The following is a 144,179-nucleotide window of genomic DNA, read 5'->3' on the forward strand; positions in this document are numbered from 1 at the left end:
ACATGGTATTTAGAGCCACCTGAGGTATATTATACAAAGTGGTTAGATGGTTACATAACCAGTATGATAATGCATGAATCCTATTTAGTGTTAAGTTGAAAAAGTCCAGTGTAGGGGATGAATTGTCCATAGGAATTAGGAGTTGTCATCGGGCAAATAGTGGGTCGCTAAGCTGCGCAGGCAGGAATCCGAGCATGGAGACAGCAATAGGCGATGGTAGGGCAATCATAGGGATGGGATTTCCCTAGTTCCCGAGTTTTTCCACTCCCTGGTTGGGTTTTAGAGTTTTAAACATGTTCCACCGAAGGGCTTTAGTTGTTTGAAAACCATGTTTTGAGGAGCTGACACACAAATTTCTCACATCCAGCTAACACGTCTGGAGATGGATGAGGACCTACTACAAGCCTACAAAGTGTGTTAATGACATCATCATGACTTGATTGACTTTCCCACGGGATAAACGGTAAATGGCGGGACAAACGGTTGACTTTCAATTTCCTGATAGGATAGGATACAATAGGATACCCGATAGGTCCACCGACTCTATACACGATGTGATTACCCTGAGCGAAGTTTGGTTTTTCCACCTCACAAGCCAACGGAGAGTTGCTATACTACCTTGACTGCAAATTACATTTACTGCCGCTAGGGTGCGTCAAGATTTCTAGGCTGTATCTTTTGTCAACGTTCTCCAGTACCCATGATAATGAGACTGTCTTTGTTGATGTCTGGTACCTTGGGAAAAGGCAAGCACCAAGACATCTGTGTGACATGTAGATATATGGGGTTTTGCCAAAATGACTTACTGCTACTGCCACCTTTGTGTGTGTGAACTGTGACTGGCAGTTTACATAGTTCAACAGCTTTATGACCAAGGTAGAGGATGAGGTTGGCTTTGGTTTCCTTCGATCCCAGGAAAGCTTTAAAGTCTTTGATTGGTGTAGAGTCTTGTATTTTGTATCCCTTATCATGTGCTTTTCCCATTGTATGGACCTGTCTCGTCCTGTCTTTCATGGAGTTTGTGATGGTATAGTTGTTAAATAATATGTCATTGTAGCCTCGTGCCTTACTTTCAACATTTTCAAAGAAGCATTCTGCCAGAACTTGGCAACAGTTTATGTCACTTTTCCTGACAACCATCTCCTGCACAACAGCCATGCCATCTATTAAGATGCTATACAATGTGTGTGTTAATTGCACTGAGCTACTCTCTGTAGATTGTTCAGAGGATGCTGTTTCTGAAACCAGTCACAATTCATGGATGAAGGCAGACTTGCATATAATCAACAAATTCATATGTTCCCACAATTTCCTGCAAGTCCTGTTAACAGAATTATTGAAGACCAAAGAGCTCATTGTGGACTTCAGGAAGTCTAAAGCTAGCACACACACCCATTCTCATCAATGGGACTGAAGTGGAGTGTATCACCAGCTTCAGATTTCTGGGTGTCCACATCTGTTGGACCTCTCTTGGACCCTCAACACCTCTACCCTGATCAAGAAGGCTTACCAGCATCTCTTCAATCTGACGAGGCTAAAGAAGGTCCACCGGCCTCCTCAGATCCTGGTGAACTTCTACCCCTGCACCATCAGGGCAAGCGATGCTTGCATAAGGCGCACAGCAGGTTCAGAGGACAACCAACCACAGCAGGTTCAGTGACAACCAACTAAGCCCCCCCCCCCCCCCACCTACCCACCCCTGTCCAATGCCTCCTTGCCTGTGCCTGTTGAGGTGTCCACGACCATGGCAACCTTGACAGGGACAACAAGGAGGCAGACCCCCCCCCCAATGTATGTTGTTCATACATTGTTTACATTACATAGCCATATTTATTCTGCTCTTATAAGGTAACTGCTAATACACTGCACATATTTATATTACTCTAAACCTCTCTACTTTATATAAATCAACTGTATACTACTGTCTACACTGCACTTCTGGTTGGACTTTTTGCACTTCTGGTTAGACGCAAACCACATTTCGTTGTCTTCATACTTGTACTCTGCAATGACAATGAAGTTGAATCTAATCTATTGGGGTGAGTGCAGAACATTACTTTAATTCAAATGATTAATAGGTTATGTGAAGGAAACTTTTAAATCAGTCAATGTGTTGATATATCCGCCATCTTGGATTTTGGACCTGTGCAGTCCGGGAAAAAATTGGAAACAGGTAGTTTTGCAAACTATAGGGTCTGAAGAAGTGAAAAAACATAATTTGCAAAAATCTATATGAAATGTTCCAAACACCTTTTTTTGCTACATATCGCCCTGCACTATGTAGCCTACGGAGCTATTTTTCGAAGGTAAGGAAGGTAGCCTACATTGCTGAAGTTGCAGTGAATCACTATCATCTACACTGAAGTTACAAAAACACCACTTTGTGAGCTATTGTCTCTTTGATCCGGATCAATAAGTAAAGCACCCACTTCCTTCATTTAGCGAATTCCCGATTGATGTACGTTACTGATGCTGTTTACTAGTTAGCCCACAAACTCGGGTGCTGCGCGTCGGGAGTTCTCTGCCTCCGCCTCGTTCGTTAATTGTGAATAACTGGACACCTCGGCGGACATAGTACAGATAAGTCCTAAATTATGCGATATCGAACTGTCAGAAAAGACTACATGCACCCAGGGCCAACCGTAATTTAATCCGACCTGAACAAAATCGCGTCCTGAGCTGGCTATTAACGTGCCTTTTAGGCTCTCAAAAGTGTAGCTTATGGACACAAATTGCATGCTTAAATAGCCTAAGAACTATTTAAAAACTGTTTTGTTAAACTATTCAACTGTAACATTTGCCATCACGCATGCACCTCTTCCTCTCCCTCTCGTGCACTCTCACACACGATGGCAAAGCATCCTCTTTGTGACAGGTCCCTTAACAAGCACATAGCCCATTGTGCAGGCCTACTCTATGAAAATAATTGCTATCACTCAGCTCTTGGATTAACATTTAACACAGGATTTACACTTGCAAAGTGATGCAAGTTGATAGACAATTGTGTATCAAAAGAAGAAAGAAAAGTTTGCATAATTAAATGATTTTGAATTAATTTTTTTGCAGCATATAGCCTTTACTATCTACCCCCCTTTTTGACAACTGACATATCGGTTTTACATATCGGTTATCGGCCTCCTGTTTTGGTAATAATTGATATCGGTATCGGCCCTGAAAAAACCATATCGGTCGATCCCTAACCGGAGGGTTGCCGGTTCAAACACCGATCAGTAGGAACAACTGAAGTGCCCTTGAGCACCTAACCCCTCACTGCTCCCCGAGCGCCGCTGTAGCAGGCAGCTCACTGCGTCGGGATAAATGTGTGCTTCACCTCACTGTGTGTTCACTTTGTGCTGAGTTTGTTTTACTAATTCACGGATTGGGTTAAGTGCAGAGTCAAATTTCCCTCACGGGATCAATAGAGTATATATACTTATGTATACAGCCTCAGTGTTGTACCTCCAATCCAGTTTATTGTCTATAAGAACACGCACATATTTGTAGTTCTCAACAACTTCCTTACCCAGTATTGAAATGGTATTTAGCTCAGGCCTGGCCCTACGAAAGTCCACCACCATTTCCCTTGTCTTAGCCACATTCGAGACAAGGTGGTTGTTTCTGCACCATGTCACAAAGTGGTCCACCAGTTGCCTGTACTCCGTCTCCTCACCATCACTGACACACCCCACAACTGCAGTCTGTGAACTGTCTGAGAACTTCTGCAGGTGACATGACTCAGAGTTGTACTGGAAGTCTGAGGTGTACAGTGTGAAAAGAAAAGGAGACAACACAGTGCCTTGTGGTGCTCCTATGCGACTGACTACCTGTTCAGACACACACCCTTTCATTCTCACAACCTGTGGTCTGTCAGTCAGGTAATCAGTAATCCATGAAGTTGTGGAGGTGTCTACTTGCATCCTTCAAAGCTTGTCACGTGGCAGCATAGGCTGTATGGTGTTAAAAGCACTTGAGAAATCAAAGAACATGATCCTCACAATACTACCAGCCCCTGTCCAGGTGTGTGTTCTATGAAGCAGGTAGATTAAGGCATCCTCCACACCCACCTCTGGACGGTATGCAAATTGTAATGGGTCCATGTAGTGGTCACCTGTGGTCTCAGAAGATGACCAACAACAGTGTTTAGCCAACTACTTCCTTTCCTACCAACTTCCTTCCTAACCAGGTGTACTTTTTTCCATAAGTGTTTTGTTCTTATGACTACAATTGTGAGAGAGACTATAAGAATGAGAATTCATGAGAGAGCAAACAGTTATTGTGTGCACATCCCACCTTCTGGCAGGTGCAGGACAAATTAAAACTTACTCAATTGAAAAAATATAATGTCGGCAACACTGCTTTTGACTCCCATATATTTAATGCACAACAGGCAACGTTTCGACCCTGCTGGGTCTTCTTCAGGCAAAAATTCATGAGAGAGACCATAAGAATTCACTGTTGTTGTTTTTATGTTATTGCTGTTTTTTTGATATGCTAAGCAAACCTTTGAAGAGTTTTGGACAAATTGACTATATTATTCTTTTAACAATTTGACATATTATAAATATTGCCTTGCAATAATAATTGTGTCTTATTCTTTCTTATATGATTACATTTCAAAATGTATTCACCTGTGGTACATTGAAAGCATTTCACTTTTATAAAGAAATTAATCCACATTGAGAATAACCTTCAAAGTTGTGGTAAAAAAAGATTTTCAACCAAAGTCTTGAAAAGAATACAGGTTCCAGACTTACACAAGCATACATATAAATATGCCAATGGACTTCCTGTGGTCAATAAACTAAAAATAGACACAACATCTTCATTTGTAGCGCATTTGGTTAAAAATTTGAAGCCAAAACCCTTTTTCGGACAGCAGCCATATTGAATGTAGGGAATTTGGGGGGTCCTGATAAACCCAATCATAAATGTAAGTATTCCTATGGGTTTCCCATCATCAAAAAAGGTAAAATAGACATCAAGTTTGTATTTGTATCGCATCTGGCTCCAAAGCTATAGCCGAATCCCTTTCAGGCGACAACCATTTTGGATTTGGCTGCCATGTTGGTCTCAGGGACCACTGCGGCCTGGCTAAATCATTTCATTATTCCCTCAGCTGCATCCGTGCCAAATTTGTTGCCTTTTTGGACAGCGGCCATATTAGAATTGGAGGAATAAGTGGTCCAGATGCACCGGGTCATAAATATTAACATTCCTATGTATTCCCCATGATCAATTAAGCTGAAAAAGATATCAAGTTTGTATTTGTAACTCATGTAGTTCAAAAGTTATAGCCGGAACCCTTTTCGCGCAGCGGCCATATTGGCCCCAAGGGTCACTGTCACCGGCGCCCTAGCTAAATCATTTCAGTATGACCTAAGCTACATCTATGCAAAATTTGGCGCTTTTAGATGAATTTGCGCGAAAATGTGCTTAAGGCCCCCCACTATTGGTAACATCGGCTAACTAGCGCCAGATTTTGGAGTGCAGGGGACAAGCCGAGATGGGCTATGAGACATACGTTCACACTCGGTATCATGTTTCAACACACTTTAGGTCAATATCACACCGGAATTCTCCTTTAACGTTCGTTTTCAAAACTGTGCAACTCACTGAGAAAGTCGAGATAGGACCCATCATCAAAATTTTGGTGTCCACCACTCTAGTTTAGGGGTTTTCAACCGGTGGTCCGCGGCGTCATTGCAGGTGGTCCGTGACATGCATTCCAGCCTACGTAATTTTACAATTCATTTTTTTTTCCATCATTAATTTTTCAAAACCGTTTCCAGAATATTTGCGCATTGGTGTGAATACTGAACTTAATATTGAAAATATCCAAAATACTATAGAGGAGACGAGATTCAAACTGACACAGGATAGGCTAGCTTTGTACATATCAGGGGCCTATTGCACAAAACTAGGATAAGGGATTAAGCCGGGATATCTTGGTTATCGTGGCTCAATTTATCCGTGATCCATTTGCACAAAAGCGGGATAGGGGGCAGCAGGATATGTTATGGTATAAGTTACCATGGCGATTTATTCTTTGGAGCTAGCCTGCTCCAGACCAGGCTAAGTTCCAGGATCTATTTAATCTCATCCCTTATCTCAGTCAGCAGTCACCACAAACGGAAACCAATAATTATTCCACTGCCCACTACACATTGTTATCACATATACCTAGACCCATTGTCATTATTTAAACGTTTGTGATCATTAATTAACTTTTACATACTCGCCATTCCCGACCTGTCATGCGACAATGTGACATCACGGGAGTGCCTAACCATTTCGCACGTGGTGGTGGCGGAACTAGTTGCAATATTCTCCTAAACAGAGGTGTTGCTGTTTGTTGCTGTTGTGAAAAGGCTATCGCTACCTACTTCACACCGTAGAAGAAGCAATGAAGCCGCTAGTTGCCATGGTGAATCAGTGAATCTGTGATCGGTGGCGGGGTCTATTTGATGGAGCCGTGAGCGCGCACTTATCCAGGATAGGTTTCACCTGGCTTGATGAATCCGTGTCTGCTCATCCTGGCTTGGTCTTTGTGCAACCAATTAAGCCTGTACGCTCTTGTTTTGGATTCATTGAGCGCAGCTCAGTAACTTATCCCGGATGTCTTAATTCTGCTTTTGTGCAACGGACCCCAGGTCTATCCTGTGCTTTGCTAACGCTGTGTTTTGCGTCCCCAAAGTCACATGTACACTCATAAGGTAGGCTACAGTCTGCGCGAAACAGACCAGCATCTCGGACAGAGTTCACGTTATTAAGGTTTCGTTGAAAAGAAGCTTAATAGTTTGGTAAAATTTGGAGTGGAGTGGAGCTGTTAACTATGTTTCTAACTAAGGTGAAGTTAGCTAGTCAGCACCAGCATGGATCGCTATTTAGTAAGGAAAGTGACAGATGTCAGGACAGATGGACAGGCTTCTGCTGCATGCTCTTCAGACAAAGCTACAACTTCGGAGGAAATGTAGTGGAAAACGAGAAAGAAAATACAGTGAAGATTATGTTAAATATGGATTTACAGTAACGATTGGCAAAACTGGAGAGGAGGTAGGCCTACCACTGTTTCGTATGTTCAACGTTGTTTTCAACAAGGCCATGAAACCGCCGAAACTCGCGTCATATGGAGACACACATTACAGTTTCTTGAGTAGCCTATATGCAACAGATTTTGCGTAATTTCAAAGGACAGCCGCTCATGAGAAAGAGTGCTGTGAGGTGTTTTTTACCCTTTCCAACTATAACGCCCACCCCCACACACACACACACAATAGTGGGCCATGGATTACTTGTTAGTCAGAATGGTAGTCCCTGGCACTGAACCAGTTAAAAACCCCTGCTCTAGTTCATCTAAAACAAACCAGAAAAGGGACTCAAAGTGCTAAATACCGGAATTATCCTTTAATGATAACGAATAGGCTCTTTATCTCTTCCTCATTCCACATAAGACAATCACAAACACAGTGTTCCCAAAGAGAACACTCTACCTGAGCTTGTCTTTAGCAAAGATAGATGGCAAAGCCTTCTTCTGGCAATGATTCACAGTGACAAAGCATTGTGCTCGCAATCTGTCTGATGTGCATGCTGTTGTTCCCCCAGCCCTCAGTCACACCGAATGGACAGGCAGTTGCAGCTAAACTACCATTGTTCTGTTGGGACCTGCCATCTAGACAAGTAATTCATTGCCTCATTTCGAGAGAAAAGTTTCCCCCTGACTTTGAGTAACAGTTTGATGCATGTACAGGATTAATCATGCCAGAATCATCTCAGTCATCCTTGCTGCTCAATATAAATGTATGGTTTATGGCGGTATATGGTCCATATAAATGTGTAGTCCACATTATATTGATTTCCCCAATGGCTTTTGGAGCGGGCCAACCACACTTCTGAAATGATGCATTATTTGGCTGATCAAAGCTGAGCCGACTCTTCACACTTTATTTGATCTCTCAGCAGCTCTATTAGATCTGTTGGTGGATGGGAGGTGACGACCGAACAAACCAATGTAATAAAGGTCTCTTTGAGGCCGGAATTAGAGCGGCATTGAGATGAAGAGCTCTTTCTGGGGCCTTCATCAGGGCTGTCACGGAGCGAGTCCGTGCCGGTGGACACCTTTGATATCACGAACGTTACGCATGCACATCAATAAACTGACAAACGTAACCCGCAACATTCACAACTTTCATTCATCATTGTTCCACACATATGCCGGCATAATTACAACATGATATGGAATAAGCTGTCTGAGTTGATATGTTGTTTGTTCTGTTTGTTATGTGCGTAGTTGTGCTGTTTGACGTTTGTTCGTTCGTTCGTTAAGATGTTTGTTAATGTTTGTCGGGAAAGGCCTACCGGCAACGTAACAGTGTAATTAACATCACGACACGCATAACATGCTACATCTAAAAGTATGTGTTTATTGTATTGGTGGAATGTATGTGGTGGACAGTAATTTCAATAGAAAGGTAGCCAACCTGTAGAAGGGGTTCACGCTGTCCCACTGGCAAACAGGAAGTGGTGCAATCGCTCCCCTATTTCAGGTAGTGGGGTACGGTTGACTACCATTGCATAAGAGAGCCACAGGGGGGAAATAATGTGCTACGGGAATGTTATTAAGTAGTACCTTTCCTTGATTTATTTAAAGCTTATGATAGTATGAATTTGTCACGGGGAATGTGTTGCAATGTATTTTGTATATTTTGGTCACTTCTCATGTGTTATATTGTTAATTGATTGAATTATGTGTTGGTATAGCCTAGGGGTGGGGTTTTGGCCTATTTATAGGGGCAGAATGGAACTTGTGTTGAGTATGTTCTGGGCTATGAGAGAGAGAACATTCTCTGTGCTGTGTGTTGGGCCAGTGAATTTTGGTATTGCCAATTTACCTGCACATATTAGTGCATCGCTGCACTTAGGTTTATTTTCTTGTTTTTGAAAAGTTTTTCTTTATTTTTGTTATTATTTAGTCACTGTAAATATTGTTTGCACCTCTGGAATTTTGGGAATAATAAATCTCCCATTTTGGGCCCTCCTACTCTTGGTCTGCTACCATCCTTGCTGCCTCCACTGCCGTCCATCCTAACAAGGGCCATAATGCCACTAGTGAATCCCACAGCCTTCGCACACACACACACACACACACACACACACACACACATACATAAGTGTGCGCTAATTCATACACACACACACACAGACACATACGCATACATACATAAGCACACTCATATACACACGCACATGCAAACACACACACACACACATATTTTTCTGACCCCACACAAACATCCTGACCCCTCAGGAGTGTTGTCCCACTAACCAGAGGTGGCAGAAGTAATGACCCCCACCCATCTCCATAATTTGGGCAGAGGCGAGAGTGGCACTGACAGACCATTACTTTCCTCTAATGGCTGTCCACATGTGTGTGAATACACACAACCTGAGGTGGAGGTTATAAACCAGCCCGTTTTGCGTTCCAGAGGCTCGCTTCCACTTTACAGGCATTTTACTGCTTAACCAATCTGCCCTCAAGGACTTGTGAAGAGGGGCACCATTAGGATAATTCTACTTGGAAATACCTCCTACACCAGAACAAAGTGAGGAGGAATCAATATGGGGCAATGCCATTGAAATCCTCAACTCTCAGCATTATACTATGAATTATGACTTAATGGAAATAGAACTAGATGGTTAATGTGATTATTTAAACCAGAAATATCACTGCACATTTTTTTGATGAGTTAACAGTTATATTCAAAATTAAGAGACCACTGCAAATTTGAATATGACTGTCAACTCATTCGAACGTCACTCAGCAACCGTAGGATGACATCAGAAAAATGTGCAGTGTCTCTTCAGCTGTAACTCCAAACTGTTGAATGCAAACTATTCTGAGACACTCACACAAAACCCATACACAGACATTTATGGTTTACAAAGGCAGACATCAACATCCATGTTTTTTTTTTATTTTCTATTTTATTTACTATTTCCTTTCATGCAATACTTTGCACACTCTAGCATTAATCCTATTTAATATTCAGATGAGTTATCTCCCTCCAAGGAACAAACAGCAAAACCAAGGAGGTATGCTATACAGAGTAATCTCAGAAAAACACCTGCTCTAAGCCTTCTCTATTTCCACCCAAAAAGCTTTTTTCAGTGGAAAAACACAACACATCTTTATGACCTTTTAATCTATGCCACTTACTGGGCGGAATGTTTTTGAGATTGAATTCCAATACATGGACATGACTGAGCCCCTGTTTACAGTTTGGGGATTAGTAGACACAATGACACAACACCATCTAGTGAACAAGGGGGTCAGAACTCTGTGCTGTGCTGATAGGCAGCACTGCCTTGTTTGGTCTTCAGACAAACACACATACTGTAGACCTGCATAGGTAGGCATTCACACACACACACACACACACACGCACACACACACACACACACACACACACACACACACACACACATGTGCATTAGTTTCTAGTTCAGATTGATTGATCCACTGTTATGATTAGCAGAATGCAAACTGTGTTCACTGTAAAAATACATAAAATGGAAGATTGCCCTTTGGCCTTTGGCTGCTCAATGATTGTTGAAACTCATATTTTTGCTCATATAAATTTCTTAAAATGTTCAAGTTGTTTTAGCAATTATTTTCCAAATATACACATGATAGATGTTAAATTCCTAGTATTCCTAACAGCTAATTTCAGTGACTGTTCTTGAAAACCAAAAGAAATGTTGTGGCTGACTTTGCTACAGCAAATGACAGTCCCTGTCATTTGTCAATTTTAAAAACTGATTATGTCTCCAGATGTAGCAACCTTGGGTCAGGCTATACAACAAGAAAGAATATGCTTTAAAGAGCCATGAGCCATACATAGCTTACAGCATCTTCACCCACCCATTGCATGAGGTTCTGTGGAGTTGGAAGATCATAAGCAAATCATCATCAACAGTATATGTTCTAAAGCCACTCTCATCCTCATGTTCTCTACAAGGTCAAAAATGTGTGTTCACTACCTCACTAAGACAAGTGAGGTGCAACAAAGTACTCTTTGGTGACAGCTAAATGTATGTCTGTATTTGCACTGCACAAGTACCCAAGTACACACCCTATCTGGACACAGAGATGTGTTAAAAACAACGCAAGTTGTGTTGTTTTCGACACATTCGGACCAATGATAGGCTGGACCAGTGATTTCAAAGTTAATGCGAATGCAAATCATGAGTCACTTTGTGAATGAGTTTGTATTTTTTCAGGCTAACACATCACCAGCTTCACATATAATTTTTACGCTATAATAAGCTATTGCCGCCTGGTGTGATTCTCCCTGGAATTTCCTAATTGACTTTTGCCTAGTCTTTTCTGATTTTCTGCACCCCTGTGAAATAAAACTCATAAACAGTTAGTGGCCATTTTACATGTGGCCACCACAACCCAAACAAAAGGCACCAACGTTTCTACATACCAGACAACAAAAGTGGGTTTATGAAATCTAATATGACAAGCAGCAGCTGGCAATTAACCCAGGTCTTAACATCAAAGTGACAGTTGTGCTGCTGCAAAGAGGAAGATGATGGAGGAGACCTTGGCCATCCCTCCTGTTAACTTTTCCTCTTTCCTCCTCTTTCAGTCGAGAACATAATTTCTAAATTAATCCCCTTTTATTTCAGCTGCAAATATCTCATTAAACACAACTCAACTTTATTGGAAGAAGAAAAAGGTCATTTTTTTTTCTGAACATCTGAATGCTCTTCCAAGCCACTGCCCTCTGAGAAAATTCTTCTGAGGTGTAAATTGCCAAGTAGGGACATTGTCGGCAGACAGCCTGTCATTTTCCCCCACCAGCTGAGCAGCACTAATCTCTGGGAGTGAGAGGAATTCCTCTCATTGCTTGTGACATTGCCAGGCCCTGGCTTTGCTATGGTGGAGTAGTCTCATTAAAATTATGTGAAAGTCTGCAAGCAGAGGGAAAAAGTATGATTTCAGATCTCAATAAATACTGGCTTACACAATTATTTTAATGTAGCTGAATTTGGGGAATATGAATACTAATAGAGATGGTTAAAAAAGGAAATATTGGCATTGTTCTGTATATATTTTTAAATAAATATTAGGCTTTTATGCCTTTAAAGGACCCATATGTAACATTTTCAGTTTTTATCACCCGGAGAGAAGAAATACTCTTTTCTGATAGGCTGGCGGGTGGCCTTTAATTCTGAATAACAGGACACCGTTCCATATCAATGCTTATGAATGGTAACTATAACAACCATAGTAGGACGACGGTTGCAGCGCTCTAGAATCTTTTGGTTGAAGGCTTCCCAACAATGGAATCAACTGTAAACAAGCTAACTGTCCATGCTAAAGTTGTACAACAAGCTGAACTAGTGAGCTTCTTTTTAAACAGAACCGCATGTTTCCAGTGTTTAGAGTGGCAACCGGGTGATAAGCTGGATAACGGCCTTCGAGGTGTGTCCAGTTATACGGAATTAATGGACTTGGGCGCTGCGCGTCGGGGAGTTTTTGCCATTGGGTACTGAAATATTCACAAGAATCCATAGAAACTGAATCTTCATGTTGTATTATCCAATATTCTATATCTTATACACACTGATTGAACCAACAAAGTAAATGCAAAAATAGAGACTTTTTTGTAATTATTCCATATTTTGTGTAGACAGTCTATATCAGAACACCTGACATACAATCTAAATTGTCCACAAGAAACCTCAAAGTGTTACCTTTCATTTGAGACCAGAATTATGCTTCTATACAAAGGGGTTCATGTGCAGTAAGCATTTGAGTGTCAGTATGCATTTTGGATAACAAAAAGTCCAATGGGGAGTTTCCATAGGCATTTTACAAAACGCATGAGCATACCTTGGCAAATAATGGTTTAAAGCACTCATATTTTCATTCTATATTGATCTACTTTGGCACATAGCCTCACAAGACCTGGTGCTAGGGCTCAGTTGTGTTTCTAAGGGATATCAAGTGACCCAGAGGGCTGAAATGTGGTCAGTTCAGAGATGCTTGTAATCCAGCAGAAAGAAAAAACTATATTCTAGCCTCTATTATTTTGACTGTTTCCTACGAAAACTACAGTTTCTCAGCTTTCTATAGAGGTCCAACATTTGATGGTAGGCCCCAAAAGAGGTGGGAACAATGCCCTTGTAAATAGGCACAGTGCAATTTCAGGCAAAAACTTGAAATTTGTATTGAGATCTATGTGGTTTTAAATGACCTGTTGTGTGAGAATGGCGGCTTTCCCTGCTCACCAGCCTTGCAATATCTGCACTAGCGTCCTGGCAGTGTCTGAATCAGAAAGTCCCATGAGAAGGGAGAACGAGTGAGAAACACAAAATGCTTATAATTCTCTGGACATACACGCCCCCATCAAGCACTGATTAGCCAAAGACCAAAGAGGCGGTTGTGAAATATGCACCCCAAAGGGGCAGCCTACTGGTTAGCGCTTCGGACTTGGAACCGGAGGGTTGCCGGTTTGAACCCCGACCAGTAGGCGCGGCTGAAGTGCCCTTGAGCAAGGCACCTAACCCCTTACTGCTCCCCGAGCGCCGCTGTTGTTGCAGGCAGCTCACTGCGCCGGGATTAGTGTGTCCTTCTCCTCACTGTGTGTTCACTGTGTGCTGAGTGTGTTTCACAAATTCACGGATTGGGATAAATGCAGAGACTAAATTTCCCTCACGGGATCAAAAGAGTTCTAAAAAAGATCTAAAGCTGTAGGAGGAACTCCGTAGAGAAAAATTCAACAACAATAGTGAGAAATCGGCAAATAAGTGACTGGAGTTACAAAACGGCCCTTTAATCTGACAGTGGAGAAAGTGACAGGAAGCAAGTGGAAGAGAGAGATGGGGTGGGATCGTGAAGTATGCTATGGGCACTGTAGCCAGTTGCGCCACTGCGCCCCCAAGAACAATATTTTTACAATGTTTGATTTTACCAACCACAATCATTGCAATAGACAAAGTTTATTTCTTGATGAATGGTCAAGTGGCATTTTCCAATTCTAGAAAATCTGTTCTTTTTAAAGGTTTGAGTCATTTCAAGGTAAACAGAGTGAAAGCTACTTTCGTCCACTTGATTAATTGTGTGTGCCAGGATCGTTGGTCATCCAACGGACCCATCCCACTGGTAGTCTTCATGATGAATGATTCAAGAGTTTCTGTCATTGACCTGAGGCACAGTGTGTAGGTCAGACAGACCAAGGCAGCCTTGTCCATGCCTGATTGTCTTGCTTCAATAACTACCTTTAAACTCATTTTAATCAACACAAATAATAGGATTTTTCTTCACAGGCCTGGCGGGATTTGATGGATCAAAATCTATGTGGCACTGCAACTATTAGGCTATCCTTCATTACAACTGTTAACAAATTCAAACAATGTGTAAGGAACACTCTCAGCAGAGTTGTTTGTGGCATATAGTCGACTGTTCTTTACACCTTCCCATCCATTACTCATGGTAGTATATTTCATTTTGTAAAGATTTTCTGTTTCAGATATAACCCTGACTATTTTCTTTCATCAGCATTGTGTGATGACTATTTGTTTGTGTCTCATGATGTCACTGTAGCTTTGCGCCGCCATCTCAGTGGTCACAACAGCTGACCATCTGACAGCTAACAGCTGATAACCCACCACAAACTGTTCCCATAAAGTCACAATAACCTTGTTTCCCTTCCCTTCACGTTCTTTCAATGAGTATAAACCATGGACTATATTTATATAAAAAATATGCTCTATGTTTTACCCAAAGGACGTCTGTCTATCATCACTACACTCGGAGAAAACTGGAATGTTTCAATCGTCCCAGCTTTCCTACTCTTGAATGCCTTCAAGCTATTCCCACTGTACGGGGAGGGGTTATGAACAAGGTTGATGTATATATCGTGGAAAGCCAATTGGTGCAAGCCTGGGGCAGATAATAAGGGACAAAAGAAATCTGGGGGTAACAAATAAGGATTGAAGCCTAAAATTGAAATTTTCTCCACACATCTCTCTCTCTCACACACATTCAAATGTGCAGTGTGGGTATAGGCTACTGTTCTATTTGATAGTGATGTAGGTGGCACTTATAGGTTGACAGGTGATTGTGAGCATATGCATAATGCACCAGAATAACTCTTTTAAATAAAATATATATAATAATAATAAATATATAAATAATACCAATTCAACAGAATAAAAATAAGCCAATAAAAATATGAAAAAGGTCAATGAAACCAAAACCATGGAAGGATATACATAAAGGTTCTCAATTAATAAACTGGACTAGTTCCTGTTGAGGAAGGACCCATAATATTTATGTAAACATACTGTATGAGGAAGGTAGCGGTATGTAGTCATTATAGTCAGAAAGATACATAGTGGAGCTACAGTGTGCAGAAGACACACATCTCCACCTCTAGCTTCTCCTCTCCTCTCCAGTCGTCTCAAACAAACGCTTCTTCTTCATTAGAGCTGCTCCACTTGAGCATTTATCTGGAAAACTCCAGCTCCTCTCTCCTTTGGCAACTCGTACTCTCACCCAGCCAGCCAGCCAGCCAGCGTGTGAGAGGGCCATTTGCATTTATTATTCAGAAGAATGTTAATTCCAGGGAGATATGTAAATGTGTCTCTGGGAGAGAGGGGGAACAACAGCGTGGCCTGTTTGACCTCTCCTCCCGTTACATAAATCAGAGTTTACTTACACTTAGGTGCTGGGAGGGTGATCTATCATACCTTGTGTGTGTGTGTGTGTGTGTGTGTGTGTTTGTGTGTTGAAAGGTCAACGTGTGTCTTTGTGATTTCTGTCCCAGTTACTATGGTTCCTTTCAAATGACTTATCTCTTCCCAAAAGGTCTCATTATTCATGGGTTCTCTAAAGTGGTGGTGCTCTACTTGCAAAGACTTTGCCTGAATTTATTTCTAATCTTATAACACTATGTAGCATTTGTACGTACACTTCTAAAGAGCTTATCCATCACAGTTCATTTTCAAAGCAATGGTAGGATGGAGAATCTAAGTTATAACAGAAATAAAGACATCAAATTGATTGAATTAAAATGTTTAATACACAGTATAAAGCCAGTATGAATGAATTCAAGCAGCATTTGCCGTATGGAGACAAAATGTCTGATATAGTCTGATATAGTGCAAAGTCCATGAAAAAGGGTGATTTATTTTCACAAGTAGAGTTTGATACTGAAATGCTTACTGGAAGCAAGGAAACATTACGAGAACAGCCAGAGAACAGCCCCTGTTCAGATGGTCACGGTTCCCCTAACAGCACCACTGACAGTAAGGAACCCCATATTCTCTCCCAGTAGAACTGTCTTTTTTTGTTGCGGCCCTTTGCTCTCCTGTCCAGACTGTGAATGCTGACCAAGTGTAGATGTATGACTCCTTCTTCTTGTGCTTCCCTAGGGGCGTAGTTATGGAGCAGGGAGGGAGTGGATATGTGAGTCTGCTCCGACAGTCGAGCTGGGAACTAGAGCACAGGTGAACAGCAGGAGGCCAGGTTTCGAGACAGTGGGGGTGGGAGGTGGGGATGGCGATCAAAGTTTCTTACTTCAAGAGTTACCATGGGAACTTTTCAAGAAATAATGGGCTGCATATATAAGGTCCTTGGTGGAGTTACAGACAGAATAATAAAAAAAACAAATGCAGCATAGTGTGCATCAATTTAACTGATCTTTCATGACCCCCATAATTCTGAAATAAATCTGTAAATGGGAGTTATACTATTCCTACATGCTTCTTTGTAGAAGAACAATAATGGAAAAATATTATGGTTTAAATGCTTAAGATATGCCCCCCCCCACACACACACACACACACACACATACACACACACATACAGTATTCTCTCTCTCTCTCTCTCTCTCTTTCTAAGACATGTATTATCACTAAAGTAGTTATCCTTGAGCCAGAGTTGCCACTGTTTCTGTGTGGGCCTTAGATTTGTTGATAACACAGCGCGCACACATGAGTGTTGATAAATTATGCTATTTATACTGTACACACAGTAGTGGTATCAGTTTACAATGAGACAATTTCCCAAACATCCCCTAAATAAAACTGCTATCTCTCAAATGGTCCTTATTTTATCAGCCCAAACTCAAAATCCAAAATATGGACAATCACTGTAAATCCTCACACTATGGCAAGGAAATAGTTTTAATTCCCTCATTTCAGATGATAATATCTTTTGTGCACTGTAAGCTGCTTTACTTGCTTGTTGGTTGCTTCACTTTCTGTTAAATAATTGCATGGCTATGGAGGGCAATTCCAGTATATTATGAAGAGTTTGGTTCGTATAACATATACAGACATATAACCCTCATAAGTGCTTCAGATTTTCTTTCAAACAGATTTTTTATCTAAAGAAGAAGTATAGAAGTTGTTTTCATTTCATTTCATTGCGACTGACTGTGATGTGATTTATATTATCCAACAGACTACTGGGAGATTATTTAAACATCCAAGTCCCAACAAAGCATCAAACAAACAGCTTTGTAAATGGGGCCCTGACTCTGCAATGAGTCAATAATTTACCACCAACAGCATTCCTGTCCTAAATGTATATTTTATGCAGCAATAGAAAGTAGACAGTGATATCAAAGGCCATTAGTGGATCACACAAAAATGGGGTGCACAAATATAATGATGTTTTGTTTTAGTTTATCTGGTTTTATTCTCCCACCTGCCTGTTGGTACACAATGCCAAAAACATCTGTCTATTAATACTATAGTCTTTTCAGGACATTTCAGGTTTGTGGAAATATTCCCAAATGTGACAGTCATTTGCCAGTAATATCATCCTACACAACAGTATGAGAGACAATGGAGTGAATTGGATGGTGAGGTGGTCTGGTTGCATGCTTTCTGCACCCCTACCCTGTCATACATGCACAACAGGACGCATATGGCTATGAAAGAGGACAGTATGAGCCTTATTTAAAGGAGCTGTGCGTGATTCTGTAGAATTCAAGTTGTCTTGAGCAGCCACCACTCCTCTATCGACTTGCAATGTATTTAATTCAGCACCACACATGATACCAAGGGCTATTGCAAACAAGCTGTCCTGGCGCTAGCTAGTTAGTGCATTAACTTCAGTGATCTTTAGTGACATTACATCAAAAACAGATGTTACTTCACATTCTTTTGCTATTTCTTGGTCATTTTGGGATGCGTTAAAGCTGAAGTTTGGTGTTTTGAAGCACTGAAGTTGGGAAAGTTTAGGTGAAATCACAGGTACAGTTGAACGGAACGCCTTATGGATGCGCAGGTGCGACACCCTCATAGGTGTGAAGGTGCGATGAAAACAGTGCTTGTCATCTGCCTTCACCACTGACCTCTAAACTAGCTGAATAGCAGGCATGAGACTAAATTTGGCTTTATAGAAACCCCACACCAGAAGACTGACTTGCTGAGTGGCATCATGGCAGGACAAAGTGAAGGTACAGTGAGCATGAGTTATTACAGAAAGCAGCATGCATGGAAGCATTGTGGCTTCACAGAGAATGGACAAACATGGGATGATTTTGTTTGTGTGTTTACGTCTGTTTGGATTTGTGTTTTTCATTAGTCCAGAGTACAGCATGCTGCAACCAAACAAAACAAACGTCATGGCATCCTTGAAGTTTAAATTACAGCTGGGGTCCTTGGACTTAAGAACAGTAATTCGTTAAATTTATTCCCAGGAGTGCGGTGGGGGTGGATTAATCCCCTGAGAAAAGCTGACTTTCTGCTCTTACTCAATTAGCTGCAGTTCACAAGATGCAGAAGGCGGCGATAGAAGCCCACGGTACTGAGCTTATAGCTTCTCCTCCCACTTGTGGCTCGCGCATCTGAACTCTGACAGGCAGTCCTGTCGCAGTGGCCCGTGGCGGTGAACCTGTTTGCTGTAATTATGAAATCCCTTTACACATGACACAGGAGATTATGTAAATGTACGCGGACCTTTTTCTTCCCCTCTCTCTTTGTTTGGTTTGCTCATTTATAAAATAAGAGCTAATCTTTTCCATCGTTCAGGGGAGTCTTCAGTTGCGATGGAGGAATACAGACATCTCTCTCTCTCTCTCTTGCTCTCTCTCTCTCTGTCTGTCTCTCTGTATCTCTCTATCTGAGTCTCAGTCTCATTTTTATGCCCCACTGACACACACACTCACGCTCCTGCCCACTCTCTCACCTCCACTCTATTGTTCACAGGCTCTAATATGAAATAAAATCGGTTTCATAATTGAGATCTCTGGCTGCTTTCCAGGCTAAGGAGACCCAGACCTGAGCTTCTCTCAGCCACTCCAGGGTTCTGACAGTGCACAAGTCCCATGCTTGCTGAGGGTGGGCGTTGGGTGTTGTTGGCGGTGATCAGCCTCTTATCTCAGGTGGGGTCCTACCTCTTCAAAACCTAATTTGTCTGCCATATGCGTGTGTGTGTGTGTGTGGTGCACGGTGGCTCTGTGTGACAGCTGAGAAGATGGCTGCATTGGCAGAGTTTTTGTGCGACAGGGTGGCTGTTTCTGCTTCTGATCCTCCCTTAATCCCACTGTACAGGGCAGCAGTGAAATTTGTATTTCTGATTGTGCATGGCTGTGATCCACCATATTAATGTCTTACTCTCTTCAGACAAAAAGAAAAATCTGCTGATGGCACTCACAAAGTATGCGTGTGTATGTGAATATCTCTGTGTGTATGCGCATATACGTGTAATATATGCTGTCAAATAAATAAATACAATTAAAAATAGGAAATAAACAAACAATAGACAACATTTACACATTCCTTCCCCCAAACTCCCAGACTAACACTGAAGCTGAGGTCTGTATCCCAAGAGGGATGGTAGAGGGAGGGGGAGGCCTGTGTGCTCTCCTGCTCCCTGACTCCTCTGTGGAGAACTCTGTCAATACTGGCACATTGTCTTACATTTGAAAAGCACACTGGGGAAGGTGGTAGCCAGAGCCACTGGCGTGAAACTGTTCTACTTCCCTCCGCTTTGGCTGGACCCAGAGTCAGGCCTGGCAGGCAGAGCGGTCAGGGAGGAAGGAACAGGTGGTCCAAGATGGAACGGCCTCAGTGATATGCATATGGCTGGACTCCATTCAGAGCTATTCATTGTGAATCTCCCTCCTGTTGTGCCAAAGACCATCAGGCAAGGATTACACAGATCTGAGGAGAAATAGAGACTGGCGATCTTTATTCATTCACAATATGAAGGAACAGTGATGAACAGAAGTGAATTGTATAGGTGCCAATCACCTCATGCTGTCGACACAACATAATATAAGCTGGACCCATCTCTGGTCAGTGTTGGTCAGATCATCAGCAGAGCAGGATGAGCCTTGGAGGAGCATTCATGGATTTCAGATTTTGGTGGACAATTCTGGGCCTATGATGGCCGATTTCCTAATCATGGCCGTGCCGTTTTGGATGAGTGCCATGGTTGTGTGTGTGTGTGTATGTGGACGGGGGGATTCTGTCTGTCTTTGTGTGTGTGTGTGTGTTCATTCAAGAAACACATTTTTGTGTGGCATTGATATCTGCTTGTTCTTGCCGAACAACCTGTGGCAAATGTCATAAATCAAATCAGCTAATTGTATACACTGACCATGTGTTTGGACTCAACATCTTCATTTACAGCTTTCTGAGCCATGAATAAGACCACTTTTCTCAATCAGACGCTTTGTATACATTGTGCAAATTATTTGCATAATCCAATGTGCGATGTTGCAAACATCGCAGACACAAAATCTAGTCGACCAAGGAATTCAATTTCATGTGGTTCATAAAACCTTTACAAGGCAAAATTGATCTGTTCGAGCCGCTGATTGAGCTAATAGGTTCCGCTGAAGAATGAAAAAAAAATACAAAGTGATGAAAGTTTCTTGTGTGAAGAATAAATGAGAGTGACATATTCAAGGTAATTTCAAATTCATATGCAATCTACAGGAGGCTACTGGGATGTCTAATTCCATGCTGAGGTACTGATAGCCTGCTTGAGCTATTGCAGTGTATTGCACTCTCCATAATCAGTTGATGAGAGTGGGAGGCCTCAGAAACCTGATTGCATTAATAAAATCAGCATTGTCGATCTGAAACAGAACTATTAGATCCCAGGGGTTAGTCCATTTAATGCAGGGGGAATTAGATAATTTTTAAGTAGAATATTGTGTGATATTAGCCTGGCGGGCCATCCTATATCATTGAAATGTATAGTCTGGAATCGAACCATTCACCTCGCTTAATCCAAGGGGCGGGCAGAGAATTGTCTTTCAAACTGCCTAGGCATGCAATAGGCCAGCGCTACGACCGTAAAAACGGCAAATACATCCTTCTTCGAAAGGAATGACTTAAGTGCATTGTGTTGCTCAACTTTCAAAGAAAAGCACAAGTCCAACTCCTCCAAAGTTGACGCCAACGCCTATTCAAACAACCGCTCTTCGTTCGCCATAGCCACCTTCCTTGTTGTTCACCGTCGCAGGACTGTCGTTATCCTGTTAAGCCCGCCTTAAGACTCTCTAACAAAATAGAGTGCTGTGATTGGATGACGTCCACGGTGTCAGCCAATAGAAATCCCTATGGTTTGATACTAGACGTACAGGCTGAGCAAATTAATTTGCCGCCGCTAGGGTGCGTCTAGATTTCTAGGCTAGTGTGATATAGTAATTGTATGATAATCAGATAACTCAAGTGTACCTCTGATCAGTGTTGTAATGTAACAGAGTACAAATACTTTGTTACTGTACTTAAGTAGAAATTTCACGTATCTGTACTTTATTTCGCTATTTAAATTTGTCAACTTTCACTTTTACTCCACTACATTTTCTAGATAAAATGTATACTTTTACTCCGTTATATTTCCACTAAGCATCTTCGTTACTCGTTACTAAAACAAAAAATTTGAAGAAATGTGTGCGACTGCAATAAGGGAGGTTTTGCGAATCACTGCTCCTAGATTTCATTACGCACTGCGCGCTCTATTTCAGCGCTTGTTTGTTGCTAAAGGAGGACGCACAACTATGACCGCCATGGAAGCACTAGCACCTACGGAATAGTGGAATATTTGGTAACACTTTATTTGAAGGGGTCTACATAAGGGTGACATGTAACCGTCATAAGAATGACATGACACATGTCATGTACATTAATGACACATTATTGATGTTTATGACTGTTGTCATAATGTGTCATTCGGTTTGGAAGTTGACATTGTTTGGGTGTCATCATTATGACAATTTGACATTAGTCAAGATGACATTATTTGACGGGTCTTTGTCATGACAACTTGATATTAGCCAAGAAAATGTAACCCGTTTACAATATTGTCATGATGACTTGACATTAGCCAAGAAAGAATTCCTTGACCTCAACTACAGTGGTACAGTTTTGACTTGTCATTAAGCTGTCACAAAGAACTATTACACACTAAAATAGTTTCCTGACAGTGTCATGAATTGTCATGACAACTTGACATAATTGTTTAATTATTACATGAACAAGTTTATATAACTGTGTTTGGCCTGACTTATCTTCTAGGTTTGTGAAGTGATGGGCCTGAACAATTGGCTGTCATGACACCATTATAAATTGGTCATGAATAATTTTCTTGACCTCAACTATAGTGGTACAGTTTTGACTTGTCATTAAGCTGTCACAAAGAACTATTACACACCAAAATGGTGAGATCTTGCGCTTATCTGTAGGCTACGATGAAATGAAGAAATGGTGAGTAGAAGCAGTTCGTGTCGCAGGCAAGATGATCATTCACGCCCTCTGCTCTTCTGCCTCCCGTGTCCAATGGCGAATTTGTCCAGTGGAACACTCTCAAATTATGCATCCAAACAAAAAAACAACCTGCATAGCAGGGCAACAATTCAATTCAATTACTCTCTCGATACATTTGACCAGATCTGAAAATATAACTCATATTCATGAACTGTAGTACCTTATTCTTATTTTTAATCTATACATTCACTACATACATTAAACGTCAGCACTAGCATATCACATAGTAACATGGCTTCAACATGGCATGAAATAGCACTTCAAATCATTAAACTCATGTTCAACTCTGATTGGTTTTTAGCTTATGCAGTATCATCAATACATTTCCACACAATGCATTAAACAACTGAGTTACAGCAAAATAAAACTTTTACGTGCTTAACTCATTAAACACATCTATCACGCCATGTTTGCTAGTAACATAAATGACGAACACGTGTAAAACACTCACCGGAGAAAACTCATACAAGTAAGTAAACTCCTTGTCGTAATTTCGACCCTTTGCTGTTATTCCTTCCTTAAAAGTAGGTTTGGTGGGAAAACCCCTTTTAACAAGCTCTTCAATGTTATTTTTAACTTTTCTTCTCAGTGTGGAAAATCTAAATATGGCTTCAGCTCACTATCGTTCTGCTGTCCTTCTGCTGTTTGCGATTTCTGTCTTCTTTTCTAAGAATCAGTGTAGCAGTTTCCCCTCTATGCAGCGCCACCACTCAGTGTTCAGGCCAAACACAGTTATGTCAAGTTGTCATGACAATATCATGCCAAGGAAAGTATTCATGACACAATTATAATGGTGTCATAACAATCAATTATTCCGGCCCACCACTTCACAAACCTAGAAGATGAGTCAGGTAAAACACAGTTATATGTCAATTTTGCATTTCTTTCTTGGCTAATGTCAAGTTGTCATGACAACGGTTTACATTTTCTTGGCTAATGTCAAGTTGTCATGACAGAGACACCCTCAAATAATGTCATCTTGGCTAATGTCAAGTCGTCATGACAATATTGTAAACGGGTTACATTTTCTTGGCTAATGTCAAGTTGTCATGACAAAGACCCGTCAAATAATGTAATCTTGGCTAATGTCAAGTTGTCATAATGATGACACCCAAACAATGTCAACTTGACATTCCAAAAACCGAATGACACATTATGACAACAGTCATAAACATCAATAATATGTCATTAATGTGCATGACATGTGTCATGTCATTCTTATGACGGTTACATGTCACCCTTGTGTAGACCCCTTCAAATAAAGTGTTACCGAATATTTTTTGTTAACTTCTCAGTTGAAGTGAATTATTACACATTTGTGGTTTATTATTATTATTACACATTTGTTGAACCATGGTTCTAATAAAAACTACAGGATAGTAAGAGCTGAAATGTTGCTTAATTTATCCAATTTCCACCACTATGTAAAACGTTGGCCAGTCTTGGGCCTGAAACTCCCAGGCACTGAATTCTGGCAACTTTGAAAACAAGCTTCTTTTGAAGATGAACACCTTTTCAGTTTCAACTAATGACTGGCAAATTAGTAGCTGCTGGACATAGGTGGCCTGTGTGTGTTTGTGTGTGTGTGTGTGAGAGAGTGAGATGGTGACCTGGGGAGTAAGCCCTAGAAATGCTCATACCACATGACCAAAATGTTCTCCCTACCAGCAGGTCATTTTTTTTAAAAGAAATAAGTTATTTATTTTTCATTTTTACCTGAAGTTCATACAAAAGTGAAATTTCTGTTTCTGTTTTTTTCTTTGACGTCAGCTCTAAAAATATGCTGTTTGTTCTTTGAACTTAAGAGAATTGTGCCTGAAAAGTCCTAGAAAATAATGTGATTTTAAGTGAGATTAAGAAGATATGGGAACCCTGAATATGCTTTATGCTTTACTATAAGAAAGCCAAAATAAAGTTCACAATAAAAGTTCAAAATAAAACCGCTTGCTTCTTACTTTTACTTCAAATACTTAAGTACATTAAATATCAGAAAATTACTTTTGATACTTAAGTACTGTATATATCAGATACTTTAAGACTTTTACTTAAGTATATTCTAAAAGGTAACTTTCACTTCTACCAAAGTCTTTTTCTAGTACGATACTTGTACTTTTACTCAAGTATTGCTTTCTAGTACTTTATACAACACTACCTCTGAGTAAAACTTCCAAGTCTGGGGCACATGCAACTTGCTGGGCACATAGGCCCATTAAGCTGATAAGGCCAAAAGAAATTCTCGTGGAATAACTTGAGAACCTTTGCGCCCATGATGAAGACAGTGTTGTAGTATGCTGCTCTCAAGGAGCCGCATCAACCCAGCCCATGTCAAGGCTATGCAAAAACGTGGTGCTTCAATATCTTGTGATGAAATTTGACATGATTTGATCACCACGACAACCTCTGGACACATACATGAAATTTTGTTAAAGGTTGTATCAGCAATAGCGGGGATACGTCACTTCCAGGGTAGGAATTTCCTAGCGTTCATGGTCTTCGGAAAAACCTTTCTCCGAGAGAAAACATCATCAATCCGCGTGTGAGTCAGAGGTCGGAAACTGGGGCTAGATTTTGCTAACAGAGTTGCCCAGTTAGGGTCTCGTCATCACTTTTGTCGTCACATTGTAGTTCGTTTGTAGTCCATGTGGCCTTTCATGTCCAACAGTTTTAATGTGAATTTGGGAATTTGCCCTTTTTATCACTTGAAAGCTGCATATCTTTCTTTCACGAGCATCTTACACTATATTTTAAGCAAATACAGTTGTTTGTTTAGGATTAGTGAGTGTATGTTTTAACCTTTGTTGTGGCATCCGTGTTTGTCACACATTCCGATGGCAAAGCACATGAACACTTGCTGTTGGAAAAACAAAGTAGCCATGGGGGCGGTCCTTGTCATTCCGAGGTGCTCTGAATGCACCATTTCACGGCGGCGACGACGGCCGTCATAGCTCCTTGCGTTGGCCGTGATGCCATTTGAAAATCAGAGTATTACAGGCCACGGTGGCCTTTCCTAGCGTTCATGGGCTTCGTAAAAACCTTTCTCCGAGTGAAAACATCATCATTCCGCGTCATTCACGTCACTTAATGTGTGAGTCAGAGGTCAGAAACTGGGGCTAGATTTTGCTAACAGAGTTGCCCAGTTAGGGGCTCGTCATCACTTTTGTCGTCACGTTGTAGTTCGTTTGTAGTCCATGTGGCCTTTCATGTCCAACAGTTTTAATGTGAACTTGGGAATTTGCCCTTTTTATCACTTGAAAAGCTGCATATCTTTCTTTCACGAGCATCTTACACTATATTTTAAGCAAATACAGTTGTTTGTTTAGGATTAGTGAGTGTATGTTTTAACCTTTGTTGTGGCATCCGTGTTTGTCACACATTCGATGGCTAAGCACTTGAACACTTGCTGTCGGAAAAACAAAGTAGCCATGGGGGCGGTCCTTGTCATTCCGAGGTGCTCTGAATGCAGCCTTAGTGCCCCTATCTTTCAAAATTCTGCTTTGCGTCCTACTAATAGCGATTTTTATTTAGCCTGTGGCCTGTCAAAATAATCTTAGCATTCACAGCGCAAATGAATTTAGTCTTTTACGCAGTGGAGAAAGTGACAGCGCAAGAAAGAAAGTGCATCCAAATTCACCCATTCATCTGAGTTGAACTACTTGCGAAGTAAATAATATAATTCAATTTAATCATACATACTGAAGATTTTGCGTCCATGATCTCCCTACCCAATCATCTCTTATACTTCACGAACCCTTCTTTTAACACATGACAAACCATATATCAGAATAAACAGCAGACCTTACCGAACACAAAGGTGTAAAGCAGTCCCCTGTACAGTTAGCCGTTCCAGAGTAATCGGGAGTTTATTTCAGTTTTGAATTTGCAGTAAATTTCGACATGCATGGATGTCTCCAAATTTGGTCTTTAAGTTTTACAATGTGGTTAAATTGTTCCACATGATTTCATAACGGGCCAAATACAAAATAAATGTTACAAATATAGCCTAGATATTGGTAAACCAGAGGACAGCTGACTAAGAGTTTGTGAAAGTAGCCTTAATGATCACAAAATGCTAAGTATGCATCTAGGCTATTTGAGTTTCTTAAAGCTGAGCTGTGCTTAAATTGTTCAATACATGATTTCATAGCAGGCCAAATATAAAATAAATGTTATAAATAGCCTAGATATCTGTAATTATTAGATGATCAGATGATTTACAGTTCTATGTAATATGTCATGTTTCATGTTTTGTCATGTTTCATAATGTTTGTAATGTTTGTGCCCCCCACCAAATATGCCCAACTGAAGGCCAAGTGGCCTTGACCCCAGAATGGTGAAATTCCTAGCCTGGTCACTTCTATTGATGTTCAAACAAAACAGAGAGCTACTGTAGCTCGCTACTCCCTCCTTCTCCCTCCCGAGCAATTAAAACTCTCCTAAGCGCGCATCTCGTCAGTTATTGGTTGAAACACTTTATTTTGCCTTTGAGTGGGTTGCCAACCCTTGTTCGTACAGTAGCAATTGTTTTTGTGTACAGATTTCGGAGCCTAGGCTGCCTACATAGTTTTTGACGGCCTGCTTATGGGGCAGACAGCTAGCGGATCGTTAGGAAAGATTAGAAGCAGGGCTGTCACATACACACACTCATAAACTGGCACACATACACACACACACACACACATGCACACAAGCCCACACTCACATACACATACAAGGATTTGCAGGAGATAGAGATGGACTAAGAGATGGAGAGAAATGGAGAAGCATGATTTACCTATTTTCTGCGGAGAGAACATGCAGGACTGAGTGGCGTTGAAGGTGGCATGAGCAACCAATGGGGTCTGTCTGGAAAGGATCCCATTACAAGGATACAAGGATACAAGGAAGTTTATTGTCACATGCATATAGTTACTGGCAGTGTTGTAATGTAACGGAGTACAAATACTTCGTTACTGTACTTAAGCAGAAATTTCACGTATCTGTACTTTACTTCGCTATTTAAATGTATGTCAACTTTCACTTTTACTCCACTACATTTCCTAGATAAAATGTATACTTTTACTCCGTTATATTTCCACTAAGCATCTTCGTTACTCGTTACTAAAACATAAAATTAGAAGAAATGTGTGCAACTGCAATAAGGGGGGTTTGGCGAATCACTGCTCCTAGATTGCATTATGCACGCTCCGCACGCTGCGCGCTCTATTTCAGCGCGTTTTTGTTGCTAAAGGAGGAGGACGCACAACTGAAACCGCCATGGAAGCACGAGCACCTACTGGAGGACCTCCCGTTATCATAGACGATCAGATAGTTCAGATCAGTCTGGCTTCTTGCGATGGAGAAAATTTGGAGCCATTTGCCAAACGAACAGCCAATCAGCGTTGGTTGATTAGTACGTCTTACGCTTTGTTGATCTGATTGGTTGATTTGGCCACTCTACTGTATCACCAACATAGGTGATGATAGACAGATGGTTTATCCAATCAGCTATCTATTCAGCTGATCTGAACTCGGTGAACAGGGTAGTGGTGAAGATAACGTGGCCGTATTTGCAAGAAATGTTTCTACATTGGCAGGCTTCTGTGAAGCTGAACACTCCTCTACCTGACTCAGCGGCCTGTGAAAGGCTATTTAGCATCGCAGGACTTCAGTCTTCAGTCCAAGAAGAGTAAGACTGAATCAGGCCCGGGGTGGGTAATCGGGAGAATTCCCGGTGGCCGCTTCACTTTTGGGCCGGTCGAGGAAAAAAATATTAGTTAGAAAAAGATAGTTAGTCTATCTTGTCAGTAGGACACGCTCCGCATTCTGTGCATGACACCAATGCAATGCCTCTGCATGGGTTGTAGCCTGCGAGGGAGTTCTCCCCTCCCAAAAAGAGTTGGTTGGGTCCATATAGCCCGTCTTTTCCAAAAAGTTTTCTCAGATACGGATAGCTGAGCCGGCCCTACACACGCGTCAGGATGGATGGATGGTAGAAAGAGGCCAGGAGAGACTGAGCAGCAGATCAAACCAGTCGACCACTGAAAATGATGAGCCCGAAATTAGTGATGAGAAGGCCATGACTACAGGGACAAGTGGAGAGGATAAATTAAAGTTATTTAATGTAAGAAAGAGCAATTACCCTACATGATGAATATGCCTTGTTTGCTCAGAAGAGGATGTAGTAAAGGAGTAGGCTAAATCACCAAACAACAATATAGCCTACGCATGCAAAAAACATGTAGCCTAAATATTCAATATGCCTGTTTGTGGAAGCGTGGGATAGGCTACATTTCAAAGGCTTTCTTTCTTTCTTTCTGTTTTTGTTAACTTGTGGAATATTTTTTGTTAACTTCTCAGTTGAAGTAAATTATTGAATTGTTGAACCATGGTACTAATAAAAACTACAGGATAGTAAGAGCTGAAATGTTGCTTCATTTATCCAATTTCCACCACTATGGAAAACGTTGGCCGGTCTTGGGCCTGAAATTCCCAGGCACTGAATTCTGTCAACTTTGAAAACCAGCTTCTTTTGAAGATGAACAGACACCTTTTCAGTTTCAACTATGACTGGCATATTAGTAGCTGCTAGACATAGGTGGCCTGTGTGTGTGTGGGTGTGTGAGAGTGAGATGGTGACCTGGGGAGTAAGCCCTAGAAATGCTCATAGCACATGACCAAAATGTTCTCCCTACCCGCAGGTCATTTTCTTTTTTGAAAGAAATAAGTTATTTATTTTTCATTCAAGTTCATACAAAAGTGGCATTTCTGTTTCTGTTTTTTTCTTTGATGTCAGCTCTAAAAATATGCCGTTTGTTCTTTGAACTTAAGAGAATTGTGCCTGAAAAGTCCTAGAAAAGAATGTGATTTTGATTTGAGTGAGATTAAGAAGATATGGGAACCCTGAATATGCTTTATGCTTTACTATAAGTAAGAAAGCCAAAATAAAGTTTACAAAAGTTCAAAATAAAACCGCTTGCTTTTTACTTTTTACTTTTACTTCAAATACTTAAGTACATTAAATATCAGAAAATTACTTTTGATACTTAAGTACAGTATATATCAGATACTTTAAGACTTTTACTTAAGTAATATTCTAAAAGGTAACTTTCACTTCTACCAAAGTCTTTTTCTAGTACGATACTTGTACTTTTACTCAAGTATTGCTTTCTAGTACTTTATACAACACTGGTTACTGGAAGTAAAAAATGCAGTGAAATTATTTCTGGTGTCAGCCTATTTGTGCATTTATGGGGGGGGGGGGGGGGGAAGTGCAGTAGAAGAGGGGTTTAGTAGATTAAGTGGCAAGGGCTGCATAAGAAAGGTGGGGGAAGATTGGGATTGGGGGGGCACCAACAAGGAGCACCCAAGAGCAATAGGGGCAAGGAAAAACTCCCTTACCAAGGAAGAAACCTTGGGCAGATCCACAGCTCAAGGGGCTAACCCAACTGCCAGGGGTCTTGGTGTGTGTGTTGGGGGGATGACAGGGGAGATGGGATAGTGTGCTGTGTATGTGGGGAGAGGGCAGTGTGCAATATGTGTGTTGGAGAAGCTTCCTCATGAGACAATGTGCTGTGTATTGGGGGGGGGGGGGGGCAGTGTGCTGTAAGTATGTTAGGGGTGTGTGTTGGAGAAGCTTCCTGATGAAATAATGTGCTGTGTAGGTAGGGGAGGGGGGGCAGTGTACTGCAAGTATGGTGAAGGGACTTACTATTGCAGAGTACTGTATGTATGATGTATGTGAGTGATGACAGTGAAGATGTGTGTGTGGGCGGGAGGGGAGTGGAGCAGTGACTGTGTGTGTGTGTGTAGTGTGTGTGTGGGTAGGTGGGGGCAGTGTGCTGTAAGTATGTAGAGGATGTGTGTTGGAGAAGAGCCTGAAGACAATGTGCTGTGTATGTAGGGAGGGGGGGCAGTGTGCAGCAAGTATGTAGAGGAGGCTTACTGTAGCAAGCAGGTATGTGAGGTGATGACAGTGATGATGTAAGTGTGTGTGTTTTGTGTGTGTGTGTTGGGGATGGGGGTGGGGTAGGGGTGGGGGGGCAGAAAGGCTAGGCAATCAAGGACATGGGTAGATAGATGGAGGAGAAATCAAAAATAATAAATAAAAAGTTCTATGGAGATGTGCAAAAGTTGGAGAAAGTCAGATATGTGTGTGTGTGTGTGTGTGTGTGTGTGTGTGTGTGTGTGTTTTGACGTGTGATGAAATAAGAAAATAAATGAAAGGTCTGTAGCATAGGGAGAGGGATGTAAAAGTGCTAAAAGTCATGTAGGTGTGTGTGTGTGTGTGTGTGTGGGGGGGGGGGGGGGGGGGGGGGGGTCATGAGTGCTGAGGAGTGAATGAGTGCAAATTCAGTATAGTGTGAATTCAGAGTTAGGAAATGTTTGAGAGTGCTGAGGAGTGAATGTGTGCAAAGTCAGTATAGTGTGAGTTCAGAGTTCGGATGGCCTGGGGATAAAAACTACTCCTGAGTCTCTCAGTTCTGGCTTTGTGACTACATAGGCATCTTCTTGATTTCAGTGGTAGGAATAATCCATTGTTAGGATGAGAAGAGTCCTTCAGAATCTTTTGGGCTCTTAGGAGTACTCTTCTGGAATAGATATCTTGTAGAGCAGGGAGTTGAGTTCTTATAGTACGTTCAGCTGAGCGCACTACTCTCTGCAGAGTACTACAATCTCTAACTGTGGAGTTCCCATACCAGGTGATGATGCTACCAGTTAGAACACTCTCAACCGCTGAAGTGTAGAAGGCCTTCATGATGGATGTAGAAACTTTGAATTTCCTTAGCTGACGAAGGAAGTAGAGTCGTTGTCTGGACTTCTTCAGAACATATTGAGTGTTAACAGTCCATTGACGCCTACAGGTTCATCTGGGTTCACCCCCTATGGTTCACCCAGGCTATGTAAACTGATAGCTTGGGGCCCAAACCAGTGAGACCACTCAAGGACCTTCTCTGGTAAGACTTGTCAGGTTTGAAGGTCAAATGGAAGCAATTACCATCAAATGCCTGCTGGAGGAAGGGATCAACCTTAATCAGGATTTGAGTTGCAGGTAATCAATAATTGAACCAACATTAACCTTTTGAACTCTTTGACACTTCTTTGTGTGTGTGTGTGTGTGTGTGTGTGTGTGTGGTGTAAGAGGACATATTTTGATAACCTGACTTTTTTGCTCTGCTTGATTTGCTCGGCATATCCATCTGGGAACATTCCGTTGGAGAACTTTTGGGAAGGGGCGAAAATAGATAGCTGATTGGATAAACCATCTGTCTATCATCACCTATGTTGGTGATACAGTAGAGTGGCCAAATTAACCAATCAGATCAACAAAGCGTAAGACGTACTAATCAACCAACGCTGATTGGCTGTTCGTTTGGCAAATGGCTCCAAATTTTCTCCATCGCAAGAAGCCAGACTGATCTGCGAGTGGAAAAATGGAGCTCGCGAGATCAGGATGGTCTCACCAGGCTAATATTTTGATGCATCACATCAAAAATAAAACAGTGCATACGGTGCATGTTTGACAGGTCATGGAACAGTAACCTTTTGAGCTGGGTTACCATGGAGACTGAAGGTGGAGTTTGTATGACACTTGTCAAGCAGAATCATTATTCATACATGAACATTAATATTCCTTTTCCTCTGAACCGACTTTAAAACGTATAACCACATAAGCCTTTCCATGTCATAAATATGCCTTTGAAAACTAATAGTGTTGTAGCATAACATGACCATACCAGCTTGCCAAAAGTGCACATCAAGAATATGAATGACATATTGAATATTGTATATTTTTAACAGTATTTTTGTATTTTGTATATTTCTTACTGTCCTTTCTGTTTTTATTCTTATGTAAAGTGATTATTGTGTACTTTGAAAAAAAAAAGCCACCGGAGTCAAATTCCTTGTTTGTGTACGCAAACCTGGCCAATAAAGCTGATTCTGATTCTGACAGGAGTCACTGTAGATCGTTCACAGCTCAGCCCCACCCACCTCAATCCATCACATGAAAATCCTGACTGCTCTTATGCATTACATAGAGGCACTTAGATGACACAAGGTAAGGTCATTTGTTTGCAAATTTACAGGACAATTATCTGTTTTCCAGTTGATTATGTGTTTTAACAAAGTACAATAACTGCTAAGTTGAAATCTTGTTATGGATTAGATATAGACACAATTATATATCTTTCTTCAGATAATAATTAATTGCAAATTTATATTTTCTACAATTTTTCCAGCTATAGCCTAAACTGACTCACTGACAGGATTGAACTAAATGATACATCAAACTGAGAGATACTATGTAAAATACATTATTCATTTACTAGTTAGTCAGCAGAAACATGCTGAACAGTGTCTTTTTTAAACCACTGGCTTTCCCACACTAAACAAACTCAATTATTTTGCAAAGCAGACCCAGGATTTCCGGAATGGTAACTGCATATGGGTCAATTACAAGAAATATTCCCCCTGACATGCATGATATGTATAGGGGTGTTGAAACATGCAGACTGATGCCACATACTGATACATCTGCAGCATTTCAGCATTTAACAAGGACAGCAATCTTTTTAAATGTATTTATTTTTTCTACACGCTCCACAGGCAATTTGCAATATTTCAAAAGTACCAAAGTCGGAGGGGAAAGTCAAAATAAAATATGTAAGGGATAATGTATTGACCACTGGTCAATGTCGGAAAATAAATCCTGACAGGGTGAACAAGACAGCATAAGATACCTGCTTATCTCTGTACCAGCTAAACTATTGAGACAGCTTTGTCCAAACATGTGTATGAATATTTACATATTACATGGTGTAACAGAATATTGCAAATAGCTTAGCATTAGCCTGGGTGCCATTCCGAACTTAGTCCTGCCCACAACATTTGAGGTCGGGAAGTTCGGTCTGGCATTGCTTCATTGTGATGGAAGTATGCTCGCCCTATATCGGGCGGACCAATCAAATCAGGCTTTACGATGATGGACAGGTGAGCAACGGCACCTGGTCTATCACATCATCTGAGCATGCTTAGATTAGGCTTATGTTTGTAACAAAAACGCTGTGGCTAGAAGGATACATGGCTTTTAAGACCCCATATGGAAAATTCATATTATTTAATGAGGTTGTATCACTGAAAACGATTATTTCTGAAAACTTTGGCCAAAGTTGAGATGTAGGAAAACTCGTGGTTTCACTTTCATCAAGGGAAAACGGCGCTGTTGCATTGGAACATGTTCCCTCGTTCGTTTGAAATCTCTGATTGACCACCTCTTCGAGGGATTTGCGACAGCCTTTCCCAGCTGTTTAACATGTTTGTAGCATATCACTGTTCAACAGAATTATTTTTTAAAACGGAGGGGATATAGGAGAAGAAGGATGGTTCGTGTGTTTTCTTCCTACACCTCATGGTAAGCTATTTTGTTGCTCTGATTGGTTAGGTCTATCCAATTGAGTGCAGAGGCATTCCCCCCCTGTATCGGTTGAAACACGCCCCATAATTACGTCCCAATGGAGCCGTATCAGACTCATATTCTGACTAGAATTGAGTATGACTATGTCAGGCTAGCTTAGCATTGCACTTTTAAATGTTTTGTTATACTATATCTATCCATAGTGAGCACCATTCCAAACTGTTTGAGAAATGGCAATGGTAGACTATTGTACCATATACCATCTGTCAACAGCAGTCAAAAAATGGCCTTGAGTGGGATGTACATAAAATATTCCATTACATGAATACTTTTATATATGGAGTGCTCATGCCAACTAGGACAAATTAGCTAATGAACACCCTCAGTGCAAAAATGCAGAGAGAGAGAGACTGAGAGGGGGGAAGGGGGAGAGAGAGAGAGAATGAGAGAGAGAGACAAAGGAAGGGAGAGTGGTAATACAGTGTTTAGGTTGCCACAGGCAAAAATGGCATCACATTTTTCTCTGTTAAACTACTATAGGTCCCCCCACAGCTCAGTTTCCATTTTAAGCTTCATTTTGAGGACAGGGTTTACTCAGCAATGTATGACAACAGCCCTCTACCCCCTCCCTCACCTAAGACCACTGTGTCATTATAGCGTGAAAACACACTGTTGATTAACAAACGTGTCTCCTTGACAACAAGCATCCTGAAAGATTAGTAGCTTTGAGTCAGACGTAATGGCCCAAAAATCTTCCTGTGCTTGTTCCCAAGTGACACATCAATGATGATGATGATGATGATGATGAACCCAGTGGCAGACTAGTCATTGCAGTCGCCCTCAGGGTCTTTGGATAAACATGAGAAATGAAGAGTGCCGTAAGTCATGCTTGGTCAGTGGCAGAGGGCTTCAGTGATTGGCTGTGGGCAATGTACTATTAGTGGCATTCCATGGTTGGTTGGAAATGACCATGAGTGACTTCCTAATGGCACAACTGCATTGGACAGAAGTACAGAAAATATTACGCACTGGGGTAAACTGTTGAAGACGTATACAAAAAGCATGCTTTATAAAACTGTATACATTTTAAGTACATTTTATACATTTAAATAAGTAAGTGTCTAAATAATATCATATATCATATCATATCATATCATATAAAGGTAAGTGGATTTGGATTAAAGTGCCTGCTATAACCATAACTGTAACTGGTTCTGTATGTTGTGCAATTTGATTTATGTGGGGAGCAGCCATGTGCAAGATACAATGTTTAATTGCTTCCTTTTTAAATTTGTATTCTTATTATTTTACATTCATCAAACCTTTATATGAGAAGTCAGGAACAGGAATTCTCTGGCTGTTGACTCATGCCTTAATGAATGCTGTTTCATTTGCCACATATTTATTGATGTAAGAAAATATGCCGTCATTTATTTTATCAAAACTATTTCATTCATTTGGACTGAGTAAGCATTTAAATGCACTATGACTCACATCGTAGCAGTGTTCAGAAAAAACAATCATTTATTATTTTTGATTAAAAACAATATTACAATATATCAGGCTCATGGTTTCGTAACACTTTAGAATACAAACAACAAAGGAACTTGACTTGACTTTGTCCATTAACCCATGAAGTGAAGAAACAATGGAAGACTTGTGATGGCATGCACAATGCACACAGTAATATCACTGTCTGTCTACAAAGGTCACAAATTAACTACAAATCTTTGCTGCTACATTCATCGGTTTAGTGCAACACGTCATTTACAGTCATTAAATATTTCATAAATATACAGAATATTCATTTAATTAACAATAGTTGTAAACAATCAAAACATATTCTAAAGTGTTACTCTTATAGGATAGCATTTGCTCAAAATGTGTTGTGCTTAACATTCTTTCATATTTCATAGCCATTACAAACTGGGAAAAGACACAATTAAGTCCTATTAAAACATGAGGTTGAATGAAAAAAAAAATAGGATTATTTTATCATTTATAATTTTATAATATATTTTTCAACATGCAAAATCTAGTTCATGCATCTGATATTGCTCTGCAAAAAAGTCTGTGTTTTGTAGATGCAGATAACTCTAATATGGGCACATATCCATTGCCAGTGATCCAAAATGCTTTGCACTGTAGGAATATTAAGAAATTTGCAAAACTTCAACAAACCTTTATAAAAAAACAAATACATTACATCACTAGTAGACCCCCAGTCCACATGCTCATTTTGGTCGTTCATTGGTTTGTTCCGTCTCTCCACAGTAGTTAACTCTACCATTGCAACACAGATGCAAGCCACCAAGGGCTACACATGCAAAACAATTCAAAGGAAAAGTACTTCATTTTTTAATAATGTTAAAGTATCAATGCTAAAGTAACGTGCTTAACGTCCGCAATGAGCAAAGTCCCAAGCTGGGCTTTAGCAGCCTAATGGCCAAATGTCCTGGAAGACTCAAACTCGCTCGGGCATTTTGGCTTGATGCCCTTGCTGTTGTAGTAGTCCACCACCTGGTTGGGCACTTCAGCTAAGACACTTTTTGCGAGTGCTGCGGGAGTAGCCTGAAAAGTAAAGGAGAGAAACCGAGTGCTCATTTGGACTGCTTTGACTGATAGCCTGTCATCATTCTAAACGTGTGGTACCCCAGAGCAGGGGTTTTCAAACTTTGTGTGTGTGTGGACCACTAGGCTATTTGTAATGAAGACCACCTCATAATACCCTTAATAAAATGTCTATACACAGTCCTACCTGAATTAATCTGCCCCTAATAGGTCTACTAGTACTAAAACGAGGCCTATGGGCATCACATATAGGCTATCGTAAAAGCACCAATATGTCTAAAACAAAAATGTTTTTTAATACTTCAAAATAGCATTTGATAAATTAACCTTACATTTTCAGTAACCATATGTGTGTAGATTTGAACAAAATCTGGGTTGGTTCTTAGCTTGAGCTTTTACTGCCCAAGAAATTGGAACCGTGCACAAAGTTTGAATTCTCTTTGTGAAATAAAAAATCCACTGGAGCTCCAAGCGGTTTTGTACATGCAGTCTTACAACACATTGCTCTTCGAGCCACTGTACATATCTAATTTAAATACACTTATGTGGTGGGTGTTTGCGTTTCTTTAGCAATCCGCCGTCTTGGTTTGTAGGCTATAAATTAATATTAATTGACGCATATGCTACTCGTAAAAGGGCGGATACAACAGGCTTGTTAAAAGAAAGTTTACTGCACACAACGGCTGCCACGTATTTAATTTATTTATTTACTCAAGCGCCCGATGGCATAATCAAGTTAATTTCAACAACATACTTCCTTAACAATAGCCTATATTATTAAATGTATAACGTTACAAGAACATCCTCTGTCTGAGAGCGAGAGAGAGATAGAGAAGGGGGAGACAGAGAAAGAGAGTAGGCTAGCTCTTTATGAGGAATCTGGCCCGACTCACTGTCAATCTCCTTATTATTAGAACTAAAGTTCACATCTGCCTCTCTTCTCTTCAGAGAACCTGTTGCCATCCACCGTTCCACGTTGTGGTTCTAACCAGTTCTAAATGTTAGCGGCACTGAACATCACAGCCTAGCGCCACTAGCCTTTTAGTCTTAGAATATATGTTAGAATTTCCTGGTAAAATGAAGGTTTAAAAAAATATTATTTTGCTTTTCCACGGACCACCTGGAGTACCCTCACGGACCACTAGTGGTCCGCGGACCACAGTTTGGGAATGACTGCCCCAGACCATCTCCTTACTGGAACATTTCCAGGGGGATTACAACTTCCCAACAGTAATGCAACCTCAACTACCTCAGGGTAAAATCATAAAAGCACTTCCCTGTGCATAAACCCACCAATCACACGTAGAATCCTGACTTCATCATCTGTACACAACATATCTGTTTTTTACTTTTGTGTGTTCTCTTTACCTTGATGAAACATCATTCGACAGAAGCCATACTACTGAGGTTCCCCTCCCCATCTGCATCTGAAATACTCTGTGTGACGTAATCAAACTCTTTCAAGACATTGCATCACACTCCATTGCTGTGATGCTACGTTAGTTTGATGGGGGAATCTCCTCTGTCTGTAAGAGGTTCGTTGCTTTTGCCTCCCCAGATCTACTAAAAGGGAACCTACAGCAGTGTGAAAGCCCCCTTAAACTGTGCTGTAGACATAGCTCATTCCCCAAGACAGCCGTGTCTCAACCTTACCCGCAGGCAGCTACATTCCGAAAGCCACCATGACTTACTGGCAGAACGAGGCTGTCTGTTTCCCAATGTGTCACTTAAATGCCAAGGCACAGTTAGGGTGCTACGCTGGCATGTGAACCAGAAGGGAAGATACTGTGTAAAACCACAACATGTAAGTTCAAGTAGTCCAAGTAAGCACAAACCATAAAGAGCTTTTAAAGATGTGATTTTTATAAGCATAACATCTGGACGGATGAAATCATAATTAAGCAGACTTATTACAGTAATCAGTTTGAGAGTATTGCATGTAGCTGTATCCCCTCACAACTCCCCCCTTGTATCCTCTCATGACCTCTCAACTTCTCAATACAAACTTTCACTTTTAAAATCTGCACACTCCAATCTTGCCATCTTTGCCACCTTGAATCCCCATCCTAAATGCATTCCCTGCTAATTTGATGTTTTCCAAACAGAGCACACTAAGCGGATGTGTGGTAATTAACAGAGCTGTTAGCGCCACAGGTTATTAGAGTCTGGCCTGAGGCGAAGCTAAAGAACGTGCAGAGTAAGCCGGAGAGCTGCAGGATTAATTAAGGAGGGAAAGTGGCCTCTTCACAAGCCATTCAGACTTGGCCGTGTGTCCAGGTGGAGTTAATGTGTTACTGTGTGTGTGTGTGTATGTGTGTGTGTGTGTGTGTGTGTGTGAGAGAGAGAGACAGAGAGAGAGAGAGAAAGATAGAGAGAGAGTGTGTGTGTGAGTGTGTGTGTGTGTGTGTGTGTGTGTGTGTGTGTGTGTGTGTGTGTGTGTGTGTCTGCCTGTGTCTGTGTGTGTGTGTCTATGTCTGTGTCTGAGTGTAGGTGTCTGAGTGTGTGTATCTCTGTCTGTGTGTGTGTGTGTGTGTGTGTGTGTGTGTGTGTGTGCGCGCGTGTACTTGTGTGTGTGTGTGTGTGAGAGAGAGAAAGAGTTGCCCTGATTTGGAGAGCATGGGTTGGTGGTGGAGGGATGTGGTGATTTTAATAGAGAGTTCAGCTCTCTGCAGGGTGCAAAGCTGAGCTGTCTCAGTCACCTGTTAAGGACTGGTCCTCCAAAGGCACCAGACACCAGACATCAGACACACATGAGGGGCCATAATTGTCACACTTTCCTCCATGTCCTGCCTCCAGCACTTTCCCATTCCCTAAACACTTCTTAAGGATTTCACAGAAACCACTACTTCTTACTTGCTGCAAGCATTTCCAGAAAAAAAGCAAACAGCTGTGTAGCTGTGATAATTCAGAGCATCTAAAATTAATTGTCGAAGGTACAACAGAGTCGAAGGTACAACAGAGTGCAAAAATGCCCTCTTTCAGGAAATAGGGCTAAATCACAGGCTTTAGAGGCGGCCACTCACATGTTTGAAGTTGCGAAAGGGCACAAACTGGACGATGTCCCGCAGCACAGGCTCCCCCTTGGGCGAGCGGAGGATGCCATCGTCCCCGTCCAACATTTGCATGTCACTGAAGTCGGCGTTGCCCACTCCCACGATGATGATGGACATGGGCAACTGAGAGGCGTGGACGATGGCCTCCCTGGTGTCTGCCATGTCTGTGATGACCCCGTCCGTCAGAATCAGCAATATGAAGTATTGCTGAACGATAGATCGCAACAGATTACATGTGATTATTATTGAATAGAATGCAATAGAGTAGATTAGAATAACATTTTAACTTTTTAACACATTCATACATTGACATATTCAAGATTTAGGTTCTTATCAACAATGACAATGACATTAAAAATGATAATGATAAAAACCTATATCATTTTAGGAATGTCTTGGAAACTAGGAATCATGGATGTTAATGAGTAGTTAACAGTTAAGCAGTGGTACATTTTCGGTACATTTTTCTACATGAGGACTAGTATAGTCCAAATGAATGGTACACGCTACAGTATAGGCCCATTGCACATCTTTACCATGGCCTCTTTGGTGTGCATCTCCTCCGAGGCTGAGTGGGCTACTTTCTGGATGATTGGAGCGATGTTCGTGGGGCCATACAGCTGGATCTTGGGAAGGCAGTTTTGGTAGGCTTCCACCACACCCTGTATACCTGTACGAGTGTAGACAGACCAGAGACGTGCTGTGAGAATGGACCCCTCGATACGGTTGTGCAGTCATGGATTAAGTGCCCATCCTCTGGGTAACAATAAGCACAGTCAGTTAAACACTGAATTGATATTAGAATATGCTCTCTTTCACGTTGCCAGACATTCAGATCCCCTCACCATGCCAAGAGATGTGACACCAATTTCACACCACTTACAAACACAAACATGGCAGAGAATCACATCTGTGTTTTCAATTGGAGCAGTGGGGAAACACATACCACCAATTATGCTTCATCACCGTTAATGCAGTGCGGCGTAGATAATATTATTTTCTGACCGAGCGGGATTGTTTATTTGGGGTCAGGCTAAGGCTCTCTGTCGGGTCACTGGCTGCTTCCTCTATTCATCAGGCCATGCCTGCATGCTCTCGTTTACACACGGGTCATTTGCAGGCGGAGGTGCGCTGTGTCTCATGGGAACAAAGCAAAAGATGTGAGACATCTACAGTACAGTACATGGGTCAGTAGGCACGCTCGCTCGAGTGAGTTGTCTCTAATACAAAAACAATCAAAGAGCTGACTGAGGACACTCTAAGACTCATACATTCTCTCTCTCTCTCTCGCGCGCACGCGCGCTTTCTGTCTCTCATTTCTTTCACACCTCACAGACACACACACACACACACACACACACACCTCTACTGTGATCTATGTATTATTATTCCCTGGTGCCCAAATCGGGTGTGACATACTCAAGCTTCGAGGATGAGTCAAAGAACAAACCCATTTCAGAGACTCTCCAAAAGCAGAGGTGTAAAAGTCCGTCTTCAGAAAGTAAAAGTCCTACCACATTTTGGTTCTAACTATTCACTTAATCAGCTGATTCTAATTACCACAATTCTTCAGCCAGGTAGATCAGCTAATTAGTAAAATCAAATGTGTTAAGCGCACACAGGAAGAAACAAAATATGGCAGGATTTTTAGGCAGCGAGATTCTGAAAGAGTTATCAAAAATCCAAAACACATTTTCACCTGTTTAGTCAACAAGTCAGAAAAAGCAGTTGTTTGCACTGACTCTCAAACTCTACTTGTAGAAAATGAGAGTTGTCTTGAGTATAATAGTATGTGTATACTGTATGTATGTGTGTGTGTGTGTGTGTGTGTGTGTGTGTGTGTCCGTTTTGTGATTGCATTGCATTGCAATTACATGGGATTGGAAAAAGTCATAAAGTGCTCCAACCTGACAGAATGCATCTGAGCACTATGTACCGTTTTGGCAATCCCATGTTTATGTTGCACCCACCGAGAAGGTCCAGATTGGTGTTGGTGGGCTCCGAGTAAACACAGTGCATAATCAGCAGATGTCATCTGGGAATGAGAAGCGAATGCCTGCATGTGGCTATAGATAATTACACAGTGTGGACTGTTATTAATGTGGAGAGCAACAGCCCCTAGCCCTGTTTTTATCCTGTGCTGGCACTGAACTCAATATGGTGGAGTCCCTGTGACATAACGTTGCTTGTTCTCTGTATCCGTTGCTTCTCTGCCTTAACCTGCGTTCCTTTTGACTTCCTCTACACCCTCTAGGGCTTGCCTCTAGCACAAGAGCTCCCTTTCAGAAACTCTCCAGCAAGAGAGTATCCTTTTTAAAGTCCCCAGTAAAGCATGCATATGCTGGCGTGCATATAGTTCTGCATAAGTTGATTTTGATAATGTGTTTACAAACTATTTACAGGAAATTGTTCCTAGTGTTTACACTCTCCTTTGAAGAGTCTTGGTATCAATTCCCATGGAAGAAAACAACCTCTGTGAGTAAAATGAAACAACCCAAATTAGAGGTCTGCACGGGACTGATTTTCCAGTCCCGCGCCCGCCCGCTCCCGCAATATTCTGTCCCGCTCCTGCCCGCTCCCGCATTAATGTGTCATTTTTAGTCCCGCTCCCCCCCGCATCTGTAACATCATGTCCCGCTACCGCCCGCTAAAGCCCGCATGCAGGAGGAATAGGCTATTCAGTTTTTCTTTTTGTCTCACGAAAGGAGCACACACACCTGAGAAAGACTCCAGATGTCAGTTTCTTGGTTCTGAATGTAGGCTAACAACTGAAGTAGGCCTAGTCTGGTGCCCTCTTCCTCTGTCATGCTTTCGATTTCGAGTTTTGACAATGAGCAGCAGGAACAAATTGAACCCACGTAAACGACAATATAGGCTATAGGCCTGCTATCCGTCAGTTATGCTTAAAGGAACCGTATGTAAGAAATGTATTTCAATTAATCATAAAATGGCCCTAATATGTCACTAGACATTAAGAAATTATGTTCATTTCAAATACTTATATCACTGACAACAGTAGTCCGGCCAGGATATTGTCATCTAAAAAGTGAAGTTGCAGCCCTCAACTGATGTTGATGTTGTGTTTTGTCATGTCATGTTGTGTTTTGGCCTGATGCGCCTCCCTCCACCTATCTACTAATCATAAAGTCAGTAGTGTTTCGCCATCCGGGTTGGCAACCTCGAGTCAGGGGGGAGGGGGAGGGGAAACACCTCTCTACAGTAATTTGAAAGTGATTGCAGTACCAGTTTTGGCCACAATCTTACATATGGTTCCTTTAAAGCCCGTTTTTTCAATGCTGCCTAACAGAACATCCAGCTGAACTATAGTTATGAACACTACTTTAATCATTTCCATATTTAATTTTATGCACACATTTAATTTGCGGGAGTGCAGTGAATCATCGGTTGGTCCCGCACCCGCAAACAAACCTCTCTCATCCCGCCTGCTCCCGCAAAGAGCTTTCAAAAGTTGTCCCGCATCGCACTCTTTTGCGTCGGGTCCCGCGGGAGTGCAGACCTCTAACCCAAATACAAAGCACATTAACTAAACTAAGAACTGTTTGAACAATGAGGAGATCTTTTTCATTCATCCACAGATTCTGCTTAGCCAGTGGCACAGCCTGGCATACCCAATCCATAAGGGAAAGGAAAGGCATACCTCCTGCCTAGAAAAGATTGGCAGACATTTAGGCCGTAGAGACGGGAGGCTACAAGCTATTTCTGGCAGGGTGTGTGATGCGAGTGGAGGCAGACTGTATGTGTGTGTGTGTGTGTGTGAGTGTGTGTGTGTGTATGTGTGTGTACGTGTGTGTGTGTGTGTGTGTACGTGTGTGTGTGTGTGTGTGTGCGTGTGTGTGTGTGTGTGTGTGTGTGTGTGTGTGTGTGTACGTGTGTGTGTGTGTGTGTGTACGTGTGTGTGTGTGTGTGTGTACGTGTGTGTGTGTGTGTGTGTGCGTGTGTGTGTGTGTGTGTGTGTGTGTGTGTGTGTGTGTGTGTGTGTGTGTGTGTATGTGTGTGTGTGTGTGTGTCAGGCTCCAGAACCTGGAGGCTCTCTGCCCGTACAGGGCGCCACTCTGGGGTGCGTGCTGCCGGCTTGGATCGAGGGCAGGCCCAAAAATAGCGGTGCAAAATCGTGTGACATCAATAGAAGTGAGAGGTGAGGCAGATATCAATGCACTCTTTAGACAGACAGACAGACAGACAGACAGACAGACAGACAGGCGGGTGTGACAGTGATGGAGCGGAGGGCTATGAAAATAAGGCTGCTGTCGGCAACATATATTATTCGCCCAATATTGTGGGTGATACTGTACAGGCACAACAATGGCACATAGAGGAGCTATGCAATCTAGTTTTAAAGCTCCTGGTGCTTTTGTGGGAGGTTGTAGCTGTGGGAGGTTGTACTATTGTGGGGGGGGGGGGGGGGGGGGTTGTGGCTGAAAGGAGATAAGAGACTTTTGTCTCTAATTGAATTTTGATTTACATATTACTTTATGTCTATTACTGTGTAGAGGACAAGTTATTCTCATCATCTTTGCTGCATAACATTATTTCTCTCTATTCTCTCTATTCACAATATTATTTTATTTTTTCTCAGATCAATCTGTCAGTCAGCCATGCACAATCAATGCATTAACCCACCGAATGCAATTCCATTTCCAAAAGCATATCAAAAGCTGCACTGATTCCAACATTTTTCAATGAACTTTGCAGTGCAGGCAAAGATTGAGTAGAACATATACAGTAAAACTACACAAACACCTGTGTAGTTCAGTATGACAGCATATTATGTGCATTAAATAGGCATGGTCATGCAACGTTGGATGTAGTGTGAGTGTTGTGGTACTCTGATGATGCATAGCTGCTGTAACAAAGAAATGTCCTGTAAATGATTAATAAAGTATCAGTCAATTGTATACATTGTGGTGTATTTTCTTTCTTGTTCATAGTAAGGAGATGGTGGTCCAAGGTATTGAGTGTGCAAGCTAGCTGGCAGAGTATTCAAATTCATCCTGAAAAACTCTTCCAGGCATGTCTACTTATTATACCTCTGTCCTTATCGTAACATACAGCCCGCAAACCAGACCCAAAAACCCAAGTCCTGTGTGTTCCTAGATATTGGGGGAGATGTGCCTTCAGGATCATTTGTGTGAGGAGCAACAGATTTAAATATAGCACATCAACCATATGGTTGTTTGCAAGATAAAAGAGAAAGTCATACCTGCGCATTCTGGGTTGTCCTCATTAAAATTCACAGCAAAATCATGGGAGACCTAAAAAAGATAGGACCTGATGAGAGAGCATATCTCATTACACCAAGGGCAAATCTGTCAAACTCTCAATAAGGGGTGAAAGCAAAGGCATTTCAACTTCTTGCCTGTTTACAGAAAACTGGTCAGACAATAATATTTCCCCTCATAATATCCAGCACAGTGCCAACCGAATGGAGTGCAAATCCATTTCCTCACAAAGTAAGACTAAGTGTTTGTTTACATCACCTAATACTTTGTCAATTACCATTTGCACACCCAACCAACCTTAACTGGCACCTAGCACACAGTTCGACTCGGACCCTCACCAGAAATTACCTTGAAGTCTGGAGGTATCTGAGCACCAAAGCCAAATGCAGGAAACATTTTGTCGCTGGAAAGAGATAAATAACAAACTTGGGTAAGCACAGAACTACTAACTGCCCCCACTTCACCTCAAGGAATTAGAGTTCCTCACCAGCAATTTGTAGGAGTTTGAGACTCATTTTCATTTATGGCGTATCAACATAACATAATTGCTGCTATAGTTCCTTGCACATTCAAAGGATGTGCTATCCCCATCTATTCCTCTACACTAGGTATAGCATTTTCAGGGCCACAGAATGACTCAGGCTTTCAAACAAAGCATGAAACATTAGAAACTTCAGAGGAGAGAGCTCTTTCTCTCTCTCTTTTTTTTTCTCTCTCTCTTTCTCTCTCTCTCTCTTTCTCTCTCTCTCTTTCTCTCACTCCCTCTCTCTCTCTCTCTCTGTCCTACTTAAAATGGTCTCAACCACCTATATGCCCACCTATATGTCTCATTATTCATATAGTACGTTTTATGCAAAGAGGCAATTCAATGAACATAAAAATGATTCCTTTCTCTTTCTGCATGAATAGTGGGGGTATTTCATTTGTTTGGGTCATGTATGACTTATTCAAACAAGTAGTCAAGTAGTTGAGCGGCATATTTGCTGGTGTGTGACTGTTTGCTTTGTGTGACTAATTTTGTCATAATTTCGTATCACATGCACATTGTCAATTTGAGCTTTTTTTAAAGAAGTAGTTTGAAGTTGCTGCCCAGGATAACTTTGCTGTAGTTCAATGTCTTTCAGTGAAGTAATTCCAAAACTATGTTTTCAACAAAGCCCATTTTTCAAAGTTATTCAACATCACACAACACAAGAGACTGACATTAAAGCTTGTTTAACTTGGCTTAATTTCAATATTGCAGAGTTTGTCTTTACCAATGCAGTTCCCAGTTTCAGCAGTCAAAATGTACGTACAGTACGTACATAAGTATAACAGAAAAGACAAAAAAATGACTTTTTGGATAACCTGGAAACAAGGGAAATCACATGACTATCTTTTATCAACGTTAATAGCCCCATGCTTCTATAGAGTCAATACCACGCTTTTAGGAGGAGCTGCAGGAGAATTTCATTATTGTGAGATTAATCTTCTGGATAAGGCAAGTATTGATCTTAATGCACTGCTGTGAAGAAGAGTATGTCAAATGTCACATTTTCTCCATAACAAGACCATTAAGGCTAATCTATCTAACTCTCTTGGGATACAAAAGAACACAAGACGGAATCAATCATTTTGGTGTATTTGCTTGTGAATGACAAAGGTTCAATGTAATAGCATACCTCTCTGTTGTTATTTTACACATAGCATCCCAAATACTTGATTACTAGACTCTTAAAAGATACATCTACCTTGCAGATTTTAAGGAACAAAGCATATAGAAACATATAAAAGGCATTTAGTGTAAATGACAGAGACACTTAGAAAGATGAACGAAGAAATGCATATTTTTATGCCTATTTGAACCTTCATTTTTACAGCTCTCTTATGTATGATTTCAGAGTGACACTGTTTGAAGTGTCTTACACAGAAAATCCAATAATTGAGTTTCCCCTTGGGGATCAATAAAGTATCTATCTATCTATCTATCTATCTATCTATCTATCTAATGATTTGATTTCATAGATGTTTCATCAGGATGAAGAGAGAATACAGGACTTACTTACTTACATCCTTCAAGAATGTTAAAAAATCTTGACAAAATGAAAGCTAATTACATGTCCATCTACAACTACAAAATCAAAGAAGAACATTTAGATTTGTTCAATTTAGTGTTGCACTCCTGTGCATGTCAATCCAGTGCCGTCATTCAAAACCAATTGAAAACCATACCTTTAAAGGCAATGTATTGTAACACTTGTCAAAGTCACAGTCGTCGTTATGAGCACAGTGCTATACTTAATTCACCTGTCTATGTGTATTTCTTTTCACTGGAGTCACCTGCCTACATTTATTTATTTACACTGGAGTCACCTGTCCATGTTTATTCACCACCACTGGAATGCCCTCTCCATATTAAGCTTCTTTCAGTTACTTTAAGGTACACAGTATACAACAAGTACACAACACCAGAAAGTCAATCTTTTACAGTAACTACAACAATCAGACAAGGCTTTTGGAGAGAGAGAGAGAGAGAACGAGAGAGAGAGAGAACGAGGGATCAGGCCTCTCACCTGTCGTAGTCCTGGCAAATCTCCCCCACCGCTACCAGGGCTTTGAGATACTCATTAGGCTGGTATGGATGGATGTAGTGGAGCGAGCAGCTATTCTTGGGGTCCCCATTAGACGCAGTGAAATCAATAGCAACCTGGAGAGATAGGCGGTAATCAAAGAGGAGCTTTGAGACAGTTATACACCTAATATCTCTGCACCTTATTCATAATTGCTGAGAACAGACCTCAAGACCAAGGTATGGCTCAACCACTGGTTTGAAGCCATGATATATAAACCTATTGAAATACAGAATAACATTAAGCGAGACTGGAGTACTACGTCGTACTGTAGGGTTCATCTTTGCTTTTCAAGTTCACATTAAAGAGCTCACTGTACTTCACACCAATGATATATCAAAACATTACAATGTAACATTGGCCTTGCGTGAATCTCTCACACTGATCGTATCTCTACTGGGTCAAGAGCTAGAACTGTTGCTGTGGGAATTAGATTGAGAACAAGGAGTGCAAGCTCTAAGAACATGCCGACCCCGAAAGCCAGACTGGACATAGTCCCGCCCACAGAATTCGAAGTCGGGAAGTTCCGTCTGGACTTGCGCCCTAACCAGAGCTGTTCGAACCAATTAAATTGTTTGGGCTGGCTTTGTACGATGATGCACAGATGAGCAATCAGGGGTGTGATTGGCAAAGGTAAAAAAAAAGGAAAATATACACACACACACACACACACACAGCCCCACCGATGGTTCGAGTACTCTAGTGTACTATAGTGTTGGCTACCGTATATATTTACATCACCTACACTTCATAAAATTCATGAGGCAAATCCTATGAAAGGGTGGCACTAGAAAAGGGCCTTAAAGAAAATATATTTGGGGCAAATACTAGGGGGGTCCGGGGGCATGCTCCCCCGGAATAATTTTTTTTAAAATAACCCTTTAAATTATAACATCTGATGACTTTTATGGGAAGTATTGATACATTGAGATACATATATTTCAAACATTATAGCATATTACAATACAGCCTATAAGGCCTAAAGAAAACTAATTTATAATAGAGCAAACTAGACGGAGCCTATAGACCTACACAAGACTAAACCAAATATGGCTGAAATATATAAGCCATCATGATCATTTTGCCAACAGTGACGCAGAACCATGGATTTTTTCCATTTATAACATGTTTTGTTTATAACTTAAACCAACATTGAGTTAAAATGTTGACTAAATAATTTACTATACTCCTACTTGATGATAATATATAGCCTGCCCCCTAACAGTCCTCTGGGCCTACGTACAAAATAGTGAATCATGTGATAGGCCTACTGATATTTTGATGCTGATTGAAGAGGTTGCAACTCGAAGGTTGTTGATATTTCAGTTCCAAAGATAATCAAATTACATCGATTCCTACTCCCAAAGTAACACCGTAGGTCCTACACCTCTCCTAAAATAAATGGTAGGCTCTGTTTTAAGCTACTGCACCAGGATTGTGTAGGCTAAGCGGCTACAACACCAGTTTTACAAGCGCACACACTAGCTAGGGTTAAAATGCGGACTGCGCCTTTAAATTGGCGACTTTTTATCTATCAGCACAATGCTACAGTAGGCTTCCACTAAATATTCAGCTCAATATTATGTGCAAGACGTTTACTAAGTATGCCAAAGCTTTGATCTCGCACCGTCACTATAACGTTAAGTTTTCTCATGTTGAGATGGCATCCTAAAATATGTTTTAGACAAGGGGCGCAAGGTTCACGGAGGTGAACGGCTGGACAAACGCGAAATGAGAAGGTGTTAACTAAACAATGTATTAGGCATAAGGTAGACGGGCTTTGAAAACCTGTAAGGTTAGGCTAGTCTGTCACAGCTAACTTCAAGCACAGCTTACACGCGCAGAAACTAAAATTCAATATCAGCATCACGAGATTCATTATCGGAAAATCCTGACAGCGAACCCGATGCAAAGCCAAAACGAGGGGGGGGGGGGGGGACTTAATCAGGGCTGTGATTCTTCCGTTTTTAAAAGGAATTCCGTTTTTTTCGACTTGAAAATGAGACCCACGCAATTCGTATCAGATCCGATGAGTTTTTTTTAGAGGGGAAGGGGGGGGGGGGTCTGTCGTCAGAGGTAGGCTATATTTCTCCATAACACAGGCCGCTGACAATGACGACGGGTTTTGTGCTTCACATCTTTCCGAATATCACGCCGCAAGTGTATTCCGTTTACTAGTGTTTTTTATTGAAAGTGAAAATAGACGGGTTGATCAGCTGCGTTCTGAAGAATGCTTGATTCAAGTTCAGTGTGTGTGGCGCACTAGTTTCTCAGCAGAAGCCATGAAACGGTAAAGGTCAACAAATTGATTTTAAAAGACATGTATGAAGCAAAGATGAGATTTTGTTTTGGACAATGTTCAATTAGCAATCTAGCAAGGTTGTAAAGGTTACGCCAAATAGGAGACAGATCTTAAAGGCGAGTAAAACATTATATAATTACACCTGAAGTTTACAGGGTCAACTCCCTGAAGAGGAGGGTCAACATTATTGTTATTTCAGTTTCAGTTCTCATACTCACTGTAAACTGAATCTGGCAACCTCCCATAATGTAATCCAGGAAAGAATGCATCTTTATAATCTGGAAATATAAAGTCATTTCTTTAAAACCCATAATAATTGCACACACGTCATTAAGTATACATCATTAGAATACTATTAAAAGACTCCTATCCTTGAAGCAGAGGAATGTTAATGTTATTCAGACATTAATTGGCCATCAAGATGCCATGGTCTCCCCTTGTCAGCTAAATGAAACAGCAGCAACTGCATCTGTCTCCTGATCTATTTTTCACCGCACATGGACTGTGTACACCGCATCAGTGAACAGCGTTCAGCTGGGACTGTATATATGAGTCTGAGAAGAAACACCACACAGTATATTGTGTGATGCCCAAGTCCTGCTAGTGTTTTTAATAATCACACTGAAAGTTTGCCATAATTGGTGCAAAGCCGTATCCAACAGCAAACCCACAGATGTGATTTAACCACATTTTGATTCTAAGATAGTCTTTGCTTCACTATTTGGTTGAAGACACAGAGTATTATTAATTTCCTCTATAACCACAACAAAATATATAAATTATATAATATACACAACATTTTTGCAACATGTGTAAGGTCCTTGGGAGGAAAGTTGGAATTTGCTATAAAATATACTCCTGAAATGCATCCATCCCAACATACACTGGAAGTATGACATATGAAACAAAGACAGGAGTCATCTCCCCATCTGTTGGTAGTGGGTGGACATTTACCTGACATGCATTGTACATTACCTTGCACTGATTGCAAATAACAATCCCAGAGTTCTTGTAATTCTTCTTTTTTACTTTATATTTTGGATTAATACATTCCCATTGCACCTATCATGGAAAGAGAGAAAGACAGAGAGAGAGAGAGAGAGAGAGAGAAAGAGAGAGAGAAGAGCTTTCATGAGACTGCACTTGCATTTTAAATGGTGTAATGACTTCCTAGCTGGCTGTATCAGAGGCTCTGCTTCAGTGGAAAGAATGGGCTAAGGTACCAGGCTCGTCACTAAACAAAAGAACCCAAAACAACAATACCCTCTGTGACAATGAAAACTGATTAGGATGCCCTGGTGCTTGTTAAAAAATAATTAGCAAAACTTGGCTGCAATTCCCTGCTCAATTGAGATACAGCTCCCAGGTCTTTTGTTACCTTCCACAAAAGAAAAAAAAAACATGAACCATTCAATGGCTGTGCAGCTTTCCATATATAACATATTAAGAGGAAAGATGCAATTCTGAAAAAAATATTTAGTCTAAAAGCAATCATTTTGTATTTAAAAGCACCCATGCAAAGAGCCCTGTAAGGTTCTCCCTCTTCCTAACACAGCTCAGCAGATATAAGGCCTGTTAAACATGGGTTTTTAGATGACTTTTTCATTCATTACTTTTCAAAATAGCGATATGCTGCCATTCCAAAACATTAACATTAACCCAAGATCGTGTTAGCAGGCCAGAAAAGCTTATGGTCATAAAAGCCATGAAAGAACCGATTAAGGTTGGGCGCCATGTTTTAATGCCCCTATTGCCTCTAACTCTTGCACAGCGAGCCCACAAAGTATCCTTTTATGTAACCCAATTACTCCCTGTGCCATTCTAGTCAGCGTGGTAATAAGAAGGCATCTGCTCGGCCATGCACAGTCCTGTGCTGGAAAGATTATAGGCAAACACTCAAAGGCATCTGGTTAATGTAGGCTGCTCCATTTGCTCTGATTTTGCCTCCAATTTTCATCGATTTTGTTATACAGATTTTTGTTCAACATATACTGTAAATGTCGGCCTGGTTAAATCATGTTCAATTTGACTAATTGACCACAATTAATTCATCATCAACTTTGAACTCAGTGCACACTTGTTGCGGTCTTTATCGGCCAGTATTTTAATTAAGCTCAATGCCAGCTGAAGTGTCTTTCAGAAGAGAGAGCGCATTCAGAAACTCATTGGGTAGACCTGCTGTGTGAAATGAATACTGTCTGCCTGTCATTTCATTTACTGGTCCTGGCAGAGCCTAAGACGGGACATCTGTGCGCGCGCACACACACACACACACACACACACACACACACACACAGAGTTACACACAGAATAAAAGGAGGACATTCCGAGTCAGAGTGAGCTGAGGTGAAGTGATGTGATTCATCGGAATGTTCACGGAGTCCCGGAGGAACAGGCATAGAATGGTGACAGCTGTGGCCATTTTCAACATACTGTCGCTGTCCAGATATATTGCCGTTTCATTAGAGGTTGAGATTTAGGGGCTATAAAAAGAGTGGGAGTGAAAGGATCTATGCCTACCAATTATTTCTACCATTTCATCGAGGTCCACATAATCACACACACACACACACACACACACACAGGCATGCACACACACATACAGTACACACACACACACACACACACACACACATACGCACACACCTAACAAATGCAAAAGCCACGATGACTAGTGTTCCTTTGCTTTCCCCTGCTTAGCACAAAACTGTCCATCTTCTTTGCGCTCAGTAGTATCCAGAGCAGATTGGATCTTCCATGAGAGGGAACAGATCTCCCTTCAAACTATCCAACCCCTCCCTCTTCCCTCTCTCTCCCTACTACTCTAAGCTCATGAAACAGCGTCAGATAACTCTTTAAGTTGCACAGACACAAAAGAGAAAGTATGGCAAGACAGCCAAATAATAAAAAAACAAATAAACAACAAAAAGCAAAGGGCCTATCAAAAAAGACAGTTCCTATCGTCACACAGATATCGCTGTGGTGGATTTTTTTTCCCCCAAACAGAATTAGATGTCACCATCCCACTCTGTGGGCTTGTGATGAATGAGCCTTGTCTCTCCTACTCAGCAGGCTGACCCATTACTGGCATCACTGAGTCAGTCTTTAATTACAGGACTGAGGAGACAGACACCAACTTCTGTGATTTATAAGGATGGCCAGTGACTTTGAGGTCTACTACAGAAGATATGCGGATCCAGGCCAGAATAAATATCTCATTATATGACATACCAGCAAATTATCCATGGCAAGTTTTTCCTTTTTTGTTTTGTTAGTGAAACGGAAACAGTTTATTTATCTGGATTTTTCCAACACATTGCTGGGCTTTTCTAGAGCTTTCCAACAAATTGCATTCGTACATTCTAAATATAATTTTTCTTTACCTGCGAGTTGAATGGTCAAACTTGTTTAGGCATGTTTGTTTGTTTATTTGTGTACACTTTACCTGTCTCCCGTCCATGGCCCCCCGCATTTCTTTAAAGGTGGCCTCAAATTCACCAATGAAGTCGTGTTTGCCATTAGAGTCCCAGTCCCACACTTTGCACTGTGTGAACAGACACAAGCAGATCCTTATCATGAAACATGTATTATTTAAACAAAAAAATATTGTACAGAAATAAATTATGGCATGCAGTAAAAAACAGTCTCTCAGTCATATCAAATTGAGTAAATACAATATACATAGTTGATAAAGGAGTTGACTGATAACAAGGTTTAAAAAGGTTGACTACACAAAAGAAAGCATTTCAAAAGAACATGTTTATTTAGTCCATCTTAATTTGAACCAAACTGGAATTCATTCATAGCAAAAATATAAAACATTTGCACAGTCAAACTTGGAAACCCTGTTTCTAGAGTTAAACCTTAAAACCTCTACTGTGCTTTATTCAGAACACACACATCCCCAGCACACAGCACAGATGCTGCACAGATGCAGAGAAGGTTGCTAAAGCTTGATAAGGAAGGCAGGGAGGATGTCCCCAAGGTTAAGTGGATATGTGCATAGTTTGGCCTCGGCATTTATGTGCAACCTCAGTGGCAGTGGTAATGCTGCAAACAGAGCGTGAGTGCTGTGAACCGGCCTCACCACAAACACACTGCAAACATCAGGGAAACGGAAGGCGAATCAGCCATGCCAATGGCAAAATAAATTAGTCAGTAATGGACATTATGGAATTAATTAAAGTTTGATGATGGAATGAAAAATCCAGTTTAACCACTCGGAGTGACAGGCTGACAGTGATTGGCTGCTGTTGTTAGGGAACCCATAACTTGGCATGGAGCACTTTCTAATACAACTCCTTGGCTTTTTGAACATCAATTACAACATGCTACAATATGCTGCTACAGCTACAGTATATGCCACTTCATGCATCATTATGCATCATATATGCAGCATAAATGTATAACGTACAGTTTTTCCATGCTTGTGAGTTAGTGTGTAGTCCAATGCCGTCCTTGGCCAAACCATGAAAAAAAAACAATATACATGATCATGATATGAAATGCATGTAAATAACTCTTACATGGGTAATGGGCTATGGAAACATGATCCACATTTGATAATGATATGAAATTCTAACATGTAAATAACTCTTACATGGGTAATGGGCTATGGAAACATGATCCATATTTGATAATGATATGAAATTCTAACATGTAAATAACTCTACATGGGTAATGGGCTATGGAAACATGATCCACATTTGATAATGATATGAAATTCTAACATGTAAATAACTCTTACATGGGTAATGGGCTATGGAAACATGATCCACATTTGATAATGATATGAAATTCTAACATGTAAATAACTCTACATGGGTAATGGGCTATGGAAACATGATCCACATTTGATAATGATATGAAATTCTAACATGTAAATAACTCTACATGGGTAATGGGCTATGGAAACATGATCCACATTTGATAATGATATGAAATTCTAACATGTAAATAACTCTACATGGGTAATGCGCTATGGGACCATGGTTAATTGACTCCCTCTGGATTTATATTGACCTACAATACTGAACACACGTAACATGGTGGATTCATGATATTGAATATTACAGTAAGATGTTTTTTTTTTTTTAAATAATGTAGGTCGGGTGGTTGTTCAAAAACGTATTAATAGTTCAGACCTAACAAGCTGTACCAGGCCACCTACGTACTCATGAAGGACAGAAATTGTGTAATGGGACACATCTACAACACACAGCACATCTACGACACAGCAGCAGGTGGCAAAAAACAACAAACCTATATCAATCATTTATCTATTCTCTAAATGCCACAATGATCTCATGAACAATGCAGCAACTATAAGTGCTAAGAACACACAGACCCAGTTTTCATCACCAGTGTGCATGATCAGGCCTCAAGATCAGCCAGGTAGATGAGGCAGCATGTGTCATTATTAAAGTCTTTGGGAGAGGAGGACAGGAAGGCAATACACCAGCCGAGCTCAGCCTTTCAGAGCAATCAGAAAATAGGATGAGGAAGACACCCGGGGCTTAGTTAGTTGACTGTTTTGCGACTGTCTCAAGGAGATGGAGAGGGAGATAGAGAGGAAGAGTGGGGGAGTGTGTGTGTGTGTGTGAGAGAGAGAGAGAGAGAGAGACATGTGTGGAGCAAATACATGTGAGGTGTGTGTGAATAATGACACCATCAATAAATCAATTGTAGGAAATTGTTCAGTGTTTAACCAGCTGTCCCTGTTGACACTCAGCATTTAGTCTCTCTGTCTGTGAAACAGAACATTTTGCTCTGTCCCTCCATAGCTACAGGATCCTGAGCCAGAATCCACAATCTACTCCTAATATCTATTTGATTTCAACACTTAATATTCTGAAATACACCACACATATTGTGTAACTACATCAAATGCCAGTGTGTGTAACTCTGTAAAAACACTCTTGAAATGTCCAGCAAATAGCTTAGCTTTGCTTTACAGTCCTTTGAAATATGTCAGATCAGAATGACTCATCTATGCTGAAAACAACTAATCAACTCTTTAGAATGACTCTATTAGAGTATCTGACTCTTTAGAATGTCCCTTTTCTTCCTTTTGCTCTTTAGACACTCCACTGTGAGGTGTTGCTGGAGCCCCACCCAACTGTTGATGTCAGTGTTATACTCCACACTGCCTACAATACATCACACACACACACACACACACACACACACACACACACACACACACACACACACACACAGACAGACAGACAGACAGACAGACAGACAGACAGACAGACAGGCACGCACGCACGCACGCAGGCACGCACACACACACACACACACACACACACACACACACACACTCAAGGTACATGACATACAATAATTAAAATACATAAAATACAATAACACAATAAATAGACAACATGTTAGGACGAGACAGACAACCATAAGTGACAACAAAGTAATGTAATCACATTTCTCTTAGTAGTGCAGCGTGACTGTATGGTGTCAGTGGGGGTCAAGGTAAGAGATTACTGTAAGAGTCAGTGTCAGTGACAGTGGGGGATGCAGGCTTTGTTGGTGAGGCCAACTGTAGAGTTTGTGCCGTGAGGTTTTGGTCCTGATGGACAGCAGCCTCCTTCCGGAGGGGAGTGTCTCAAAGAGATTGTGTCCAGGGTGGGAGGGGTCAGCCACAATCCTACCTGCCTACCCCAGGACTCTGACGCTACACAAATACATAAAATAGAAATTAACTGGGAGGAGTGGAGTTATAAATCCTAAAATTGACCATACAATTGCTCTACCTCTCTCTTATCAAAAGTAATTTGTAAGCTCTAATTTAAACATTTAATCAACCTTGATATTACAAAAGGGCCTCGTCTTTAATTAATGTAAACAAAATTAAATCAGACCTGTGTTGCCCTTCCAGAACACTTGTCTTCAGAACACTTTTCCATAATGGTTTATGTACTAATGTTGTTTTATGTACCAACTACCGTTTGAAATAGAAAAAGGAGGGAACTCTCCAACAGCTGCGGGCCATCAGGATATTTTAACTCAACCACAACATGGATCCTTAAGTGTGGCTATGAGGAAATGAAAGGCAGGACTGACATATTGCTGTCATCTCCCTGACAGAGGGCATCCTCAATTTCCCATAGAATATGTCCCACTTAACTCACTCCAAGAAGCCCATGAATAATGCAGAACCGGAGAGCGCGTCACATCAGCAGAACCTCCAATGGAGGACTATGTCTGGCTGTTCAACCCAAGTGGCGTAGAACGGCTATAAACAGAACTGGTGATCCCTCAATGCTCTTTTTGAGTACTAAATTGGTAGTCGGCTCCGCAGGTTCCCCTTGTTGGGGTCAATGGCAGCGAAGTAAAGACTGGGCCAATTAGCACCTACAGGGATCCGGGGAGCTCGACAACACACCTGTCAGAGGTTTTTTTTCTTTTTTATCTGAGACCATTATGGCTTGCTCGTTAACCAGTCACTTCTGCCAGCACACATACATATATATAAATACACACACACACACACACACAGAGAGGGGGGGGGGGGGAGAGGCCAAAATCACGATACTCATTAGGGGAAAAGACAGTGATTTTAATCAGTTATCCAACCATCAGCAAGGAAACAATCCAATTAGTCCCTCTTTAAGCGAGAAGGTCCAACACAAAAAAATTAGCATCAATTCTTAATAAACTTTAATTATAGGCCTGCATAAACACATGCAATATTTTGGTGGTGTTGTGACGAAAAGCTTGTTTAAGAACACTCGTTCTACTAATAAATCTGTCAACATACCAATTAATCATAAGTAACTGGCACAGAATAAGGTGGACCCTAATGAAGCTACTGGTTGAGACCATTCTTCAGATTACGTTGGTTTGAGTAGGTAGTGGAGCAAAAACTCGACCACCAATCACCTGCTGTGAGGTAGAACACAAATCATGTCAGAGGGCCAACTGTGTGGCCACCTACTCCACAGGTAATTTATTCAAACTGTCCAGTTGGCAGGCCATAAAAAGGAAGAAGACACACTATGCTGCAAAGCACTGAAGCTGCTGGCTTACCGCTCAGACAAGCTTATTAAGCTTTTTCCATCAGAGCATCACCTGAGATCAGAGTACTAAAATTAGTGAAATTATTCCAACCAACACATAAATGGGTCCACCATCTGTCTTGTAATGAGATATTAGTTCCCATTGCATTAGTCAAATGTCAAATGTGTTACAATAACACTTTAAGCCAAAAATAATTGGCTTGACATCAGTCTAGCTCAGGTGTACTGAGGTGCAACAGACTTCTCCATTCATGTTTTTGTTCCTGCAGTGCAGAACTCTTCAGAGGACCTTCCAAAACAATGACAATGAGCCAGTTGCCACAGTAACCCACTATATGGAGGTCATTATATGGAGTTACTGGGGTGGGTGAGATGAGAGGATTAGACACTCAGGGCTTCTAAAGGCACAGCCTTCCTATTCATGTTTTAAAGGGGTCACACATACAGAGCTCCGCTCTTCCTCTGTCAGTAAGAAGTAGGACTGAAAGGGATGGCCATAGAGTGGCTGCCACACACAGAGAAAGGCAGATGAAAAGGACTGCTGTGCTATGTGTCCTGCAGTGATCTTGCTTTATTCTGCTATGCTAAAATTCCTGTCCTGATAGAGAACGAGAGGGATATAGACTTCTATTATTTTGTTTTGTTTGGCCATTGCTGTGTCTGTCATGTCAGCAGGATGACTGAATTATGACACGAGTTTTCTATCAGCAGATGTCTGACTATGTTAAACTGGTGCATAGGAGTGAGAATGCTACATGAATGCCTGTGGTTCATAGTAAAGAATCAGCAATGCACTTCAGATACCACTCAGACTCAAACAGAGCTGAGTACACTCCTTCTATGTTTTTTTTATCTAAAAGTTCTTAATTATCTGTTACTAGCCACTGACTCTGGGGACTGTACTATTCTGATACTTCTTGATCTATCAGCTGGATCACAGTATATTAATCTCCTGCCTGGAGCACTGTGTGAATATTAAAGATATCACTCTGGGGTGGTTTAGATCTTAGCTGAGGTTTTCTTTCAGCCTGGGTGAATCTGTGTCAGCACCTCCCTTGTGGGGTCCCCCAGGGGCCTATTCTTGGGCCACTCATTTTCTTCCCTTTTCATGCTACCCTTAGGGTCCATCCTAAGAAAATAGTACATATATTTCCATTCCTATGCTGACCATACCCAAATCTACAATCAATTATTTTTTGCCATCGAGACAAAAAGAGTCCACAGAAGTCTGTTTCATTAGTAGGCTTAATTGATTATTTCAGCAAATATGTTTGACATTAATCAATTACCTACTTGACTCACCAATGCAGCTAAGGGTTCACTTACTTTTGTACATTATTTTCATGTTTCATGATTTTTTGGCTTCTAACACAATTCCCTCTAAACATGTCCATGCATTTATACACACTTGACAGTTCATATGTAAAAACTGTTCAGGGGTTACTTTCAAGCAGCTCTGTATGTTCCCTGGAACCGTCAAACATTTCGCAATAAATCTAGGTGAAGATAGAGAAACACATACAAATTGTGGTAATATTCAGCTTCTTCCATTATAAGGCTCTTATCGCGGAGCCATTGTTATGATTTATTAACTTTGAAAAGGTTGTATATGCCTTCATTTTATCCTGCCCTGATTACAGTAATTCCCTGCCTGTGGGCATTAGCTGCTCTTCCCTCTCCAAAAGGTTGCAGCCCGCCTTCTAACAGAAATGTGGAAGCTAGTGCACATCACCCCCTGTGCTCGCTACCCTTCGCTGGCTCTCTGTACGTTTTTGGATTCATTTTAAAATTCTGTTATTTGTTTTTAAATCCTTAATTGGGCTTGCTCCTTCATATATATCAGATCTTTTAAAACCACATGCTCCATCGAGGGTACTCTGGTCTGCTGATCAATGCTGCATATTGTACCTCTGTCAACTGGCCTTTGCAGTAATTGCCCCTAAACTTTGGAATGAGCTGCTGCTGCAAATAAGGCTGGCTCTTTCTTTGCCTGTTTTTAAATCACACCTTAAAACACAAGTATGAATACTTGTTTTATACTCTTTTATTATTTATTTTATTTTATTGTATACTCTTTTATTATTAATCTGTATTACATGCATTACAGTACTTGTTTTATAGGTAACTGCTTTTACCTATGTAATTTTATTGTTCTTTCCTGCTCTTGTGTGTTTTACTGTCGTCTGTTTTAATCTTGATGTTTTCCAAACATTGCTTTGAATTGTCTACTGTTTTGTCTATCATGTCCTGACATTTTTCTTCTTATTATTATATAGCACTTCAGTCATTTGTTGTTGTTTTTAAAGTGCTATATGAATAAACCTGACTTGAGCTATCTTGATTCTGGAGGCTGTGTGTGTTTCAATTAGGCTTTATTCTTACCTACAGCCATTTGTATTGTAACAACACAGTAATCTGAAGGGTGTACAACACAGGAAAGTTGAAGAGGAAAAGGAAGGGAGCAATGGAATATTGAGTGAAAGAGTGAAAGAAAGAAGGAGAGCGAGAGAGATAGTTATGAAGTGTATGCACTACACTTTAGTCTCCACTGCATCCTTAGTCGTTGCCTTGGCAGAAAACTACCGATTGCTTAATAATTACTGTGGCACTACCAATCCTCAGAATGAAGACATAACTTTACTGCTTGGGCGATTCACCAAACTCGAATGATTCACTACATTCTGCAATGCAAATACCCCGGTTTGATTTCCAAACTCAAATGATTCATTACATTCTGCAATGCAAATACCCTGCTTTGATTTCCATACATATTGCCTCAGGATGTTGGTGATACATGCAATCTCTGTAAAATCATCTTAAATGCAAGAATAATCCAGAGGAATGTGAATAAAATGTGACACAGTGAAAGAGACATTTGTTTAACAAAGGGATTAAAGAAGGACATAAACAATGAACATGGGCGTGTTAGAGCCTGTGTGCATCATCTCCCCTCTCAGGCTGTAGTGAGGGAGCCAGCCTCCAGCTTTCTCCCAGCAACTGCTCTCCTCCACAGAGACCAAGTGCTGTCTGTCTGGATCGGATTGAAGAGCGAGTGTGTGTGGTAATCTCCTCTTGCTCGCCCTCCTGCCTCGGCATCAGCACCATTAAACCCCCTGCTGGTCCCAGGATACGCAGTGCTATGGAGAGAGACATCCACACCGAGGGAAACACCAGTGTCCCCCCCGTCACCGATGTCACCGTCCGTCATCGCCTGGCCAGCACCGTCTCTGACGGACGGCACGGCACAGTCCAGAGAGAGAGCTCCAGCCAGATGCCACAGAGCTGGCGTGGCGTCACAACCTGACAGGAGTGCGCCCCTGCTTTAGGGGCCCGCACTCCCATGTGTGTCAGCAGAGGGAGATTACAGAGCAGCGGGGCTTCCCATGTTCCTGATGGAGTGATTCTCACAGTCGGCCCGCAGGAAGGGAGGAGGCGAGGCGAGGACAGCCAACCCACCGAGGTGTCTGTAATAGAACATGCTGCGCCGCATTTCACCAGCATGTGACAGTGATGGCAGACGCCATGCTACGGCCACGGCTCTGTCACGACCACGCGGGGGGGCCGAGGACACACATCAGGAGAGAGGAGCTAGCACTTACATGTGTTATTATCAGTATCAGTATAAGTATATATACTCTTTTGATCCCTTGAGGGAAATTTGGTCTCTGCATTTATCCCAATCCGTGAATTAGTGAAACACACACAGCACACAGTGAGGTGAAGCACACACTAATCCTGGCGCAGTGAGCTGCCTGCAACAACAGCGGCGCTCGGGGAGCAGTGAGGGGTTAGGTGCCTTGCTCAAAGGCACTTCAGCCGCTTTCTACTGGTCGGGGTTCATTCATTATCAGTATCAGAGGAGGAAATATTAATCACCTCAAGGTCTTTATCTCATGCCTGTGTGACAGATCAATACACTAATGTATTCATGAGTGTGCTTTGCCTTGAGAAGTTTTACAGAGAAGCCGTTTGGGGTCCAGATTTGTTATCAGCATTACTTGCTCAGGGAATTAAGATGCAGAGATGTAGTCCCCCATGGTGTGTGACTAATGCATTTGGTAATGCACAAGCAACACCACACACACACTGACTTGCGAAAGGACGATGCAGCGTACAAAAAAGGCCAGCTCCAAGTATTGGTCACTGATGAAACTCCCCAAAGAGACTTCCAGAGACTGCTGAGCTCAGAACTTCAGTCATAGTTTGCCTCACCAGCAAATTAAATCTGTGCCACCTCCCGAGGCAGTCACTCCAACTGATATTAAACTTGTGTGATCAGAACATAGTTCTCCAAGCCCCACTACCAAGCTCAAATTAAAATGATAAACCTTTGGATTATTGTGCTGTGTGTGTGTGTTTCCTAGTAGACCTCATGAGTGCAATGGTGTTCTAGAAAAGCAATTCTCTTACCGTAAGTATTCGGTTATGATCACCGCTACATAAGGAGTTCAGGGAAACTTTGAAAGTTTGCCAGACAGGGTTGAGGTTGTTCATGACTGTCTGCAAATGTAAACAGAATAGGTTTACATGACTTACAGTTGGTGTGGTTGGTTTAGGTCATTTGGAGACTATTTCGACATACGATCCTACCTCTGTTCTGTGCACAAGCTGTTGGGTGGAGTCATCATTCACTCTGAAAATCTCCAAAAAGGGATCTGATTTGCTGAAAAAGTCCTGCACAGAGGAAGGAAAGTTAAATTAATAAATGTCTAATTCTCTGTTTGCTATCAATAGACACAGTTTTCTTTTCTTCTTTGAAGTAACAGAGGATTTGGCAGATGATTTATGAGTGAGAAATTCTTTGAAATAAAAAAGGAAACACTCTTGGCACTATCGAAGGCATTCAATGTAAACTGAGAGTGAGAACAAGAGCGAGGAACATCTGATTGAACTTTTGAATGGATTGATTTATTGTTCTTACTTTGCCAAATGCCTTCTAGCCAGCTGTAGGCACAGAGTACTAACAGTTCATCATCCCACACTAAGAGCACTCTCTGTTTACTATCTACTGTAAGTGCATCGTAATAAAGCCACATTTCCTTTCATCCTGTCTCTCTGCCCACAGAATGCGTGTAGTAGAAGATGTTCTACTCCTGTTGCATAATTCACATTGCTGCTGTATGGTGCCATGGGACCCATGAGACCCAGGCCTATCTCTCAAATCAGCCCTCTCTCTGCAGCAGTCAGAGCTGTCAGGAATTACTCAAACCTGTATCTCCTCCAGGTTCAAGGGTCATGTTTAGCGTTCGCTCTAATGTGACTAAGTGACCAAGTGACCAGTGATGCATGGTTTTCATATTTCAGTAGAAGAAATTAGTCATTAGTCTTCATTCAACTGGATGTGTGGATTGGGAGAAGAGGATTTGACAAGTTTTGAAGATGAAAGCAGAGAGGGTTGAAGCAGATCTTTGAAAGGGAAGAAAAAAGTAATCCTTTGGCTCCTGCAATACCATAGACATTTTACCATGACTTTGGCTCCTGTGATACCATAGACATTTTACCATAACTCTGGCTCCTGAAATACCAGACATTTTACCATTACTTTGGCTTCTGCAATACCATAGACATTTCATCATGACTTTTACGAACGAAAACTTTGTTATCCACAGATCATTTTTCTTTGGTTTCACCAAGAATACAAGAATACAGGACATTAAAAACATTATAGCCAAGACGGACAAAACAGATAATATATTTCATGGCAAATGACATTACAAAGGTTGTGTCTACAAAAGTAAAATAAACATAAATAGATAAATATAGCCTACTAAAAATGCTTGCTGTGCATAAAACCTGCAACCCGGAAGTCTGTCTCGCCCTACATTCCATTCTTATGTATGGTTTCTAGTGTTATTTAGCACCCTCACAGCATTGGGGACAAAGGATTTTTTAAAAATGTTTCAAAATCCTTTGAGTGTCTATATGACGAAACTTGGCTTTCTGGCATGTTCTCATCGCCTTTCATTAGCCTTAGGGTGAGGCTATTTGCACCCCTGGTACAATTAGCAGTGTATGCTATTGGTACCCTGGTGCAATTAGAAGTGAATGCTATTTGTACCCCATTGCGTGCACACAGCAATGTGTTCTATTAATACCCCGTCTGGCACAAATATCAATGTATGCTATTCATACCCCGGTGCAAACAACAATGTGTTCTATTAATACCCTGTCTGGTCCAAATATCAATATATGCTATTTGCAGCCCTGTGCATTTACCCTGCATATTGATCACACAATGCAATTAACGAGCAACATGTTTTTGTTGTTATGTCACAGGGTGTGAATAGCTCAGCTGTGTGGCCTAGGCTATTCGTACCGGGGGTGCAAATAGACACTCCGTAAAAATATCTCTTAAGATCAAACTTTAAATCTGACTTGGGGATGTTGTAGTGATCCACTTACCAAACTTACACTCAAGGATCACGTTGGTTCTAAAAATAAATAATCAGGCTACACGGATCAATATTCCTATAAAGATACGGTTCACGCAGAAGACTGCTTTGGGCTGAGATTGACAGTGCAGAACAATCGACCAAGTTCAGACAGATTTATCTTACAGCGGGCCACTGAGAACATTAGACAGGCAACTGAGAACATTAGACAGTAGAAACAAAGCTTAAAATTATCTCCAATGGCCTACTCTGCCACAGCAAAACACAAAAAAAAAAAACAGACAAACAAAAATGACACAACCGCCCTCCCTTACCCCCTCCTACCCACTCCACGCCATAGGCCTTTTCCCATTGAACTTTGGTTCAGTCAGCAAGCTAATCTAATTCAATTAGCCCTAATTAGAATGGCACAGGGGCTGGGAGTCACTTCGAGGGATTAGGCAGAAGGGAGAGAAAAGCGCTTTCTGATGAAAATGCCCTCACCACCTCCCTGACTTGCAAATGCAGCCTGCAGGGCTCACAGTCAAAGAGATTGTGTCTCTCTGTGTGTGTGTGTGTGTGTGTGTGTGTGTGTGTGTGTGTGTGTGTGTGTGTGTTTGTGAGAGAGAGAGAGAGAGAGAGAGAGAGAGAGTGAGAGAGAGAGAGAGAAAGATGGTTAGAGAGATATATATGGCTGGAAAGAGAGAGATGAGAAATGGGTAGAGAAAGATGGGTTGAGCAAAAGACAGAGAGAGAGAGAGAGATGGGAAAAGAAAGAGAGAGAGATGGGAGATGAGAGAGAGAGTTAGGCTTTTTGGAGGGAATCATTTGTTGCGCTCCTATTAATCCTGTGTATAATCTCTGGTAATTACTCCACTGATGGGCCCTGATGGGGTTTCCACGGGGAGAGCACATGGCATCAGGCTTTCTTATAGAGTTAAGTCCCGCCCTGGCAGTCGACTGGTGCCATCTCTTATTGGCAGTGTGCGTGTGAAAGAGAAGTGCTGGAGGGCTTTTCAAAGCGCTGCCCAGCACATCAATGGACGTCCGTCTGCTGCTGCTTTTCAAGGATATTACTTTGTAGAAAGAAGGTTTAGTAATGTACAGTAGCTGTTGATGAAGCTATGTTAGTGTGGAGAATAGAGGAGGTTGTGAAGATATTGTACTGTATATGACTGTGACACCGACCTTATCGTCAAGTTTTCTGGCACTGAAGGAGAGCTCTACATAGTCATCGTTCCCAGACAACTCCTCTGCAGTAATCTAGAGGAAAACATGTAAGAAATGAGCAATTAGCACATCTGTCTGAGGAGAAAAACACCTCTCGTGATAAACTTCACTTACACTGTGAGTGAATTAAAGAGATTTGATTAAAGAGATGTTGCCTTTCTTTTAAGTAAATTATCAACTATTGAATATGTTACATGTAATCAGTGATCAATTTTGTAGATGAGATGTAGGTCTTGTTTTGTAGGTCTCTTCTCTCTTTCTACTTTCAAATCCCATGTAGGGATTATTGCATGAACACACACACACACACACACACACACACACACACACACACACACACACACACACACACACACACAGGGCTAGCCATGCTTTTAAATTAAGGTTGAGCCCTGTACCAATAAAAAGGTAATGAAATGGAATTTGAAATTGATTGGTCTGACCAACTTTCTTGAGATGAAATGAGCAGCCTTTTAAAAAGTGTAGTAAAGGTAAAAAAAAATGAAAATCTTCTTGATCTCCCCAGATGCATTTGTTTAGTTTTGTTTTTGGACATTTTATGGTTTTAGGAGAATTTCAGTGAAGTAATATAACGCAAAGAAATTAGTTTGTGTTTCTTTGCATCTTGGTAGATGACACACCACAAAGAGAGCCCTTGGAGAGGAGGCCAGTTCTTCCACAGAATTGACTGCATCTGTTTCTGGGAGAAACAATAATTCTTAATGGATGTAATAAAGTGCACGGAGAAAGGAAACACTTCCCCATCAAGGCTAAAGCTTATCGAGTTTGCTAGCTATTTTAGCCCTGCTGACTAACATGGGCAGAGGAGGCATCGTGTCTCTTTTTACGGCTTGTTCCCTTCAGACAAAGTGATGAGGCAGTGAGAGAGATGCTATGGATTTCTCCCCATAAGGGCTACTGGCAGCGCTACTAATGCCACGGTTTGCCCAGCACACTGCTGTTTGGACTTTTAAGTGTTATTGCCCTGGATTGATATCTTTTTTTAATGGAGGTCACTTATGGGGGGCCATGCTCTTTAGCTCAGGGCAGAGAGAGAGAGGACAGCATGTTGTGGGGTACTGCTCAATGGCTGGCTCCGATGCCTGCTGTTTCAAATGACTGGTGCTCAGTTATGCTGTTGAGTTCTTTCAAAGTTGGCTGTTCGGTTATGTGTTTTGAGTCATGACCAATGGAACTGGCTACACCAGACGTGATAGCGGTGCATACGTTTGAAAAAATTAGACCCATCATCTAAAACCATTTTTACGCTCTGCGAACGGAGTGATTCACTTGCGGACCCCATGAAGCCATGGGCCTGATATCACACCCAATGGCCCTCCAGCTGATCTTGTTGTTTGTCAAATATGACTGTAATTTCCTCTCACAAAATGAAAGTGCATATGGCAGCCACACACAGAAGGGACTCATCTGTATTCATAAATGATAGGAACATTGGTCATAAGAAATGGAGTGTATACTCATTTACAAGGACGGCAGAGAATTTTAGATTCCTTATTTCCTTGAAGATCAGCACTTCAGTGATGTGAGTTTTGATACAACACAGAAAATATTTAAGGAAATGTTCCAAAATAAATTTATATTGATATGAAAAATGTCACATAAGTGTACTGTAGCTTGTATGCAAACCCGAGAATTCTATATGGTCAATTTTACTTTTAATTCATCAGTTTAGCAAAAGACAATTCAGAAGTTGGATGACAAATTGGGTGAAAATGTACAATGTAAGATGTAGGTTGGGAGTCACAAAGAGAACAGTGATAAGTGATATTAAAACAAGATGGACAAAGAGAAAGAGAGAAAGAAAAGACAACATAAGAGAGCTGGAGACTGCGAGGACACTCACCGTGATGGAGGATTTCCCCACTGTGTTCCCCTGTTTGAGGAGGGCTTTGGACAGTTTTCTCTGGGACACAATCTGTTTGGAGAGAGATAAAGGCTGAGGACGCCACCTCCACTCCGATGGCTCTTTTTGAAACTGTGTCCATTGTGGGGAAGACTGTGTGTGCGCACGTGTGTGTGTGTGTGTGTGTGTGTGTGTGTGTGTGTGTGTGTGTGTTCATGTGGGCGTGCGTGTGTGCATGCCTGCGTGTGTGTGTTTGTTAGTGACGCGGGAACAGGAAGAGCAGGGGAGCAAAACCCCACAGACTAGCTGAGTGACTAGGACTCGGAGCACAGCGCTCTTGTTTCAACAGATGAAAGGGTGAGGAACTGTTAGTTTAAGGAGGATTTGTGGGTCCCCATGACAATCATCCTCAGCTGAACATAAACTACAGTACGCTGTTTTTTCCGCTTCACTGAAGGAATATGTAATCAAAGCGAATGTTAGTTTCAGAAGGCGAAATCGAACGTTGCTGGTGCTAAGCTGAAAGTGTTTGATTTAGTGACAAAGTTCTGGCAAGAAACTAGCATTTCATGAAGCTCTTTAAATACACATAGATACTGATACCTGACTGGGAATGAATATTTATTTTGCAGCTAAACATTTGATTGACAGTTCAATATCAGGTGAAAAGCTTCAATTTCCCTCATACCATTACACCCTTCTCATTAGCATAAAAATCTGTCACATATTTCCCGATGGCTGAGGCACTGTCAGAGAAATCTAAGAGTTTACCAAGCACATACGGTGGGATCTCCCATTCATTTATTCAAAGGGGAGAGTTTGAGAAATTTAGAGCAAGATGGCTTGCTGGACTGACAGATGGGGAGGAAAGACAAAAAGGAGAGAGAGAGAGAGAGAGAGAGAGTGCAATTTTGGAAAGATAATCAAACAAAATACTGCCATTCATAATACATCAGGTGAAATATCCAGAGAGGATTCTTGGCAGTGAGATTGGGACTTCAGTAGCTATCAGCCATCTGGTATGAGTGAGCATACTAACACATAAACAGGGGGTGAGTATTTACCACTTCTCCAAATTACTCAGAGAAACCCCTGGGTAGGCCATCAAGGGCTGAGTAAGGTACAGATGGTGGGGCCACAATGGATTATGTTAGACACTCATGAGTCCTTACCGACTCCATGTAATTGTACTGAATAGACAGATAGACAGACAGAGGTTCCTGGTATTTAAACCCATTTGGCTTTTTTCTGTCAAACATCTGTATCATTTCTGAAATGTGTCATTTTGAATGGAATGAGTTTGGAGGGCTGTGGCGTAATACTACTGGTAATTTAAGGTAATTGTGAAGGTGCTCTTTGGTAGAAAAAATGTATGTATAGGTATGGATTGTCCAAGGCACTCTTCAAAAAAAGTTTAAAAAAAAGCTTTAATAGATAGGCTTAAACATAGTTGATCATGCTAAAATAGCAATTTAGGATATTTGCATTTTGCTGTCATCGGTAGCAGAACAAAGTCTCCTCTGGAAGGTTTATGCAACAAATGTAATGCTTTCGTAAATATAAAGCACGACTTAAAGGTACTGAAAATACAATGAAGTAAGTCTAGTACAGTGCTAAAGAGAAAATGAATGCCCATGAATGGCACATCTCATGCTAACAAGGCTGGTGTGTCATCAATATGGTGTGAATAAAGCAGCTCTTGTTACTCTCGACTGTGCTAATTTCATTAGGAGCTCTCGGTTAATGCAAGCGTTGCTTATAGCCATTTCACCCTTCACTGACCAGGAACAAATAATTACACTGTGCTGTAGGTAACTGGCTTTCATATAAACAAATGATACTGGCTTGCAGCTGTTCAGAAACCTGTGGCCATCAGCCAAGTGGTGAACAACTGACTCATTCTCATTCATTTCAACGACCTCATTAGTCATCAGTGAGCTAAATGCAATGGAACACGAGCAAAGGTGCAAAATTCCGTCTTCAGAACGTAAACTCCTAACACATGTTTGTTTGTTCCAAACATTCACTAGACAAGATCATTCTAATTACCACAACTGTTCAGATTAGTGAATCCACTAATAAGTAATATTGCTTGTGTAAAGTGAAGAGGAGGAAGAAGGAACCAAAACATGGTAGAACCTCAACCTTTACATTCTGAAGCCTTTCTGAAGTTCTCCACCTCAAAATATTTGTTATGTAACAAAATATTTGTTATGTAACAAAATATGACTGTAATTTCCTCTCACAAAATGAAAGTGCATATGGCAGCCACACACAGAAGGGACTCATCTGTATTCATAAATGATAGGAACATTGGTCATAAGAAATGGAGTGTATACTCATTTACAAGGACGGCAGAGAATTTTAGATTCCTTATTTTCTTGAAGACATGAGAGACGTGAAGGGTGTAAGGAGACACCTACCTGTCCAAGGGTGCACTCCATGGCTCCCAGGAAGTCTGCCTCCTTGATGCCATTGTAGTTGCTGCTGATGTCGTAGAGCTCATAGCGGAGACGCTGCACCTCCTCAAAGTAGTAGTCCAGGGTGAACACCTTGGAGAAGGTGGGGTTGATGCAACTGCGGATCACCTCTGTTCTGTCCACCTGCAAAAAGAAACAAAAAAACTCTATCTTTAAAGGAGAATTCCGGTGTAATTTTGACCTAAAGTGTTTTGAAACATGATACCGAGTGTGAACGTATGTCTCATAGCCCATCTCGGCTTGTCCCCTGCACTCCGAAATCTGGCGCTAGTTAGCCGATGCTACCAACAAGGCGGTCAATGGTGGTGCCTCGGCATCGGCATAGCCATGCAAATAAATCACTGTTTTACACCATTTACGAGGCTCAATGTATCTCCACACTTTATTGGTAGACTTCCGAGGGCCCTGACATTTAAAACGAGACATTGAGAACTTTGAAAAAGCACTGGTAGTTTACTTACAAGACGATTTATACAGACAGTATCTTCTCAAAGTTTAGCGTTTGCAGCCATCTTGAATTTAGTCACGATAAGTCGAGCGACAAGTAAGAATGAACAGGTATGATAAGGGATCAGATTCCAAAAATAATTCCGTGGAAATGCATGGATTCCAGTTGCTGCTACTGGAAGAAACTGTAATGTTTATTTTTGGAATCTGTTATTTTTGGAATCTGACCCCTTATCATCAGGGCTTTGAACCGATTTTTTTTTTCCAATCAGTTCGTTTCCGGTTTTTGAGTTCCACCAATAAATTGATGTTCCCGAACCGGTTAAAACAAAAAAATACTGTTCCCGAACGGTTAATTTAGTTCCTGTCAGCTGTTTAATGCTATAGAATGTCACATCTTTCTCATCCAGCTTAAACCAAATGTAACTAGATGTACCGCAGAGCGGTACAAAATATGACCGCCGCCCAGTCCAGCACATTTTTTCCACAAAAATAAATCACGCTGAAAGGCCTATATGATTCTAACTGTCTCACTAAATTGCATTATCCACACTCAATTCTCACTAGTATCTGCTAGACAACAAGTACCAAAACAAGATTAGTGCATAGATTTCACATGTAAAATTAATTTTATACAACCCACCTCCATCTTGCCTGTTCATAATTCTGAGAAATTCTTTAATTGTGTGCATGTGTGCATGTACATGTTTATGTTATGTGTGTGGGTGTGTGTGTATGTGTGTGTGTGTGTGTGTGTGTGTGTGTGTGTGTGTGCGTGCTTGTGTGTGTGCCTGCGTATGTGCCTGTGCATGCAAGCGTACATATGTCTACTGTGTGAGTATGTGTCATACGTATGATTACTGTGAATGTATGTGTGTGTGTGTGTATCTGTTTGTGCACATGTGTGCACATGAAATGGGTTAACATGACCCCTGGAGGCAAACATACGGAAAAAAATGGTCATCCTAGGCCCTACAGTTCTCAAGATATTCACAGAGAACTGTGTCTGCCCTACCCTCCTTTCGGGGGGTCCAGTCCAGCGGGGGGGCTACAGATCAAAACGAAAAACGATGGTTCCATGCTATCCATTTGGGGTTACATGCCCACCAAGTTTTGTGTACCCCGGTCTTTCAGTGTCCCGGGAATCCCTGTTGGTGTACGTCACTAAATGTACACATAAATTATTTTATTGTAAGGCCCCCCATGAACGAAAGTACACAAAACTTGGCATGCATTCGGAGGGTGTCATAATGATTCTACACTTTTATTTTCGTGCAGTTTTGACCTTGTCAGCCAGAGATATTGTGATGAAAACACCTGATTTTTTGCTTTTTAATTTTTAACTAGGTGGCGCTATACATGAAATAAGTGGTAATGGGATGGGTTGACATGCCCCCTTAAGACCAACATACATAAAAAGGTGGACCTCCTAGGCCCTACGGTTCTCGAGATATTCACAGAAAACTGTCTCTGGCCACCTACAGGCCAGTTGGTGTATAGTAACATAAATTAATTTATTGTGTGGCCCCCCATGAACGGAATTCCACAAAACTTGGCGTGCATACAGAGGGTGTCATAATGATCCTACACTTCTAATTTTGTGCAGTTTTGACTATGTTAGGTCACAGATACCTGCGATTATACCTCATTTTTACTTTTTTGTGTTTAACTAGGTGGCGCTATACATGAAATGAGTGGTTATGTAATGGGTTGACATGGCCCCTTGAGATCAACATACAAAAAAAAATGGTCCTCCTAAACCCTATGGTTCTCGAGATATTCACAGAAAACTGTGTCTGCCCTACCCTCCTTTCGGGGGGTCCAGTCCAGCGGGGGGGCTACAGATCAAAACGAAAAACGATGGTTCCATGCTATCCATGTGGGGTTACATGCCCACCAAGTTTCGTGTACCCCGGTCTTTCAGTGTCCCGGGAATCATTGACGGAAATTTGGGCATGCGATCATAATAAAATTACAACCATTATTACATATGCTATTAATATTTTATAGTCTCTCTTTATACAATGCATGTAGGAAAAGACAGGAATTACTATGTGTGTACACACATGCATGCACATGTGTGTGCGCACACAGACAAACACACACACACACACACACACACACACACACTTACAGCACACAGTACTGTACAGAAAAGTGCTTCAATATTTAATCTCACTCTCACTTCTCTCTAGGAAACCATGTACAAGCAGAGCCTGCTTCTGCTTCAGGGAAACAACTCTTAAGAGGATGACAGTTTCAGGTATGTGAGGGGGGTGAACTTGACACCGAAACCTTTGCAATAAGCTGACTTGAAATTGAGTGGAGAGAGGAGGGCAGAGGCCACCAATTCTCTTGATCTCTTCATTCTGTTCTGATCAGGACTGTCTGAGTGGACATTGTGGCCGAGGACTTACAGTGAGTAAAATGATACAAATAGTCTGCTTTGCTAGAGAGCCTTAGGACCTTATGTCTTTCCTGCTTTCAAAAAGCAGAAAACATTTTGAAGTATTACAGTAATGACACGTTTGATTGGATGTCATAGAGCATCTTTGTTTTTTTCTAGTGTGATTTATCTTCTTTGGGGAGAAAATCTGCACTGAGAAACATCATGCTTTCATGCTATCATGCTTTATCCTGCTGTCTTTTGCTCCTTGCTTACAGTGCTGAGAACTGTTGAGCTGATGAGCACGTTAAGCCTCCTGTCTTTAAAAGAAAACCCCAGCAATTAGTCTTTGTGAGACTCTTCATTATTTTGCACATAGTTTTCTCTCCCTTTACTTTATGTTTGGTTGTCAAGGGCAGTCCTCACTCACACGTAATGTTTCTCTGTCTCTCTCTCTCTCTCTCACACACACACACACACACACACTGACACACACAAACACACACTCACTGTCTCTCTCCCTCCCTGTCTGCCTATCTTATTATCTTTCTCTCTTTCTCTCCTTCTGTTTTTTTCTTTGCTATCTCTCTCTCTCTCTCTCTCTCTCTCTATTTGTCTCTCTCTCTCCCCCTCCTCTTTCTAGAGAGTTTATCACACCCAACAGATGGTCCTTCATTATCTCAGAGAGGATTTCAAAATCTTTTATCTTCACTCTTGTTTCAGAAGAGAGCGCTAAATTGAGCAAAACAAGAGAGAGGTTCCAGCACTCTAAACCCATCTGGTTCCTCTCTATGCCCCCCCCCCCCTTTCGTCTGATAGTGCTTGCCGCTGTCAGGTTTAAAAAAAACAAAAAAAACAACAAACAAAAAACAAATTTTGCACAAACACAAAATTTCAACAGAAGGTTATATCATCTCTTAAACCACCCTCAATTGTGCTTTGGGGAGCCTTGTGGGCCTTAGCAAAGCTCCTCCAGATGTTAGAGTTTGATTAGCGTACCTTACCAACCAGGGTTCTGTTATGAGGGTCTGCTCTGAAATTCACCCGGTGTTGGGATCAAAGCTGTGGGCAAAGCCTCAAGGCAGCTGTTGATTTTTCGCGAGATTGGCAAGGACGGTCTGATACAGGCTAAATCTCATATCCAAGAGGAATACATGCAGGGAAACATTCTGCAACTGCACATTTTACAATGTTAAATCCATTAGCCACCCCTGATACTTGTTTCTGCTATCACGGCTGGTGGCTCACGATCAGAATGAACATTATCCAATCAGATGAGTGTCACTGCTGCTCACAGAACACACAAGAGTGGCTGAGGACAGGATGGAAGAATTCGAGTGGAGAGGAGAGGAGAGAAGAGGACTGGAGAGAAGAGAAGAGAGGAGAGGAGAGGAGTGGAAAGTACTAGAGAGGAGGGAATAATTTGAAAGAAGTGGAGAGAATAGAGCACTGGAGAGAAGAGAAGAGAGAGGAGAACAGAAAAGAGAAGAGGAGAAGAGAGGAGTGGATTGCAGAATAAAGGAATGGGGAGAAGAGAAGAGGAGAGAAGAGGGGGATGAAATGGACTAGCAGATGGCAGATCTGATAGGAGAAGGTGTGGAAATAAGACCAGAGAGCAGGAGATGGAAAGAGGGGTGAGATGTGACCTGGAAGAACAGAACAGAGATGAAATGAGATGAGCAGGACCAGGTTGCAGAGGACCGGGAGCGGAGTAGAGGGTGTGTAGGACTCGGGGGAGAGAAGAGAGAGAGAAAGCAGAGAGGAGGATGAAAGAAGAGAAGAGACTGAAAGAATGCAGAAAAGACAGGAGTGATTAAAGTATATGCAAGGACAGAGGTGGCAGACGAGGAGAGGAGGGTGATATGGAGATCCCTTTCCCCCCGTCATCCCACATGCATCCCGTAGCTCATGTGCTTAAAGACTGCTGGCTAAAAATACGCAAGTGTATAATTAAAAAGCCCAGAAAAGGTAGCTTCACAGCAGCTCACACCTCGGCATCCACAGTGAGCTGCCACCAGACCGCTTGCTCAAGGGTGAACACTGAGAACGACACGGCGGCATGGCCTGTATTTTTAGACTGAGAGTTGAAAATGCGGAGGGATGAGAAAAGAGATGAATCTCAAGGCGGAGAAGCAGGGAGGGTGGGGTAAGAGGAGGAAGATGAGGAGGAGGAGGATGGAGAGAGGATGGTGTTGGAGGTCCATTTCAGAGGTCCCAGCTGTCTTTGGAGAGATGGGAGAGCAGAAGAAAACCCAGTGTGTCCTCCCTGGAGCAAAGAATTGCACAAACTTTTAATTAAATAAAAAAATGTTGCTTAGGATGATGCCATGTTGCTTCACCCATCCCTCTTTTACTTTTCTACTGTTCTGTTTTCTTTTTCTCTCTTTCTCCTCTCATTCTTTATCATTCCCTGTCTTTATTCCTTTCTTTTATTCTTTCTTTACACACAAATGTGTAGCTGCATGCCCCATGAAATAGCTTTCCAATTCCCTGGGGACATTTATTTCAAGTGCCAGCATGTTGCAATAAATACAGTCCAAATTACACCCACAAAGACACCAAACGAAAGATGGATGGACACACACACATGCACACACACACACACACACACACACACACACACACACACACACACACACACACACACATGCTGACACATATACACACATACTCTCACTCTCTCTCGGTCTCACACACACACACACACACACACACACACACACACACACACACATAATCTTACTCTCTCGCTCATACACACACGCAAACAGACACAACTCATGTTGGAAGATGGATTCCCTTCAGTGAATCTGCACGACTTTATCTCACCTCACACAGAGAGAAATGAGTGACAGAGAGTATTCTCTAGAGAATACAAGCATGAGTCTCTTTCACTCTCTCTCCGTCTCTCTATCACATTTTAGTGGCCTGGCCTCGAGATAGGAATTTGACCATTCACTGATGGTCAGAGATGAGCGATGCTGTATGGGGGGAATGAATCACCTTCAGAGGGGATACGAGGGGACTTCATCAGCGACAGGGTCAGTATGGAGTACTACATCAACTGTCCACCACTATAGATCATGAGGTTCTATTGGCCACAAATCATTTATGATGCAATCTCTTGCTATTTCTGGTCATCATTTGTGTGTCTGTGTGTACACAGTACAGGTCTGGTGTGTATACCTTTTCAAAACAAGCCTGTGTGCATTTGCACGGAAGCCTACAGACGCTCATCAGCGTTTGTGCGGCGGCTTAAATCATCTCCGCTCCCACCACCGAAGCGCAGCTCTCTCTCTCTCTTCTCCAGTCCGTCCCATTCTCCCTTTCATCTTCTCTGTGTTTCTGTGCGTTCTGATCTCAGCGCGAACCCCATGACCCGTGCCGTGGTGCACAGCAGCCCAGACAAACACAGGTAATTACCCCAGTTAGCAGCGGTTTACCCGCCCTCACCCACTCCACCCTGCTACCCCAGCTCCCTCGCTCCGGATGGGGAAGGGAGAGACTCTCGGCAGGGTCTGATCGTGTAATCATGTTCATTACCTGTGGACCCCGTTTGCCCGCTCCTACTCATTAGCTAACCAACGAGAGCCTGTGGGGGTGTCACCAGGCCTAATCAACATGGACCGCTCCACTCAGACACCCATTACTCTCCCAGGACCAGCACAGGCGCTGGGCAGTGCCTGGGTGGCAAGGCTAGCACGTCCTCTGCTGAGCAGCAACTGGACCTCCTCTGATGTTTGATATGCATTTTGGTTTGTTTGATTGGGAGACTTGATGAGGTTTTTGTGAATCAACTGTTCTAAAATAAATTCCAACCAGTAGCCAGCAGCCAATAAGGTGCTGAGCTGTGAGGTAAAACAAATCCAAAAATGTTTTTATCTCAAATTTTAAAAGTAAATAATTAGTTCATTCTGATTTCCAAACTGCATCTGTATTTACCTCTAGGCCATTTTTGAACCAAATGTCATAAATGCAATTAAACTCATGTGCTAAAAAATAAATAATTACCGGTACTTACAATTTATTACTATTATGTACTGTCATTAACCACTTCTAACAATCTCTATAGTAAATTGCAAGCAAGGGTCCAACTCTTAAGTAAGCCACATAAAATAAAAAATAAGAGCTTACTCTTCGACTGACACATTACATTCAGTTACCTGTGCTTTGACTGGCTATGAAAAGTGGTTCTGGCAGGTTCTGGCACTGACGGCTGAAGTTCAAAGGGAAGTCGGAAGAGCCCTCAGAGAACCTTTCAACATTGGAGTCCTATGGAGACGGAGTTCAGCTGAAGGGTAAGACTGACATTTCTCTTTATTTTTATGTTTTGGTGGGAGGTTTGGGGAGGAAAATTTGCTACCCACCACACTTGTTTAATCAGAACCACCCAGCCTCACTAGCAGGTTTTTTATGCATGTGTGGAGTGTTCTTACAAATACATGAGGAATAAGCTCCTCTTTGGGCTGATTACAGGGCTGGAACACCACTAGAATGGCAATAATATGAAAATCTCTACCACAGGCTGAAGTGGATGCTGCTTATTTCCCCTAGTCTGAAACATGGGGGGGGGTCACATCATGCAAGGTCAACAGTCTTCTCCACAAGACGATCACATGGGTTCAGTTTATGATGGCAATAAATTTGCAATGAAAAAAGGCTTCCCAACGCAAAATAGATGCCCTGTCCATGCCCCACTTCTGCTGAAAATGTCAAGAAGGAATGAATACAATCTGTGAGCCAACAACATGTACAGCAGAGCGGTACAAAATATAACCGCCGCCCAGTCCAGCACATTTTTTCCACAAAAATAAGTCACGCTTGTCAAATTGTGTTCATTTCCTTCTTTGTTCCTTTTTTGTGTGTTTGTAATTGAGTGTGTGGTTGTTTTTGTGTATATGTGTGTGTGCATGTGTGTGTGTCTTTATGTATGTGTACATAAATAAAGCAAATCAGGGAACCATCTTTCCGATAAGTGCCATGGGATCTTTAATGGTGAGTCAGGATCTCAATTTAACATTCCTGCAAAGGAAAACATCTCCTGCAGTACAGTGTCCCTGTCACTGCAGTAGGACATTGGGATTGATATTTGTTTGGTGGCTTTTGGCCACAGGGAAGAGTGCCACCTACTGGACAGCCACCAACACCACTTCCAGCAGGAACCTACTCTTCCAAGGAGGTTTCTTATCCAAGTACTAACTAAGCTTGCTTAGCTTCAGTAATTCAGCAAAGTCAGGGTATCTGCTGGTCTGGCTGCTGGCTAAAAACAAAAGGTGAAAGGAATATATGATTCTAACTGTCTCACTGAATTGCATTATGCACACTCAATTCTCACTGGTATCTGCTAGACAACACCAAAACATGATTAGTTCATAGATTTCACATGTAAAATACATTTTATACAACCCCACCCCTATCTTGCCTGAGAAATTCTTGAATTGTGTGCTGGTACGTGTTTATGTTTGTGTGTGTGTGTGTGTGTGTGTGCATGCATGTGCTTGTGGGTGTGCCTGTGTGTGTGCCTGTGTGCGTGCATGTGCATGCATGCTTATGTCTACTGTGTGTGTCATACTGTACGTATGATTGCTGTGAATGTGTGTGTGTGTGCATGCATGTGCTTGTGGGTGTGCCTGTGTGTGTGCCTGTGTGCGTGCATGTGCATGCATGCGTATGTCTACTGTGTGTGTCATACTGTACGTATGATTGCTGTGAATGTGTGTGTGTGTGTGTGTGTGAATATCTGTTTATGCACATGTGTGCATATGGAATGGGTTAACATGACCCCTGGAGGCAAACATACGCAAAAAATTGGTCATCCTAGGCCCTACGGTTCTCAAGATATTCACAGAAAACTCTGTTGGTGTACGATCACTAAATGTACACATAAATTAATTTATTGTATGGACCCCGATGAACGAAAGTCCACGAAACTTGGCATGCATTCAGAGGGTGTCATAATGATCCTACACTTTCAATTTCGTGCAGTTTTGACCATGTCAGCCAGAGATATTGTGATTACAACACCTAATATTTTGCTTTTTAATTTTTAACTAGGTGGCACTATACATTAAATGAGAATTATGGTTATGGAATGGGTTGACATGGCCCCTGAATATCAACATACAAAAAAAAGGTGGTCCTCCAAAACCCTACAGTTCAGGGGGGGGGGGGCTAAAAAACAATGGTTCCATGCTATCCTTTTGGGGCTACATGCCCAACAAGTTTTGTGCACCCCGGTCTTTCAGTGTCCCGGGAATCCTTGACGGAAAATTGGCCATGCGAAAAAAAAAAAAAATCAATCTGACTAGACCTTCGCTGCGCAGCAGCCAGTCATAATAAGAGACCAATTCAACTTGAAGAACATTCGAGAAAATAAAAACATGAAAAATATTACAAAAATCTCTTTATGATTCAGTCATTGGTCTAACTATTTCCATGCCTGTTGACTAAATGGCTTAGCCATTCTGCCACTGATGTTTGCTCTTCAACATTCTGGAATATTGATGTCTGCTTCTGAAATGTCATACAGGTCCAAGTGCCTTCCGGCCCCTTGGTGCCCTATCTGCCCAAATGTCAGGATGATAAACTGAATCCACAGATAAGTTATGCTGAGGTTTGATGAGGGGAGATTATGGCAAAGGGAACGGAAAGAGAAAGAGAGAGAGAGAGACAGAGAGAGAGAGAGAGAGAGAGAAAAGGTGATGATAAGCTATGGGAGAAATCAAAATCGAGACAGATATTCTATATTTAATACAACATTATAATATAAAAAGTATGTGCGAGTGTGGTGCAATATTAGGATACGTACTGAGCTCATATGAGCTCTCACTCTTAAACAATTCTTCACTAGTCTGGCTATCACCAGACCAACCAAAAATAAATGGCCTGGTTTTCACCTGACGTGCATGTGTCACTGATTCGAAAATCAGTGACGCATGCATCACACACTTTTCACGCAGGTACAGTATCACTGGCTTTGGGATCTGTGTGTGTGTGTGTGTGTGTGTGTGTGTGTGTGTGTGTGTGTGTGTGTGTGTGTGTGTGCGTGTGTGCGTGTGTGTCTGTGTTTATGTGTGAGAGAGTGAGTGCGAGTATGCCACAGCAACATCACTTCTTTTAGTCGCCTTTTTTCCTCTGTGTCCCTCCTGGAAGAAAGCACACACTCTCCAGTAGTCTCCTTCGTGACAAACTATCTGACATACACACGCACACACACACACACATACACACACACATACACACACACAACCCCAACTGGAAGAGATGCCCTGGTACAGCGAGCGTGGTGCAGCCGCATTGATGAAAGTCGACAAAAACATTCAAATGAGCTCCTCCCATGCCATGCCGATGTCAGTAAGAGACACTCAAACAGTGTAAGATAGCATCGCTGCACCAGCCTTACCTAGCGTTCATGGGCTTCGGAAAAACCTTTCTCCGAGTGAAAACATCATCATTCCGCGTCATTCACGTCACTTAATGTGTGAGTCAGAGGTCGGAAACTGGGGCTAGATTTTGCTAACAGAGTTGCCCAGTTAGGGGCTCGTCATCACTTTTGTCGTCACGTTGTAGTTCGTTTGTAGTCCATGTGGCCTTTCATGTCCAACAGTTTTAATGTGAACTTGGGAATTTGCCCTTTTTTTCACTTGAAAAGCCGCATATCTTTCTTTCACAAGCATCTTACACTATATTTTAAGCAAATACAGTTGTTTGTTTAGGAGTGTATGTTTTAACCTTTGCTGTGGCATCCGTGTTTGTCACACATTCGATGGCAAAGCACTTGAACACTTGCTGTCGGAAAAACAAAGTATCCATGGGGGCGGTCCTTGTCATTCCAAGGTGCTCTGAATGCACCCTTACTATCTGAGTGAGATGACAGGGAAGGTGGGGAGGTGAAAGCTCACACACTAGCAGGTGATTATGTACGAGCTGGCCAAGGAACTTTTAGACCGCCTCTGAGATTATCATCTCCCTCAAACCGACAGGGGAATTTCCCCTCCCCCCACCCAACTCATAAATTTGTCATCGTGTTTAAATTGAACATTTTGACCCAAGGCGATGGGTCACTAGGCCGATCCTGTGCCTGACAGACATATATGAACTGTTGGCTTCCTCTGCCCCTTTCTGCTGTGTACCCAGTGATTATATTAGCCATTCAAGGTGCTCAATAATTCAAAACCAGCTAGCGGAATGAAGGCCAAGTGAGAGAAATATCAAAGTTCATGAATTCTAGATCACAGACACCACATTGAAAATGGAATATTATCAGAAGTACTTCAAAACGTCAAAAGCCACAAGCCACACTTGCACCTGAAGAGGAAGAAAGCTGTAGACGGGAGAGAGAGACAGTTTCACTCTGGTGGCTAGTGGACTGTGACAGGGCCATTACCACCGGCAACAGATTAGCCTGTCCACTTCCACCTCACAGACTGACAGCCAATACCCACGCCATGCCAGAAGAGTCCAGCTGGATTCATAGACAGAAACAGATCTCCCTGCATCAAAGGAAGTACACACATATTCTAAACTAGGAATGGACAAGGTGAGGCTACAGGTGTTCCTCACAGTTTAAAGCAGGAGTACTGTATGTATCCTGTGAGTTGTATTGAATCATTGATGCTAGTATTGGGGTTATGACCTATCCTTGGGGGTGCTATCTTATGCATTGCATGCAGGTATATGATGAAACCTTAGGCTATTATGATACAATGGCTGACCTTTGGTGAAAAAGGGTCTCTTACAAATTCTATTACACACAGAATGAGAAATGTGAATTGGGGGCTCTCAGAGGATCTCAGAGGATGCAGGGAACAACTGCTCTGCTCAGCTCAGGTTGTGAACGATCCTCTTTTCATGAAAGCCGTAGTGCAGAATTCCCTGTTCAGCGGATTCACAAGGACACCGAATGGAAGTGACCCCCCCTGAGGGCATGCATTAGGTTTCCATCGCCTGGGGCAGCAGCGCCGGCCCATTGGACTGAAGGTCAGCTGTGAATGTGCCAGAGAGGCTTTTCAGTAATTCACAGCAGCAGCGTGGTCAGGGGCAAGAGCAGTTAGCCGCCTCATTTAGAATGACTGGAAGTTTGCATGGAGAGAGAGAGAGAGAGAGAGAGAGAGAGAGAGAATGATAGCCAGGGGTCAGCACAAATATGTATACTGTACTGTAAGTGGGTTCACACACACACAAACTCACACACCCACACACACACACACACACTGATGGCAACACAGAGAGAGCCTGCGACCATAAACAAATAATTGGATCAGTGTTGAGATGCTCTAGCAGATGGCCCGGTGTGACCTGGCGCTGGAGTACAGACTTTCAGCTCTGCAGATAAACAAGCGAGGGACTGCAACACAACGCGGCCCATGTCCATAAAAGACCTCTCTTGACAAACCCTATCCATGTAGTTTTTAGCAGACTGGCTGCAAATGAAAAATTGATCACAAGTGTACTAATGTAGTCAAACTCAATTATGGATGATGAGATACTCGCGGAGCAGCAGCTCTGGGAGGACTGTCGTGAGCAAAAGACTGGAAACTGTATCCGAGGAGGAACCTCTGAAACCAGGACCCACGTGTGCCATCATTTCTAACCTCTTCAACAGCAACAAAATCTGAACTAGCATGCACTGTGCAAAGTGATTTGAATAATAGCCTATAATGAGAGTACTTCCTCATATAGCAGGACATAGATACATAGATAGATAGATAGATAGATAGATAGAAATGTAGATGAGAGAAAGAGAGATCAAATGTCTTTTAATATAAATCTTGTAAAATACACTTTGCTCTGCCGTCAGTTCACAAGAAAGTGAAAAGAGGCTAATCGTAACTACTGCTCACTGCTCTCACCCTTTACTGGATGAGATGGGGAAGGTGAGGGATGTGAAGAACACCGCTCTCGGAAGAGAAAACACATCGCCTCCCCCTGGATTCCTCTGGCATGGTCCTGACATGGAGGCAGCTGGTGTGTCCATACAATTATCATAATTTAACACCAGGCAGCTGTTTCACGCTTTTTTGGCTTGGCTTGGTGATTAACGCGGAGGTATTTTTAGTCATCTGGATTTAACATGTCCTATAGCTAATGAAAATCATTATCAAATTCTACTATCATTATCAAAATCTATTGATGAAGAGGAATGAAGGCAAAAACTGTCTTGTGTGAAACACATGTCATGGGCCAGCTGTCAGATTCCGATCATTTCAGCAGAGAAGACCAAGAGAGGAGAGTCACATAATGGTGGAAGACATGAGGGAGAGATGTGGGGAGGACAACATATGATGAGAAATGTGTTTACATTTTTAGCATTGATTTCATTACATAAGCATACCACAGAAACAACGACAGCTGGGACAAGCCAACCGATGAATTTATTAACAGAAAATGAGATTATTAAGTATCCAACGAAAAGATTAAACATCTGCTCTTTTGACAGTTTAGTTAAAATGATGTTGCTTACAAATCTGAAGTTAGTTTAATTGCAATTGCTTTGATTACCTTTACAAACAGCAATGAGCTATATTATGCCACTTTGGCCATTTCCAATTGTAATGGTCGACTCTTGGCTGTCATATTAAATGTCACAAACCGTATATAAATGTAATCGTTCAATCGTTTTGGAGCTGTGTGATATACTCGAGGCCTTCGGGCAGGTAAATGTGGGATATGCTGGAGGCTTTCATGTGCTGACCTAATTGTGGAGAACTGCACAGGAGAATGAAATGACAAATGATGTCACAAAAATAAACCCCATAGAATAGGTACTCCCTGCATAAAAGTTAGCATGGGGAATAAACAGGGCATCCTCTGGGAGAATAGGAGAGACTAAAAATACATGGCACAAATACTGCAGTACTACTGCAGCGCACTACTTGTCCAATTAGGACAGCGTGCGATGGAGAGAGTCTGTATGTATATCTGAATCTAAATTTAATTGACCAGTTGCATGAATGAGTAATCAGAGAGATGGGTTCCCAGCCAAGAGAGTGGCATGTGAAGGATCCCCTGCAGGCAGAGCACATCCTCATCTTCCTCGTCCTCGTCCTGACTCTCAGACTGCCTCGGCCCGCTAACCTTCCCCCCCCCCCTGCTGATGAGGAGGGGAGGGCTGTGAGGCTGATGTGGAGCTGGACCCAGACATCGGCTTCAATCAGACCCGGCGGCAGACACAAATTCACGGACGGGCATTACACCTTTCCAGGGGGGGCACAGGAACTTAAATTGATCACGGTAGTTTAAGCTTACACTTGACAAAACATTCTAATATGAAAATATAGATGCAATTGTTGTAAAATGGTGCAGCTCATTTAAGAGAGCCCCGTGTGCAGGGATGGAGAGAGAGAAAGCGAGAGGGGATATGTGTGTTAGAACTGAGATGCGTGTGGAAAAAGTAGACGTGCTGTTGAGACTGGAGCTAGTCATATTTAAAATAATGCAAAAATAAATCCGCAGATAAAACCAAAATCCTCGTTCATTTGCTAACCACTTTCAGATAGAGTGTTAGGGAGTTAGCCCCGAAGTTACGGATAACTTCGGCCCTGGAGTGGTAACAAGCTCCCTGTTCTCCGACTAGGTCAGAAGAAAAAACAGTAAAGGTTAACACTATCAAACAAACCCAGAAACTAGGCCTACTTCTACTAACTACGATATGAGATATAGCCTACCTGCGAGCCAATAAGCCATATTTGTCATCGGATGACAGGGGTTAGTGCAGAAGTAAAGTAGACTGCGCCACGTAACCTCATCTCCATTTAGGTGATGGGCTTACCTAATGTTTCTGACTGATTAGCTACAGAATAATACAGATTTTTTTTTTTTTCAGAAGTTTTATTTGCTACTTGCTAGATTGACAAACGTATAATATAGGCCTACATTTAATAAGTGTTCGAAATCAATCTATGGGATTGGAGTTGGTTGGTGCAGCCAAGCTCGTCCAGGGCGGGCACAGAGGGCTTCCAGGACGGGCCTGGCCCCCCAAAGCCCCCCCATGATGTCGGGACTGGCTTCAATGTCAATAAGATTATGAAATGGGCAGGGTGTCAGTCTGAAAACGCGCAGCTGTATCTTACCGTCTTACCAACGGATTAAATGACTGCAAACCAACACATGCCAGTAAAAAATGAAAAGCTATGCTAAGACAGTTACGCAGGGCATGTGGTGCACTACCTATGGTGACTGCCTTAAAGATATTCACCACAGTGTGTGTTTTTATCACTTTAAAAGTCACCTTTTACCACCAGGATAATGCAGACAACAGCATCTACAAATAAGCACTAAATATTCCACCCACCTCAAGCCACTGTCCATGGGATTGCATCTTGATAACGACGCAGGGGTCAGGCTTGGAGAGAGCATCCCTGTCCGAGATCCCTTTACAGGTCACACGCAGCTCCACTTTGGTGAGGCAGGGGCTGTTAAAGAGGCCCAGGGAGTTGGCGGCGGACTCGTAGATGTTGCTCATGTTTTCAGTGGGTCTTGTGCTGTATAAGGGATGAATGAGATTATTAGCGGGACACCAAAGTGGACAGCGAGAGAGAGAACCAGAATGTCAGACGGACAAACAGAGTCAGACAGATACAAATTACTGGGGTCTTTAAAGTCTGCGCTAATTTTCTCTGTCATTCGCCAGAGATCTGACATTGAAGAGCCATTCCATAACATAAAAAGTGACATGCCTTTGTCTTCCTTTTCAGTTTTAATCACATTCTTGATCATTTTCGAAAACATTAGGATTTTAATTTTGGATTTTGGGTTTCCATGCCAATCTGGCTTTCCAAGATACACGTTTCTCCCAGGGTGCAGCAAACTCATTCGTCTGAGTAGACTGACAGGTAGGCGGTCTAATCAAATGGTTCCTCACAGACTAATTGAATTTAGATGGATGTGTGGGGCAAATAAATCTCGATGCCAAAACAGCAAGTGACAACATGGAATCACACTGGTACAGGCTGGTTCCAGTGCAATTAAAAGATGGGGAGAGAGACAGAGAGAGAGAGAGAGAGAGAGAGAGAGGGAGGGAGAGAGAGAGGGGGAGGGACAAGTTGAGATGGAAAAGAGATTGAGGGCAGAAATTACTTTAGAGAATGATTTAGAAGACTGATTTGCTGCCACAGACTACAAATTACCCCCAGTCAACATCCACTTATCTCAATGTATAACAGCTTTCCTTTGTCTAGAGACAAGTCTAGAGAAATCTACAACAGGCCAAGAAAATGCATTGTGCAAAAACAAAATACCTTTTTTTATCTTCAACCTATGTTAAATGAAATATCCAGGCTTAAATAAGCAAAGTTTAAGGCTTGATAAGGATATATGATAGTCTCTTCTATTACAGATATATGATAGTCTCTCTGCTAATATAAAACTGATAACTACAAACAATACAATAAATAGCCCATTCACGTTATCTGGTGATTTACAGCCATGGGGCACCTATTCTTCTCCTTGGTATATTAAGAAATATTTCTGTTGTCAGGGTGAGATGAAATATGTCTCGAGGTCAGCTTAGGGCAAGCTCTGAATTATGGCTGCCACGTCATCAAGAACAGCTCAATCAAAAGGACAATTCCGTGGAATCCCAGGACAATCTGTTACCCCAATAGCCATACTGTGACAGATGTCAAGCTAATATATTATGGATCAGAGCCATGGTGCCTGTGGTGAGAGAGGTCCGTGCACTGACAAAGTGGTGACAATCAGGGCAAGGCTCAAACGTGTATGAGCCTCTTCAGGTTGACAGGTCATCTCCTGAAATAACTCAGTGCATCATCTAATAAGAGTGGGGCTTTCTATTTTGAGGGTTCAAGTGCTGTTTTGACAGCAGACAAGCAATTTTTGGCAGAGCCTCTTCAACGGTTCTCAGGGGCTCTTGTTGGAATCAGTGACTCCTGCTAGCAATGGTTTTATCATGTGTTTTATTTCATCATGTGACAAAACAAAGATTGAGCAAATGGGACCAAGGGCAACAAGGGGAAACACAGGAAAGAAAACAAAGGTTTCTCATAGACTGGCATTTGATTTGTCTGCCATTTGAGTCAATGCACTGCCAGTGAAAAGAAAATGGTTTGCCTTGGATTGATTTTGAAACCAAGAAGTGAGATGAAACAATCTGTTATGAATTATGTAAAAAAAAAGTGTTTTCCTCCAAACCATATTCCATTTCACAAAACTCTGATTAAAAAGAAACTTTCTTACCATAAACCTCAGACATGCATGAACATGCCAAGGTGAACAGAGACTCCACTGAAAGAATACAACACTAAAGCAAAGCCCCTGACCCATGGCCAATTATTCACACACGCAATCAGAAAAACACACATAGAAATGTGTAGGCTGAATATGGGAAAATATTTCCCTTTTGCTTTTCATGAGTAAATATGAGATGATTAAAACTGCACTGCTAAAGCCATGCCCAAAATAAAACCGCTGCTCATCCCACCAAAATCAAAATGTGAAGAAACCTTTGTGTGAGACATGAGATCAACACTATATGTTTTCACTTGCATGCCTACGGAAATCTATCACTTCTTCCTACCTCTTCCCCATCACCATCCCCGGTCCCTGCTCCTGCTCCGCCACTGCCAACAGCGTTGGTGTGCCTTATCCCTGGCCTCCAGCTGCTCAAGCGCCTCATATCAACACCCTGATCCCCAGAATCCCCCCACTGTGTGAAAGGGTGTCGGAAATGGAAGGAAACCAGCACATAAGTTGAGCTTAGCCAGAGAGTGGACTGACTGTTATGATTACTGAAAGGCTTGACTGTCTTTGTATGGAGAGATAAAAGACACCTCTCAGCTCCAAACGTTACTTCACTTCTAAATCACTTGAAACCACTGTATAACCTCACTGTCTGGAATGGGTTTGCTCACTTTGATGTACTGTATCTATAAAACTATTGTAGTTTTATTCAGGCCCTAACATAAATGGCAGGCAAAGTGCAAAGTCAATCAATGTGCAAAGTGTCTAGTGCATGAACAGCTAAAGCCATCAAGTGGTGTGTGGGAGCATTGAGCTGATCCACCAATCTTTGTGTTTAGGATCTTGCTTGTGGTTTTAAATCAGTGAATTGTGTGTAAATAGTGTGTGATTGTCCATTATTTTCTCAGTTTCTTTCTGTTTCTCAGTGAGGAGTTTGTGTGCTGTTTCCAGATAATGAGTCTACAGAATACACAGATGCAGTAGTAACTAGATGTACCGCAGAGCGGTACAAAATATGACCGCCGCCCAGTCCAGCACATGTTTTCCACAAAAATAAGTCACACTGAAAGGCATATATGATTCTAACTGTCTCACTGAATTGCATTATGCACACTCAATTCTCACTGGTATCTGCTAGACAACAAGTACCAAAACATGATTAGTTCATAGATTTCACATGTAAAATACATTTTAAACAACCCCACCCCCATCTTGCCTGTTCATAATTCTGAGATATTCTTGAATTGTGTGCATGTGTGCGTGTACATGTTTATGTTTATGTGTGTGTGGGTGGGTGGGTGTGTGTGTGTGCGTGCATGTGCATGTGCTTGTGTGTTTGCCTGTTTATGTGCCTGTGTGTGTGCATGTGCATGCATGCGTATATATCTCTACTGTGTGAGTATGTGTCATACGTAGGATTACTGTGAATGTATGTGTGTGCATGTGTATCTGTTTATGCACATGTGTGCATATGGAATGGGTTTACATGACCCCTGGAGGCAATCATACGCAAACAATTGGTCATCCTAGGCCCTACGGTTCTCAAGATATTCACAGAAAACTGTGTCTGCCCTACCCCTCTTTCGGGGGGTCCAGTCCAGCGGGGGGGCTACAGATCAAAATGAAAAATGATGGTTCCATGCTATCCATGTGGGGTTACATGCCCACCAAGTTTCGTGTACCCCGGTCTTTCAGTGTCCCGGGAATCCTTGTTGGTGTACGGTCACTAAATGTACACATAAATTATTTTATTTTAAGGCCCCCCATGAACGAAAGTCCATGAAACTTGGCATGCATTCGGAGGGTGTCATAATGATTATACACTTTCAATTTCTTGCAGTTTTGACCATGTCACCCAGAGATGTTGTGATGAAAACACCTAATGTTTTGCTTTTTAAATTTTAACTAGGTGGCGCTATACATGAAATAAGTGGTAATGGGATAGGTTGACATGCCCCCTTAAGACCAACATACAAAAAAAAGGTGGACCTCCTAGGCCCTACGGTTCTCGAGATATTCACAGAAAACTGTCTCCGGCCACCTACAGGCCAGTTGGTGTATAGTAACATAAATTAATTTATTGTGTGGCCCCCCATGAACGGAATTCCACGAAACTTGGCGTGCATTCAGAGGGTGTCATAATGATCCTACACTTCCAATTTCATGCAGTTTTGACTATGTTAGGTCACAGATACCTGCGATTACAACACCTCATTTTTACTTTTTTGTGTTTAACTAGGTGGCGCTATACATGAAATGAGTGGTTATGAAATGGGTTGACATGGCTCTTTGAGATCAACATACAAAAAAAATGGTCCTCCTAAACCCTACGGTTCTCGAGATATTCACAGAAAACAATGTCTGCCCTACCCTCCTTTCGGGGGGGTCCAGTCCAGCGGGGGGGGCTACAGATCAAAACGAAAAAAGGTGATTCCATGCTATCCATGTGGGGTTACATGCCCACCAAGTTTTGTGTACCCCGGTCTTACAGTGTCCCAGGAATCCTTGACAGAAATTTGGACATGCGAAAAAAAAAAAAAAATCTGACTAAACCTATATGACCGCCGCTTCGCTGCGCGGCGGTCATAATTCCCAGAGAAGGTCTCCTCTGCACTGTAGCTGGAATCTTATTCTTTTTCTGTAAGTTACTTTGGATAAAAGTGTCTGCTAAATGAATACATGTAAATTAACCTCTGACAGTTTATTTTCTGTCTGTTGACCCTTTTATTATCCCAGGCAGAGAGTTTCTTTAACAGGTGTGTGAATTGCCATTACTCTCACAAATGCATGAAGATGAAGCTGAGTTTGGATGGGGTCAGTAATAGCATTAGTTGCCCATAATCGGCAACACATTTTTTTGCCAGTTGATATGTGACTTTATTACTGGATTTGTAGTGTGTGCTAAAATAACAAGGCTGGAAACGTTTTGAGTAGAGCTCTCTGAATCTCTCTCTCACTCACTTTCACACATAAACACAGATACATATGCATTACTGTAACACAAACACACACGCACAAACCCACACGCACACACACACACACAAACACACACGCGCACACACACACACGCACGCATGTGTGTGTGTGTGTGTGTGCGTGTGTGTGTGTCAGTCTCTACTGTTCCTCTCGTATATCTTGTGTGTGTGAGTCTCAGCTACAGTTCTCTATACAATCAATGTTGTTATATCCTGTTATATCTGAGTCTATACTGTCTGTGAAGCTGTGGCTCTTGCGAAGGACCTATTTCACAATACATTTCTGTTTGAGAGTAACTTGTAACACCCAATCATGACTTCACATCCTTGTCACCTCTCACTAGATCTGACCGATGATGACTCATGAGAAATGAAGCCCTGAACAGACGTACACACACACACTTCCCATGATCAGAAATAAAGCACTCGCTCTCCCGAGATTTCCAATTCACTATGAACCACCACACAGCTATTCCCCAATGCATTCAAACGAATGATACCATTAAACATCGCAGCTATGTTTCATATGAGACATCTCCTACTGTGTTGTTTGCCTGTGGCCACAATATCCACAATATGTTACTGCCACCATCTAATTTTGTGTGTGTGTGTTTTTGAACATGGCAAAGCGAAGCAGAGCGTGGCCTCCCTGAACAATCACAGGTAATTGTCTCCATGCTAAAGTCAAGGGGGAAGGATGAGTGTGGCGTTGTGAGGGAAATGACCCTAACAGCGGTGTGTGAACTGCAAGCAGCTCTCCCCGGGCTATTCATCATTCCTGAGAGCCAGGGGGATCCGCTGTTATATGTGTGTCTCAGTTTTAAATAAAGTATAAAAAAACAGCAGTGCTGGTAATGGTAATACAATTTCTCAGAAAAACACCAGTGAATGTATGAGTAGATATGCATGTGGGAACATAATATGAGCATATGTAATTGCAATCATTGGTGCCATATATCAAGTCTTGTCACTTATCCTCAGCTACCAATTGGTTTGGTGATATTTCACTGAACTTCCAATAAAAACAGAGATATTTAAATTTATGCTTGAGAACATATTGCTCACTGTACATCGGAAGTACTTCAAACAACATTTTAGGTTCTTACAATGGTCCATTTGGCCACTAGCCATTACAATTAAATGCTGACAATAAGAAGTCTCGGTTTCAACATCACCAGCTGGACTTCACTGACTCAATATGCAGGAACAGATAAGCACTGAATGCAGACAGAATGTGACACTGTTGCAGTGGTCGTAATAGTCTTGTATTGTCTGCCTGTGAGACAAACAGGTCTGTTCACTGCCTTGGATGGTAACATGGGCTTCCCACAAACGAGTGAGACATACACTGAAGAAGAGTAACATACATTGAAGAGGTACCCTCTCAGAGAAATGGGTACCCTACATTTTTTTTTTTAATATCCATTAACTGAGCACTAACACAATGCTGTTTGGAAATATGGGTGCGCACTGTGATACCCTCTGGATACTGCACAGGATAACACTAAGTAGATTAGTTAGGTAAAAAAGTCGGTTTATGAGCAAATAGTATGTTTTCAGTACAATAAATGGACGTTCAACCATTAAAACGTTTCTATTGTAAAACGTCTTATTAAGTAACTGCTGGAATTTGAGCACCAGTAAAGCCAAATAGGCCTAGCCTACAAGCAATTGCAACTTTATCGATAGGCTACTTGTGATTTCCTTCAGAAGAGGTAATTCCTTCACTGCTTTTGTTGTAGTTGCCCTATTTCGATCATTATAAGTCAGCCAACAGGTTTTAATTTTGTTTATCACGTCATATCTATCTGATAGGCTACAGTCTCACATGAAACATTCACAAGTTTCAAGTGGAGTAATATTTAGATGGGATATTGTTAATTTGATTGCTGGTGCTGGGCTGTTACTTCGATAGACTACGATGGTCGTTAACCAGCTTCTGGATACACCTGGTTCACTAATGTTGATACTTTTTTTTTTTTTTTAAGATTAAGACATGTACTGTAGCTCCATGGGTATCAGCTGATGGACCGATCTGAAGATTAGCTGAATTAGTTGCAATGTGAAATGTTGAAATAGAAAATGAAAGTCTGATAACTGAACAAATAAAAAAAAAATACATATTGTAATAAATATGGAAAGTGACAAACCAAGTCTAGTTAGAAAAATGACGCTCACCTTCAGTAAACATGAACAAATATTCCCAGATTCTGCTCCGGAAACTTCTTTTTGCCCTGTATCTGATGAGTGACGAGAACAAACTCAGCTATCACAGATGGATGCGCCAAGCAAACAGTGGAACCCCCATCCTCAGTCCATTCTGCGAGTGGCATGGGAAACCAACGAAACCTGCCTCAAAGTGAAAACGAAATCAGTGATTCACTCCATTCGCCAACCAACCCACATCCGACTGTCAGGGATGTTTGGGCACAGTGTCAGATTCTTTCACTGCTCTGTCTGACTTTCTCCGCGCAGCATATAATCAAGCAGTGTAGGCTAGTGTATAACTCAACTATAAGAAGAGTGAATGTGTGAGTATGTGTTACAACAGTGCTCTCTGGTGTTGACTGGAGTTATTGACTTGATGGGGACAAAAACGGGAGTTCCCTCAATTACTGCTGTAGCATAGCATACGTCACTGCAATAGTTGAAGCTGCAAATGAATGTGTGGTATGAGAGCATTCATAACGCGACAAGTTGCTATGTCGCGTCATGCGACTAATTAAAGGCTATAAACTAGACTACATTTGGAAGCCGATACATAACCCTTTCATCTGCTTGAGAGATGCATTGAGTTGCTATCTCTAATAAATAGCCTTTTAAAGACTATTACTAGCTATATTCTCATAGACCTCTAAATCATTTTCTCCGTCAGTGGTTGCTAAAGTTTTTATAGGCTATTATTTATATGGGGGGGGGGGGGGGGGGGGCATATTCGAATATTGGGTGATGTGTCTCCCTCAATACATATTCTGATTACAGCCTTGGTTCTGAGACTACAGTATCCACAGCGTGCCTCTCCTGGAACTGTTCAGCACCGACAGACTGAACAGCGCCCCGCATCGCGATTCAGTTGTATACAGACAAACGCCATGGGAAAGAGTGGAACTGGAAGAAACTTGATAAAAAAAAAATCAAGGATAATATTGGATTCCCTAAAAGCTCCTCAACGTTATCAAACCTATTTCTAGAGACATTGACAGCGGGTAGTGGAACTGGAAACGTAATGCCTGGAACCAAATACGATTAAAAAAACAAATGAAAAATAAAATAAATTTTTCGCCGACACCTAACTTAACATACGTGTTGTCAAGAAAATCTCATTAAAGAGTTGTCAGAATAGAATGAACTGCAACCCCACCCTTATTGAACTTTATTGGGCAATGTGGTAACATCCGGGTCTCTATTTTGGGAGGCTGTAGTAAAGCAGTGAAGATGGCTGCCGTGGGAAGAGCATCCACCGTTGCAACGCCGTCTGGAAATTATCCCACGGTAGACAATCAAAGTGCAGAAGACGATGACGGCCAGAATTTATGGTGAGACTTGTTACTGACAGATTAGGCGTACATGTGTAAGCAGAGACATATCACTTAAATCCCATTCGGAGCTTGGGGCGCTACTGTAGCTAAACAGACGCATGTGAATTGTGATACCTTACTGCATCAATGCCATAGAAATTCAGTGATTCTGTCATTTGATATGCATCCTGTGATGTCTCCCACATAGGTCCTCTATTCTGAGTGAAGTAACAACGCGGTCTCGATCGAAATTGCCAACTGGTAAAAATGTTCTTGTCCTGGGTGAGTGTATTATGGTGTTTGCGTTTTCCGTAGACTGCGCGTGCATTGTGTGTCTTGCGCTTTGCTGTAAGAATGAATGAGTAAGGGTCTAGACAGACAGGGAGTGTCTGCTTGTCTTTCTGTTGTTGTCAAGTCGTCTCGCTATGTTTGTTTAAAGATATAAGGTGACTGCCTGTCTGAATACAAAAAAGACAGGCCAGGTCAAAACTAAGCATAATTATTGTTTTACGCGTTGGGGTGTTACCCTGCGAAAAGTTAGTCGTTCATGTGTGCAATATAGCAAGTTCATAAACCTATGACCTGGGGTGTAGGAATATTTTGCATCATCTACTATCATGTTATGTTAATTGTACAGATACTTCTTGAGGCAGGCTCTGCTGATGGCAGATTGGCTCAGAGTAATGCACCTGCCAGCTATTCAGAGGACTTAAGTGGCTAAAACTGAATCTGCATATTAATTCCCGATTTGCTTAAACAACTCTTCAGGCATTTTTGCAGCTTAACAGACAAAATAGATAGGCCTATACAAAACGATAAATCAAATAAAGAATTAGAAGAAATTCATGACTTTTGTTTAGTCTTATTGTTAGTCATTATTAATTAGTCTTTTGGTGTTAGACCCTGTGACTTAAAGACTATTTCTGGGTCATTTCTCTAGGTGAAACCAGGGCTGGTAAAACAACTTTGGTTGCCAAGCTCCAAGGCGTGGAGGAGTACATGAAAGGCAGAGGATTAGAATATATGTACTTTAATGTTCTTGATGATGACATTGACGGTAAGGATTTCCTTAGTTGAGTGACTTTGCAGTTGACGATGTCTTTGGCAAGAAATTCCAGGACATTTATAGAAGTATTGAGAAATAACCTTTTTTTATCCTTTCATTTTTGGCCTCTCTAGACCATACCAGATGTAGTGCTTGGGTATTGGATGGTGACCTGTACCACAAAGGTCTTCAGAAATTTGCTGTATCTCAGGACAATCTTGCCAACACCATGATCCTGCTGGTTGTGGACATGTCCAGGCCCTGGCTGGCGATAGACTCCTTACAGAAGTGGGCGAGCGTGGTGCGGGAGCACATCGACAAGCTCAGGATCGTCCCAGAAACCATGAGGGACATGGAGCAGAGGTGTAAGTTAATGAATGCGGGAATGATGGGAACAAATAGACTGCTGCATGTTGACAAAACTAGTTCAGTCTGAAGTGCTTTTTGTGTGCACCAAAAGTGAAAGATCAAAGTCACCGCACACTATTCACTATTTTCATAGTTTTTTATTCAGAGCAAACAACGCGTTTCGCTAAGCGCTTCATTAAGTTTGCTATTGCTCTGCTTTTTGTATGCACTTTAGATGCACAATGACTATGTCAGTACAATGTCACTCACTCCTGAGTGGTCTGTTAATAGACAGTAACAGATAAATATCGGTCTAATATAAACTATGTAAGGGTAAATTGACATTAGGTAAGTAAGTATATCACTGGAATCTCTTGTTATTCCACACTGTGAGTTGTACTGATGGATGTGAACTATCGGTAGAGTTTGTAGTTTTGCCAGACACTGTTTTTTTGCAAGGGTGTCAGCTGAAACCTTACACCTTCACAGTCGTTTGAATGTGCAAGCTTCTGTCATTCCAATGTGGCCTGATAAATAATTCAGCTTTTTTCAAAGCCCATATCTCATATTCTTTATGGGGTTTTATAGAGATACCTTAAGGACATATGATTTGTGTTTTTTCATGCTCTAGATCTCGGGCAATTCCACGGAAAATTGACTTTTTGTCACATCCATAACGCCAGTGAAATGCCTTGGCATTTGTATGATGTGAATGATAACATTCATTTTTTGTGCGTTTTTTCTCATGTACATTCTTCAGCCAAAAATAGCAAATGCTCAAATTTCATGTAATCATTCACATCATACCATACCATCACATTTTATTGGCGTTATGGATGTTACAATAAACGTAATTTTCCATGGAAATGTTAACTTGTCCCTCAAAGTATATTAGCTCAATAATACATTCATAATATGAATTAATTGCATTGTGGTCTCACTGACATGGCATCATGGTTGTTTATCATATTCATACTTTTATGGTGCACACTCATTCTCTCTGGATGAATGATAAACCATTGACCCAGTTATGTTTACATGACCAGCAGAGTGCATTCATGTTTCAGTTATATTCTGTTGTGCTGCCAGAGGATGGCAGTACAATTACATTACGTAATGGCTCAGAATACTTGCCATCATACAGCTTGTCGAGTAAATCTAATAATCTAAACACACAGCATGCGGCATCTATGGTATCTTTGTATTGATCAATGAATGCAAAATTATATATGGATTACAACATGTACAAGCCATTTAATATAAGAGTTCCAGATTCAGTTATGTTCTAACTGATTTTCATAAAGTAAACTATTAATGCATAGCTATTAATGCATAGCCCCCACATAAGCTACTGGCTACATTCATGATCATATTTGCCAATGCTAGAAAATTGCTAGCCAATGCTAGAAAAAAATACAAGATTTGTTTAAAAAATAAGCACAGTCAGCTAAAACATACCAGTCAGGGGAAAAGAGAGAGTTCTCTGTGCTTCTGCAAACCACAACAATCCGGTGCAACCAGGGCAGGACAAGACAGTGTAGAGTAAAATACCAGTCAGGGGACTTACTGAATATATTAAAGGAATACTCAATACTTCAAGTGTTATGAATAGGAAGTTGGGCCATTGAGGAGGTGAACAAATTGTTTGGTTGATGTATTTGTTATTGTTTCAGATCAGGATTTTCTTTTGGAATAACTCACTCACATGTGTGAGTTCTGTCATACTTTCTATCACACACATTTCACCCATAGAGGTAATAAACTCAGAGAGAGTGAGGAAGTACTGCCCCCATTCTATTCAATGGCCAATGCTAGGCTAGCTATGCTAGCCAAAAAAACCAAAAAACTCAATTTGCTTACGGTTGAGGGCTAGGGTGAGCTCTCAAGGGGCTCCATTTTTAAATATTGTGGCATCCAAATGTATATCCTTTCCTCTTTTTCTCACTCTATATTTTAGTGATGAGACAGTACCAGGAGTACACAGAACCAGGCAGTGACTTAACTGCATCTCCCCAGAGAAGAAACCCAACCATGGGTGAAACAGATGACGACAATGTCTTACTCCCTCTTGGGGACAACACACTTACACACAACCTTGGGGTCCCTATGATGGTAGTATGTACCAAGGTAAATGCATTTATTATTATTCTTTATTGTATTAACTTAATGTTGCAAAATGTTATAATACATATACAATCCGTATTCCGAAAAAGTTGGGACGCTTTGTAAAGTGTCAAATCATGTCAACCCTGTATTTAATTGAGATTATTTCAAAGACAACATATCAACTGAAGGAGAGAAATGGTATAATTTTTTGGGAAAAATATGTTCATTTTGAATTTAATGCCAGCAACATGTCTCAAAAATGATGGGACAGGGGCATTTTTACCAGAGTGATGAATACCTCCACATCTTTACTTCTGAGAGTCTCTCTAAGACGTTCCCTATTTTGTTGTCTTTATCATTATGCAACTTTTCCAGCCTTTTGTTGCCCCCCACCTAGCTTTTTTGAGACGTGTTGCTGGCATCCATTGATTTTTCATTGCATCCATTGCATATAAATATCTTACCACCTCTGTTTTCTTTGACCGTGTATTCTCTTTCACAACCCTTTTCAGTGTGATGCCATTAGCAGTTTGGAGAAGGAGCACGATTACAGAGATGAGCATTTTGATTTCATACAGTCACATATTCGTCACTTCTGCTTGGAGTGTATCCTTTTACCATGGCTGGTGTTCAGTGGAACTGATGAGTATGAGTCTGTTGTGCAACAAGACAACAGGACAATTCTCTCTCTCTCTCTCTCTCTACACTTTCCTTGACATTTACCTCATAGATGGGGCTGCACTGCTGTACACTTCAATGAAGGAGAACAAAAATCTAGATTTGTTATATAAATACCTCGTCCATAGACTATATGGGTTTCCTTTTAATATCCCTGCACAAGTAGTAGAGAAAGACTCTGTATTTATGTAAGTATATATACAGTATATATACTAATATATGCCAATATAGTACATGAAGATATCAGTATATTACCTATATATTTGTTGTTGAACATTGCATTTGTTTATCTCTGTATGCACTATATACCTAGCCCCTCAGGTTGGGACAATGAAAAGAAGATAGCCATCCTGTATGAGAATTTCCAGTCTCTGAAAATGAATGACAACTTTGAAGACGTTATTGTTAACCCTCCACTGGGAAAGGTAAAGTATGTGTAACCATACAAACACTGTAATGAGAATGAGATACCCACAGTTACATACACGTAAAGGATGTTAGAGGTGTGTCAGTGGTTTGTGTGATGATGGAGGTCTGTCAGTGGTGTGCGTGATGTTAGAGGTTTGTCAGTGGTGTGTGTGATGTTAGAGGCGTGTCAGTGGTGTGCGTGATGTTAGAGGCGTGTCAGTGGTGTGCGTGATGTTAGAGGCGTGTCAGTGGTGTATGTGATGTTAGAGGTGTATCAGTGGTGTGCCTGATGTTAGAGGTGTGTCAGTGGTGTATGTGATGTTAGAGGTGTGTCAGTGGTGTATGTGATGTTAGAGGTGTCAGTGGTGTATGTGATGTGTGTCAGTGGTGTGCCTGATGTTAGAGGTGTGTCAGTGGTGTGCGTGATGTTAGAGGCGTGTCAGTGGTGTATGTGATGTTATAGGCGTGTCAGTGGTGTGTGTGATGTTAGAGGCGTGTCAGTGGTGTATGTAATGTTAGAGGTGTGTCAGTAGTGTATGTGATCTTAGAGGCGTGTCAGTGGTGTGCGTAATATTAGAGGTGTGTCAGTGTGTGTGTGTGATGTGATGGCGCACTGATTAAGACTCCAGTTTCTGGTGGTTCACATAACTTTGATGGTTCATATCTCTTCCTGCAGCTTCCGTTTACTTGATTTACACTTAGGGAACCGCTGTTCAGTCTGCAGAGGTGTGTTCCATTGAAGCAAACCTAAAGCCTCTATCAGCACCCCTCTGAAATTGTGTATTTCTAGTAGTAGTGGTGTGTGTGTGTGTGTGTGTGTGTGTGTGTGTGTGTGTGTGTGTGTGTGTGTGTGTGTGTGTGTGTGTGTGTGTGTGTGTGTGTGTGTGTGTGTGTGTGTGTGTGTGTGTGTGTGTGTGTGTGTTCGTTCATGTGTAGACATGGTAACTGCCATTAGTAAGTATTTGCTGCAGAGATGGTTTTAGCAAACAAACCAATCCATGGAGATGAGCAAAAGCAAAGCATCTTTTGCTCAGATTATGGAGTGAAAACAGAACCAATTGTGTGGATAATGGATGTTTTTTTTTAAAGTGCTTCTGATTAAAGACAACCTTTGTTTTTGAAGTTTGTACATGAAAAGGAACTTGGAGCTGAAGATGACCAGGTGTTTTTAGTGAAATTGCAGGTACGGAGAAACTGGACAATTACACACACACACACCATGAAATATCACTACAAAACCCAAAGTTACTGTGCATGCTTGCTTGAAATAGGACAAATGTCAGAAGATGTTGCGCTAAATTTTAAGATATTTTGAGGGCCCAGGACTTCTAAAACTCTCCATGCTTTAATGCCATCTGGACTGTCCTCCTAATTCTGGCGTGTCTCCTCCTTCTTAGTCACTTCTGGCAAAAAATCCTCCAGCTGCTGCTGGAAGACCCGTGGTAAGTGTGTGCCCAGATAAGATTTGCTGTTTAGAATGTTTGATAGTTTCCTCTAAATAATCATTAAGGCTTGCATGTAAACAAAAAAAGAACAGTTTGCGTAGTATTATTTAGCATCTCATCTCCCTCCTAAAAAATCTATTTGGTCCATTGACCTTTGTTGGATGAGGATAAAATATTAAGTGTAGTTCTGAAGTAGACTTCCACTCTTACTAGTGGCCATTGGTGGCTTTTCACCAGGATTCCACCAATAGGGAGCCAAGTGAGAAACATTCTTATCAGAGAACATAATCACCCCTTGTGTTGCTTTTCACCAGGATTCCACCAATAGGGGGTCGAGTGGCTCGCCGAGGACATCAAACCGCTCCGCCACAGCCAATGTAGCCAGTGTCATGCCCATGCAATCAGGTACCAAGAAGATAGATCCAAACATGAAAGGTGTGTGCACTGGACATGCTTTAAATGTGTGGCTGCATGCCTTCCGTCTGAACTTCTCCTCTCCTCTGCCTGTCACCCATCTGGCTCGTCCACCTTTCCAGCGGGAACCTCAAGAGTCCTGCAACCCGCTCTCGAGCAATAGCCATCTTTCATGTCTTGGGCTTGCATGGTTCTGATTCTTGTACTTCGTTTTATCCCCAAACTACAGTCCAGTTTCTGTTTTGTTGAGATTTTAAAGTCACTGTCTCTCTTATCTCTCTGGTAACGGTGGTTGTTTCCAACTACAGGGGGCCAGACCAGCGAGGGTGTCCTGGCCAACTTCTTTAACAGCCTACTGAGTAAAAAAAGTGGCGGTCCAGGAGCAGGTGGGAATGGAAACAGTACCCCAGGGACAGTCAAGAAGTCAGGTACTGTACACCTCAGCAGAGAGTTTCCTCTCATCCTGAAATGTGTCTACAATTGTTTGACTGATTTTATGGGTTACCAGGCACAACAAAATTATAACATGTTCAAGTGATAAGACACTCATTCCAACATCGCACTGTGGACCGTGTTTACTCCAAAATACCTTATTATTATGTTACCTCACAAAATACCTGATTATTACATTTTGATAGATAGATAGATAGATAGATAGATAGATAGATAGATAAACAGATAGACAGATACATACATACATACATACATACATACATACTTTATTGATCCCCAAGGGGAAATTCAAGATATGCCATTTTAAATGAGTGGGTGAAATAATAAGCTGCATGTGAGCCAAGGAAGAACCTGTCGTGAAATATTAGATGGCCATTTTTACTGTACTGACAGTTAAATGATCATCAAAAATAAACTGAATCCCACTACTCTTCTTCTTCATTTCAAATTGTTCTGGTCATATTGTGTCCACAAGTGCCTCCATCGTGTCATCTTCCCATAAGTGTTTTGTAACCTCTGCAACTAGTTGTGTCCTTCCTCACTGACTTGTCATCCTGACCACTTTCTGTCAGAGAATCAATTCCTCATAACTCATATGACGTCTCTCCCACTTCCTGTGTGTGTCAGTAACGGGATGCTGGCCTCGCTAAGGTCGGTGGAGCACTCACTCCCTCGCATTAGCGCATTCGACAGACAAAAACGAATAATTGATGGCCAGCAATGCATGGTGTTTTGTGTGTGTGTGTGTGTGGACATCAATGCATGGCCATAACATTTATCAGAAAGGCCAGTTGTGTATGCATGTGCACCTGAAGCTCTCAGCTGCATGATTGCATGAATGTTATTGCTTGAATATTCTTGCACCTCCTTTGTCTTGTACTCTATATTTCTCATCATCATGGCTAAAGTACCTGACACCTGGCTTTCCTGTTGTCTATGTATATTGCACAGTATCTGTCATTATATTGCTTGTTGGATATTTCCCAAATCTGTCTGAAAGTTTGATTATTAGTTTGTGCTGTATGATAGTCCAATGACTGACTGTTGACCCATTTGACATGGGAAGCCAGGATTACCATGGTGACCGTGTTTCTGTGGCATAGAGTTTAACTCACTCGTTAAGCTCCAGAAACTCCTGGGTGTTTCTTCATGTATGCTGATCAGTTCATGTTTTGAATAGAGTTCCTGTTCATGAGTATGAGGGAAGTAAGTCGGGAAGGGAGGCATCAAGTATGATTCATGTGCAACAAAGCCCCTCGAGGACCTATCTTAATTCAACTCTTAAAGCATTAGTGCTTTTACTGTTTTTGTTTTGGATTTCGTTAAAAAAAATGAAATTCATCCACATGAACAAATCACAGCGCTGCACCCATTAACTTAAGAAAAGAGGGGATGAAAATGATTGTGGGATAAAGGGTTTAAAAAAAGAGGAAAAGAGAAGGTGAATATATGATATAATGATTATGTATGTAACAGCACACAGACATACATATATAACAAACACATTGTTTAAATAAAGAACACCAAAGTTGATGCAAGTTGTGAAACAGATGACTTCCATTAGATTATTGCAAAATTCAAGTTAAATATGACTGATTTTGGTCAGGAAGTAATTTTCTGAGTTCACAGCAGATTTATGTGTGCATCCCATACATTACAACATCAACAATTTACACGCTAACTCAGGGTTTGTCAACTTTCTAATGATTGCCCAATATACATATCTCCTGAGAAATATCGTATTAACTTCAAAAGTTATTTATTTAATACTGAATGCCATCTATATGCTTTTTAGTGTAAAAAGAAAGAAAAAAACAAATAAGCCTGGTAAAACATCTACACAGCTTGGCAGCAGTGTCGGTTTTTGAACATTCTAAGTTCCGCAACAATTGAAGGTTCTAAAATTCTATGTTGAATTCAATGAACCCAGATATTCTTTAGAACGTTCATTTCTCAACATTCCCATCACACCGGTGTGACGGTACTCCTTTAAGGGTTAAATCTTTATATGACACGTTCATTATGTTCTCTTTCCAGGTTCCAAGTTGGGCTTATCAGATGTCCAGGCAGATCTGGATTGCATATCTAGCCAATCAGATCTGGAATCTTCGTCCCCCACCACCACAACGCATCCCATTGAGTCAGAAGAGTCCTGAAGCCTTTTTGCAAACACTTTGACCTCTACCCCTTTCTTTTTTTAAAAGAAAGACACCTGTTTGTGTCCCCATCAAAGTGAATCAGCAGTTCAGCTACAGCACAAAAGCAGATTCACAAAAACAGAATCATAAGCCTCCTTGGTCTCTTGCATGTTTGCCTGTTAAGATGCAGTTAAGCTGTACAGGAGTTTGGTTGTGCGGTATGATGACATGAGAATAACCCAGAAGGAGATGGAATGATCGGCTGTGTCTGAGTCTGGGAAGTGAGTGTAAGGCTACTGATTGTGTCAGATAAAAGTGCCACATATTGGTGCTTATTGAAGTTTTTACTGCTATATTTTGGATAGACACTGAGACACAAAATTCATTCATTTGTAATTCCATTCTTAAACTTTGGAGGTATAATATTTCAGTTTTTTTATCAATCAAATCCAAATGAGGAAATAAAGTAATGCTTAAAAATGTGTTAAAGAACAAATAAGTCTTGCAGATGTAAATATTTGCATATCCCATGATCCAAATGGAAGGCCAGACATAATACTGGGATTCAGAAGTTTTTGTTATTTACTTGTTACATGTCAACAGAGTAGTCAAACTTGTTGACTGGGAAGGTAATCCTAACTACTCTTTAATGCACTACAGGCAGGGTATGCAAAGCCCACATAAATAAAAGGGAGATTTATCCCGGTAATGAAAAATGCTGTGGTGGATTTAGATTGTCAGCACTGGAATAATTGTATTTCAATTGGCCTGATCTGTATAGGTTTCCTTCTGCTTTAAAATAAATTACATTCATTTTATTAACATGGGTGGTGAATCACTGTAGGCCTATAGCTTGTTGTTTGTTTGTGATACAATTTGATTATTTCATGGAAAATATAAGCACATTTTGAATTTGATGCCAGCAACACATCTCAAGAAAGTTGGGACGGGGGCAACAAAAGGCTGGAATAGTTGATAAAGGAACATTTCACAACTAATTAGATTAACTGTCATTATGATCATTGGGTATAAAAATAGCATATAGAGGCAGAGTCTCTCAGAAGTGAAGATGTGGAGTTATTCATTACTCTGTTAGCCTGACGTAGTCATACTCAATTCTAGTCAGAATATGAGTCTGATACTGCTCCATTGGGACATTTTTATGGGGCGTGTTTCAACCGATACAGGATAAGACTTTTTCAGGGAAGACCTTGAATATCATGGAAAACAATGCCAAAATTAATTCTGCACATATAACAACAGTATGGCTCTAAGAGTAGGTGCTACAATACTGAAATCCTTTATCAGGCAAGAATGGGATAACATTGAAACCAAATATGTGGCTTATTTCACCTTCCTGTGGCTTATTATTCATTGCTCCATTCCTGCCTATACTTTTGTAAATTCTGTGCCACTGCTGAGGTGCATATTTAGGCTACAATCAGACTTTAAACCAGGAGCATCGATCACTACAAAACCCTATCATCTAATTTCCCATCTTAAGAAGCAATATGAGGAAACATAAAATACCTTTTCTCCACAGGGGAGAAGATAGATATGACATAAAGCTACCTATTCTAATTAAGATTCCTCTTCAGTTCAGACCATGAACAGAAAAGACCAGGTGGTTGAAGGAGCTTTCCTTTAGAAAAAGGTCTACCATTAAGAGAAAGCTAATTAAACAGCCTACATGTGACTTATTAACCAGACACATAGCCTAGGCTACATTTCCCTTTAGACACCTGTTCCAGAATTCTCCTGCCTGCCCACTAAAGAGAACAAGGTGTGGGAAGGGGATTTATGTGATAGCTAGTGTGTGGCTTCTTTTTTTTCCAAGTGGTGGAAACGGGCCTCTTTGCGTAATGAGTATTTTAACATTATTTTCCTTCAACTTTAGGTCCAAGAAAATAAACAATTGGTCTAAGTAGGGGTGTGTGCACTGCATGCGCCTCCTCAGGCGATTCAGCCTTGATATTAGGCCAGTGTTTCTCAAATTTTTTTCTGGGGACCCACTTTTTAAAAATGACAGACTATCGCGACCCAACTCGTGACTGTGGTAGTTAACAAACTAGATCAGTGGTTCTCAAACTTTTTTTTTCATTCCCCACTTTGCTCAAGGGGGCATTCTCGAGATCCATGCCTGTCCCTCATCGCTCTAAGAAAGTAGTAGGTCAAGCTTAAAATTGTCAAATGTATTGAAATAATGACAAGTTCTAAATATATCCTCTTCAACAGAGTTAAAATCAGCTGGTGCTGCAGATATAATAATAAATAAATACATAACACACATATTTCTGTTTTCCAGCAACATATTAGGAAGCATAGGCCATTTTACAGCATTGTAGGCTACAATATAGCCTATTCAATGAAATACCAACATGCTGCATTAAATAAATCCATAATCCAGTCATACTGAGCACTGCTGGTTGGGAAATATTTTTTAAATAAACTTTGCAGGGATGTGATGTAGCCTAGGCCTACTGTTTAATACATGGGATCACAAGAGTGTCTCCCAATCAGACGTTTCAGCGATTTCGCTCAGAAATCTCAAAGGCATACTGTCGCGATCGAACGAGTACAGGCGCCTGTCCCATACTCAAGTTGGTGAATTGGTGAATGAAGTAGGCTAATTTTATTTGCTAGGTGAGGTAGGTGCTTGTCTTTGCCTTGTAACTGGACATTTAACTCAAATGTATCGCTAAGATATATCAAATATATCGCTAAGAGGCCAGCTTCGTCAAGAAATGTTCATTAGTGAACGTGCTTGCAGATTCAAACATGCGCTCTTCCTCCAAGAAGAGGCGACTCGGAGCTCAAACACGCGCGACAGCACTTTACCTCGGGAAAGCCACCTTGCCTCGCTGTGAAACAGTACAGCCTTTTGGTCAGCTACCATCTCTTCGCAAAGTGCGGAGAATAGACGCGCTTTTAAGGGCCGGGTTTTGATGAAATTCACCACTCTCACAACAACGTTCAAAATCTCATGTAGGTCGGGACTAAGCTGCCTTGACACGAGCGCTTCCCTGTGAATAACACAGTGCGTCCATTGCGCATCGGGGGCTACCTGGGCCCAGGCTACAGATAAAAAATAAAAATAAAAAACTCCTGTTTTTCACGTCAGTTCGCGCCCCACCTGGCATGTCTCCGCGACCCACAGTTTGAGAAACGCTGTATTAGGCAGTGCTACAAAGTAACCGAACCTATGCCAGAGAGGGTTAAAGCGAAGCCAAAAAATGGCCTATCCCAGATCATGACGATTGGCTAAAACCAAAACATTGCGGAAGTGGGTATCGCTTTTCGTTCCATAGTTTTGTTCTGGGCTGATAGTGCTGCGCCACTTTCTAGCTGAACTCAGAAACAGTGTCGAAGTTCGACGAGACCGACCAATCCTCGTTGTGTGCTGTGAGTTAAGGTATGATGTGTATTGCTTTTAAATTCGGCTAACGTTATACTATCTGTTTTGTTACGTGGCATTTGAGTGATGATTCTCAGTAAACGCTTATGCTTTCGGTTTAACTTAACTGAGGTATTGTTCGTGTTAAGCGTTGATGCATAGGCTAGACGATCGGTTTAGAACGTAATCTGGACCTCTATTTAGCCTGCTGTAGCCTTTATTGCCATAAATTTGGTAGGCTACCCTATAAATTATCTGTGAGTGTTTATATTCCTTTTTTTACCAACAGTTGCAATGGCTGACTCACAAACCTATAACACGACCACGGCTCCTTTGGATCAGAATCAGAAATCGAACAAATTTGGACATTTGGGGATTTGGGGATTTGTTTTTAAGTTGGCAGAAGTGGTAAGTACTAAGATTAAAGCTTTAAACAAGAGCCTGTTCTCTTAAAAACAGTATTCCCGCTTCGAAATGACTTGGGCGCCGTAGCCTAAACGCCTCGCACGAGAACACCCACACTCTCGGAAACCCAACGGAAGTGTTTTTGGTGTTTTTTTTAATGTCAGATAGACACCGAGTTTCTTACTTTATTTAATGACTTATTTTATACTATTTCTCACACCGTAGCCTATGCTTCTATGAAGTGGGCGCATGAACAGAAGGCCGTCACATTCTAATCACAACCTTTCGCCATCTTAATAATTCTACCATCAGTGTTCACTTAAGAACGACAGAACAGGACTTAGCCAAAACATCGAATGATAATAAGCATGCAACATCATGGATAATAAGCATGCAACATCATTGGGATGTTCTGGCTTTCTTTTGTGTTCTCGTCATGGTTAGGCTACATCTAATGTTTAAGGTAACATTACTTCAAACTGTGGCTCTGAAGAACATTGAACTGTGTGCAGATGTACATGCTTTCTTGAATTTTCAGTGTAGTGCATTCTTGGCAGTCTGGTGCAGGAAATGGATCAGGGTTGTTTTTGTGGTTCTAACAGAATAGGTCTGACTAGTTTGTAGGCTACTTACCAGGAACAAGGCATATTTGTCATCCATTAATTGTTAGCCAATGACATAAAGAATGTTACAGAAGAAAAGCAGTCAACATAAGAGTGGGTACAAGTCAGGCTGGAACTGCAGTCAAGGGGGCGTTCCTGTTGTGAGGACACACACACAGGTGTGAGCACCCCAAAAACTACCTTTGAGTTCCTGTGATGGAAATTGGACTAATGATTCGCTTTACACTCTAAGGGAGCAAAAAGAAAGCACCAATGAGGCAGTCAGATGGGCCCAGAACAGTGCCTTCCTGTAAGCTCTTAAACAGAATCAGGGGTTGGCAGTGTGCGGCCTGTCTTTGCACCACAAATGTAATTAACAAAAAGATGGTGAATTCAATTACGCGAGTCATTTTTAAAGTACAAAGAAAGAGTGTAGGCTAGCTTCCATTTGGTCCAAGGGACATTTTTATGCTCACTAGACGAGAGGCCATGAAAAGGCAGGATACTGGGCAATGACAGAAAGTATGTGAGGATAATTGAATGAGACTGCCATTCATTCTCTCCCTCTCAAAATCCCAACAACTGCTCGATTGAAATGCATCACCCATAAATGTTTATTAAATTAAATTTGATCATGCTTTTCCCCACTTCCTTTTTCACTAAATGCAGTATGTCTGTAGCCTATACAGAATGGTTCTTCACAGGTGATGAATTTAGCAGCCATGGTTACATTTATGGTTATTTACTTTTTATCAGTGAACCGATATGTGAGCTTTAACTATATGCTTCTGGTAGTCTAGCTTAGAGAGACAGAATGTTTATTACATTTATGGTTATTTACTTTTTATCAGTGAACCGATATGTGAGCCTTAAAGGAACACGCCACCCAATGTCAGTAGTAATATATGTTCTTACCTTAACTTTCACGAGTTGAGTCATACCTCTCCCGTGTCCGTACGTGCACTCAAACGCTCTGGTGCGCGGCTGGACTGTGTTAGCATGTTGCTATGCTAGCGGGCTTTGACGGCAACTAAGCGTAGAAGTAATCAAAAACATCCACGTTTTAGCAACTTAAATACAGTTGCACGAGTAGTTGATAGAAATGCTACGGCCACGCAACGTGAAACGTGGCGATTTTCCAAGCGAATAAACCGGAGAACTACAATGTGTGGCGCAATAGCACTTGGGAGTACTTCGACCTAGCGTAGTAGTATTGTTAACACCTAATTGTAGATCCTATCCACCACAGAGTTTAGAATCCATGCTGGATCGACCCTCAGCCTCTCCCTCCCCTCTGAGCGAGAGCGAGGCACACACACTAGAGATGCGCTGATGGGCTATTATTTCAACCATAACTGCATAGCAAAACTTATCATCCATCAGCCATCCATCAACACCAAAGTTTTTTGACCAATTTTCGAAACGGCACCCGCCCACCATCCGCTGGTTGTTTTAATGTAGGCTATATGGGTGATGCAGCGCTGCTGACGTGAGGCTAGAAAGCCCTTGCCTGTTCTAGGAAGACTGATCCAATGCAGCAAATATATTAAAAGGCTAAAGTCGTACATTGGCTATGTTGTAGCCTATCCCCAGAATATCAGCAGCAAACTCAGTCTCTGTCTCGCAAAACAGTCTCCAAATAAAACGCACATCGGCCTGTTGCCTTTTCTGCCAGCTTGTGAAAATATATCGTCCAAAATGCTTGATTGCATTGCATTCTCCACATTTTTAGCTACATTTTCATGTACCACATCAGCATTTTTGTTCAGTGAATCTTTTGTAAATTGCTTTACAATTACCGTCGGGCCTATAGGCCTATTGCCTGGCTTGCCTCAGCTTCGGTCACGTCCTTTTACAATTTTATCATTGTAATAAAAAACGCAATTTGCCACATAATTTCAACATGCTCCTGGCCTACTAATTAATGCCTATTGAACTTTATTTTTTGCAAAAAGAAAGAAATCCTTGATAAAATAACAAGTCATTCACATTATAGGCTACTTTACACACTGTTTAATGGGTGACTGAAAGCCTGTTCTGAAGACTCCCATTCATTTTGACTGCACGAGCGCGTCTTTTTCAGACAGACAGCGCAATTCATTTTAAAGCAATTTACAAAAGATTCACTGAGCAAAAATGCTGATGTGGTACATGAAAATGTAGCTAAAAATGTGGAGAATGCAATGCAATCAAGCATTTTGGACGATATATTGTCACAAGCTGGCAGTATAGGCAACAGGCCGATGTGCGTTTTATTTGGAGACTGTTTTGCGAGACAGAGACTGAGTTTGCTGCTGATATTCTGGGGATAGGCTACAACATAGCCAATGTACGACTTTAGCCTTTTAATATATTTGCTGCATTGGATCAGTCTTCCTAGAACAGGCAAGGGCTTTCTAGCCTCACGTCAGCAGCGCTGCATCACCCATATAGCCTACATTAAAACAACCAGCGGATGGTGGGCGGGTGCCGTTTCGAAGATTGGTCAAAAAACTTTGGTGTTGATGGATGATAAGTTTTGCTATGCAGTTATGGTTGAAATAATAGCCCATCAGCGCATCTCTAGTGTGTGTGCCTCTCTCTCGCTCAGAGGGGAGGGAGAGGCTGAGGGTCGATCCAGCATGGATTCTAAACTCTGTGGTGGATAGGATCTACAATTAGGTGTTAACAATACTACTACGCTAGGTCGAAGTACTCCCAAGTGCTATTGCGCCACACATTGTAGTTCTCCGGTTTATTCGCTTGGAAAATCGCCACGTTTCATGTTGCGTGGCCGTAGCATTTCTATCAACTACTCGTGCAACTGTATTTAAGTCGGTAAAACGTGGATGTTTTTGATTACTTCTACGCTTAGTTGCCGTCAAAGCCCGCTAGCATAGCAACATGCTAACACAGTCCAGCCGCGCACCAGAGCGTTTGAGTGCACGTACGGACACGGGAGAGGTATGACTCAACTCGTGAAAGTTAAGGTAAGAACATATATTACTACTGACATTGGGTGGCGTGTTCCTTTAACTATATGCTTCTGGTAGTCTAGCTTAGAGAGACAGAATGTTTCATGGCAGACAGAGGTGGAAAGTAACGAAATACATTTACTCACGTTACTGTATTGAGTTAGCCTGGGTGTTCCCGTGCTGCCTTGCGCGCAATTTGATTCACGCTGCTAAGGCAGCCTGGAGACCATGGAGCAAATTTTCGCCTGAGATAGGGGACCAATCACAGAACAAGGGGGAAAGCAAGACGATGATGAGCCATGCACAGACGCATTTGATAGACATCCGTGGCACCCAATAAACGTATCTGGGCATTTTTTTCAAATACGAGAAAATGAACGTTTGGTTCCCAGACCACGTCTCATTGAGAAGTGGTGGCGCTAGCCAGGCTAGTATTGAGTAGTTTTTCTGTGTATTTTTTTATTTTTTAAGTAGTTTATAAAATCGGTATTTTAAATTTTACTTGATTACATTTTGAGTGAAGTATTGTACTTCGCTACATCAAAAATCCCATCCATTACTTGAGTAAAAAAAAAAGTTAAGACTAACGGAAACGGAAAAGGAGAGAAAAAAATCGCGCCCTAAACCACTAGCCTAGTGATAATGATCAGCATGTAGCCAGAGAATGTCGTAAACGGGCTCTGATGTAGCCTACAACAGGACATGAATCAAGCTGGCGCCATGTAGTCTTTCTGAAAGTGATGGAGCTGGATCACGAGATGCATCAGATTAGCCTAACCTATGAAAGTGTATTTTCCGCTATTCCAATCGGTTGTCTCAGTTCGTTTTAGCACTAATGATTGCGGAGATATTTAAGCAAACACCATGGGATTTCGTGTTTTGACGTTTGTGCTCAACTTTCTTTGGAAAGATGTTTATTAGCAGTTGTTTCCCCTCATTTTGGTGTCTCTCTTTTTCCTGGTGAAAATGTTGTGCCCCCTGTATTTCACTTTTCACGGGCCCTCTCCTCCATTGGGGCCCTATACTTTCCACTTTCCCCCCCAGTACGACACCCTTTAATCTGCTGAACCTTCTGCTCGTTTCCAAATATAAAAAAAACTCAATATTGGCCTGCCTGCCTCAGCTGCCTGTGAGGGGCTTTTCAGTTGTGCTGGATTACTGTTCACTGCAAAGCGACCCAAGGATGAGTGCAACTAACTTTGAAAATCAACTACTGCTCAAACTTAAAGGAGAACTGCGGTGATTTTTCACATAGATCTCCATTTCTCAACGTCCTTTTCAGGCAAGTACCTCCACTCGGCGGCCATATTGCAACACTTTTTGGGCACTTATCGTGCATCTATTTCAGCAAAAAAATGTGTGTGCGTAAGGCTTCACGACACCAATCTTGCTCCAACAGCGAGATCACAACAGATGATTGGCACGATGTCTTCACAGCACACCAAATTATCGACTCAATGTATTTTACAACACACCACATGATTGGCTCAATTCACATGTTGACGTTTTGCCTGCGGAAGGGTTGTGATATGTGTAGACATATGATGTGTAGACAACTGCCATATTGCCGTTACAAACTAACCCCATGCATTACTATGGAGGATTTTTTGAGTGCTGTATCTCCTCATTAGAAAGTCTTTGGTAAAACTGGTTGTTCTGGTACCCACCCCCCAAAAAAAATAAAGTAACTGAGTAACTTTTACTTAAAGTACATTTTAAATGAACTACTTTTTACTTTAACTTGAGTACATTTTCAGATCGGTATTTTAACTTGTACTTGAGTAATATTTCATCAAGGTATTGGTAATTTTACTTGAGTATAACATTTTGTCTTGACTACAACACAGATGATACTTGAAAGATTCATCCACCCTTATCACAGGCCTAGTAAACTACATGATGCAGGGTTGAATTTAAGTATTGTACCTTTGAAAGACCGCTATAATGGCTGATATATCGTTCTTACCCCTGGGTTATCTTCCAGTAAGCCAAACTCCTAACATGTGTTCAGGGACTGTCTGGAAACCCCCCCTATCCATCATTGTATTGGTTTTGTATGCACTCTCCTGTTTGGCTGCTTGGTGCTTTCCGGTAACTCTGGAGTGTTACTTTTTTTGTATTATTCACCCCGTCTCAGCCATGGCCTGCTCTACTTGTTAGGTATAGACCTTGACTTGTGTTCCTGTAAACAAAAGTCATGAGTGTCTGGTGTAGTCTGGTATTCTGTTGTGTTTAGCCACCATACTGTAGCCTAAATGTTAGGTTGTTAGAATGGACATTTTCCATAGGGGAACCCACATGTCAAATGGCCCCAAGTTATCATTTCATTCCACTGCAGTATCTTCAGCAAAATGTGGCAAACACTTAAACATTGTATAGAGAACAAGTGCATTGCTACTGTGATGTTTCTTTCTTGTACTAAGGAGAACAGGTCTCATGTTGTGTTGTCATGTTGTATAATGTTTCAATTCTGGTAGGCCTAGTAGGGATAGTTCTAGTCACAAGTGTTTGATGAAAATTTAAATGATCTCATAATATCACCACCACACAATTTCCATCTGCCAGAGTAGTCCATGACTGCAGGGGTTTTCCCATCCCTATGTAAGAAATCTGTGTTTTCCCTAGCATCAGCAAAATAAAAAAAATTAAGGAAGTGTACTGTAATGTAGTGGGGTGTGTGTCTGCTTCTGGTAAAGGAACATGTCAACTTTTTGGGAAATTAGCTTATTCACTGTCACCCCCAGAGTTAGATAAGATGATACATACCTCTCTTGTCTCTATGCATTGCACTCATTTCGAAGCACCCACCGTTAGCATAGCTTATCATGGTTCATTAAGGTGGGCAGTTCCAACTAGCCTATAGCACCCAAAAGAACTCCCAACATTTTCCCATTTACATGTTGTGAGTTGTATAGTTACAACATATAGGCTACAAATAGGCGATTTTCTAAGCATATGCAAACTTGGAACTATGTTGTCATTCAGCAAAAGCACTGCTACTTAGGCAGAGTGATTTACACACAGCACCTGAAAATAGAATGTAGTTCCAAGCATGTACAGTGTATGCTTAGAAAATCGCTGTGTTGCATTTTACATAGAAATTTGTATACATTGTAATACTAGATGTATTCTAGTCACAACATGTAAATAGAACAATGTTTGAGTTCTTTTGTCACTTTTGGTAGTTAGACTAGTTGGAACTGCCCACCTCAATGACCTATGCTAAGCTACGCTAATTGTTGGTGCTTCAGATTGAGTTACTGCACGCACAGAGACAGAGAAAGGTATGTACAGTATCATCTTATCTAACTCTCGGGGTGAATAAGCTATAGCCTGACGAGCCAGACCCACATTAAAATGTAGGGTCTGGGCAATCACCGTTGGCAGTGCTCAGTCCGAGGGGCGAGATAATCGGTTGTCTTTCAAATTCCCTCTGCACGCAATAGGACGGCGTTATGAGTCCCATGCATTTTCCCACCAGCGGAGCTAGTTGGCTAATTCAAACTTTTGCCAACTTAACTTAAACTCGTGTCAACAGCAACATCCATCTCCTTTGTTTTCAAGTAGCAGGGAATTCAAGCCAAACCGTTGCAACTCCGCCATCAATCATTGTTAAGCCCGCCTAACGTCTCTATACACGATTTGATTGGCCTGATAGAAGTTTAATTTTTCCAGCACACAAGCCAACGGAGAGGTGCTAGACTAGCCCTGGTAGGCCGCTAGGGTGCGTCTAGATTTCTAGGCTAAATAAGCTACGTAATTTCCCAAAATGTTTGTGTGTTCCTTAGGCTACATTATTGTCAGATAAAAATGTGGAAGTACGGTTCTAGTGATTTTGGGGGGACAGCCCACCAAAACACAGTATTGGTAATTTTGTAATAAATAAATGCTGCTTCCCATGTGTCCCAACACAAAGCTTTTGTGAAAGTAATCAAGGCTATTTTTGCCACCAAAAGGCAGGGGACTTTTCCCATGCGTGTCACACAGAAACTGAAACGTTCAACTGCTTGGACTGAGAGACCATCTCATGCATTCTGTCCACACACGCTGCAGGCAATAAAACACTCATAGATTAATCCACAGACACACACACACACACACACACACTTTCTTCCTCTTACATTAACATGTTGGACCAGGCAAATACACTCCACCACAAGTCAAGCTAAATATGCATCTCTCTGATGTGTAGAAAGAGCGGCCTTTTTTTATTAAGGCAACACAGAGACACTTTGTTGAGGCCCCTTCTTTTTTATTGCGCTCAATCACAGGATTTACGTCAGAGACTGTGTCTTTTTCTGTCAGCAGTAAATGTCTAAATATAGCCAGTGCAAGTAAGGGCGTCTGTAAGATGTGGGTAAGTTGTCATTAAAAGTTTTTTATTTATTTATTTATTTATTTATTTGTTTTTTGTAAAGGCATCATGGCATGTGATATGGTATATTTGCTTAACAGGGCCTAAAAGAATCACCATTTCAAAATGCGTCTGCCCTGTGCCCTGCACAACAAATGGCATCATTACATATATTTCAGTAGTCTTAAGGCAAAATGCTGTTGTACTTATCTCTAAATCGATGTGACTTTTTATTCATGGATCATTTCATCGGTGCGATGCAACAAGTCCAACCATGTGGCAGCTGTTCCTGTGTGCACTGATTCGTACTACACATGTGTGGAAGGGCTGCCTCCTCCTGCTTAGCTTTATGCTGATTGCTTCAAAGGGAAAGTTTGTTTGTTTGTTTGGTCAGGGGATTTTGGGATCAGAGGCCTGTTGCACAAAACTAGGATAAGGTATTAAGCCGGGATATCTTGGTTATCCCGGCTCAATTTATCCGTGATCCGGTTGCACAAAAGCGGGATAGAGGGCAGCAGGATATGTTATGGTATAAGTCACCATGGAGATTTATTCTGTGGAGCTAGCCTGCTCCAGACCAAGCTAAATTCCAGGATCTATTTAATCTCATCCCTTATCTCAGTCAGCAGTCACCACAAACGGAAACCAATAATTATTCCACTGCCCACTACACATTGTTATCACATATAGACCCACTGTCATTATTTAAATGTTTGTGATCATTAATTTCAATCATTTTGGATAAATGATGATTTTTAGATGATTTTGCAATCATTATTTACAGTTTCCCATAGACTATGCTATATATAAAATGACGGAGTATTAGGGCCACAGAGAAAAAACAAATCTAAATTCCTCTGCCACTGCAGGACATAAAATCACGCATATTAACTAACTTAACTCATATTGGTCCCTCACTAGCCGACCACTGTCGTCATCAGGGAAGATTGCTTTGCTTTATCACTGTGGTGGTGTTGCCTTTCTTTTTAATTATGTCTTTTACATACTCGCCATTCCCGACCTGTCGTGCGACAATGTGACGTCACGAGAGCGCCGTAACCATACTCGCGTGTGGTGGTCGCGACACTAGTTGCAATATTCTCCTAAACAGAGGTGTTGTGAAAAGGCTAAATCGCTACCTACTTTACACCGTAGAAGGAGCAATGAAGCCGCTCTACTATGTCTACTTGTCATGGTGAATCAGTGAAACTGTGATTGGTGGTGGGGTCTATTTGAGGGAGCCGTGAGCGCGCACTTATCTAGGATCGGTTTCACCTGGCTTGATGAATCTGTGTCTGCTCATCGTGGCTTGGTCTTTGTGCAACCAATTAAGCCTGGACGCTCTTGTTTTTGATTCATTGAGCTCAGCTCAGTCACTTATCCTGGATGTCTTGATCCTACTTTTGTGCAACGGGCCTCTGGTATTAAACTTCTAAATACCAGTACCATTTCTGTAACATTTCTTTGGACAGGTAAAAGTAAGCTCAACATTAACCAAAATGTTGGGAAGAAAAGAGAATAGAGAAGATGATGAACAGCTCCTGGCCATACACATCATCTAAGATGTGGTGTGTTATGCTGTACATATGGCTGCCTATGAAACTGGGTCACTAGTTTTTATTGATGATATTGCTTCATATGGAAGCAGCGGGGTTGATGACTTGTGTGTAGGGCTATATAAATACTGTGAAACTGACAATCACCTAACATATGTCAAATGCAACCCTTTCCTTCTTATACTTTGTGTGGGCGTCGGTATGTTTGTGTGTGTGGGGGGGGGGGGGGGTTGAGGGTTTGTGTGCATTGTGTGTATTTGTGTGTAGGGCTATAAAAATACTGCAAAACTGACAATCACCTTAAACAAACTCCTTTTTTTGTACTTGTGCATGTGTGTGTTTGTATGTAGACATGCACTTCTGTATGTATAATATGTTTCCCTAATGTGGAAGAGTGCGTTTGAGACTTGTTTTTGCAAAACTCTTTTTGAAATAAATGAATGATTGAAAAAGAGCAGAATATAGTTCAATGATGCCAGTCTGCAGTTTATAACAGTGTAGTTTAACAATAATAAAGACTTTGGTAGGATTATTTTAATCCTTGATTATTAAGGTCTGGGTGGGTTTCAACGCCGGACTGCAGTTTATAACAGTGTAGTTTAACAATAATAAAGACTTTGGGAGGATTATTAAGGTCTGGGTGGGCTTTAACGCCACTGGCTTTGATTTACAGTACATTGACCGTAAGGGATTTTTAAGGGAAGTGTTAAAAATCCCTGAATTTGCCGAAATTCCTCAATAGCTCATACTATAAGTTAGTTTAACCAGAGACCTTCTAATGAGGAGAGACAGCAACCGGCTGCCTGAACTTGCCTAGACGTTGGTTTCTCCTCCTAAAATTAAGGCTTAAGGTGTAGGCTACACATTTTGATGGCTTCTTTCCAGCTCCAGTGTTGTCATACTGTGTGAGACTGCTTTGAGTCCACGGACTGGAGTGTGCTACTGAATGGAGAGGACTTAGAGGAGGTCACACATTGCACTACTGACTATCTGAACTTCTGTATGGACATTGTTGTTCCCACAAGGACTGTACGCTGCTATCCAAATAACAAGCCTTGGATAACCAGTAATGTCAAGACCCTTCTCAATAGGAAAAAGATGGCGTCTAAAGAGGGGGACATGGCAGAGCCGAGGCGAGTACAGGGGGAACTCAAGAATAAGCTGAAAGAGGCTAAGGAGGACTACAGAAGGAAGATGGAACAGAGGTTGCAAGAAAACAACATGAAGGAGGTGTGGGGCTGTATGAAATCCATCACTGGCCTTAAGAAGAGCAGCAGCTCTGTGGAGGGAGACCTAGACAGGACGAACCAGCTGAACCACTTTTACAACAGGTTCGATTGCCCTGCACCAGCTCCAAGTACTGCTCTTGTTTGCGTGCCCGCCCTACCCCCACCTCCCAGTCTCCCCAGCTCTGTATCCCGGGGACATCCAACGACCTAAGCCCCCATCACCCCACGCTCTGCCCCTGCCTGATGCCTCCTTGCCTGTGCCTTTTGAGCTGTCCAAGACTCTGGCAACCTTGACAGGGACATCAAGGAGGTGGTCATCCCCCAGCCCCCACCCCACCTCATTACCAGTGCTACACTCACCCCCACAATCACTGGATATTGCACCCCTCCCCCACATGGCGACCACGAACAATGAGGTGACAACGACTTCAGTCAACAGCCATAAGACACACAGACCCCAGATGCACTCACACCCACATTCTCACCTAGACAAGGGGAAAAGTGCTGTGAGAATCATGTTCTTTGATTTGAAATCTAAGATTGGCTTTTAACACCATCCAACCCCTCAGACTGGGAGACAAGCTGTTGCAGATGGGTGTGGACGCTCACCTGGTAACCTGGATTACAGACTACCTGACCGAGCGACCACAGTTCGTCAGACAGAGCAGGCTGTACTTCCTGAGGAGGCTGTGGTCCTTCAATGTGTGCAGCAAGCTCCTCTGGATGTTCTGTCTGTTGTTGCCAGCGTCCTCTTCTATGCAGTGGTATGCTGGGGAGGAGGCACAAAGAAGAAGGATGCTGGGCGACTTGACAGGCTGGTAAGGAAGGCTGGCTCTGTAGTGGGAGCTGAACTGGAGTGCATCACTTCAATATCTGACAAAAGGACCCTGAACAAACTGATCAACATCTTGGACAATGAATGCCATCCACTCTACAGCACTATTAAAATGCAAAAGAGCTTGATCAGCTGGAGACTTCGCTCACTGCCATGCACAACTGAAAGGCTGAGGAAGTCATTTGTCCCCAGGGCCATTGAACTGTTTAATGCTTCACTAAAGGGAAGAGGAGAGATAGACTAAGCAGAGAAGTCTGTCTGCCTCTCCACCCTCTTCATGTTTGAGTACTGACTGCCCACTACTGCTTTACTACTGTTTTACTAATGTCCACAACCTAATGTTTTTACTACTGTTTTCCTGCTACACTGTTTTTCATGCTATATAAGCACACATGATCAATGGCTTCTGCTACAATACTGAATGGCTGTATTACCTCAACCTGTCATTGCACTGACATAGTTTTTTATAGTTTTTATATTACTTTGTCTACATTATACTTTACTCTCCTATTTGTCCATATTATTTATGCTGGTCTCTAGACCTTATTATTGCACTGTTGGACTAATGTTGGACTACTTTATGCACCTTCACCATGACACTCACTCTCTGGAGCACCTTACCATGCACACATAACTAAAGGACTACTGTTGGACTACTTTTGCACCCTCACCATGACACTCACTCTCTTGAGCACCTCACCATGCACACAAGGCAAGGCAAGGCAATTTATTTATATAGCACATTTCATACCCCAGGTAGACACAATGTGCTTTACATAGCTCAGGCATTACCTCAAATAAAAGTAAGCAGGTATAAAACATATCACAAATTAAAAACAGGAAAAAGCCATAGAGAAGAGGGTGGTCTTCAATTGGGTTTTAAAAGTGGCAATGGTTGGAGCAGTCTTAATATGCACAGAACTACAGGCCCTGTCAATACAAGCGTCTCATGCTTGATCACCCTCAAGCACACTGGATTTTTTTACATTTCATTTATATAGTACATTTAGTATTTAGTTTTGTTTTAGTATTTCGTTTTTCTTATCTCCTTCTGTCTCTATTGTACAGTGGAGTTTGGTTATATGTTTATAGTTATACTTATATTTACCATTTCTGCTGTAAGTGCATGTTGTGTGTGATGTCTGTATGCTACTGAGACTCCCTGAATTTCCCCTTGGGGATCAATAAAGTATCTATCTATCTAAAGACAATGACTGTTGAGCTAGCCTTACTGTACTTAAGATTTACTCATTATTTAACCACAGAGTGTGACGTTGATACTCTGTGTGTGTGTGTACACATAAAGGTCCCCAGTTTAACTGTTTCCCTCTGTTTCCACAGTTCCTGTCATTTTTCGCCTTTGTCCTGGAGGAGGTGGTGCCCACATGTAACGCTTGTAGCTTGCTCTACTTCTTTGAGTTTGTCAGCTGCACGGCCTTCCTCTTCACCTTGCTCCTCCTCATCCTCCTGGCCTCCTCACTGCACAAGAAAGTGGGCATCAGTTGCTGGGACCGCCTGGTCAGTACCTGTATCTGGATATACCTGTATTCTTACAATGTAACAAATGTAACAAGGCAAAAAAAATCCCTGGTTTGCTAATCTCAGGATCACTTTTGAATGTTAGATGGAATATTGAATCAGATACATTCTTAATACTGTGTGTTTTATTTTAACTGTGTTGTCCGTTCACTTAAACTTGTTTCTTAACACTGACACTCTGTTACAGGACTTCATATATACGATTCTGATCACCGTCCTCTTTCTACTTGCTTCTGTTCTCTTCCTCTCGGACAACAGTGGGTCTGACATAGAGAAGGCGGCTGGGGTAAGAGTCTTCAACCAAGTTGTTTCTGTTGCCGGTATTTTACACTTAGGGACTGTTCATTATTTATTGAAGGGGCCACCGGAGGAGAATAGGGGAGGGTCATGTCTTTTTATTCTTTGTTGAGGGGAGGGTCACCCAACTTTTTTTCTGTCTGGGAGGGGGGGGTCACCCATCTTTTATATTCATGAAAACAGCAAAAAATCAAAGTGGCTTGTTTGATTGTTGATTTCTGTCGCCATATAACGTTCTCTTTCGTTCCATAGCTGTCAACAATGAACATTGAAAATAAGGGAGATTTCCCGGGTTTCTCACGCAAAATACGGAAAATGTCAACATTCGTCCCCATTAACGTTGGAAGGGTTGAAGCAACAAAGTAGCCTACTTTATTCATGCCTAACAGCCATATTCATTTGGTCAACTTTATCCAGCCCCCAAAAAGCTAAATTTACCTTTGGTTTACTTGTAGTTAACCGTGTAGCCTAACTTTAAACAGTGTGCATGCTTTACATAGTAAAGCATACTTGTGCTTCATTCATCCACACATCCAGCTCCTAACATTTTGACAAGCATTTCTACCAATTGACCTTGTTCCTGCTCATCTCTAGCTGTGCTGTCTCCATCCTTTCTGTTTTTGTTGTTTGCAAAAAATATATAGTATTTATTGGTAACCAGCAACAAGTACAAAGTTGAATGTCCGCACACTTGCTCCCGTTTTGCTTTATCTTTTATTTTTTATTTCACCAAGTGAACGTTTTCGAGCTACACGCTCTTCATCAGACTAACCAGCAACAAGTGCAATTTGTTAATCGCTTTCATTCTCTCTCCTGCGCAAACAAAAATGTGTTGCGTTCCAAGTAGCAGTGTGTAATTCTGCTTCATAAAGTTGAACAAATACATTTGGTTATTTCATATAAATAGTAAGGGTGTCACGATTTCGATTTTATTTCGAAATCGATCGAAATTACATCTCAATCTCGAACTTCGAACTTAAAAGTAGAATCGACGATGCAGCCACACCCCCAATGTCACGTCCAGCATGTATATGACGAGACACACAAACACACATGCACGTGCTGAACTGCAGCGTCAACACTCCTCTAATTTTAAGCTGCAGCCAGTTAAAATATAGGCCTACACATCAACCTACCGAAATCAAAGCCCCTTTTGCTACTTTGAAATCACCGGTGTGGAAGTATTCGTTCATTCACGTCAATTAAAACTAACTTAGCCTACTCAACTTAGCAAGTGAAAAGATGGTCTAATTACAGTCCAAAGTTACTTTAAGGCTTAAAATGCACATTTATAAGTACATATTCCATGAACACTAACCTTGGGTCTCTTCGGAGTGTGCTGAAACAATCAAATTAACATTCTGTGTTGTTTCATTTTACTCTGTTCACGTCTCTGTTTTAGCCTAATGTTAGTTCTGTTTACATTACAACCTCGCGGTTGGAACGGTTTCAAAGCGGTTTCAAAATAAAAGCCCCCCGAAAAAGAAAAGGAAAAGGCCAAAAAGAGTAAATAACATATAAGGAATGCATTAATAGTAATATTTTAAAAAGATCGAAAATCTAATCGAATCGTGACTTTAAAATCGAAAATTACATCGAATCGAGGATTTGGAGAATCGTGACACCCCTAATAAATAGCCAGTTTATGGTCTACAGTGTAGAGTTGATAAGTTATGGTAGGCCAACTTGGAGTGAATACAAACAGGGTAAATTATTTGTCTACTCGTAGCTGAGTAGCCTGATGGTAGGCAGGTGTGCACATTGACATACGGCCGAACACTGCAAGCGCCATTGAATCGTGCTCTCACGACAACCACGCCGTTAACTTAAATAGGTTAACATCATTCTAAGTTCGCATTCAAGCAAGCAAAACGATGATTTGAATACATCTGTTTCACTGGAAGGGCAAGGGGGTAACAACAGGACAACACAGAGACAGGCCAGATGGCAGGACTAATGTTATGAGTGTAGGCTATTACAGTAATCTGGGATTACGGGAAAATATTAAAACGGCAAGACTGCGGGGGGAAAGCTAAAATATGTGATAAACCCGGAAAAAGTTGGCATGTTAGGTATATTTCGGTCCCTGTGATTATTTGTGAAATTGTGCAAACAGCCTTTTCAAGTCATTTGAGAAGGAAGGAGTGGTAGCATGCAAGCTCCCAAATTGACGCTCGTCTGAGAAGTGGAGTTTTGGATAATGTTCAGCTTCGGCAGCTTTACAATGACTGAGGAAGCCTAGAGACGAGTCCATAGCAACCAGTTCATGTGTTGAATTTGTTATTACCCAATGTGCTTTGTTGAATGGTCTCAATGTTTTATTTCATGTGAATACTTACTAGAGGAGTAACTTATTTCAAGTAGGCTAATGCAGTTGCAGGAAGTGTGCATTTAGTTTCCATGCTTGTGTTTCTACAACAATGTCAGTTAGTAAATCTACTGAAATGGCCACCATCTTGGTGAAGTGTGATGTGTAAGATCAGAAAGCAGAGGTTGGTATTAGAACGGTAGCCTAAGTCAGCTTGTTTTCATAGCGCAGAAGAGCGTGGGCGGAAGACATCGACAATTGGCCGGGGAGGGTCATGTCTTTCTTGAAAATTCTGCTAGAGGGTCATTGAAAAAAATCTTGCAGGCAGGGGAAGGTCATGCAACTTTTGATTGAAGTACTCAAAATCCCTCTGGTGGCCCCTTTTATAAATAACGAACAGTCCCTTAGTATTAGTTAGTAGTAATAAATAGGGATGACAAATGACTAGATTTAGCACTTTAGTGTCTGTTACGGCCAGTAGGCCAGAGGTACTGGTTGGACCCCGAAGTAGGACACAAGCAAAAATGGTAACGGGTTAAACTGTAATTTAATGTTCAGTGAAAAAACAAGAACCGCTTCAAGCAACAGCAGGCAATGGCAGAGCACAATTGAAAGTCAATGAGTGAGCACAACACACAAGGTCCAGGGCAAACAATCCAAAAACAGTAATCCAAAATCATGGTCAGAGATCAGTCCAAAGTTCAGTAACAAAGTTCAGTCCAAAAAGGTCAAACGTATTTCCACAGGGAAAGAGTAGCAGAGCAGCAGTAACATCCAGATGACATAGCAAGATAACTCCGCACTGAAGGATTTCAAGAGCCCAGCCTAAATACTGTGCCTGATTAAGTAAGCAGCAGAGCAGGGAGACAGGAGATGCAGTAGGTCAGCAGCAAAACATGGCATGGAGTTGACCACCTGGGAATGGAGCACCTAAAAGTGCCGCCAGCCAGGTAGGTACAGGAAAACCTGGCTCAGGATCTGGAAGGTCCTGGACGATTCGTGACAGTGTCTGTATGTGTCTTCACTCAATCAAAACAACACAACTGCAATTTGATTGATATTACCTGAAATGCACAATTAAATAGCCTGACTTTTGAATGTTTTGAAAAACGTAGATAAAGCGTTTTGGAACCAAACTTTTTCACAAATGTCTCCGTTTCTGGAGGTCACCGAGTAACCCAGAAGAAAAAAAAAAAACCTGCTAGTTCAAGATGCAAGTCCCAACAGCGCTATACTCTGGGGGCATGAATATAGGGGCTCACGGACATTTCGGATTTCTTCTTTGAGGATTTTGCTTGTGCTATGAATATGAGCATAATGATTTTACCAAGCTAATACATCAGCTTTGGTTCATGCGCAGCAATTCTGCTGGTTACTTATTCCATTGCTCATGGCCACCTGCCCGCCAATGGAGTTACGGCATTTAGCATTTAGTTAGCATTTATCAGTGCTTTCAATATACCATATGAATATTTCAATTGTGTCCTTTTTTTTATAGGGGTTTGGCCTATGTTCCTCTGTGGTCTTCTCCATGAATGCGATATACCTCTTTGTGGCGAAACGAAATACAATCATTGGCAAGACAAATGACAAGCCCACCAACCAACAACAACAACAACAACAACCTGAAAATCCAGAAGCCGTGAAACTCACCAATGGTCCAGAGGTGTGATGGACACCTTACTGTCACATTCTGTCATCCTAAGAAAGACATCTGCTTCAGTAAGGATGAACATTGAATACTTAAGTTTAAATTCAGTTTATATTTTAAATCTCAAATTGTTTTAAAAAAGCAAGAACATAAGAGTTTGCCAAAGATTGGATGTTTTTGTGGCTCAGAATTCATTTATGAATTAAGACATAAGATATGTCAGGCATTACAAATGCACTTCTGATTTTTTTAGATATAACAATTCATGTTCCCCAGTATTTTGTAGTTTCTTTGCATCTCACTGCATTTCAGCAGTGAACTTTTGGTCAGGGGCAGAAAGACGAAAACAAATGCTATCAAAATATCTGAGACTGATAAATAAGATGCACAAATTACACAATATTATACACTGCAGAAACTGCATATATAATAAAATCTAACCAAGTATATCAAGATCAAAAAATCTAGTTGGTATTGCTTTCAGTATAAAGAGACTTACCTAGCGCTTTCTTGTAAAATCACTAAATTTAATAAGAGTTTGACTTATTTTAAGATGTCTCATCATGAAAACAAGCACATTTGGCTGCCAATGCCTTAAGCAAATTTGTCTTAAAAACAAGCAAATTTGGCTGCCTAGTTAAATTTCAGTAGCCACGTCTCTATACTAGGTAAAAACGATACCAAATAGATTTGTTGATCTTAATGTAACATTAATATTGGCTAGATTTTATTTTTTGCAGTGTAAAAGGGGAATACCTTTTAGTCATGGGCTTAAAAAATGATCATATCTACATTTTTCACTTCACATTTGATGAAATCATTTTAGCATGGAGCACTTTACATTTTTACCTAAGATTATGAGATTCCATGCATCCCACACTGCAAGTTGTTACTTGTATTACATTCAATCATTGTTAAAGGAACCGTATGTAAGAAATGTATTTCAATTAATCATAAAATGGCCCTGATGTCACTAGATACTAAGAAATCATGTTCATTTCAAATACTTATCACTGACAACAGTAGTCTGACCAGGATATTGTCATTTAAAAAGTGAAGTTGCAGCCCTCAACTGATGTTGTGCTTTGTCATGTCATGTTGTGTTTTGGCCTGATGCGCCACCCTCTACCTGTCTACTAATCACGAAGTCAGTAGTGTTTCGGCATCCAGGTTGGCAACCTCGAGTCGGGGGGGAGGAGATACACCACTCTACAGTAATTTGAAAGTGATTGCAGTACCAGTTTTGGCCAGAGTCTTACATATAGTTCCTTTAACTTAATTCCACAAGGGGGCAGTGTAGTAACATCATCTGCAGAGCCATATAGAAAGCTTGGCCAACTCTGACATGTTGGATACCAATGTCAGATTCAGATTTGACAGCTGTTCAGTTACCTGTGTTCAAATAAACTAAATTACCTTAGAAATATATTGCAAATATTTTAGATGTTGAAGCAGGGTTGTTTTCATGAAAGGAACACGGAAAATGGTGTACAGCAATTGTCGTTGGCAAGTTCCTTAGTGTACCATTTTTTAATACTGTTTTTCTTTTCTTTTTCGTTATTAATTGAAGTGCTTTTGTCTTTTTTGTGTCATATATGTACATGGAGGTGTCTTTGAGTGCCTTATTAAGAGTATAATTCTTGTGTTTCAAAAATGCATAATATAAGATTTTGTATGTTTCCTGGCCCCAGTTGTTTCAAAATAGATTATGAGTTGCCCTTAGCAATGTCTTTTTTTGTGTCATGGAGACAGTGAATTGTTTTGCTGAACTGCACTAACAGAAGTTTAGATCCATTGTGTGTTAGGCCTATGGCAGGAACGGTTTTGTGATGCCCGAAAGGAAAATGGACTGCAAGCATATAGGGATATTCAGTATCCTTATACCATAAATGTCCTTTCATTAGCATATGTGTATGGCAATCTGTTCAGCGTTGTTTTAAATGAATTCCATCCAATTGACATCCATCCCATTGCCAACTGACATGGTGTCAAGGCGTTTTCTAAAGCCCGTGGGCTTAGCCTCCTAGAGCAATGGCACAGGCATGGTTGTAATGGAATACTCCCTTTTAAACCAACACAGTTTAGTTCTTTGGCCTTAAAATAATGGCTAATAAAACACATCATACATGGCCAAATTGATGCAGAATTGTGTTTTGTCAAGACCAATGCATGCCTGGAATACCTGGAAGCACTTTGTTCCAACTAGAAACATTACACTTTTCATCTGTTCTTGACAAATTGGGTACCAGTTTGTCACTAAATGGATACCCAGTACACGGAAAACTGATCTAAAACAGTATTCCTACATTGTGTTACTTTAACAGGCAGAAACCTGTGGGAGGGCAGGGGCATAGAAACTCTGTCAATCAGTTGTGTAAAATTTGAATTGTGCTTATTGAATTGTGCCTCGTTACAGTGCCTCTAGGCTGGCATTTTCTAACTGTTTGTACCAAAGATTCTAAAGCGGCGTTTTAAAATCTTTGGTTTGTACTGAGAACATTAAAGATGCTAAAGGATCCTTCAGAGAGATCTTTCTATGCTTGTAATAGCACATTCCCTATTGTATCAGGTATACTCAGTAAATTCCTTTTTCTTTTTTAAAAAAATAAATAAATTCATTTTGATATGAAGTGCAAACTTTGCGTCATCTTTGTCATTACAGCAAGATTAACCCAACCACATTCAAAAACAATTTTTAGAGTAATTATGTCTCATTTATGTATCATTTATGGAGAATTTCATGGCAAGTTTGTCTCCATGAGGAATCTAAATGGCACACGTACATTTATTGCTAGAAAATATTCTTTATACTTCTTCTAATTTTTGTTTTTCTCAGATTAAATTAGCTTCCCTTCAAGGTTGAATTGTTATTCATTGCTTTCATTGTGAGGCCCAGACAAATTACCAAAAGATAATGTTTTACACTTCTTTTTGACTCGACTTTACCACTCAATTTAGCCAATAACTGTAGAGGGTGCTGTATGTGATCTATAATGCATCACACCAAGTGTCACATTTTGCACCAAGAGTTATTATTATTTTTTTTTGACAAATAAACATACAATATCCCCATCCATGAGCATTGCACTACATACAATAACAAGAGGGAAGAGCTGTTTTCAATGAATGTGAACAGATGCCACTTTGTGTCTTAGAAGTTTTTTAAGGGTTTCATAAAGACCAAACCCTTTCCTTGTTGTGGTGAAACTGTTGTATCACAGATGCTACTTCCTGTTTATATGTTAAAACATGTTACCTGAGATGCCTTTAGTAAAGCAAGTTTCTTGATTTGCTTTGGGGTGGGTGGGCTTCCCAACTCAGTGACTGTGCTATTGTAGTCAGAAAATGAAAGCTTGATGGTCTTTTGGGCCCCCACCATTGACTTGGCATACCATACCATACCCTAACCAGGGTTGACGCTGCTATACCTAACCCTAAACCTTTGCCTAACCCTAGTGCCTTCCAGGCAGTGCTGCCTTGAAATCGGTGGTGGGGGCCAAAAGACCATATAAAAATTAAATACAAACAAGCCTCCTTAGCGAGGCTGGCAACAAATGTTACTCAGGACTGCCACGGGCGTGGCCTGAAGGGATGGAGGGGGGAGAGCAGGAGCTACACTTTCCATGTGCTTCCCGTGGTGGAAAACTCCCCTTCAGTCCAAACACAAACAGCACGGACTTCTCATTTCTTCCACTGCTCCCACCCTCCTCCTCCCCGAGTGTGGACCAGCTGTTAGTACGTTTCTCTGTCGTCACTGCTTCTCTTAAACTTTTTCCATCCTCTTTAGACTACTTTGAGAAATTATACATTAACGCTGGGCAAAGCCTGTAAAGTGGTAACATTTTGAAGTTTGGATCTAAGATTTCAAGGTAATGAAAATGAGAACTGAGTGGCAGAGGTGGTTTTTATAGTACTGTAAGCACAGCCAGTCACATATCCATCCAAAGATTACTCTTTCTAGACTCTTCTCTCTTTCTCTTTGCCTCTCTGCTCTCAGAATAGCGTACGGGACTCCAACCACAGAGCCCTTGCTTTCAACTGACAGACATACATGTGCCCCGCGGCATGGACAAATGGAGTGCTGTATAGGAGCACAGCCGAGCTCTGTCATCAGCTGCAGCTTTCAGTCCTCAGCTCCATATAAAGTCATGTGGGGAGCGCAGAGCCAGGGGCATCTCAGGAACACACCAATTCTCTGTTCATGGCTGAGCAGGGGGAGGCTCCTGTTAGAACTACGATGGCATGATAGTGTTGTAACTTATCGTCAGTGTAAAGGTCCACATAGCACAGTGAGGAAACACCCAACCACACACACACAGACACACACACACTCCAGATTACTGGGTTCAGTTACAGCAGAACCCTCCTTTTGGCCTAAATATAGCTACTAGTTTTACTGGATGCAAAACACATGATGTAATTGGGATTTCCTTCCTTTCCCAAAGCCATTATTGGGGATCACAAATGCAGCTGTGCAGAGAATTCTTCCGTTTGGAGTGATGGCTTGCTTTTAAGAGCACAAGACAATGTTCACACACTTGAGACCAACACCAATGAGAGAAATATTTGGGACACAAAAAGACGGTACAGTTATATGAAACTGGTGACTTCATTTAAATGGCAAACAGCTGCATGTCCGAGTCTGGACCAACACAAAGCATACACAATCATAATAGTCGGTTAAATTTGTATAAAAAATATGGCTGCGCTTGACCCCCTGTTAGAGCCAATTAACCGCTGAAAGCATTTTTAAAGCAACTGCTCATATTCAGTCAAGAACCTGGTCCCACTCTATGAATATTGTGCCCTTGTAACTAGCACCTGTGTTGTTTAAGGTCAAAGGTCATTCAGTATATGCAGTACATAGTACTTAACCATATAGAAAACAATACAAATATTAAATGTATTGTATTTTGCTCTAGAGACAATATGTTTTTGTCTACTATTAGTTTACAAATAGATGGCACATTACCATAAGGTGGGAGCAGATTTTTTTTTTTTTATTCCATATACGTAGCAAGGCACTATAGTAACTCTTCAAAAGAAAAATAAATATTGTAAACTGCGGCATGGCTCGAAACACGGATAAATATAGCCATGACAAAGGCAGATAAAATGACCAAAGGTTTTGGCAAAGCTTGCCCTGCAAACACTTTCAGGCTCTTAAAACAGTAGAAGTGCTTTCATTTTACAACCAACAACTGGACCCATCAGTTTTTGTAGGTATGTCTTTTTTACACTGCTGCACCTAAAGTAGAAGGGTGAGCAAAAAAAGATAAGAAAAGGGGTTGATTAGTTCAACACTACACATTCAGTTTTACGCACTGTATTACGCACTTTTTTTTTTATCTGGCAGGTTAGTCTTAACATTGCTAGGAACAAAACGTCATGGTGTTGTATGACTGAAGTACACAACTCACTGGTTGGTTGGGATCCCCAAGTGACTTTGTAGGATGTCCACATACTATAGGCCAGCAGAAAAGAAGCAATGAAGCCAAAGACCTGTGAGAAAACACCCCACGCTTTACGCATCTTACATATACAAATGAAGTCAACAACTGATGACTGTGGCAAATATTTATTCTCTTGAAAACGCAAATATATTTGCTGTTCTCTAGAGCAGTCTTTCCCTTAAACTAATTTAGTCTGAGCTATCAACACCCCATACAACAGATAACATTCCTTTTTGATTTGGAATCATCCACACATATTTACACGATAAGCAGCTAGCTGACAGTGATCCAGTATTTGGATTCAGTCTAGATTTAGGCCTTTGTAAACTAAGATAAACTAACCCCAGCTAACCACTATTCCAGGCATCCAGTCAAAGATGTAAATAAAAACCTCCCAGAGGAACACTCACTGAGCCAGCTATTAGGGCGGCGATGCCGCCATTCTTCACTGCCACGACTATGGAGCCAATGAGGATAAGGATGGTCCCAAGCACATAATGTAGGAACTCCTGGCACAGAACAAGATGAGCAGACATTTTAGATTAGACATCATGTCGATATACATAGGGAAAGATACATGCATACCAGTCCAAAGATAACTGATTGTAGTTCGTAAAAGCTACAAGATTTTAAGTGAGCCATACTGTACATAAGGTAACGAATACAAAGCTGTATAGCTATTTAACACTGACAAATAAAAGGGAAGGACAAAACTTGGGGGGGTCATAGTGTACAGTATGTGTGTGTGTTTGTTTAATGTGTGTGTGTGTGTGGTAGGACATCTGTCAAATCACCGTCAGGGTCCAGTTGATACAGGGGATTTTGCTCTGCAGTCTCAGCAGGTGCATGATGAAGAAGATGAGGAAGGCGATAAGGAAAAAAAGAGTGACCACCTCAAAGTAACGCAGAGCTGTGTAGTCAGTCCAGTACTTTGACAAGCGAACACACAGGAAGGCAATTAGGAGAGTGACCTGCAGACACACACACACAAACCAAAACAAGAGAAAATCAGTATGTTTTGCAAATAGAATTTACCTGCAATATGTGGAACATATACTTGCTTTCCAAATGTGACTTATTAAAAACTGATGTCATTGTCACCTCTCTAATTCAGGTATATGGCTGTATCAGGAAATCACTATTTGGTTAGGCTTGTCAGCTAGTGGCATTAAAGTAATTCAATAATACTTCAATAAAAGAAGAAATAATCATATCTATAAATCGATATCTACATCTATAAATCTGCCAATTGTTTATTAGAAAATGTATTTCACTTTAGATTTTCATGAAGGCTATATTGAAACATGTCTTGAAAGATAGATTGAAGAATTTAAGGATTCTAATGTGCAAAATGGAATTGTTTTCCATAGAGCTTTTGTCAAAGGCAAAGGCTAACTGATCTCAACCAAGGCAAAGGTTAACTGATCTCATTAAGTTCTTTTGTGATCAGTGTATTTCCCCCACCCAGAGCCTTCTGAATTTGTGGAGAATTCTTCAGTAGTGTAATGAACACCACTATGGCACAACAGTAAATGAACACTGATATGCCACATTTAATATAATGAAATGAGCTCAGGCATGGGACATCCGGCTTCAGAAAATACAAGTCCTGGGCTGGCACATGTGTGGCACAGTCCAATCTAATGATAATAATAATCTGCTGCCAAAGAGGCTAGTTAAAAACCTTAATTTATTTACTGGGCCACAGCAGTTCAATACTGGGGCATGTGCCTCAGTAAAATGGGTCTAGTGAGTAGTGACGCCCCGTGCATGGTAAGACTTTTACTTCCTGAAGCTGGGTTTCCCCATCCCTGGCCTGAGCTGCTTAACGAAACTATGCTATTCAAAGACAGTGGGTATAATCTTTATTTTTCATAACCCAAGGTGTTCTCTGTCATTTCTACACAACTTTAAAGAAGGCTGGTTGGTATCTGCCAATGCTTGCTTGTTTGATTTGATACTAATAACAGTATTAAGGTGGAGACTTCCTTAAACAACTCTTACTGTATTAAAAAATACTCTCATGGTATATAATTGACTGCAGTGCTTTTCATGTGAGCACTTTTTAGTGCCATATGAAAACTACAATTAAGTACAACTTTTTGGTGTAGTCTTTTTAAGTCTAAGTGACCAGTGTAGCAATGCTTTGCTTGTAGTTTTAGACCTAGATAGACAGTGGACACACCTATAGACACACACACACACACACACACACCTTCAAAAGAAATTCTAAGACATTTCCGCCCCCTTGCAATAAATGATGGTTGCCCATTTTTAATTTGTACCATTTTATTTTAACATGATTAAACAAAACAAAAAAAAAGGAAAGAAAAACACACCTCTGGAGTTGTTTCCAGTTCAAGTTCCATGTGGTATTATATTTTGTGCATTTTATACAGTTGTACAATCAAACAACTTTTAAGAACATCCTGAAGGAGGAAGGCTCATATCAAAATTCTGGTAAGTAGCCAACTCCCAAGATGGTGTCAAGAATCTTTACCCAGCAACTTCAGCCACCCTTCAGCAAGACTTCCTCTGCTTCAACAGCAACACTTTATTTCCTAGGCAACCTTCAAAACATCACCACGTCATTGTAATGACTATGACTAAGCAATAGATGAGTTCCAGATATGAAACATGTGGGTAGACCATATTTTCCTTTCTTATCAGTTGCAGATCCCAAAAATGTTAGGCTAATTCAAATAAATGTACATTGCATTAAATATGTTAAGGACAAATCAAATATGAGCCTAGTGAAGTTATTCTCACAAGGGGGCGGCATTTTCCCTTGAAATGGTTTTTATCCTACGCAGGACTAGGAAATGCACCGTATGGATAGAGAAGGCTGGATTTCCAGGGTAAGAGAAGGCCGCTGAAAACTCGCTGTTAAATGGTTCGAAGAATATGCTAGTTTTGTGGTAAGAATGGGCTAAAATTGAACGACGAACAGTGAACAGGTTTTAACGGGTAACGAATTAAAAATGTGCACGTTCCTTACCACTTGAGCGATTTTCAGCTGTCCTTGTATAGTACGCGTGTAACCCACATTTGCGAAACCTCCACCGGACGATGTGGTAGTAGTGGTGGTGGTAACTACGTGAGACATCTTGGATTAGGCTACTAAATTGAACGACTAACGGGAGTTGTAAACGATGTAGGTTCAAGCTGAAATCTGGTGCTGCGTGCGCTCCAGTTCACTACTAACGGTGCGCTCTCGAACTTCCCATTGGGTGTGACCACGCCGTGGGGAGGAGGGGCACACATAGTTTCTTTTAACAGTTAAATGTTGACTTTTACAAATGGAGTGGACTAATGCGGGGGGATGGGAGAGAATGGACCCGAACAACACTGGACAATCCTCGAATTCATTCATGTGGCTGAAATCTCGGTAGCAGGCTATAGCCTACTGTAGCCCACCTATGATCAGAACATGCACATGGTCTCAGAGACTAGAGTCGTTTGTCTTACAAAGACTCTAGTGATAACATAAATTAATAGCCTACCTAAAACATAAACCACACAAATACAAGATCATGTCATTCATCTCAATTCATTTTCAAATCAGGTTATGTATTATGTATTTTATTTCAAAGTCCTAGTTAGGCCTGTTGCTCGTTCCTCTGTGTCTATTTTAACAGTGTCTAACCACCCATGCAGCCCAAATAGTTCAATAAACTGTGAAGACTTGATGCACATTTTGTTGTGTATTCACTGTAGACTACCCATGTGGTAACTAGTTAGTTTTCAAGCCAGGTAATAATGTGTTTTATTTCAAAAATATTTTTAAATAATATTTTCATAAATTCACAAAATAATGCACAACTAGACTATATTTCCTGTTGAAATAAGAACAGGATGCTCACTTAGAATAGCATATCCGTTCCCTTTGAAATTAGGACTACGTCTACACGAAAACCACCGGGTGAATTTTCTCTTACCACTTTCACGCCTTTAACGATACCGGTAAAGAAAAAAAAAAGTGCACACACAGAGGCGAAAGCGGCTAAGGGCCCGTCTACATGACGCTGTTTTTTTTTTTTTTTAAACCGGTGAATTTATGTTATTGGTTAGGCCTTGCGTATACACAACGCCGGCATTTTAGGAGGCTGAAACAGGCAGTCTTTGGGATTTTTTGAAACCTCCGGCTAAATTTGGCCGTGTAGACGGCACAGTCGGCAATTTTATGACGACATAGCCCCACCCCTCAACTCAGCCACGGCCTTTGTATCGCCCTTTTTGTGGCTAAATTACCATAAATTTTACCGGAATTACCGGAAATCTTAGTCACTTTTAAGTGTGATGCTACCAGGCGAGATGCTAATGGTCTAATCTGATACAATGATCTGTGCCAGGCTGGAGCTAAAAGTGGTATCCCCAGACTCAGAGAACGACTGGATGAACTGGAGAAAGGTAAAATCAATGGTTTACATGTAACTTACGCCACCCCTAGGTGAAATTGGGTCACTCCCCGCAGTCCCTAGAGTTGGATGAGTGCAGGGGGTCAAGAGCGTGCAGATTAGCTTCGGCATGTTAGCATACGCCATTTTCAAAAATGGCGCTGCATGGAGTATTTGGAACCAGCTCCATGCACGAAAATCCGTGTTGGGCACGAGCTCTCATGCGCGTACATGTTGGTGGGCGGGTACCTATCCGGCGGCTACAGGCAAGTTATTCAGTGCGTATTTCTTGAGGATCCTATGAGAAGACGTGCATATTATGGTTGTTTATCCATCATATGACAAAAAAACTAAAAGAAAATTGTATTGATCTTGTTTTGTTGTTGTTTGTCCCGAACAAACATAGCCTAAACATGATTAAAGACAATAAATTACACAACAGCGGCATAAAGACCTTGTCTCGTTACACCATGGGTCTCCAACACGTTGCTCTCAACCTATAGCCGCCCCCTTTGGAGCTTGCCAGAGGCTGAAGCATTAGGCTACTACATTTAAACACAATTATTGCCGCGAGGCATTCCAGCCTACGAATTTAATAAAAAGTAAACCATGCATAATTAAAAAAAACTCAATTTAGGCTACTTCGCTATGCAATAAGGTTTCCATTAGAGCACAGCGCACGTTTAATGAATGAAGGAAAGGCCTTGTCTCGCAATAAACAGCTGGAAATGCCAACACTTTTTCAACTACACAAAACTTTACAGTGATCATCAAATACCCTCTAGATTTAAATGCCCATCAGTCTCAACATTTAACTATATCATAAAAGTCAAAAAGTAAATTAAATCCCATACCAAAACCGAAAATCGTCTGCGTTTGATAGCCTGGTATGCAGCTCCAAACAAAACGCATGTCTCACAATAACGTACAATGTAAGAAATAAAGGTCTGCCTCGAATAAACCTACCTCAAATAAATAGTAAATAGCAGACCCTGGACATAATTTAGGATTTACGGAAAGTATGCAATCATACGATGTTGGACGCCTGGCGATGCTCTGGCCGTCTACTGTGCCTCTGACACCGCTGCCTCATTTGGATGGTAACTCCACAGGTGAGCGCAAAGATTGGACGTCGTGGATGCGTAAGTAAACTGTTTTTTGCTGAGTCTGCAGACAACATTCTCTTTAACCGTTACTTTACCATCTGCGGTGTACAACTCAAAGTAAAGACACTACATTTTAGATGAGTTGGGGACGTAATTGTCCGCTCAGGCTGACCGTTCTGTGCGTTGTCTTCAATACAAAATAAAATAAAAATAAAAATCTTCAATATTATTTTCAAAACAGGGTGGCTATTGAGGGCTCTGGCTCCAGTCATTATTGTGGCTACTGGCTATTATTGGCTTGATTTGGTCATGGGCCAACGCTAGAATACGTTTAGAGCACCCGCTATGAGATGGCAAACAATAAAATAAAAAACAAACTAATCATAGACTGTAAAAATGCGCTACACTTGGCACTAAAAACCGAATAGTTTATTTATAGTTCGACTATGGATATTTCACGTCATGTTCAAATGCATATTTGCAGCAGGACAGCAGGCAGACCGCTCTTAGTTAGAGCCGCTGTGTTATCCAATGAAATTAAGTTGCGCTTCAGGGCGACTCCACTCGGACTCCATACTCCAACTTTTTCTTCTTCTTGTTATGAGGCAAGGACTTTATGTGCATTATCGCCACCCTCTTACTGGAGGACGACTCTCTTTTTACAGAATATCCAATACAAATCGACGTTGGTCCATGCGTCATTTCCAGCTTTGTAACTTGGCGCATGGTCAGACTCAGAGCCGACTGGCGCTGGATCCGAACAGTGTTCAAGATGGCATTAGGCTTGTTCGTCTTGACTGAGTCTGACTTTCGTCTGGCTTTCTACGTAAACGTGATCTTCAGAGGCTAGCCGGGAGGAGCTACAACAGAGGGCAGCTCATCCCGGACAGAAAGGCTACAGTCTGCCTGACGTGACTCGCGGGAGACATCGCGGAATGTTGTTTGCAATAAACACAGCAGAACTTTCATTCTTACTCATTAAAATGAGCATGATGACTGACGAAATAAATTCTTATGATGTAGTTTAAATAAACCACTGTTGTCATACAGTTAACAGGCCTGCATTGTAGCACATAAATTCAATATCAAGTGTTTTCCCTATATGTGTGTCTATTTATTTAGCCAACAGCAGAAAATAACAGAATATTCAAAATGTTTTCAGTAGGCTAGCCTACCATTGTTGCAGAAATCACGTATAAGAAGGTATCCCTTCGATTTCTGTTTATTTTCGCATATTCCAACATAAGGAAGCAGCATGAGACTGCCGTCAAAATCGTCATGAGGACATTCCTCCCAAATGGCCCTATCACAGCGGTTCCCAAACGTTTCCCCCCGCGTACCACCGGCTACATTCCGACTCGGCTGGCGTACCCCCACCATCTGACACATAAACACATAAAAACGCGTTGACAATATTTGTCCGTTTCCCGGTTTTAGGTGCGTGCATTTGGTCAGTTAAAAAGTTATGAAAAGTAGCCTGCATAGTAGCCTAACTACATCCACATACAATATCGTATAATAGGCCTACAACAACGCCTGACAAGGATGTATTCGTTTGGACAACATTAGGCTATACAGCCTAGAAAGGCTAAACTTAGGCTACCTTTAGTTTGTTAAATGTAAAGCCTAGCTTAATGTTACCTTTCTTGCCCATCTGAAATAACTCTTAGCTTTACTCCTTCCCTCCTTTCTGTTTTTGTTGTTTTCAAAAACCTGTTATATCCGCAAAACTTTCCCCCCACGGACCATCCAACGCATTCAAAGGTAACGCATTCTATTAGCTATTCCAGGCGTCATGTTTAATAAGCTGCCCTTTTTTTGATGAACACGTACAGAGTTTATAAATGATATCCTTTAATTTCATGTTTCCATATCATTATGACCTGATTCGAAATTATGTATTTATTCATGAATTAATTACAAAAGATTTAAAATTTTCATTTTAAACCTGTCCGCCATAGCCCTTTTCATCTCGCGTACCCCCTAGAAGCAGCTCGCGTACCACCGGGGGTACGCGTACCACAGTTTGGGAATCCCTGCCCTATCACGTCTTTGAACTGACGTCATGAGGGTGTGTTTTAGCTCGTGCAGCTCGTGGAAGGCAACTGCAAGATCTGTCTGCAGGCTAAGACTCCCGCGATATTTTAAGGCCATGTGACATGGTGTCACGGTGGTAAGTCCCTCCCCGGCTGACAGAAGTCGACAAAATTTCTAACCAGTATGCATTGCGTCCATCCCAGTATGCATTGTGTTCAACCCAGCATGCATCACATCAAGTCAGATCTGCACAGATCTGCCTCAAGACGAACTCGCCTGTTGACTAAGAATTGGCCGGATTTACTAGCCTAGCCTCCACCATTCATTTGTATGGAGGGCGGGACTTAGTCACTCTCTCCAGTTATATATAATACCTCCATGGATGAGTGAGCCAAAGCGTTTTATAGCCGACCCAGCCATAGTCCTAATCTAGAAACGGCCCAGTTAGCTTTAGTTTAGCGTAGTCGCTGTAATCCGGCGATATCAGCTAGCATGTCGTTGCAAAAGTGAATCAAATAACTCAAGATTTTTTATAATTATTTCTCGTAACCTGTACATTCACATCGAATACAAATATCAATGCAAATTAACACGAAGGGATTTACCAGACCAATTTAGATTTGGAACTATTTTCGGGCATAGCAATCAAGAAAAACTTATATTCATTCAAGTTAAATTTAAAGACATGGTGGTCTAACGGCGGACCACAAGTGGCACACCACCAGCAGCAATTTTGCTATCTGGGCGACCATGTTTGCGTTACAAACTAACCCCATACATTTCTATGGGAGATTCTTTGAGTGCTGTGTCTCTGATACAGGTACACGTGTCCACAAAGACCCGGGTTCAAATCTGATTTGTGGTCATTTCCAGATCCCACCCGTCTGTCTCTCACTTCCTGTTACTCTTTACTGTTCTATCTGAATGAAGGCAAAAAGTCCTAAAATACACTTTGGAAAAACAAGCATGACGTGAACTTTGAACTGTGACTGACTCAAGTGACTCAGCTGTGATTATCTGAAGTTAACTGAAGCCCAGGAGCCCTATTGTGTCAGCGATATCTCCTGATGGAGACAACCTTTTCCACACTGGTTGATTATAATTGTGAGGCGATAACTGAAATCTTCCACCAGAAGTATGGATGTTGGGTATTGGCTGTGGCAACATATACCTCTTTGACAAGAAACATTTGAATGTGCTGATCACAAACAATCGCTACCCAAGAAAGATTTATTTGTCTGGCAAAATATATCATGTTTCTTGCTAATGGGATGCATGATGGTATGGGTTATAGGTACGGAAGCCAGATATAGGCCTAGACAGGAAAAGTGTTAAAATCTTTGCGCTAGTTAGGGGATTTCCCACAGTTGCCAATCAACAACCACGCCTATTTGAAGGAACACCATGCAGTTATTTTACCTAGAAATAATGGCTTCAAACTCATTCTGATGCTACACTGACCTATAATACAGAGAACCAGGTCTCTGACATTGCCATCCCAGTATGCTCACTATGTATCATTGTTGATCGGGTAGGTTCGTGACTCTTTTAGTCAGTTCATGACTAACTGTTAAATGGCATTGAACATTGACAACAAGGGGCATAGACATTCTGCCGTTGTGTTTCCTTTAGCATCACACAACATGACGCAGGATACAACATCAATGCATCAAGGTCTATTTACAAAGAACCTGTGTTATTGATTAATGCAATTAATCTGTCTCGGATATCATAGAAGCTAAAATGAATCCTGACATAATAATAATAATAATAAGTTTATTTTATATAGCGCCTTTCTCAAACCCAAGGTCGCTTTACACATAGGTGGAAGGCAGGGAAACACAATAACAAACAAACAAAACAATACAACAAAGACAAGTTATCTGTATGGAACTATGTGTTGGGTGTAGAGAAGTGATCATTAAACAGAAAGATCTTGGGATGTGCTTTGAAGAAAGGAAGAGAAGGGCAGGCACAAAGAGGTTGGGGGAGGGAGTTCCAGAGTTTGGGGGCCAAGGCACTGAAGGACCTGCCACCCAGGGTGGAGAGTCTGGAGCGGGGGATAGCCAAGAGGTTTTGGTCAGAGGATCTGAGTGAGCGGGAAGGAGTGTAAGGGGTCAGGAGGTCGCAGATGTAGAGGGGAGCCAGGTTGTGGAGGGGGGTGATGTGTGCTGATCGTCTGGTATGGGTGAGGAGCCTGGCTGCTGAGTTTTGAATATAGTGTAGTCTTTGAAGGGTTTTAGTGGGGAGACCAAGGAAAAGTGAGTTGCAGTAATCTAAACGGGACATAATGAAAGAGTGGACCAAAGTCTGTGCTCCTGAGGAGGAAAAACGATCATGATCATGAAAATGAGCTTATGGTCAGACACCAGAGATGGAACCTGAGACAGAGATGTCATTCAGACCAGAAGAGGAGAGCAGATCCAACGTGTGGCCATGAGTGTGAGTGGGAAAGTCAACATGCTGTGTCAAACTAAAACAGTCCAATACAGAGTTAAACTCTGAGGTGTAAGAACAATTAGTATCCACATGAATATTAAAATCCCCTAACATAATCATAGCAGAACAAAGGGATGAAATAACAGTGAGAAGTTCATTCAATTCAGACAGAAAGTTTGCAGATGGTTTTGGGGGGCGGTAGATTAGCAATAGTGAAAGTGGTAGGGTAGAGACAACCTTCACAGCAATATATTCAAAGGATGTCACTTCAAATGGCCTAAGTTCTTTAATAGTCAGATCTGAGCGGTAGCCTACACTGCAGCCAACCCGCCCCCTCTCCCTACAGATCTGGGTTTGGATAAGTAGCAGTAGCCAGAGGGGGTCAGCAGGTTTAAATTAATGCAGTCACCGGGTTGTTGCCAGGTCTCTGAGAGACAAAACAGGTCACATTTTTTGTCAATTATCAGATCGTTTATTAAGGCCGTTTTGTTTGTGACTGAGCGCGCATTTAGGTGGCCAATGTTAAAGTTCTGACGTGACAAGGAGGGACCCTAGGGCGGCGAAGGTTGTCAAAGTTAATTCCCCTGTTGCTTGGCTGGGGTCGTCGACGGTCGGGCGTGTATACAGTTGGGATTTGAGCATCGTGTCCATAGATGAGAGTCGGTCCTTTTTTGAAGCAATGAGCATAGCGTGGACGACGAGTTATTCCAAGCGAGCAGCAGCACAAAGCTTCTTTTTTCCAAAAACTCCCTCTTTGATTTTATATTTTTTTTTTACTGTAAAAAATGTATATACAATCAAAGAGGGAGTTTTTGGAAAAAAGAAGCTTTGTGTACTATGAAGGGCAGTTAGCTGAGTGCAGCAGATATTTTTTGACATGAGTAGGTCGAAAGGGGAAGTTGCATAATAGATTTATAGCATTTTTAATAGTAAACAATTTATTTAAAATCAAAGAGGGAGTTTTTGGAAAAAATAAGCTTTGTGTACTGTGTAGGGCAGTTACATGAGTGCAATAGATGTGTTTTGACATGGGTCGGTCAAAAGGTTAAGCCACATAATACATTTATAGCGTTTGTTGACAGTAAAAAATGTATATAAAATCAAAGAATGAGTTTTTGAAAAACAGAATTTTTTTACATTAAAAACTATTTATAAAATCAAAGAATGGATTTTGGGGAAAAATAAGCTTTGTGTACTATATAGAGCAGTAATCCAAGTTCACCAGATGTGTTTTGACATGGGTAGGTCAAAAAGGCAAGCCGCATAATAGATTTGAAACATTTAACATTAAAAATTGTATAAAATCAAAGAGCAGGTTTTAGGGAAAAAGAAGCTTTGTGTCCTAGAAAGGGCAGTAAGCCGAGTTCAGGAGATGTGTTTTAGTATGGGTAAGTCAAAAGGTGAAGCCGCATAATAGATTGAAATCTTTTATCAGCATAAAAAAAATCATAAAATCAAAACATGGGTTTTTGGACAAAAGAAGCTTTGTGTAATATAGGTAGACCTTGTTTAAACACATTAAAGTTGGTTTGACACAAACTCGACCATTGTAGTCAGTGCTAAATAGATTTTTCGAATGTGTCGAATATCCAACGTCCAATATAAAACCAACTTTACCACGGTCTAGATTTGGGGGTAAATCGACACGGAGTCCAGCGATAGCAAGGAATGACACCCGGTAAGCAGCGGCAGACAGGACATTTGACACAGTTGACGTTGTGATAAGAACTTAGCAGAGTTTTGTTCCGATTTCACGCAGTGTGGTCATGATGCTAACAAGATTCAATCACGATTTAGTCAGTCGTCTTCTGTGTGCCACAAAATCCTTGCAGGATTGTTAATGGTTTGAAATGTGAAGGCAGAGGAGGGGCAGATCCATTGCGAGAGAGAGGGGCAAGGATAGCCGTGAAGGATTGTATCTAGGCTAATTGAAATAGTAGCCTACAAAATAGAAAATCATTGTGCGTCAGTCAGTGTTGATATTGTGACAGGCTGCCACAAATAGGTCAATGTATGAGAAACCCTGTTCTGTCTGTTGCCATTCTGTTTCTCACTGTCACCATACTTTAAGGTTTTCGGCTCCTGATGGTGTTGCAGTGTCCTTCTCACAGAAGGCACGGTATGCCACGTTTTTTGATGTTGCAGTACACGTTGCCTCCTGCAGCCTTGCTGGGTAGAGGAAGGTGTTTACTGGGCACTTATGTACCTGCATCGGCTCAGGGAGATACTGGAGGAAAAAAGACATGCTTTTAAAGACTCAAGCGTCTTGGGAAAAGTAGTCTAATTCTTCATATACTGAACTAAATGCTTAAGCAGTATCGGTATATCATCCATGATGTCAATACACAATAAAATTTCTTGTTATTTGTAGTCAACTATTTTTTATCTGTAGACTAATGCAGAAGAAGATATGCCAAGCATCAGCACATTTTCCACAAAAGATCATGATTAGTCACTACATAATGCATAAAGAGATTTGGCCTTTAGAGTTTAGGAAGGTCATACAATTCCACATTGAGTGACCGAGAACAGATCTTGGAGCTTAGAGAATTGTTTGTTGTGGCTATGAATTCCACTTTTATGCTTAATAAACTTAAGTTCTGGTGCTTACAGTTTGGGCTCTTGCCACACATCAGGTGGTCCCTGTTTGTGTATGAAATTGCTATTTCAGAGGTGAGGTATTGATTATGCTTTAGGAAATGGGTTGTATAGGGTAGCATTGTATGGACCGCGGCTAAGTTAAGGAGCTCAAATGTACAAAGACCAGTCTGGAGAGGACTGTGTCCAGACATGGCCAGTATTTTAATTAGATGTATTTAAAATACATATTTAATTAATTTAGCATATTTTTTGTAATTTGTATTTTGCAGGATTGGAAAAAATCTGCTGTTGTTGCCGAGGGGTTACTCAATAAGAATAGGGAGGGTGCCTGGTGATATCCTTTGTACAATTCTCTATTTTTTAGCAGTAAAGTTAACCTAGCGATGTATCCATAAAAATGCCAATTTCATTACCCTTCTGGAAAGACAGCATGAAATGTAAACACATTTTCAATTTTCTTGCTGTAGTATACCACGTTGTGACCAACATGGCGATTTATAGGCTGATTTGAAATGGAACTATACACTCATTCAGGCATAATAATCCAGTCACTAACCAATTTGTCAGCTTCAACTCAACCTTGTTGCTGGAAGTTAGCCTAGGGACTATTTTCTGGTGCTGCATGATATCATGTGCTGCTGTGCCCAAGGTACGTTCGCAACGTCCCTTGATTATTATGCCGGAATGAGAGTGTAGTTCCATGTCAAATCAGCCTAAAAAATCGCCACATTTCATTTTTCGTTAGTCTTACTTTCTAACTTGAGAGGACACAAGTTTTGAATAGGAAAATTACTGGAAAGTCACTTTTAAGTATGATGCTAGCAGGGGAGATGCTAATGGTCTAATCCGATACAATGATCTATGCAAGGCTGGAGCTAAAAGTGGTGTCGCCAGAAAACGACTGAATGAAAGGTAAAAATCAATTGTTTAACTCAAGGGGAGGTGGAAAATAATGGTAATTACAAATGGTGGAATATCCTTTTAAAAGTGTTAGATCCAACTTTTCTCTTTCACGATCCCCTCTGAACATGTCTGAAGTTGGAAAAAATTAAAAGTCAATTGAGGGAGCCAAAATGGTCAACTTTATCACCCCTCTGCAAGGACAACATGAGGTGTAAACCCATTTTTTTGTTTGTGCCCATTTTATGTCACCCTGTAAACAACTTAAAAGCATTAGATCTGTCTTTTCTGTTTTATCATCCCCTTAGAACATGTCTGGAAGTTGAAAACATTTAAAAGTAACTAACTTCAGGAGCTTGAGTTGTCAGGTGTCAAGTGCCACAAGACTAAAAATTGAAAACGATCCAGATAAGATTTAGGGAGAACATTAGGATATGGACCCCATATGACCATGATCTTTGACCCCATGACCTTGAGCACCTCATAGCTGATGTTCATTCTCACTACAGGACAGTATTAAAACCACTTAATGGATTCGACATGAGGATTTATGTAAGGGATAACATCCGCCAAAGGTGTCCTGATATGCGGAAATAATGGAGGAGATGGAGGCAAAGACCTCCCCGATGTGAAACAGAGTGGAGTTTTCTCCACCAAGTTAATTCATTCTGTATGTAACACCTTACAAGATGTTATTCCGTTTATCCTCCATGTTGCCAGTGATGTATGTACGTAATAGGCGTGCATTTATAGCAAAAAAACAGAAATGCAGTTCAGTTTAAGAGGCCGACCTCTTCAGTACAGTATGTTGTACTACTTTCATTGGTTACAGTTACAGTTGATTACTGTTGTGAAGCCTGCTTGTTGTCAGTTCAATTATCGTTTACATTGATATGGGACGGTGATTACATTTTGTACAGAATTAATAGCCCCCTGCCAGCCAATCAGAAAATAGTATTACATTTAGTGAATAGTGATACATTTCCAATAATATGCTTTGTAGTTTCTTTTAAAAGTTGGTACCATGATTAATGTATGGGTATTTTTGTATTTTCAAATTTTCACATCAGTATTTTGTATTTAATTTTGTTACATTTCAGGAGCCAGTATTTGTAGTTTGTATTAAAATAGTTTTTGATATAATTGTGCCCATGACATCATACTGTTTAGATTTCACTACCTGTTCTACACTGTTATGACGATATGTGACAAATGAATCTCTCTGAATCAACAGTGATGATTGGATGACCATTGGATGTAATGTTAGGAGGAGGAAGGTCAGCTTGAGAATACTCTGAATCTTGCATCATGCTGTGTAATAGGGGTTTCACAACTGATAGTTTTGCAAGTTTTTCATCACAGTTGTCGACTGCTCATCATGTAGGGGCATTTTGAGGGGCAGCCGTGGCCTACAGTGACCTCACTGTGTGTTCACTGTGTGCTGAGTGTGTTTAAAGGAACCATATGTAAGATTGTGGCCAAAACTGGTACTGCAATTACTTTCAAATTACTGTAGAGTGGTGTGTCCCCTCCCCCTCCCCTCTGACTCGAGGTTGCCAACCCGGATGCTGAAACACTACTGACTTTGTGATTAGTAGATAGGTAGAGGGT

General features: G+C 41.3%; 4 protein-coding genes across 5 annotated transcripts; 2 read left to right on the forward strand and 2 right to left on the reverse strand.

The window, feature by feature from the left end:
• Positions 1-35,830: 35,830 nt before the first annotated feature.
• cpne4a (copine IVa) lies at positions 35,831-92,272 on the reverse strand. Its single transcript, XM_076279427.1, has 16 exons — positions 92,137-92,272; positions 85,077-85,266; positions 69,895-70,074; positions 67,472-67,543; positions 65,566-65,640; positions 62,597-62,680; positions 62,417-62,506; positions 53,419-53,517; positions 50,949-51,035; positions 50,192-50,251; positions 47,615-47,748; positions 45,411-45,465; positions 45,044-45,095; positions 40,359-40,492; positions 39,793-40,029; positions 35,831-36,769 (listed from the first exon to the last, which is right to left on the reverse strand). Exons 2-16 carry the CDS (start codon positions 85,245-85,247, stop codon positions 36,638-36,640), a joined length of 1,662 nt encoding a protein of 553 aa, XP_076135542.1. The 5' UTR covers positions 85,248-85,266; positions 92,137-92,272; the 3' UTR covers positions 35,831-36,637.
• Positions 92,273-93,393: 1,121 nt separating this feature from the next.
• LOC143118363 (cytoplasmic dynein 1 light intermediate chain 1-like) lies at positions 93,394-103,310 on the forward strand. Its single transcript, XM_076279428.1, has 13 exons — positions 93,394-93,494; positions 93,685-93,758; positions 94,417-94,533; positions 94,656-94,886; positions 96,827-96,996; positions 97,488-97,581; positions 97,706-97,841; positions 97,967-98,078; positions 99,185-99,244; positions 99,459-99,503; positions 99,821-99,911; positions 100,229-100,348; positions 102,411-103,310. Exons 1-13 carry the CDS (start codon positions 93,394-93,396, stop codon positions 102,527-102,529), a joined length of 1,470 nt encoding a protein of 489 aa, XP_076135543.1. The 3' UTR covers positions 102,530-103,310.
• Positions 103,311-105,768: 2,458 nt separating this feature from the next.
• Positions 105,769-126,272, forward strand: cmtm6 (CKLF-like MARVEL transmembrane domain containing 6). Of its 2 annotated transcripts, none has more exons than XM_076280210.1 (5): positions 105,769-105,913; positions 106,195-106,313; positions 119,182-119,358; positions 119,567-119,665; positions 123,483-126,272. In XM_076280210.1, the coding sequence occupies exons 2-5, from the start codon at positions 106,200-106,202 to the stop codon at positions 123,654-123,656; spliced, it is 564 nt and encodes a 187-aa protein (XP_076136325.1). In that variant the 5' UTR covers positions 105,769-105,913; positions 106,195-106,199; the 3' UTR covers positions 123,657-126,272. The 2 variants fall into 2 exon arrangements, with proteins under 2 accessions (XP_076136325.1, XP_076136324.1); XM_076280209.1 differs by having other exon boundaries at positions 105,772-105,923.
• Positions 126,273-128,225: 1,953 nt separating this feature from the next.
• Positions 128,226-132,291, reverse strand: cmtm7 (CKLF-like MARVEL transmembrane domain containing 7). The gene is made up of 5 exons (XM_076280211.1): positions 132,087-132,291; positions 129,883-130,059; positions 129,499-129,597; positions 129,056-129,137; positions 128,226-128,883 (listed from the first exon to the last, which is right to left on the reverse strand). Exons 1-5 carry the CDS (start codon positions 132,192-132,194, stop codon positions 128,870-128,872), a joined length of 480 nt encoding a protein of 159 aa, XP_076136326.1. The 5' UTR covers positions 132,195-132,291; the 3' UTR covers positions 128,226-128,869.
• Between the last annotated feature and the right edge of the window lie 11,888 nt (positions 132,292-144,179).

This window comes from Alosa pseudoharengus, unplaced genomic scaffold (genome assembly GCF_046254945.1).
Source record: "Alosa pseudoharengus isolate Yale_2024_CS ecotype anadromous, Long Island Sound unplaced genomic scaffold, YU_APseudo_1.1 YU_APseudo_1.1_scf_12, whole genome shotgun sequence".
Lineage (NCBI taxonomy): Eukaryota > Metazoa > Chordata > Actinopteri > Clupeiformes > Clupeidae > Alosa > Alosa pseudoharengus.

Bases quoted from the DNA above. Each gene is read 5' to 3' on its own strand.
- cpne4a (XM_076279427.1), bottom strand. From the start codon at position 85,247: ATGAGCAACATCTACGAGTCCGCCGCCAACTCCCTGGGCCTCTTTAAC. The intron at 53,518-62,416 runs GTAAGAGAATTG...CTGTTCACACAG, and splicing joins ATCATAACCGAATACTTACG to TGCAAAGTGTGGGACTGGGA. The intron at 45,466-47,614 runs GTGAGAGGCCTG...ATCTCTTTCCAG, and splicing joins ATTTGCCAGGACTACGACAG to CGACAAAATGTTTCCTGCAT.
- cmtm7 (XM_076280211.1), bottom strand. From the start codon at position 132,194: ATGTCTCACGTAGTTACCACCACCACTACTACCACATCGTCCGGTGGA. The intron at 129,598-129,882 runs GTGATTTGACAG...GTTCTGTGCCAG, and splicing joins GTATCAACTGGACCCTGACG to GAGTTCCTACATTATGTGCT. The intron at 129,138-129,498 runs GTGAGTGTTCCT...GTTTTCTCACAG, and splicing joins CCGCCCTAATAGCTGGCTCA to GTCTTTGGCTTCATTGCTTC.
- cmtm6 (XM_076280210.1), top strand. From the start codon at position 106,200: ATGGCTGACTCACAAACCTATAACACGACCACGGCTCCTTTGGATCAG. The intron at 119,359-119,566 runs GTCAGTACCTGT...ACTCTGTTACAG, and splicing joins TCAGTTGCTGGGACCGCCTG to GACTTCATATATACGATTCT. The intron at 119,666-123,482 runs GTAAGAGTCTTC...TTTTTTTTATAG, and splicing joins ACATAGAGAAGGCGGCTGGG to GGGTTTGGCCTATGTTCCTC.
- LOC143118363 (XM_076279428.1), top strand. From the start codon at position 93,394: ATGGCTGCCGTGGGAAGAGCATCCACCGTTGCAACGCCGTCTGGAAAT. The intron at 93,495-93,684 runs GTGAGACTTGTT...TCTCCCACATAG, and splicing joins GATGACGGCCAGAATTTATG to GTCCTCTATTCTGAGTGAAG. The intron at 96,997-97,487 runs GTAAATGCATTT...AACCCTTTTCAG, and splicing joins TGATGGTAGTATGTACCAAG to TGTGATGCCATTAGCAGTTT.